At 44.1% G+C, this 111308-nt stretch overlaps 1 protein-coding gene across 3 annotated transcripts; it reads right to left on the bottom strand.

Moving 5' to 3' along the window:
* Positions 1 to 8413: 8413 nt before the first annotated feature.
* foxp4 (forkhead box P4) lies at positions 8414 to 103769 on the bottom strand. Of its 3 annotated transcripts, none has more exons than XM_084349586.1 (18): positions 103164 to 103769; positions 70528 to 70707; positions 52525 to 52614; positions 41239 to 41361; positions 38104 to 38223; positions 34237 to 34375; positions 31473 to 31674; positions 30877 to 30975; positions 29395 to 29493; positions 25756 to 25843; positions 24529 to 24612; positions 22330 to 22555; positions 21541 to 21617; positions 21341 to 21442; positions 16784 to 16905; positions 16075 to 16141; positions 14901 to 15070; positions 8414 to 13983 (listed from the first exon to the last, which is right to left on the bottom strand). In XM_084349586.1, exons 2-18 carry the CDS (start codon positions 70696 to 70698, stop codon positions 13836 to 13838), a joined length of 2127 nt encoding a protein of 708 aa, XP_084205712.1. In that variant the 5' UTR covers positions 70699 to 70707; positions 103164 to 103769; the 3' UTR covers positions 8414 to 13835. The 3 variants fall into 3 exon arrangements, with proteins under 3 accessions (XP_084205712.1, XP_084205713.1, XP_084205714.1); XM_084349587.1 differs by having other exon boundaries at positions 34237 to 34372; XM_084349588.1 differs by lacking the exon at positions 38104 to 38223.
* Between the last annotated feature and the right edge of the window lie 7539 nt (positions 103770 to 111308).

The following is a 111308-nucleotide window of genomic DNA, read 5'->3' as shown; positions in this document are numbered from 1 at the left end:
CGATTCACTGCTGTTTTCACAAACGCTGCTAACTCTCTTCATTCACTCTCTAGCTTGCTCTACAACTGCTGCCCTCTCTCTCACCTGTTGAGCCAGAGAGGACGGGACGGGCTTTAAATGGTGTGTTTATAAACAGCAACAACAAATCTTGCGCCGTGCATACTGCAAATGTGAAATGACATCAAAATATGTCGAAACACTACAACAAGATTAATGAGTATAGAGTGAGTCTTAATCACAGGCTTAATCTTAGCCTAATCTGTCTACCAATTTCAGCATTGGTTTCCTTTTTTCCATTTTTCCTTCTTTTTCTTTCTTTGTGCAATAACTTTGTGACAGATGAAACAACAACTTTGTTGAAGGTATTATTGAGAATAGCCTTTACTTTTTAACATTGCAAACAATAAGGTAAGTGTAATAAAAGAAACGACCAAGCGATTAGAAATTTGTGGCGTTTCTTGGGTCCCACATAATACAGGGAAACGGCACACGACAGACAGGCCCTGTCTGCTCGTGTCATGTTGACACCTGGAGGTTGCGGCTGATGAGGGTGTTTTCTGTGATGGATTGCTGGAAGGCGTGTCAGGGGCGCGAGGTAATTCACAGCAACAAATCTACTTGAGACAGGCCCCATTTTTACTAACAACATGATAACCTCCCGTTCAATTTGTGTGCACTATCACTCAGCTGGAACAGACAGGCTTTGACACTGAAGTATTTGTAGGATTTGTGCTCTGTGGGCGCTCAGTGTCTGTCTGGGCACGAGGGTCAGGGTGTGTGTGGGCAATGGTAGCGTTAGAGAGATCTAGTTCCAGCAGGAATTTTTTTTTTTTTTTTTTTTGGCTGTTTATTTTTTGGTTTGTGAAAGAAATCCAGACATACTTTGTTTTACTAAGGACAGCTGTGTACTTACAGTTCAGCAGACCTGACCCACTTTATGATCCAAATATTTTTCTTACACATAATTCTTACAGATTTAACATTTAAAATGGAAGGATTTTAACAAAACCTACCACTGAACAGAGGTACAGCGGTGACAACCAACAGCAGCATTTCAAAGTCTCTTTGAGCTAATTGATATCAACACTTTTTCAAATAGTTCGCTCCCTGCTGCTTTACATGCATAACTTACTGTACCAATGTGTCATTTACTGCAGGGGATTTTTAACAGGATGGGACAAGTCCCAAATTGTATCAAATTAAAATTCAACCCCGTTTCAGCTAATTTGCAGGATCACAATGTGTTAATGAGGAAATTCTCGTCTTTTATCAGATATCATCACATCAGCTAAACCTGATACTGTACAATTAGAGTGTAATCAAAACAGAAGAGCTGCATAAATAAACCAGATGCAAGCTTCAAAAGAGCCTGGGGATTGTTGACATTACTTTGTGGCTACATTAAAGTCTTGTGTGTTTGGACAAGATTCAGTCCCTCCACCTAATCCAGCTCTGAACAATGAGAGCGGAGACGTTCTCTTGTCATCGGTTTCCTGAAAAGCTGCGTGCTCTCTATCCTCTTACTTCCGTTCATGACTCACGCCCAGCTTCACCATTCACCGCACCCACAAGGCTCTCTACAGAGCGCTCAGATAGCTTTCATTTCTATCCCTTACTCTGTATTTTACATACTTTTTTTTAATGATTCACAGGTGCTCAGTGGTAATTAAATCAAACTTCATTTAACGGTTATTTAATGGTTTTTAAACACATTTATCACAGAGGAGGTGGCCGGTGCTTCACACCTTATAGATTTGCTGCTTCCCTTTTGTTCTGGGTCAAAGTGGCAGCTTCCTTCAGATGTGAGCTGGGACTCTTGGCAGAAGAACATGGCAGCGTCTCTCCACATTCCTCACCTCCAACAGTGCTATCAAATCAGCTTCCAATTATGAAGCAGGAGCTGCTGCTGCTGATGCACACATACACATACACATACAGATTTTATTACATGCAGAGAGACAGAAATAACTGCAAATAACATTACATATTGGCCATGATCCTGAACAATAACTGTCTTCTTGCAGAAGAGTCAGATAAGAAAGTTGATAACACCTTGATGCCTGTACAGTAGTCGCAAAAACAGCAAGACTGGCTCTGCAAAATGGTAACAAATCCACAGAGCTGCAACTCTAAAGCTCATTAATTAATGTGTTATATCTCATTTGTTTAATCTGTTACCTTTTGTTTCAAATGTTCATGCCAAGCCAAGCTAACCGGCTGCTGGTTACTAAGCTACGTAATTATAAAACATGACATTGGTATCGATCCTATAATCTAACTCTTGGCAAGAAAAATGTTAAAATATTGCTTTAAAGAATAAGTTAACCCAAAATGAAAATTCAGTCATTATCTACTCTCCCCAATGCTGATGGAGAGTCAGATGACATTTTGAAGTCCGCAAAAACAACAGTGTTGCAGCATTCTCCTGAACCACACAGGTAGATGGGGACTTGTTTTAAAATGTTATAAAAACAACGGGAAACATGAAGATAAAACAACTCCTTACAGCTCATCTGGCATAATGCAAGTCTCTGGAAGCCCCGAGATCCCAAATACATTCATAAAAGACATTACTAACACCCCTTTTAAAGTTGAAATCCTCACTGTGTCACTACACTGTGCGTCAATTTGGGATCCTGGGCCTTCCTGAAACTCACATTACACCAGACAAGCTTTTTCTTGGTATTTTACAAAAACTGAGGTAGTTTATTATATGACTCCCTTTTATTTTACTGCTTAGTTGAATTTCTTTTCTTTCTTGGTTTTTTTATTTTAGTAAACTGAGTCACAACTCAAGCTGGAAGGTGTAATTTATGTACCGAAGCATTAAGGTACTGTCTAAGTTCTGCTACATACTGTACCAAGGTCAACTTGTCCTCACAGAAGCAATCATGCCATGCTTCACTATGTCGAAAGCAATTCTACCCTTCACACAGCACGTAGACCTGTTCTTTGTTTGGCTTAGGCCTCTGAGGCTTTCGAGGCTTTCCAGTCCACTGAGATCCAGCAGAGAAAGAGCAGGTTGCCTTCTCCAGCTCGCCAGCGCTGGAGGACTGAGGTGAGAACTGCTCCACCGCTCCAGGACAACTGACCAGACTGCGTGAGATGTCACATCCAGACCCTCCCCGGCATCAGATCAGCAGACAGGCGGGGTGGGATGGGCAGGCAGAGGAAATGTAGAGATTGAGAGAGGGAGGGGGTCCAGACAGAGTCAGAGAGAGAGAGAGAGAGGGTGTATGTGAGTACAGTGTGTGTGTGGGTGTGTGTTCACAGGGGAGTGAAACTGGAGCCACGCACACACACACACACACACACAGAGTATCTGCTGAGACCGTCTCTGAGTATTATTTTAAACTTTTGACGCTGATTGTTACAGCGGTGAGCGGTCCGGTGTGACTGTGAGAGGGAGCGAGCGAGTGAGTGAGAGAGAGAGAGAGGGAGAGAGAGGGAGAGAGAGAGAGAGGGAGAGAGAGGAGGGTGAAAATGTGGTTCCAATCACTCACAAAGATGCTTTTGTTCTGTAGCTGGGGCCCTCTCTCTCTATCTCTCTCTCCTTCTCTCTCCCTCTCTCTCTCCCCCCTCTCCCTCTCTCTCTCTATCTCTCTCTCCCTCTCTATCTCCTTCTCTCTCTCCCTCTCTCTCCCCTCTCCCTCTCTCTCTCCCTCTCTCTCTCTCCCTCTCTCTCTCTCCTTCTCTCTCCCCCCCTCTCTCTCGCCCTCTCTCCTTCTCTCCCTCTCTCTCTTCTTCTCTCTCTCACTTGCTCATTCTCTCCCTCTCTCTCTCCTTATCTCCCTCTCTCTCCCTCTCTCTCCCTCCCTCTCTCCCTGTCTCTCTCTCCCTCTCTCTATCCCTCCCCCCTCTCTCTGCCACACATGGAGTTGTGCAGTTTCATCTACTTTCTCATCAGACTCATATCTTCTCTTGGGAGGAAAAGAATACTTGTGAGACTCAAACAATTGGAAGCTAGTTATTTAAAAACCAGGACAATGACCCAGCATCTGGGAAACTTGTTCTTTCCATTTTTTTTATGTTGCTTACAATCGAGTCACTTTCATGTGAATTCAAAATTAGGTAAAAGCATGTCGTATTGATTACTGCTGAAGAGTGATGATGTCCAGAGCAAATTGTTTGTCACTTTTTGAATATTTCCAATATGTTTTGATGACCTTGAATCTGAATATTTTGGACTATTTGTTGGACATAAAGCTGATGACATTTTCTAAGAACTTTCAGGAGTCATCTACAGAATCTGACAGATTCAACAGGGATCTAAGGCAGGAGATAAAATTACTGTTTGAACCACACATTTGCATTGCTTTAAGTACTGCACCTCCTTTTGCTTACGGCGCCAACTCTACAGTATACGTCTATAGCATTCACAGTGTTTTTCCATCCCTAACTTAGTTAAAATACTTCACTTTTCACAGTTGGCTTTGTCTACATGCTTAATAGTTCACTGCTCTTTTTTGTGTATGGTGTTTTTCAAATCTTTGATCATCTAGATAATCACGTAGGTGTTTAGCGAGGTTAGCCTGTCAGCTAGCCTAGCTGGCTACCTAAAAAGCTCTGCATGATAGTAGAACCAGTCACGTTTGGATATACGTCACACTACATTGTGCAAGTGGAGAACTGACCTCTGACCCTGTCACATCCCCAAACTGGTCCTACACTGCCCCTGCAGTCCATGTGTGTATTGCATCTCGGCGTTAATTTCTGTGGACGTGCACAAAACAAACTTAAGACACATGAGGCAGCCATTGTTTGTACGTGAACGTGTGTTTAAAGCAACTATATCTCCGGTCTAGCTGACCCAAAACATTTGTAACATAATAAATGAATAAATCAATAAATTAAATAATAACATAGTGTATATGGCATAGCCATTATAACTTGTGTCATCTTCATCCAGTATGAAGCCCAGTTTGTGTCAAAGAAATGGGTTACCACTTCAACATGTCTGCAATTTTCTACATATTTAATATAAGGTATGGTTAAAATTAAAGCAAAGAAGTACAAGAAGCAACAAAACCCCAAACAACAACACACAACGTTAACCAGTTCATTTAATGTGCTTCAAAAGTTGTCAGTCCATAGGATGAATAAAAAAAATAGACACAAGAGGAAGAGAGGGAGAGTCTGAGCCCATTAAACTGAGTAAGCAGATCCATGTGGACGCATGCAGCAGCAGATCCACAGTATGTTGAGTTTTTTTGAGTGAGTCAATGTACTGTTTGTAGTTTGGAGGACGTCCCGCTCCTTTAGCCACAGACACGGAGAGGAAGACGGGCGAAGAGGAGAATGACAGAGAGAGTGAACTGGGGAGAGGCTGAGATGTTAGCATGGCTCTCGGTGAATTTATTTTGTGACTCACAGGGTCTGCCTGGACCTCAGTGCTCTCCATGCTGCTGGGACTTGCAGCCCTCCACACCCAGTGTCACACGCACACACACACGCGCGCACACACACACACACACACACACACACACACACACACACACACACACACACACACACGTGCATGGTGATTTAGCATTGCAAGTCCATGCACATGCACCGGCAAGCAGATGCTGAAACGTGTACAAATTCTCCAGACGCACAAACTGGTTTGCAAACACACACTCATGCACACACACCTACTGCTCACTCTGTCCAGATGAGCATTAAGAAATACATTCAGACCTTCAGTATCAGCTTCATGCCAAACACCACTGTGCCACGCCAAGAATAACCTCTTTGTGTGTTGCTCTGCACCCTGGCTCACCTTGTGCAAGTATATACTAACTTTCTGCTTAGTATTCATGATGTGTGCATGCCAGTGAGTGTGTCTCTGTATGCGTATGTGTGTGTGTGTCTGTGCATGTGTGTGTGAAATAGGCTTAAGATGGGGTCTCTCCCAAAACCAAATGTCACAGGGATTTAAGCGTCAAGAGTGAGTTTCCTCCCAGCTGACTAACGCAGAAGTTCACTAAAAGCACAAGATTAAACAAAGTTTCAACTTTCCAAAAAGCATCCAGCCAGTTTCCATTTTTTCTCCCTGTGGCAACACATCCACGATGCAGCGCACAAGTTTAAAGATAAGCTGTAGGGCATGCGCCAAACCTGCGAGGAGGAGAGAGGCGCAGGTGGAGAGGGAGCTGGAAAAATGGAGATTTAACAAAGAAGTACACAAAAAGTATTTTCTGCCATATGCAGCATCTGTTCTATCAACTCGTGAGACTTCAGCCACCTGTGTTCATGTTTTTCACTCCATCACACTCACTGCAGGAAGTTCAGTCAGCGCTCTGCTCTGTTCTGCACTCTCTGGCCCACCCTGTTGGTCGCACCATGTCAGTGGAGCACAGTCATGTTTGTTGCTGGGTTTGTGTTTATTGGATGCTGCTTGTGTTGTCCGGTTTGTTTACTCCTCCTGGTGGCCACTCTCTGTATCACAGCACATGCTGACCTCTGTGGAGGCCTGCACCACCGACACAGGCCGAACTTTTCACTCAAGGACAAGTGACCGTCTGATCAGCAGTGTGTCGGCTAATGAGATTTACATGTTAGACTGGCCTAACTAATTTTCTGTGACGGCACCTTGATGCATTCTTTAAAGGCTGTATGACATGTTGTTCTATATGAAGACTACAAAATAAAATAAGTGTATGCTACTGTATAAAAAGCTGCAAATTATCAGATAGTAATGGAAAAACTGTCCTCAAGACAACTGCATTTATAATGAGTCCTCCACCAGCAAACAATTTAGGATCTTTTTGTTAATGGCAGATACAACATGTCATCCAGATTTGGATGCAGTGATGGAATGTAACTAAGTAGATTCACTCAAGTACTGTACTTAAGTACCATCTTGAGGTACTTGTACTCAGTATTTCCATTCTCTGCTACTTTGTACTGCCACTCAAGTCTATTTTATTTATACAGCCCAAAATCACATCGCCTCAATTACAGTGAACAACATTCTGTCTTTCGATTGAGGTAAGAAAAAAAAAATTGTAGCGGGGAAAAGAAAATGGAAGAAACCTCAGGAAGAGCCACAGAGGAGGGATCCCTCTCCCAGGACAGACAGACAGCAAATGGATAACAAAGACACTGATTGGCCAGGCTGACGATTGGTCAAAACCTTGTATATAATACATACAAACATGTAAAAATACTTGTACTTTTGATAATTGAGTACATTTCATTTCAGATGCTTTACGACTTTCTAAGTAGTACTCATATTTTAACTTCACTTCTAGTAATATTTCAGTACGGTATCTTTACTTTTACTTGAATATGAGTCATACAAAGTTCCTACAAGGAAATATGAATTCTGAGTGCATTTTTAATGAACAGTGCATCGGTTTTCAGTAAACAATGTTATTTATTTTTTTATGTAAAGGTTAAATGCTTGACCAGTATTACTGTATGAGGTATGCAGCAAAGGGCCACATGTCAGATCGGAGCCCTGGGCGGCTGCGGCGAGGACTCAGCCTCTGTACATGGGCTGCACGGTCTATCAACTATGCCACCGAGGTGCCCCCCTAAACATGATACTTAACATGGGCAATCTGTGCAGCACCAGTAATCTAATCAGTGAAAGTGAATGGTTTCATAAGAGTTTTACCTGTAGAGTACTACTTAACAGCCTTTATTCCAAACATTGAGCCTTCCGTCATCGTTAACAGTAGTCCCCTTGATTAGTTATCCTTAATTATAGTAGTTACACACTGCAGGAGCAGAACATTTAGCAGTGGTCACAGCGAAAATTATAGCGGCTACATTTGATACCATATAGTTTCTACGAGTACAGCACTGCCTTTTCAGCTTGCACTTGTGTTCGACGTGTGGTCTCATCTCGTTAAGGTGCATGATGTCGGTAGAGAAACATAAAATATCGAATTGAATCAACACCTCTGACCCAGTCTCAACAGACCTGAAGCCTTAATGTAGTAGTGGGGATCCTGTAGTGAATTGCATTGTGCTGTACATAATTTTTATGTCCAACAGATGTACAGATGTTAAAACTAGCTTTACTTATGATTTGGTTGTACTTGTTAACATAATAGTACAATATAACAGTAGAAGGGCAATCAAAACAAGAACTACACTGTAATGGCTTCTTTTAAGGGCATCTCTTCTTAAAAACAGTGGCTCCAAGCCTTTTGGCCTTTACAACCCTTTAAAACCAAGCAATGTCTTTCACATACACCTCATCATGGGTGCATTATGTGTTGTAGTTGTGAGTAATTTTTCCTTAGACTGATGTTTTTCAAAACCTGTGTGAGGTTTCAGGAAGTCAAAATAACACGTATTTCTCAAAACAAAGGTATATTTTGTATATTTTTTCTACCTTCATTTTGTGTGAATCATCTCATGACCCCAAAGTCGGGACCCACTGCTACCTCTGGAGAAGAAACAACAAGGATGCAGCGTGTGACAGTGTAATAAGTATTTTATTGCATTTTATAATGCCATTGTCAATAATTAGTACAGATTACATGCAACTAGACCTACTGTACAGTTTTTTTATTGTCTGCATGGACAGACACAAGAAGATTCAGGTTACAAATACACAGATATATGTGTGTGTTTTTATACAGCATGAAGGAAAGGGCAGTGACTGGCATTACATGGCTACCCGGGGTGGAGGGTCAGAGGGCTGGGCTCCACTGTTCTGTCTAAAGCCACCACCCAGTCCCTGTCCCCGCCTCTTCCTCGGGTCACACTTTCAAATAACAAGAAACAGAACAAAAAACCAAAAGGATAAAGAGGTAAACAGGTAAACTGAAACTAAAGAAACAATTCAGAGAGTCACTGCTGAAAATGTACACACATTCCTAAGGTTTAACCAGAGGAGAGCTGAAGTGGTAGTTCCATCGGATTCTGGCTGTCTACTTAATAATACCGTCAGGCAAAGCTCCACTTTGAGAGTCCCTTCCCCCTCACGTGACGCCTCAGAACTGTCCAATCACACATCAGGATTTGGGCTCCCTGTGTCCTGTAACACCATTACGTGGATCGTACGAGAGATAACAGCTATCAGTAAAGGTGATCAGTGAAGTCGATGGAGAGTTTTGGAAGTAGCTTGGTTTTTGTTTGGTTAAGGTTGTGGCATTGGTTTGGTTACAGTTTGGTTACAGTTCAGGAGTTTGGACTAAGCAAATGGTCGCTTGCAATGCCTTTGGTAGTCAGAGGATGAGCTGCATCTCTGAGAGCCATTCCACATTTTGGTGTTGAGACTACGTCAGAAGAGGAGTATCAAAAATGCAACAGTGTCAGTCTTTGATCTGCCTCTGTGGGACTGGGAGATGAGGTTTGTTACTGGTCACCACCAGCCAGGTGTGTGGCGCAGCGACACCCCCATGGCGCCTGCAGATGATTGACAGCTCTGCGGGTCGGAGTTTAGCACAGGAATGATAGGGGTCAGGGGTCAGAGAGAGGGGTCACAGGGAGCTGGGACACATATTGGCACCTGAGAGGACCAACAGCAATACCTTTCTAGAGCTCCGCATTTTTTTAAAGCAAGAGAGGGGCTACATATTCTTACATTTTTTCCTCTTTCTCTTTTTCTTTTTCGGAGGTTTTGGTCCTGTCTTTGAGAAAAAGTCCTTCTGAGGTATCAATACATAATGAAGAAACTTTTTAGTTTGTTTTCCATTTGTTTTTTTTTTCTTTCCTTAAAAATGCATAAATGCAGTACAGAGACAAAAAAGTATCAAAATAGACCTAGCTAAGATAAATATACAAACAGGTGTTACCTAAACCACTGATCTAACTTTTATTCTTTTAATTTTTTTTTCTTTAGAGATAATACACTTAAAAAATCAGCGTCCCAGACGTTTTATGAAGAACTGAAAAAGTGGAAACAAACGAAAAAAAACAAAAAACAACAACTAATAAAACCAAGATACCTGCAGCACTTAATATGATAAATACATATACTTCAGCATTAGCAGTACAGTATAGGAATCAGAGCTGAAAGCTTTACAATAGCTAAACAGGTGCAGAAAAGAAAAACCCAAAAAAAAGGAGAGAAACTCAAAGGACAAAATGGGAAAGAATGCCCTGGAGAGATAAGTCAAGCATTAATATACAAGAATACATCATGTTATGCCAAGCTGGAGAAAGAACAGAAGTGTTACATGGCGACCTGTGAACAATCTACATCTTTATAAAACAGCTTTGTTTACAGGTGTACCTTAAAGCACGAGTCAGAGATCATCTATGTACTGTATGCAGCAGTTCCTCTTGGTTTGGATATTACTAGTAGTAGTGATGTGTTTTTTTTTTATGTGTGTTTGTTCGTCCTCTCGGCGTCTCTGTGAGTGTTTTGGTGAAGCGGGTGCCGCTGTGTTGGTGGGTCTTTGGATTATCTGGATGGTCAGAGCCTCCGTTGCACTAACCCATAGCCCTGCTTCTATGCTTCAGTTATACCCCTATGTGTGTGTGTGTGTGTGTGTGTGTGTGTGTGTGTGTGTGTGTGTGTGTGTGTGTGTCTGTGTGTGTGTGTGTGTGGCGGCACTGATATATTCCGCCCATCGTTACGCCTGACAACCAGCTCCCTGCAACGCCATACAGCCATTAACGACCAGTTTCTCATTGGCTGAGATCATGAATATGCACACATACAGTTGAGAGGCTGTTCACATAGCTCAGTGCTAACCGGGCGCAGGGGTACAGTCAGTTTGACACAGCTGATAGAAAACTTTTCATCTATAGTGAGCACTTCACAACACACTTTGAGACGTAGAGAGTGCTTCAGATGTGGTTTAAGGAGAGGTAGTCATTTTTAATTCCATGGAAAGTGAAAAACGTCTATGTTTTTGGGCTCGAGCGGATGTGTTAGGGAGTCCGGATCGCCAAATAGTTTTTTTTTTTTTCTTTTCAGTCATACAGTAAGTAAGTGTAACAACAATTTTGGCATTCATTATTATTATCATCCAGGAAGAATGGAGGAAAAAAAATCTTTAAGAGAGTTCAGTCTCCCATTGGCTATGTGTTGAACCGTTTTTGAAAAGGAGGTAGTGTTATTTTTGGTTTTTTATCTCGTTTCAAGATGCCTGTCTGCCACTTTGTACTTTGTTAGAAATCAGTCTCTAATGTGACAGGAAACAGTCCTGTTTGAACACAAAGTCATCAGAAAGGTTCTTTCATTAAATAAGAAAAATCGTCTGAAGTGCAAGAGAGAAAAAGTATGAAAATATGAACCCAACTTTTAAGTTACATGATGTCCCTTGGTTGTTTTCCTCTTACATTGGTATTGTTTTAGTTGTTCCCTCTATATGTTTTTGGAATAACTCCTCCCTGTCCAAAGATGCGATTTTTGTAACCACATTACAGTACACTTCCTCTTCAAGAGGGAATGTTTGTTGCCTAGATTGAAAAACTCCAAATGTTCATTACATCAGCACCAGAAGAAGTATCATGTAAAGCCAGGTGGATTTGACGGAGCCAAAATATTCTCATTCTGTGTTTAACCTCTCTATTTGTTGGCATCTCAGGTTGTAAAAGGTACCTAAATGTTGTGTTCAAATGCCTCACGAGAGCCTCATTTTAGGGCCAGTCCTTGGGATGTGTTTGGAACACAGTTTAGCCTGAGCGTGGGAGAGACAGGGTTTCACCTCTAAGTGCTTTTTTTTTTCTCTTTTCTCTTTCTTTGTGTTTTTTTCAGAGGAACTGTGCGAGGTTTGTTAATACTACTTTTTGGCCTCATACCTAATGTGAGTCATCCGTAACCGCTTATCATGTAAAAGCTTTGATATCTCCAAATTCTAGTTTTGCTTTACACACTTTGGTTTTTGGAATGGTCAGCACTGTAAGTCATGTATAATTTCAACACAATAGTTATATGAATACAATAAGAAGAATTCAAACTCCTGGTTTGTTGTCTTTTGGCCAATTCTTTAAGAAGAATAACAAAAAAAAAAAAAAAAAGAAACTCAAAAAGGGCAAAATAAACTACAGGGTTTTTGGTTTTCTACATATTTCATCTTTGGTTACCTGTAACAAAAATAAAATGGGAATAAGCAGATAATAGATTAAAATAAATGTTAAATTTGGTATGGCACTGTAGAGAAAAGTAATGCTTTTTATGCTCACGGAAAACGAACAAACAAAATAAATCTCACGTGCTATTCCTTTAACACAAACTCACACAGTGAATTGCAGATAGCTTCTACACAGTAACTATTACAACCATAGAGCTTTGAATCGAAGCTGAGCAGAGTTGCCACATTTGGTGTCCCACAGAAAGAATTCCCCCTTTTTTGTTTATCAATTTGGACACAGTTCCAGGCAGAAACTTTGTGGGATGAGGTATTCTCTGACTGCAGTAATAATATATATATTTTTAAAGCATTACTGATATTTCTCAACTAAATACACAACCAAAACAAGTGAGTGAGAGAAAAAAACAAAAAAAAAACAAGATTCAGCTGTTAAATAATCTGTCTGGATAATGGCAACTTTAAGTGCTATTTTCCAAATTTCTTGCCTGCTACACTTGGGGCAGAAAGGGGGAGAGGGGCAGGAGTGGGGGTCGGGTGTCACAAGTTGGGACAATACTGCGCTTTCTCTTTTTTTGCCAATACTCATTTGGAATGGTGTGAACAGCCAGAGTAAATCAAACAAATTACAATATCAAAAAACAAAAAAACAAAGAAACAGCATCCTTAGAAAAGGTACGTCGAAAACAGAACGCCACCGTGGAAATATTGATCCTCAAAAATAAACATTGATAATAACATCAAATAAAAAAAGGAAATGACAAAAGCTACCACACGTTTTTTTTTTTCTCGTTATATTCCATAATCATCAACAGTTTTTCTTTTTTAGTCACAATATTTCTTTAGATGCTTCCTCCCTCGTTTCTCTCATCTGCTTCCCCTCGTTTCATCTCGTTCTCAAAGTGTTCCAAGAAGGACAGCACCACATGGTCCTATTCCTGCAGTCTTTTCGGGGTGGGAGGGAAGGGGTGGAAGTGGTGGAGGAAAATGTCTTCTTTTTTTTCTCACTTAGAAGCAAAGAGTTTAAAAGATGTCCGTCACTAAGTGTCTTACTGTGAGGGGGGGGACAGAAGTTTGGACAGGGACCAGGGCCATGCCGCCTCCGTCAGCTCAGCCTCGCCGTGGGCTCACACAGGAGCCTGCTCGGCACAAGTGTTGGAGCACTGTTGGAGGTAATCTTTGATCTTCCGTCCTTCCCATCTCGAAGCCCGACAGTTTCGTTTCAATCAAATCAAAGAAAATGAAAAAGCAAGTGATTGACTCAAAGAGGGGGGAGGAAGGAGAGGTATACTGCACAGCCCCTGGTGACTGCTCCGAATCTATATACACATGATCCTGTGTGTGTGTCTTCTCATCTGACGTAGAGATAAAAAAAAAAAAAACGGCTAGCCAGGCAGCCCGAGACAACAGTGAGGAGGGTGTATGCAGAGTGGCGAGGAGGAGAGTGTGCCCAAACCTCTCAGGGTCTCTACACAGAGGCTGATTTGACCAGGGAGGATGATGACACATGGTTTGACAAGTGAATGAGTATGTGTGTGTGTGTGTTTGTGAGAGTGTGTATGCATCGAGTGGTGTTACACCTCTGAGCCAAGTGTTGGAAAAAGAAACACATGGACGTAAAGCAGTGCTCCACAGTCTTGTTTTTGCGTCTGAAAGAAACGGAGGTCTTCTAACCCTGTTTGGAGTTTCTCAACGTCGTCCTTGGTTGCTTGCATTTTCTTAAAAACAAATTAAAAAAAAAACATTCTCTTTTTTTCTCTCTCTTTTCTGTTAAGTGTACTGTAGCTATCTTTTTCCTCTTCACACTGACGGGGGATTGATCTCGTCCCTCCGGTCTGTCTCAGATCCGTCCTACTCCAGATCCTCTGTGGGGAGATCCTCCTCCAGGTCGCGCTCGTCGCTCGGCAATGGCAGGCTGTGTGTGACGCCGGCCAGGAGGGACACTGGCCGACTGTCCTCCTCCAACTCAGTGGGCTCCTCCTTCACATGCACCTGGTGGCTGGAGGATAGAGCAACCAGCTGTTAGCGGACCATATTAAAGGGTTATTAAAGTTTTGTTGTATACACACTGGCAATTTCATTTTGTACACCTGTACAATGTTCAACAGCTCTGCCATGAATTTTACTTTTACAAAACTTATCCTTTTTCAAGACACAGTCAGAAAGGTATTATTCGACATTATGTTAGGTCGTTAGAAATACCCTTGCAATATAATGTAGTTCAGTTCAACACCACTGTAAACTACAACCTCAATGATAAACATGTAGCAAATCAGTGATGATCAATACTGAACATTATTATCTTTGTCGAGGCAGAATTGGCAAAGTTGTTGTATTTGATCACATTAGATTTTACAAGTGTCCCTAATAAAGTGGCCACTAAGTGTATGTCATCTGTCACTTTAGTGTAGTTAAAGTTTAGTAGAGTTGAAGCGAACAAAGCACAAACATTTTACAAGATTATCGCCTATTATTTATTTCCCCCTCATAAATGCAAAACTGGCATTCTAGTTGATAGAAAAACAGTTTGTTTTTCTTAAATTTGGGTTAAAATTAAGGTTTTATGATCTGAAATCGAATCATTAGTCGTAAAGTTTTTGTTTCCTGAGTTTGATTTCTGTATTTTGAGTGGAAAAAACACTAAAAAAGGTTTCCTTTGATATCTTAAACTGTCCCGTTGTGTAAACTTCTCTCACACTTTCTCTCATCAGCCGTCTTCTACAAAAATGATAACATTAATACCAGTATCACTATTACACCTCCTTCAGGTAGATGGTAGATAACACTAACCAGCTCACAAGAACATCATTATTGTTTTATTACTCTGGCTGATGTGATGCTCAGTGAAGGGGAATAATGTTAAAGCAGCTTCATGTTGTCTGCGAGAACCTTGCATGTGTGTGTGTCCGTGCCTACCTGTACTGTTGAGGGCTGAGCGTGGGGCTGCAGCTACCGTTGCTGTTGACCTGCTCCACAGTGGAGCTGACATCATCGTGGCCTACGTGCAGCATGTTGAGGCTGGCTGCAGAGGGGGTCAGCAGGGAAGGGCTGTTCAGCAGGGACAGACTGCTCTCTGCCAGAGCCGCCTGCACACACACGGAGTTGTCTGGTCATTTTACATTCAAGTTTGTTTTTTTTCTTACAAAAACATGAAATAGAAAATTAAAGAAGCTTAATGATAGTGGTGAGAGGGGTATGTTACATCATAAAATGTGTCTGGAAATGCGTAACCCTAACCCTGTCAACCAGGGATAATACATGTCTATATAATTGACACATACCAAGATGTAAGATTCAATATAATAAATGTGAGTTTTCCTTAGAGCTCTTCTATTTGGAGCACATCTTAAATCTACTAACTTGCTAGTGAACTTGACAAACCACTAGGGGGCACTTATATACAGTACTTTGCCCATCGTGGCTCGTTCTTGTGCATTAAAGTCCCTGTCATAAGTGTGTGTGCGTGCATTCACATGAAAGCCTCAACAGGAATGTGAAGCGAGCTGTGACCTCGACTTTAACACACACAAAAGCTGTGAAACATCGATGTGTGCCGAGGAGAAAACAAGTGAATCAACAGGGGCAGCTTCTGTCACCGCTCCAGCTGTTTGTAGATGAGACAGGTTGGACGCTGGTGAGCGAGAGTCTCACCCCACCTCCCCTCTCACACGGGGGGGGGAAAAAAGACAAAAGGAGGGGAATTCTCACCGGCTCAGAGATGGATTTTCTGGGACAGGCGATAATTTTATGCAGTAACCTTAATTGACAACTACTTGACGCTATAAATCATCTCAGTCGCAAAATTGCACGCGTGTGTCTGCGTGTGTATGTGTGTGTGTGCGCAGAGGTGGGGGTGGCGCATGTGTGAGAAAGTGAGGTGGGAGGTGAGAGTGTGTGTTGGTGTGGGAGGAGGTGGAGGAGGAAGGCGGTGTGAACGTCGTTAGGGAATCTGCTAATTATAAGAGGGAATTGATATTAGTGCCCTTGATTGCGATTGGCTGCTGTGTGTGTCTGTGTGTGTGTAGGTGTGTAGGTGTGTGTGTGAGAGAGAGTGGAGGAGAGAGATGGGGGAGGAGAGGGCATTCCTTACCTGGTAGCTTGCGTTTAGGGATCCAAAGCCCAGGCCTGAAATCATGTTTTTCACCAGAGTGGGACTTCTGCGCGCGCACACACACACACACACACACACAGAGAGAGAGAGAGAGAGAGTGAGAGTGAATCACAGATTGAGCGCACATGTGAAAAGATGTCACCTCAGCCAAAGCACTTTGACAAATCTCAAATTTGTTTGTTACAAGAAGAAACACACACACACTGTAAACAGATGCTAAAACACACACATATGAAAGCGTCTAATATCTGGTGTGCAGGTGTGTGTGTGTGTGTGTGTGTGTGTGTGTAATTATCCCTGGTTTCTCTGGCGGTTGCAGAGAACATCTGTTTACATACGCTAACAAGGTTTTTTCCTCTCTGCATCTCACACAGCTGCTTACTAATGGTGTCGACAAATAGGGAAAAACACACACACATACATTACAGGACGTACACGATAAGCAGCCGGCAGCCCTTCTTTTTTTTCTCTTTTTTTTTGATTGCTGAGTTGGCCTCTTGGTAATAATAGAGAGTCCATTTAAGCAATCATAGTGCCAGCACCCATAAAGCCACACTCACATCAACCTCAGCCGTGCACCAAGAAAACAAATGTGTGTGATACAGCCTGTGTGTGTGTGTGTGTGTGTGTGTGTGTGTGTGTGTGTGTGTGTGTGTGTGTGTGTGTGTGTGTGCGTGCGCACACTCACCCGGTCATCTTTGGTGGTCTCCTCTTTTGGTATTCAACTTCGTCCACAGTCCACACGGCCCCCTTCACGTTCTCAACGCGAACAAAACACTTGTGCAGACTCAGGTTGTGGCGCACAGCATTCTGGGAAAACAGAGAGAGGGACAATAGAGGGAGAGTTTTAACACGACTGAAGATCAGTCAACAAGCAAATGTTTTTTATTTTGACCTGGAAACACTAAACTTGGGAAAACTGCTTTTAGTTTTTCTGCTGCACACACTCGCAACAATACACAATACATATTACAGCTTGATGATTGTACCTAATGTACATAATGTCAGTGTTTTTATGTTTGTTCCGTTGTTGTTTGTTTGTTTTCCTGTTGATCATTTTTGTGTGAATGTATTGTGCTTTAAGTATAATCTCGACATATTTGAAAATGAGAGTATGCACTCGATGATTCTTACAGATTTAATAAAGGTTTAAATAAAAGTTTTAAAAAATGAATGTAAAATGAAAATAAATGACAAATGTATTACACATTTAATTTGATTTGTTTTCACATTTCCCCCCATGTTATAGTTATTTTTCTATACAGGAATTTGAATTGTGTCAACTTTGCCTCAAAATGAATTTTTCATCATCTTTTCGTTCAAAAGGAAAGAACAGTCTTTCCTGAAAACCAACATGCAAACAATGCATGAAATAATTGTGAAGGGCGCTCTGACCTTTATCTGTAAAGTTATGTCACAATGTGCTCAATGAAATAAATCATGTTGACATTTCTTTGGCAAATATTGCAACTGGATATGATTCGCATGTAGTGGGAATGATCATTTTGGCTTCATAGATTTCATTTTTACTGAAAAAGTCATGATGATGTGACATCTGTTGAGGTCTGTACTTAAAAAAACATGTTTTCTTACATCTGGAGAACAAGACTTGCAGGCCAGGGCAGCACTACAGTAATTCATTATAATTCTGTTAAATAACAAATTGCAGCTTTGGGGATTTGGACATTGCACTTGGCCATATTGCGATTTTAGTAATTTTTCAATTAAAGGGGCACCATGTAGCTTTGGAGAAGAAATTCAAAAACAGATTTTTAATATTTACAATGTGAACAAGGTAACAAAACAAACTCAAAAATTATTCCAGAACTGAATAAACAAGCTGTTCTCAGAGGAAAATAAGGTGCCCAGAACACTGTTTGAAGCTAGAAAGGTGTCAGGGTCCACCAATTATGAACAAATTAAACCATGTGTAATTGTTTTGTTCTTTAAGGTCAGTTTGTTTATTCAGTTTTTCAGTCATGAAAACAAAAACTATTTGTTATTTTAGTATATTTAGGCATTAAAAAAATCAGTCTATGAAGATGAAGATCTTTTGATTAAAATGTCTTCCCCTAAACTACATAATGTACCTCACATTGTGCAGCCCTGCTGCAAAGTGTAAAGTTAATTCCATAGATTCTCTTGCATAAATTGTCTTCGCAACACATCTTATATTTAATTATATATTCCACGACTTCCATAAGCGATAAATGTGCCCTCAGAGGGTAACTCTACACCAGCTGAAATGGTTATTTTTGTTCCTTTACTTGAAGTCCTACTCTCGCTGGAGGTAAAAACACTCACTCAGGGTGTGTTCAGTACAAACAATGCTTTCCAGCTCGGTGTTAAGTTACCTTTTAAGTAGTGTGACCTGAGGATAATAGTCCTATTTTTACCCATCGCTCTTTATACAAATGCATACTGTAGCTCCATGCATAGTGCTAACACAAGGTTCTCTGGTACTGTTATTTTATCTCTGAATTTTTTTCTAATCAGTCATCATCAGCACACACACAGAAACACACACACACACACCCAACCACAGGCACTCAGACAGGCAAGCAGGCAGGCACACCGCTATCTTGGTCTCACCCCCCCAGGGACAGGCCTCCCTTTTCATCTGCTATTTGTAGTTTGTTCATGCCCAATTTCATTACCAATTTTAATTCGTCTATAATTAAATCCTGCATATTCTCTCTGACACGCTGTTCTAAGCCGAGAGGGAGGGACAGGCCAGGCATGCATCACTCCTCGCCGTAATTACACACGCAGATACACACACACGCACACACACACAGGCATACAAACACACACACGTAATTACACAAGCCATAATCAGCGGAGGAACCCTTTCTCCCCCGCATCCCCTCAACCCCCCCCCGAGCCGTGATGCTAAGTTTTGTAAATGAGTCTGACCCCAATCTGCGCCCGCCACCCTGACAGTGCAAACACACACACACACACACATACACACGCGGCAGACACCAGTGCTATTGCAGTGCTATTTGCATTCGTCTCCGTGATGAAAGCCTAATTCTCCCAGTTAAAACATTAGCAGTCATTTACAGTGGGTCACAGCACATGTGCCACTCATCTCCACTCCCTCCGGCTGAGAGGAGGAGGAGGGGGGGGTGACAACCGGAGGCGGATTTTTTTTTGGAAGAAGGAATGAATTGTGTATCACAAAAAAGGAGAAAAAAAAATCAAGAGACTAAATTTATTTCAGGTTCACAGGTGATACTGGACAAGTGAATGTCTTTGTTCTGTAAATATTTGAGTATTGCGAGCAGTCTGGTTGTGTTTTGGCTGCAGACTGGTGCATGCTGGGATAGACTACTCCCGTATGATCCTGAACAGGAAGACATGTGAGCAGGAGGGATTATAAAATAAAAGAATGAGCAACCAGATTTGTGTTAAACAGATGATGGTGGATTCAGATCTTTCAGTTAAATAGAAGCAACGATACACATAGAGATAGAAACGTAAAAGACTTGCATTAAAGGTGCACTATGTAGTTTTGTGGAAGAATTAATTGACAGATATTTTACGCCTCGACAAACTAATTAAACAATTATCTTTGTTTTCATGACTGAGTACACTGAATAAACACAATTTCATACTGTTTTACTTTAAATGTGGCGGACCCTGCCACCTTTCTAGCTTCTATTCTATTCAAATTTGCTTTACACGAGAGACCAGTTGAGCCAAAAAAAAGTAAAAAAGAAAAGAGAAAAAAGACAAAAAGGAAAAGAGAAAAATACTAGGTGGATACAGCTTTTCTCTGAAGCTAAACAAAGTCAAACCTGTTCTTTCAGGCCTTCAACCATCATGCAGCACCTTGAAACAACACTCAACTCTCCACCTCTCTCAATCATCCCTTTCTTCCTCTCTCTCTTGTCTCTCCCTCATTCTCCTTCCCCTCTTCCCTAAGATCAATGACTTCCACTCCCTGACACCGCCGCTGTCCTCATGAAATATAACGACTTATTAAAGGACATACATCTCTACGGCCCTATTTGACTCACCGAGCTGCTATATAAATACATAAGGCAATGCTGTGCTATATTTAAAGGTCTGCGGGGCCAACGGCGCAGGAAGCAGACACCAGACATTAATAGTTAAAATTCATAAAAGTCAGATGAGGAGGTGAAGATATTCCTGGCTGCCCCATCTCTTAACCTTCTCCGCACCCCTCCCTCCATCTCCATCCCTCCATCATCATCCCACCAACCCCCACCTCCTTGGGTTTAGGGCTATTAGAGGAAGGCCGGGGTCTCTCCCCCACTCCTCCCCCTGTCTCTCTCACTCCTTTGCTCATTCTCTCACTTTCGCTCTCTCTGGAGGAACTCAAATTAGTGTGAGGTTTCTGTAGAAATGGGTCAGCACCTACAATGGAGGGATCAGGCCAGGTGTGTGTGTGTGTGTGTGTGTGTGTGAGAGGGAGAACTCAGTGTGTGTGATCATGAGCTGTATGTGCGTCTCTGTAATGAAGCCCTGTAAAGTGGGGCCGACTCTCCATGTGCCATGCTGGAGCTGAGAGAGTTGTTTGGGGTTGAGAGGGAAAGAAGAAGAGGCAGGGGGAACGTGTCTCATAGAGGACAGAAACAGCCAATAACTGCCAAATCAGTCATATCTTTAGGAGCTGGACGTGTGTGTGTGTTATCTCCTGTCTTTCATTCATGCATTTCTTCATTCCGTGTATAAATGCAAATTTTTCGGGTTTCAAAGTGAAGCCAAATGTTTCAAATAACGCAGCAAAACCTGCCTACAAATCTTGTTTCTCCCATTGTGGTCTAGCAAGTCTGAGCAGGCATCTGCTGGGGTTAGGGGCTTCACCAGCGGGCAAAGACCACAATTACTTTGCAGTCAAATGGACCAGCTTTTATCCCGTCTGAGTTGTATACAACATTTTACTTTCAGTCAAAATATTGTGCTCTGACAGAATCAGCTTTTAGTTAGTGAGAACCGCAGTCAAAACTTTCATTTTCTGAAAACGCTGCAGCTCATTTTTCGCCATCTAAACAACTCTGCTAATTGGTCTGGTCTCCATCTTCTATCAATTGATAAAATAATGTTTTGAGGGATATTGACATTAAACTGGTTCTGAAAGTACAATCAAAGAGCTGCAGCTCGATCAGCAGTTTGAAACCCAAATGATTAAGCTGTACACTACTGTCCGTTTCCAAAAAAAAAGAAAAGAAAGAAAGAAAGAAAGAAAACTAAAGTACGGATACAAGCTATTTACCTTCCATGTGGCTGTGTTTCTCCTGAAATAGGCAAACTTTCGTGTAAACCAGTTGTAGATCTCATTGAGAGTCAACTGTCTGTCTGGGGACTCCAGAATGGCCTGAGGACGGGGACAGACACAACAAGATAAGAAGACAAGATATAAGAGGGGCCACAGATGGAGGGGAGATGGTGAACCACATCACTCGAGACACTTACATGACGTATAAGAGAGGCGTAGGTAAAGGGAGGCCTGACATCAGCGTTCTTGTAGAACTCACAGTTCTGAGCCAGCTCTGGAAAAATAAAAGGCATGACGATTTTAAATCAGCTGATGATTGAAATATCTGTGAATTTTGAGTGGGCAGTGTGTAAAATGTATTCAAAATTAAACATTTTAAGTGGTATTTTTTTAAATAAATAAATCCATATGAGAACAAAAGGATGGACAAATTAGAAATGTTTAAATCGTAGTATCGTCAGTAGTAGCAGATACTTGATATTCTTCTGCATACTTTGCATTAAGCACATTTTAATGGTGAACACATTGAAATGTTCACTTTTACCACATTTTTCTAAACATTTTCTTTAAAGGCCAATTTTATATATTCCTTAGGGTTTTTTTTAACCATTAAGACTTTTGTTCCATGATGTGAATAAATGTAAATTAACGTGACTAAATGTGACAATGAGCCACACACTATATTGCTTAACACCGAGGCTAGAGTAATTTTCTTTTGCAAGAAAGCCAAGAGATGGCAGCAATTGCATCTTTCCTTTAGCCGTCAATGAAATGGATTTCTGAGTTAAGACATATTCTATTGCTCTTGCAGGGAAATAAGTGAGAAGAGCACATGAAAACAGCCATAAGCACTGTAAGAGAATCCTGAAGCAGTCATCAACATTGTATTAAAACAATCTGAGCCCATTACGAGTCAGTAATGAGAAGATACACAGCAATAATTACATAAAAAGGCAGGTAGTGAGTGAGCGTGTGTTACAGTCTACCTGAGGCGATTGGGGTGCAGTACTTGTCGGAGTTACGCCTACGTATGGGCCCAACGCCGTGCGTGTGGGAGTGGGAGTGTGAGTGCAGGCTGGAGGAGCTGATGACCGAGGGTCCCTGGCGCAGTGGGGTGATGGGGGTGGCGGCTGAGGTGGGGGGGTGAGGAAGACCCTCTGGGTAGGTATCGCTGTCCCGCTTCAACAGAGAGCCGCTGGATGCCAGGTTCAGCTACAGACACACAGAAATGAAGGCGATTGATGAGGATTTTACTTCTGACAATGTTTCACTTCTGCCTTTTTTTCCCCCAAATACACTCAAAAATGTTTGATTTCATCAAAATTTCCTCATATGACTTACTGTGCCTCGGTGCAATGGTATTTATGTTTATGTTTTTTTAAGGATCACACAAAATAAAAGAGGATTAACTAACTTTAGGTTGGATTATCCAATAGTGACAAACAAAGTAACAGTTTCTAGTAAGAGTACTGAGGGTGGAGAATTGTTTCAGTGCAGGGACATAAGATGGAGTTTCTGTATGACTAATGGCTCCTCTCATGTTTACTTTAAAGCTCCACTGTCTGCTGAGTGCTGCTTTACAGCGAAGCATCATCTAAACAAGATAGGATCAGGTTCAGGTGATATCAGTGCATTAGACATTGCTTTGTGCAGCATACATAACAACATCTCTTCCAGGAAAGTGTTCCTAAACAGTTTTGTCTTCTAGCTGTGTGAGACTATAAATACTTTAGAGCTTTACAGCACCGGGCGCTACAGCTAGAAACAATCCACCGTCGATGTTAACTTACATTACGTGGAGAATAAAGCCACCAACACCACCGATGGATTTCTGTCCCTATACCAATCTACATTCTTGCGCACAACCACACACATTCACACACACTGAACATGCACATGTAGTTATACACACAGCGCTGGCTGCAATTAACCCTGCGCTTACAAATACAAAACCACACGACAGCATGTTTGTAAGAAGGGAACACACACATGCACTTTGCGGTTGCAAAGTCTTCACGGACCAATACGGCCCAATTAGGCAGAGCCTTGCACACACGTGCACACACACACACACACAGAACAAGTACTTCCAGTCTCTCTGGGACAGCCGTTGTTGGGCTGCTAGTTTAAGACTAATTAAAACCACAGTGTGTGTGTGTGTGTGTGTGTGTGTGTGTGTTCACTATATGTATATTAAATGTGTGCATGGCCTTACTCTTTACTCTGCCCCCTCTCTGTACCATTTAAGCTGACTGGAGGGGGCGGGGCTGTTTAACAGGTACTTCATTAACGCTGTAACCGTGCCACATCACCACGGCAACAGTCGAACCCTGTTAATTGAGGCCAAGCTTTGTTTCCATTCCTGACGCTCCTCCCCTGCCCCTCCTCCTCCAATCCCTGACCCCGAGGCTCGTCTCCAGCGGTGACAGAACACGCCTCTTCCTGATTTCCCATTAGATGTTAATAGCAGCTGATCCCCCTGCGATCAACACATCATCCACACACACACACACACACACAAGAACACACAAACACACACATTGCCACTCGGCTGCACCCATTTATATCCCCTCAAATTAAGACACTCTACCTCTAATTGACAATTAATTTCAACATCTTCATATTTTAATAAGACTCCTCGTCAATCTGAATAATGAAATATTCATTAGATACCTAATAACAACCTCACCAACGCACACACACACACACACACAAAGACACATACGCACTCATCACATCAAATTTCTATCCCTTTTGTCAGCGCACACTGGTAACACTGTTCTCTCTCTCCGACGGGCTGAAAAATCACAATTTTCAGCCGCTGAATCAAACACAACACTGAGGTTTAACTCTGACACAGTTTGAGCGTGTGAATAGCTGGAGTTAACATTTTCTCTGTGGAGTGAAAACATTATCAAAGGGTAGTTCTCTGTGAATTGAAATGCACTGTGTCATGAGAAGTTTAAGACAGGGAGAGAGAGTAGAAACTAGTCCCTATAATTTATACATAACACATTAACCCTCACTGGTCAATAGGGGGCGTAGATACCAAGCAAGACAGTAAGACAGGATGGAAACAGTTCAATCATGAGGAGTTTATAGGTGTAAAGAGCAAAGGTTTGGGGTCAGAGGGTAGAAAAAAAAGCTCATGTCATTTTAGGTTTGTGGTGCTGGTGTGTACTCACAGGTTGGTTAAAAGGCTTTGGCTCCGAGGGGCGCATGTGCAGGTGGGCCATCATGGCCTGGAGTCGCTCGCTCTCTTTCGCCAGCTGTGAAACACACACACACAAAGACCGATTATCACCGGGAAAAACACTTCATTTCTTAACTCTTAGATTGATATAATGCGGTATTGACACAGAATTACAATTACAATTACACCTCGGGCGGAGAGACAAATATGAGAGTCAGCCGCCTCGGCACCCCGAGCACTCTCACACACTTACACTAGCCTGCAGACACACTCGTCCCCGTTTGACATTGCTAACTGCCGTTTAACGGGTGCTGCTAACGCCTGTGGAAACGCTGCATCCTGCATGTGTGTTTGCTGGCATACAAACGTGTCGCCTCCAGAAACAACGGATCAACACCGAGACGATGGCAGTATTAACATACTCACACACTGCAGGGATGTACGAATATGAAATTTACTTAAACACAACGCCTGTGCTGCTGTGTGTGTTGTGTGTGTGCGTGTGTGCTGTTGGCGGATAGAGTGGTGGGCTGCCTGTGGACTGCTGAGGGATGAAGTGACATGTCAGGGAGAGAGAGAGAGACGGCCGTCCTGATGTGATGTGACACCAGCTGCCTCTCTGTCACTTTGCGTTCTCTGGTGGTGGCTTCAGGGGCTCAGCTAAACGCTGTTTACCACCGCCACCAAACACAATAGTAACCCCACACACTTACGCGGTGATGTGAACAGGGCATTCAAAAGTGTTTTTGGAAACTGTGTCAAGACGTGTGAAGAAGCATTCTTCTTTGTTTGGAGGAGGAACTTCCCTTATGTGCTGTGTGAGAACAGCATGTCTCTTCTTTCAATGTTGGTATTTTTCTTGAGCATTGAGATGTTTCAAGAGCGTTGCGTGCGTGAACCACTTTACGAACAAGAGAGGCAGCCTGGTCCTCTGCTTTCTAGCTCACGTCTCTCTCTCTCTTCTCTCCCTCCCTCCCTCCCTCCTCCCCTCTCAGCACTCGCTCTCTCTCGCTGGTGACCAGAGCAGCTTTATAATTGGAGCAACGATGGCAGCTTCCCTGCCGACTGCTCCTTTTAAATTACAAGCTCCACTGCTCTCCATAAACTCTGCCCTGCCTGAGACAAGTTGCTGCCATTGACTGGCTGAAACAGTCTCGGCGACTTTGTTTGTGAGCAGATGAAAATTAAGTGTCTGTGCGCGAATGTGTGCGTGACTCACCTGTATCTCCAGCTGCTGAACCACCTGCATCTGGACTCGGCATTGAGCGGTGCTGCGGTCATCTAGGGCGTGCTCATTGTTCAAGTGCCTAGAGACGAAAAAAAACTCAAGTTAATAAAAGGAGCATCAAGACGAAACCTGTCTCAATTCAGAGACTACTTTTAAGCCACACTGAGTCAACAGGATCCTTATTAAACTGATTCACAGTTCCTGAATGATGAAGTAACAAAACTCGGCTCTTTTGCTTTTATTTAAACTGAGTTATGAGCTGTTTCGGCGCTATGAAAATAAATCACAATCTTGGAAGTTTATTTTGTCTAGTGAGGGACGCAGCAGCTGTGTTTTGTGTGTGTATACTTCATTGGTGCTCAGCGAGCCATGATCCAAGACAACCACCTGGATATGAGCTCATGTGTTATCGCACAAAGCCTTATCTGAAGACTTTCTGTCAGCTAAACTCCACGTAATAACACTGGTGCGCATGTGTGTGTGTGTGCATGGACGTGTGTGTGTATGTGTGAATGGTGGCGCTGTTTGTTTCCTCCTATGTGGGAGGACCCAGGACCTTCTGATCTTTCCCAGCCCACCCCTCCCTACTCTCCCTTCCTCCATCCCTTTTCTCTCTCCTCTGTCATCGCCAAGGTTATTCACAGGTTGCCGCTGCCTGCCCGGTGTGTGTGTGTGCATGAGTGTGTGTGCCGGGAAATCAGAGAAAGTTTTGCGATATCCTGCGGTGTTAACTTGTAATCTGAGTAATCTTCATAAAGCCGCTTTCCTGACTTGTTTATTGTGGAAATGTATATTACACAAGGAGACGTATGAGTCTACGCGAGTCTGTGTGTGTGTCTTTAAGAAAGGAGAAAGTTAGGCAATATCAGGCGAAGGCTAGAAATGAAACAAAAACAATGATGTCATGGCGTGGCTAATCCAGGCAGATAGACGGCTCAACACAAGTGCACGATAATAATAACAAAAACATGATCTCACCCCTCGCTTTCTTTCACTCTCTCGAAAGCCCTCTCTCCCTCTTCCTCACTCGCACTCCTGTCCACTCTTCCCTCTCCCCTTCCCACTCTTCTTCCCCCGCAACTCCCCAAATGCCTATGATTCACACTCATTCCAACATCCAAATCTGCCCCCCGAAAACCCTCCCCTCTCTCTATAGCCGGGCCATAAACAGTAGCAGGGTTTTTTTTTTCGTTGTGTCCCGACAATGAGGCTCTGTTTACTCCTCTGAGTGCTGGCAGACAAGGCTTTAACCCACATTACACCCAGCTCCAGCGACCACAGCCAGAGTATTATACCAGAGAACTGGAGGAGGGAGGGGAGACGAGAGGAGAAGAAAGGCTTGAAATAGTGGAGTGTCTCCCTCCTCTGTTCTTCTGCTCTACCCTTTTCCCTCCTGGGGCGATGACTAAGGCTGGCTGGAAGGGAGCGCACTGTCGAACTGACGGCATTATCTGTCACTGCCTCGATTTTTTTTTTTTCATCTCCCTCTCTCTCCTACACACACACACTCTCTTTCACTCTATCTCTCTTTCTCCTTCCATCTGCCCCGGGGCTACGTGAAATGAGACACCAAACAACAGCTTTCCTCTCCAAACTTTCCCAGCCTGCCTGCATGCTTTGATCTGACTGTCCGATGCCATCACAATCACCACGCACACTTCTGTGATTATGTGTGTGTGTGTGTGTACGTATTTCATCACCCAAGCTTATTAATATCTCCGTTGTTCAAATAGCTAAGAGTTCCACATAGATAATGAGAGTGCGAGTTTGTTTAGGGCTTCATTAGAGGCCTGTGAAGCCTTCGTTAGCAGCCATAGTGCCATGGGGAAGTCCGCTGTGTTGTGTGTATGTGTGTGTGTGTGTGTGTGACAGAGGAGGAGGTAACTGAATGTCAAGGCCAGAGACTCCATCAGCATACCCCAGTGACTCCAAACTGGCAAATAACATGATGGATGCAAAAGGGGAGGAGGAGTTGTTTGATGACTTTGTGTGGAAAGAGAAAGAAGCACACAAAACTACAAAAGCAACGAAACAATTTGTTTGACCTTTATGAGAAAAAGCATGTAAAACACACACACACACACACAGTCAACACACACCAATAAAATGAATCTTAACATATTTACAACGCTTACGTTTGCCTGCATTAAAGTTAGAATATCGCGAGCGTGGCAGAAGAAGAATTCCTCGATAAAACAATTTACACGCATGTTGATTCTACGTGTGCACCTGTGTGTTTGTGTGTGTGTGCATGCGTGTGCCTCAGGACAAATGTGATGTAACAGATCGCAACAGATGAATTAGTGCGTTAATGCGAAACCCCAGTGATGTGCATGACTGACACACATTTGGCACAAACTAAACTGTGGCTTCTCTTCATTATGCTTTCATCTTTCGTTCCTACTGTTGATCTGAATCTGAGAAGGAGCCTTTTGAAGTAAACGGGAGGAAACTTTAATTCAAGTGGTCTTAAACCTCGTTTGCGGTCAATGAGATTGAAGTGTGTTTGCAGAAGTCTGCACAGCGTCACCTGAAATTGAGAACTCGGAAAATAAGTTTCTTTCATCCAAGAGTCACTTAAACAGGACTACTGGCACTGCTACTATCACTTCTTATTGCTTCTTCTACACTTCCAAAGCCTTAAAAGCGCAGCCGATGCGTCCGTTATTATGATACTTTGTTACTTAAGCTAGTTCCAACAAGCACAGTAAGTATCATCCATAAATGTGTCCCTGGTAACCTCCCCAAGAAACTCGTGGATACTCTTTTGCTTGGTCTCGCTTTTGCTGTGATATTGTTATTGTTTCATTGACATTAAATATTATCATCTTTTTAGATTAGCAGACACGTGTCTAAATGAGTTAGCTTACACTTTCCTTTTGCTGTTTTCTTCCTGTTAGTACATTAAATTATGATAGTTGACAATGCTCTGGTCATGTGATCTTCAAGTTGCTCTGATTAAGCTCCATGTACTGAGCAGCGTCTATGACCTGACAGATAAGTGTACAGTATGCAGCTTTGTACATTTCTCGTGTGTATATACGATGTGCTGTTTTACTGTCATGCTGGGTCTATTTTTCAGGTGCAGTGTGTAAGAATTTTAGTGAAAAAAGATCAACTAAAATCATCAACAAAATGTGAAGAAGTAACAGTTCTGAAGTTATGAAGTCCGTGTTTTGCGTTGCAGAGATATCTACTGAAGTTAGCATGCTAACTAGCTAGCCCCAGCCCATCCCAGTCTGAAGCTCCTGTGATAGCGGTGTAAACACCAACAGGTCCTGTTGCTCTAAGCTCCCAGCTTGGGGCAACTGCTAGCTGCACTTCTCTTGGAGCTGGCCAGCTAATGGCAGCTACAGTTAGCAGTAACTCTGGTGACATGTTGCCTCCTATTTGTTTTGAGTATGAATTCGACAGGTGGCCAATTCTTACATATTGCACCTTTAATATGACATAAAATATAACAGAGTTTGTATAATATATTTAGATGGTTTGGCATTCTTCTACAGTAGCTGCAGTATTAAATATACAGTATGCAGGCAGGTAACTCAGTTCAACTCAACAGCTTTTCATTGTGTGGTGCATTATTTTCATCTGTATCCCCAACCTGCACATCATATCATCACAACTTACTTGATGAACTGTCCCATGTCCTCACACAGTGCTTCACAGCCAGGCCACTTACACTCTCCGTGGCCATAGAGTGGATGGGAGCCGGCATGCTCCTCGTGACTGCGGGGAGAGACAGACAGTAAAACAGATTTTTTTTCATATGTTGCTATGTTTATAAAATATACACCAAATAAAAGCGGTTTCTTTCTCAGCATAAGAAGCAAAGCATCTCTCTCACACATGCAAAACTAAGCGCAGCAGCAGAAGCATCACTACAGCAGCCATCTGAGTCTGGTTAGCAGTCATTAGTTTGTGCAGTTCACAGAGCCAAGTGCAGAGAAAGGAGGATGGAGCAGAGTGGGGTCAGTTACAGAAGCCAGGCGAATAAGGGAATCGATCCAGCAACCTCAGAGGCGCATACTTTAAGTCCATGACCTGTCTTTCTGTCCTTGGCGTATGTGTTGTGCATGTGTGTCTGTTAGTGTTGGTGTGTGTTCTTACGTTTCAGGAGTTGACAGAGAGTCGGCACAGGACCAACCAGCCATGACTGATTGGCGGCGGCTGCCGTCATGTGCTGGTTGTTCTTTTGTGGTGAGCTTGTGCGCGTGTGTGTTTTCTTGTGTGTATTTCTGTGCATATTTATGCGTGTGTGTGTGTTTGTTGTTAGTGTGTGTGGCGATGAAAGACTAGGCCAGGTTTGGTTTGGGCCCAGGGTAAAATAACTGTATCTGTGCGTGTGCATGTGTGTGAGTGTGTGTGTGGCAGGTCCAGTAGCAGATGTGGTTCAGACCTGGACCTTCGCCGGCGACTGCTGTCTCCACATATATTTACATGACTGTGTATGTGTGTATTTGTATGTGTGTGTACTTGTGTGTGCGCATGTGTGTGCATGTGCGTGTGTGTGTGTGTGTGGACTGGGATGGGGATTCTCCCAAATCAACATCAGAAGGTTGTCTAACAAAAACCATTTGTCTCGCAGATGGAAACATGTCTCCCTCTCCTTCTCTCCCTTCGCTTTTTCGCCTCTTCCTGATCATATGTGCTGGCTGAGGTTGGGACTTGTGCGTGTGTGTGTGTGTGTGTGTGTGTGTGTGTGTGTGTGCGCTGGCTGTGGTTGAGTCAACTCAGAAGCAGCTCAGACAGCAGACATGACAAACTGCTGGCAACCACATTCTCCTCCACATCAGCCATGCATTAGCTTAGCAGGCTAACACGCTAATGCTACCCCCTTCATACTCCTACTTAAGCCAACTCTGCAGCCCACTGCAGCTGCAGTATGACAGTGTTAGACATGTATGATCAACTAATAGAGGCTCTTTTAATTAGTACATGCACACTCACCCTGACCCCCTCCAAAATGAGGTCAGAGGTCGACAAAGCCCCTGGAGCAAGCAGTGAATCAGTGCTACGAGTCTCCGCAGACCACCCTCCAATAGTGCGCACTTCTGTCTCCGTCTTATCCACTTGTGTGTGTGTATGTTTGAGTGTGTGAATGCTACTCACTGGCTGCTGGGGGGTTGGCTGCCTTTGGGGTAAAGGGGGACATGGTCATCTCCGCTGTCTGCCTTGGTGAAGGAGGATATCCACTCAAACAGTCTGGCTCTTAAAGACGGAGACAAGCCAGTGAGCAGCCGACACAAGCAGCCACGGAACAACACAGCCCTCATACAGTGTGCGTAGCGCATGAATCTGATATGTCAGCACAGTTTTCTCTGAGGTAAATTTAAATCTGCAAATACAGATGACTCCAACTTGTAATTCACATTTTCTACCAGGTGGCCTGCATCCACCATCCTCTCCTCTGCCCTCCTCTCCTCTATATTATACTGGCATGTGGTTGACAGCACACTAGCAGGACATACTGAAGCCAACACACCTCCTATCAAATGAGCTGACAGACCTTTACACCCGGGTGATGTGTGATATGCTGCGTGTGCATATTTTTTGTTTACGTGCGTAGGTATGGAAGAAGAGCTAAGAGTTAAAAGACCGAAAATGACATAACAAGTGTGTGCGAGTTAGAGACGCTATGGGTCACACGGAGGACACACGCACACCGTCACAGTGTGGATATTTTAAGTGTTTTGACATCACTGTACCTGTCTCTCTTTGGGGTGTGGCTCTGTCCATTGGCCAGGCTGTGCAGTGAGATGTGAGCGCTGGCAGCTTTGGGGAAGGCTGAGGTAGAATTGGAGCTGTTGGTGCTCAAGTCCAGGCCCTCGGCCTGTTTCAGGGCCTCCTCACTGCTCTGCACCCCTGACACCTCCTTCCACAGCTGTTGGAGGTCTGACGGACACATCGCTGGAGAGAGGGAAAGCACATGTTCAGTGCAAAAGTTGTTATAGGATATTTAAATTAATTCAGACAAAACTTAGAAGAGATATGGTGATTTATAAGACAGATGAGACTTACTGCACAATACCACCCACACACACACTTACACACACTGAAATAAACTGATGCCAAAGAGGGCTTGACTAACTATTCTAATGCACATAAAAGAAACTATTAGAGTCCCCTGGGAGCGGTTAAGAGAGGAAAACAGGACAAACTAAAACAGACAAGAGGTTAAATCCTGCATGTTTTTGTTATTTTTCCAGATATCTACTATTCCTCAACTATTTCCTAATCTCTGCTGGCAATTGCTCCTGTCCGCCAGCACCACTGCTCCTGTCACTACCACTATTTGTCTGAACAGGGTGGGCGCACCACTTTGAGTTCTTTCTAGTCGCAGCTTTGTTATTTCTGCTCCAATTTCACAGTGCGAGAGACGCCTAAAATGCCACAGCCTTCTCCAATGGATCTGACCATGCACGCTTGCACGCACGCACGCGTGTAGCCGCACACACGTACATCTGCACATGCACACACATACGCAGTCCTCGCAGCAATCCAAATATTATGTCTGCTTTGTCTGCATTCTTCTGTGGTCCCGCCAAAACAAAAGTTCTCACTCTGGAGGAATGAGGCGGTGTGAGCATAGATTTCTGTCGGTGTGTTTGTGTGTGCGTGTGTGTGTGCGTGTATTATCCAAGAAACCCGACCAATCTGTGGACACGCCCAGAGAGTGAAAGTGTAAAACAGTCAAGGGTTTGTTAGAAGTGCTTCCTCTTTTTACTCATCAGATTAGTGCATACTACATCGGCTCAATTAAAAATCCCCAAAATGTAACTTTAAAGGGAAAAAAAAGATTCTGGTTAAAGTCAGCAGTTTACTGATGAGGGTAAAGCAAGCAATCTTTGTAAAGAAAAAATGTGTATCCTGAACTTGTGTGTATTCAGGTGTAAAATGTGTATCCTCACAATATCTTCCTGCTGGTGTTGACAGATATAACGAATTTTAGAGGATGATGAGGGCGCTCCTGCTAACCGTTAACCGCTCACACCCACATCTGGCTGCTCGGGTCATTTTTTATTTCACACTGATGTGTGCAGACAAATGAGACGTTACTTTAGAAGGTGCGGTCTAACAGGATGAAGTCAAACCTAATAGTGTTTTTGTAAAGGAGTGAGGAAACTGTTACGCACTCCCAATGCTCGGTCTGTGCTTGGAAAAACAATTCTAAAAAAGGTAGCTTGATTTTATCCATAAACTTGGATATCTAAGGAGTGCCTCCATCTTACTGCAGGAAAAGAAATAAACAACAACTAAAGCAGGACCCCCTCATGTCACCCCACCCCCCCACCAACTAGTCACCGGACACAACGGCCCTTTGAGGCGGGGCAATAGTGTGTGCAGTTGTGTGCATAGGTGCAAGTGTTTATGCATGTGTGTTTGTGTGTTTGTGTGGCATGGCTGGCCAGAGGAATGCTCTGGCTCACGCCTGGCTGAGCCGTCACAATGGACCGGCTCTTTCACACTGCAGGGAAATTCCACCCCGATACGGAGGGAGAGAGGAAGAGAAAGAGAAGGAGATGCCAAAGCTAACTGTCTGAAAAATAATACTTTTCTATCCAAAACTGTTGCCTCTTTCTTTTCATTTGTATTCAATCTGCATCTTTTTTTTTTTCACTCTCTTAGTTAACTGGCAACACTGGCACAAAAACACATAAACACACACAGGCACAAATCACATTAAAGTGTCCGTGCAAGTTTTTGTGTGCTGCACTAAGCTTGTTTGAAATGAAAGTTTTAGAAATCAAATTGATTTGATTGGGTTTATTTTTGTTTGTCAGGTTCCGATTACAAAGTAAAGTAGTGTGTGTGTGTGCATGCGTGTGAGTTCACATGAGTGTGCACATGAAAAAAAGTGAGATGTCAGACAGACGGAGGGAAGGAAACTGGCCTGTTTGGTCAACTCAGTCAGCGCTTTAGCAATGTTACGGCCACTTTAGAGCCCCTAAAGCATTCCCTGTGTGTGAGATAGCGTGCACGAGTGTGTTAGACATTAGGACACACACACGCACATACACGCATGTTCGCTGAGGGCGGGCCAGTCAACAGTCGACTCATATTGTTGTAAAACCATGCTGACAAAATGAAGGGACTGCGTGAGAAGTTACATATAGGAACAAAAAGAGAAACTCCAGTGGGCGCAGCAATAGCAGAACGATGATGCTCTTGTGTCTGGCTATTCTCAAGTACACACACACACGAGCATGCACAGACTCACACAAGCACGTGCACACACTCCAAGCAGGGGGCTTAGTGGCATATTTTACCTATTATCCAAATGAGTACCTTCCACAAACCCACCAATCAGGTTTCCTTTTATCTTTTATAGGCTGATTAACTTAACAGGCTTCACATGCGGCACTGGGTACAGGCCTGTGTGCGCGCCTGCTCAGTTATGACCATGTGTGCATGCATGTTTGTCAGGATCTGTTTGCATATACGAATTTGAGCGTGCGTGCGTACACGTACCTTGCTGCAGAGACTGCATGGTGGCGGTGGGCTGCATTGGGACCAGGCCTTGTCTCTGGAGGTTGAGGATGTGCTGCTGCTGAAGCTGCTGCATCTGGATCAGCTGCTGCTGGAAGGCCAACTGCTTACTGCCTAACTGCTGGGAGCCAAAAGACAGAGACACAGAGGGTAGAAAAAGTAGGAAAGTTAGGTATTACTTAAAAAGTAATTTGTTTGTAGTAAACACTCATGTTCTTTTTGGCATAAAATGGGAACATCAAACCATGAAAGTATACTAAGCCGGTTCAGGCCTGCTGAAATCAGAGTCGAATACTCACATTTTATTTAAGTGTCACATTTTTCGATGCTAGTTTTGTATTAAATGCCAGACTGTGACAGTTGCTCTGATTGATCTTTAGTTTTTTCTTTTAATATTTAAGATAAAGGCCTTGTCCGTTATTATCATTTCAACTGGTCTGCTTGTCCCATTACATCATTCAATCTAAACAAATTCAAGTATAAAGTGAATTAAACGCCACATAAAATAAATTAAGTGACGATGATATACGTAAAGGTTGACTGTCTCCTGCTGAAAAACAAAGTGAGAACTTTGAGGCCTGAGTGCAGAAAATTAATCCTGTAGGAGAACTAAAAAAAAAAAAAAAAAAAAAGCCTGAAGCCAAGCTGTGAACACCCCGAGGATGAAGAGAAGGAGGAGAAGGGAATGAGTGGGAGAGACTACACGGCGCGTGGCGATAATGTCGGTGTGTGTTACGGTGATAAATGTCCCCTTTCCTGCTCTCTCAGTCTGGGGCAGACCTGGCCTGTGCTGCGCCGTTTGAAGTCCCCCCTGACCAACCCCCGAGAGAGGTGGACTTTATCTCTCGCAGATAACTAGAGGAGGGGAAAAATAAATAAATACAACTTGAGGAACTGCTCATTGTGTGTGCAAGTGTGTGTGTGAGAGAGAGTGGCAGCCTGGAACTCTTTGAACAGAGAGGAGCTCACAGGAAGGGCAGGAAGGTCACTTCCTTTCAGACTTGGTGCCTGGGGAGAAGATGTGTGATGGCAGTGTGTTTGTGTGTGGGAGGGGGCTGTTCAGGAGGTGTGAAGGAGTAAGCACAAATCTGTTCTTCATGAAAGAAAAATGGGGAAAACACCTTTTTTCATGCAACGGTTCAATGGACTTGTAAGTTTTCAAATGACTGTAACTGAAAGTGTTTCAATAATATTAATATTAGCTGGAAATCTGGTGCATGTTTCAGAAAAGCGAGCACTGCCTGGGTTGTAGTGTTATATCTATGGCCTTGGACTTGATTAGATTCAAGATTAATTTATTTTTACAAAAATAAATTTATATTCCCTAAATGCTACCCACAGAAAACAGAGATTAAAGAGATAATTAATAGATAAAAATAAAAAATACATGAGATTTTTTCCAATTGTGTGGAAATTAACAAAAAAGGAAATTCATTCTTGTTGCAAATCACAGTTTGCATGCTGTGAATTTGGTTCAACAGACACGGGACTTCGGTATAATAAATAGATAAGGATCTACTGTAGACAAAAAGTGGTGATAACTCCACAGTGGGATCACAGAGAATTTATTGTTCGGGCTACCCAGAATTTTATCTACACTTTAGTCACTGCGAACACAAACACAGCTTCCTGGCAGTTCAGATAGGAACCAGCGGTCACAGGTCAGGCTATATAGTCACCAATCACATACGACAACAGTAACAGTCTACGAAAGAAACCCGGCGCTGTCTAATCCTGCACTTTTTGTTTTTTGTTTGTAATATAGTGCTGTGTTAAATTGAAACTGCAGCATAATAAGGAAACAGTCACAATATGTGTCATGTTTCCATGGATCAGTTCTTGTGAAGTGAATTGCCTAATTCTCATTTGCTGCAGAAAGTAGTTTATCATGATCAGAACTGAACTGCTTCCTCTTTTTCTCTCTCTTTCCAGCCCTCCTGCCCCTCCTTTTCTACTTGTCTGTCCATTTTATTTCTTTCACCCCCTCCTCCACGTCTTTCATTCCCTCCTGAGATATGGCTATGGTTCTTTAAAACACACATTGTGTGTGTGTGTGTGTGTGTGTGTGCCTGCCTGTGTTCTGTTTACATTAGCTGTGGCTGAGTGGCCAAAGCTAGCGCAGTAACAGGCTGTCAATGTGATTTATGAGCACATCACACACTGTCTGAGCCTGCCAGTCACATAGACGCACACACACACACACATGGAAGGACACTCGCAGACAGATACACGCACGCACGCACACACACATACTGTAGATGGACACTCGCAGACGGACACACACATACACGCGCGCACATCTCTGGTGATGGTCAGAGTCACTTCATTAAGCTGACTCCTGACCGGTCCCAAATGCAACAGCGACACACACAAAAACACTGACTCAACATACACATACATACTCTCTCTTTCAATGCATCACTTCCACGCAGACAAGAGACTGAGGAGGAATTGCAGAAAAGAGGGAAAAGGGCAAAAAGTCACAGCCACTCGAGCACAAACTGTTTTACTTTCCCCCCTTCCTCCCCTGTCTCCTCCGTCTCTTCCTGCTCTCTTGTTTTCTGGGTGTGTTAAAGGCCTGCAGGAATCTAGAGTTAGTTCAAATCCTCGCCCACACCTGGTCTGCCCAACTCTACTCTGAACAGTCACAGAATCAGATCAACTAAAAAGGTGTCGTTTGGTGTCAACTGATGCTTCGCAGCGACTGTAAAAAGCCCTGACTGCTGGAAATGGCCATAGTCATATCAGCTGTATACAGCTCTGTAGGGAGCCATATTCCCCCAAGTGTATGTGTGTTTGTGCAGTGAACCGTCACACATCAAGCCTCTCCCTCGCTGCATGTATGTGTAGCTTGTGTGACCAGTGTTTGCACTTGTCTAGTTGTTACAGGACAACAAACCTGAAAACTGGGACAGCGTCAGAGGGAGAAGGGAGGAAGGGAAAGCGATTCAGACACCCTCTCAACATGCGAGTCAACCACAACTGGTTTGCTTTGGTCACGGTCGAGTTGGCTGACCGCTGTCGGCGAGGAGTTTGGCGGGGAGAGGGGGGTGGAGGGGTGGTCTGCCCACTGGGAGAGGGGGGTGAGGAGGAGGAAGAAGGGGAGAAATCTAGGATGTGTCTTCTCATGCGTTTATCAGAAAAGTCTCATGAGGCCCGTTTCCCGTTTCTGTCTCTCGCCTGGGTCCTCTGTGTGTTCGGTAATTTTGGTGAATGAGCATTCACGGAGCATAAATGTCTCTATTATACACATGCAGACACACACACACACACACACACACATACACAACCTTTTGTACACACAGGTTATGACAGTAATCTTGTCTGATCGATTGAGATCCTCTTTGTTGTGCCACCATGTGATCCTAGTTGATCCCCTGTTATCCTACTGTACCACAGCTGTGGTTAAACCTGGTACAGTGTACGTGCTCGTGCATATTTGTGTGTGTGTGAGAGACAGGAAGCGAGGAGCAAGGGAGGCTCCTCGTGCTGGAGAGGTTAATTGACAATTAAAAGAGTGGCGGACCCCTCCTACAGAGAGATTTCATCTCGGGCTTAGAGCTGAAGGCATGCAAATGAATACTTTGGCGGGGTAGCGTACGGCTTAGCACTGCACTCCTTTGATGCCTCAAAAAAATCCCTGTTCACTAATCCTTATTTTTGATACAGGCTTGTACACACAACAGTAAAATAGAGGAAAAGGACGACACATGTATCCTACATGCTATACATCTGATCCTTGATGCAATTTTTTCCTTCGCCATGTCAACCGCTTTAACTGCGTTTAAGGGCACTCGTGCACTTCAGAGTGTACTTGAGCCGAGTGAGTGTGCACTTGGCGAAGTTCACCTCTTTTTGCTTCCCAGCCTGCTGCTGTTGCTGCTGCTGCTGCTGCTGCTGCTGCTGCTGCTGCTGAGTCAGAAGCTGGAGATGCAATTGCTCCTGCTGCTTCTTATAGTACTCCTGTAACTGGAGACAGACATGGAGGAGAAGGAGAAGGGGGGGGGGGAGAGGGAGGAAGAAATATGAGGCGAGGGAGTCACAACACACTTTGTATCAACCTCAACAATACCACAGTCTTCCAACAGTGAAATGCCCTGCCATAGTCAGACTCCATTACTTGAATGGGAGTCTCAAGAATGCAGCCGTCGCTCTCGGTGAAGGCCGCAGTTTATTGTTATGGCGGTATGTGGTTTATTGACAAACCGCACACAACAAGCAAGCACATCCCCGAGAGACACTTCTGAAGACATGCTATGGAGCTATTGTGGTATGTCAAGTGATTGTGTATGTCAAAGCTACTGTATAACCTTCTGGGATTATTCACGTAGAGTTCAAGCGCTGCACAAAGTGTAAGTGTAAAGGAGAAGCATGATCGCACAGTATAGAAAAAATTAATCGAAGCGCATGCTCTTTATATGTACACACACACACACAGTCTGCAAGACTGAACATGGCCATTCTAAGCCTACAGGGAAAAAATGCACATGGAGATGAAATACTTTAAGCCAGCACTTACTGTACTGCTGTCATAAAACACCTGCTAGGATTGTGCGTGTATTTGTGTGTATTTTTAATCAGTAATTCTTAAAATAGCTGTTTCTGAACCATGCACAGATTAGAAGTGGCCCAAGGTTATGTATGGTAATTTATAGGTTATCCATCCATCGTCTTAGTCACAGCCTGATGGAGCAAACTTCTTCTGCATCGTACTTTCCTTTCTCCTGTACTTATGCAGATATTATCTGGAATGGACAAGACTGCAATGCTAAATGCAGTAATTTTAAACTACCGGAGTCTAATTTATGGAAACACACACACATTAATTCATGATTCGAATGTACTCATGCAAACACACACACACACACACGCAGAGTCTCCTCCGACCGGCCTCGGCTTGTCTGTTTGTTTGAGTTACTAATCACTAATTTACTCAGGAAGCTCCATTAAGATTATAATCTTGTTGAGAGGAGAGCGAGGCGGACAGGAAAACTCACACTGACCACAGCAGTGTGTGTCTGTGTATGTGTGTGTGTGTGTGTGTGTGTGTGTAGGGGGGGGTTATCCTCTTGAGAACAGCTTGTACATGTGTCCGACTGCAGTTTGTCTTTGTTTCATGGTGCATCAAATGTTCAAAGAGGCTTTTCAGCGGAGAATGACTTCACAACGCAGCAGTTGTTTCGGTCTCTCATCCATCTGACCTCACAGCGAGTCGACTACACACCACTGCCCGTCCTCGCCACAGTGTAATGTAACGGTCCGGCTCTTTTTGTGCAAAGCCTTTTTACGTTTCCAGTTTCAATCTCATCCCAGCCATAACTTACATTTTCCATAATTTTCCGTTCTTTTGTACTACGACGTTCCTTCTTGTCCTTAATTTATTTCAAACGCAGGACTCATTCCTTCTTGCTGCTCCTTCTTTTCCATCTGTCTCTCCTCTCTTTTATCGCTCCTTAGGCGGAGTTAATCTCTCTTTTCCGCGTCGCTAGCCCCGATCGCCTCCTCATCACACAGACAAATGCATATGCAAGCACACACAAGCATGCACACACGCGCGCGCACACACACACACACACATTGGGCTGGAGAGTGGTGAGTTGAGGGAATAATTAAGTGATAATTAAGGTCTTTTTAATGATTTGATTCAGTGGCTCTGTGCATTAAGAGTATGTGTAAGTGAGGCACTCACCTCTCCAGCCTATTACCATGACCTTGACTTTAGTGAACACACCAAGAAAGAAAGGCAGAGCAGCCGGAGCATAAGTAAAGGTTAGGGGAAACTTAAAGGTTAAAAAACACACACGCATACACACATGCAAAGTGCCCGCACAAACACACAAGGGCTGTGCGGCAGTGGGCCGTAAACCTTACTTACACACCCTTACACAATGCTGTATTGCCATGGGGATATGAAATTTAATGCTTCAGTGAGTGATATGTTGGTTGATTGTTCTGTATGTGTGTGTGCGCGCGCGTGTGTAAAAGTGCCTGATTTGCAGATATACACTAAGAGCAAGTCCATACTGTGGTTAATTAAGTGGGAGAGCAATGTTAAACTCAGTGGTTTTAATAGTGGTAGTGTAATGTGTGTGTGAGTGTGTGTGTGTGTGTGTGTGTGTGTGTGTGTGTGTGTGACTGAGTGAGTGTGCATTATCAACCCCCTGCCCCCCCCACCCCTGTCTCCTTTTTCCTCGTTAGAGAAAAAAAGAGCTGGTGAAGAGGTTCTTAACCGTCTGCATGTCTGTTTCCAGAAAGCCTGCACATTTCACATTTCCATTATGATACATGTTGTCAGATCTTCCCACTGCAATTTATACTCGCCTAAAGCTACCGCTCCTTATTAAATCTACAGTCTGCTCCGGCCTCGCCTGCGTACGTATGTATTTGCTAGACGTCCCCAATGCTGCAATTACTCCATCTCCACATGGTTAATAATCCTCTTCACAGCCTTTACGAGGTCGCCCGTGTGTTTCGCGTGTGTGGGCAGGAGGTCGCAGGTTGGTGCGGCCGAGTATTTGACAGATCTGTTGCAGATGAAGAGTGTTTATTGGTTTGTGTCGACATGGCAACCCTTCTAGCACCTGCCGGGCATCAACACACACTCCTGGATCGCTGTGACTCACCGGCTGATGCTAGAAAGCCTACAAGTATGTGTCTGTATGTGTGTGTGTGTGTGTGTGTGTGTGTGTGTGTGTGTGTGTGTGTGTGTGTGTGTGTGTGAGAGTGCGTGTGTGTGTATGGGTGTGCAGGTGTGTCCTAGCAACAATGCTAAAGAGAAGGTACTCCAAATGACAATGTGTGTGTAAGTGGATACGTGTATGTGTGTTTATCTTCAAAGATCTCCGCGCATTGAAGAAGATACAATCACGCCCAGTGTGTGTCAGCGCCTACTAAAACAGACACATCCAAACATGCCGGCCTGGGACTGGGTCCAACCTGTGTGTGTGTGTGTGGGTGTTTGTGTGTGTGAATGTGTGTGTTTACCTGCTGTAGCATTAGAGCCTGCTGTTGCTGCAGCAGGGCCTGGAGCTGAGGGGGGGACAGGATCTGTTGCATCTGCTGAGGAGTGATCATCTGTGGGCTCATCATAGCCATGGACACGGGCACCTAAAGACAGCACACAGACATTTGTTAGATGATTCACGCTCACCAAAAGTAGGACGGCTCAATCAATGGGTTAAGCTGTGTGTGAAAAGGCCCTGGCAGCTCGCTGTGCATGACCGTGCCTGTAAACTGAGCGCTCAGCTCAAAACAAACAAACTGAATAAAGGCTGTACAGAATGCTGGTATGGACAGGTAAAGTGAGAGAGGTGTGTTGTCTCTCATTCTCTTGTGTCAGTCACGGCTTAGAAAAGCTGGCAACATCAGAGAAAGATAAATAGAAGTTTCTTTTTTTTTTTTGTTGACACTTTTCCTCATTGTGGGGAAAAAAATGGCAATTTTTGTGACAACAGGCGGATGAAAGGACAGATATGCAATCTCCCTGTGAGATATAAAATCTTATCTGCTTCCATAAACACGTGATTAGGACAGCCTCCGATTCTCTTTCCACACAGTCAAGCCTGGCTAAGAAGAAAGGAACAACAAAGTGGCTATCTGATGAGATGTCTATCTCAGAAGATAGGGCTGCAGGCAGGCAAAGACAGAGAGAGAGAGGCAGAGAGAGGGTGAGAGACAGAGAGAGGAACGTGGTGATTGTTGCAGAATGTGTTGTGCAAGCACTCTTAATGCACTGCACTGTACACAAAGATGGGCAGAGATGATAATCTGATTACAAACACTGCAACACTGGAGACAAACTAACCACATAGAACAGAAACTGAGACACTCATGTGCACGCATAAATGCAGGCGGAACATGTGAAAAACCACATTAACCATCCTGCTGACAAAGTGCTTTTGTATTTATTAACTGAATTAAGGTTTGAGGCAACAATGAGGGGGATAAAGAGGCACAGCAGCTCAGACTTACTCTCCTCCTTTCACTGCCCGCACATCAATAAACTATACAGCCTTCTCAATACAAATAACCCTGTCTGTAAAGAGGAAGTGATGGCTGCTTTACAGAGACATACAACCTCGAGTTATCACCTCTAAAATTGGCCATTTATCTATATTCACTCCATGGTAAAATATCAATCACCCTCCTGGTCAAATGTTGGCGCCTGTGTGTGGGCTTGCATGTGTGTGTGTGTGTGGGCACGCACAAGTGCCGGTGTGTGTGCGGCGCTCTCATCCGAGCAGCAGTCTATCTACTCACCACCTGAGGGGATGGCAGGTAGGGAGGCTGATTGTGTGGTAGAGAGCAAGAGAGAGGGGACGAGCTGTCACTGGTAAATTAAATCTGTAAAGAGCTGATTTGACTTTGTAAACAAGATTGGCCGTAAATACTAACACCCTCTTTCCCCACCTGGCCCCTGTCTCCTCCTCCTCCCATCCATCTCTGTCTCTTTTTCTCTCTGTGAGTCTGTCACTAGCCCACACACTCTGCCTTTATCAAACCAGGCATCCCTAACTAAACACACTCCCGGCCACATGTAAGGGGAGGTTGGAGAGGGCAGGGCAGATGTGGGTCTGGGGTAGGAAAGAAGAAGTGTTGGGTTGTGTAGATGAATGAGCTGCAGCGCAAGAGTGTGCCTGCTCGAGCTGAGGGAGAAGAAGAAAAAGAAAAGACAAAGTCAGAGCGGGGTGAGGCAGGGTGGTGTTGTGGCAGTTGGTAAAGGAACAGGCAGAGGGGATGGGGCGGCGGTGGGGTGCGGGGCGAGCAAGGTGGGGGTGGTGATGGGTGCCGCTTGGCGTCATGCCAGCTTGCCCCCGCCGCCGGGCCTTGTCAGTCTAAGCTGCCAAATGAAAAGCTGTAATTAATTGCTCTTGTGCATCCCATTCTTCCCCCCTGACAACTCATACATTCTATTTTATACACACCGCCATTGACATTTTCAAGTCACAGGCGTAATAATTACTGGAGTTATAGCACCTTTCTGTGCGTTGGCTGACGCTCTGACGCCGGAAACCGAATGCGCGTCCGCGCGTGCTGATATACTACACTGCAAGTGTGTGTGTGTGTGCATGTGTGAACGTGCGCGTGTTTAAGGCTGAACGCGTGTGTGGCAGGCTGAATGCTGAGTAGTTAAGGTTTGACGCCATTAATTGCCCCTATAATCTAATATCACAAAGCGTGGTGATTATGGGGCATGCGTTGCCACCGCCATACGACACCGCCAGCCTGAGAGCGCCGCCACAAAACAAAAGCCTCGCCATTAGCGATTTGACGGGCCGGGACAAAAGCGCCTCACAATGCGGAATTATATTTTCATTCGGCTTTGTCTCTCCCGGTGAATGATTTCTCCCCTTTCATTGGACTGTGAATAGGGAGAGTCTGAAAAGCCGGGCGATTTGAAGTCAGCCATTTATTAAATGCATTTAATTTTTTTTCCCCCGCTGTCGTCCCATTTTTTTCCGTGTTGCATGTTAATTTAAAAGAGAGAGATGCGTGGTAGATTAGTGGGAGAGAGGTGAAGCTGGGGAGGGGGACCTGAGTGGAGGGGTGAGCGGAGACAGGGGAGAAGGAAGGATAACATCCACACAGCTGAGGAAAGGAAAGTAGGAGAAGGGAGGGAGAAACACTGGAAAATAAGTACAAGTTAAATAGAAGGTCTTTCTCGCTTGCAATTGTCTAAAAACAAGCATCCTATATGTCCTTGAAACTGTGTCTTTTATCAAGTGTAATGACATGTTTTAATGAACTAACAAACTATAAATTTCACAATTACACTTTGTAAGATTTTGAGTTTTTGCAGTGTAGTGAGGAAGAAAAAGATGGATGATTGTAAAAGAGAGAGGTGCGTGTGAAGATGAGTCATACAGAAGGAGAAAGGAACCTTACCCAGCAGGTTATTGGAAGGAGAAAGTGTGGCCTAGAGCTCAAGGCGACATTTGCGACAGCGAAGACAAAACAACCGCACAATACTTTACATGAGGCGTTTGACACGTGTGAAACCACTAATATTAGAAAGATTCTTAAGATGTCACTCGTATCATTAACATGCAAGAATCGGTCATACGTGCAGACACACACACACACACGCACTGCTGAGGGGTCGCTGCCTGACAGAGGTCAACCCCTGTCTTGGAGAGAGGGAGCCAAGGGAGGGAGGGAGGGAGGGAGGGAGGGAGGGAGAGGAGAGGAGAAGCGGGAGACAGCCTTGTCGTTTACAGAGAGAGTGGAGGAGTAATTAGAGGGGTTGTTTGAAGAGGGAGTTTAACTGATTAACAAAGGAAGAGAGGGAGCGAGGGGAGCGCCCTAAAGATGGGAAGGAGAAGGAGGAGAAAGGCATGGAGTCCCAGAGGAGCGAGGAGAGAGAAAGACGGGGGGGACGCAACTTGCATTTCAATGAGGCTCCGTCCCTCTCTCCTCCTCTCCCTTGATGACTTTTCATTCTAACGAGGAGGAAAGCCCCACTTTCCATTTCAGATGAGACCTCAGGAAGAGAGGAAGGAGGGCTATCTGATATTAAACCAGCAAGCAGCCGGGGGGGAGTAGGCCTATAGCAGCTCGGCAAAGTGTTTATACAGAGACAGGCCGGTTAAATGACTGCAGCTTCTCTCATTTAGGAGTGAACTTTGGATTTCACACCTTCACCTCCCTTCTAATTGAGGTCTCTGACTACAAAAATACACCCGAAACAAAGCGGCCTTAAGCATCACTTAATATATGCGCGTGCACTCCAAATTATCACATTTAAAGACAAACAAAGATGATCTCAAGGATGTCTTGTCCACCATTTTCGCTTTTGACAAAAACTCAGAAAAACACACAAAAACCATGTGACAGCTTCCAACCTTGAGCTTCACAAGCAGATACGTTTACCGCTACAGTCATTCACCTCATGCTGGCCAGTGTGCGGTGTGTAATGCGTGTTGTGTGTGTGTGTGTGACGGCAGTGAGTGGCGAGAAGAAAGGAGGCTATAATCAGAATCTAAACAGGCTCTCAGTCTAAATGATGCGGGCCCTGCCTCTGGGTCTATGGGGACACGCAGGAGAGAGGGATAATTGAAAAAATGACAGAGGAGAAAGCAGGAGGAAGAGAGAGAAGCTGACACAGACCTCCTCCCCTCCCCTCCCTCTTCCTCCTCCTCCTCCCCCTCCCCTGGTAGGAGCAAACCCCAGCGCTGTTTATCCTTGTCACTGAGCATTACCAACTCACCCTGGAAGGGACGCCTGCCTTTCTGTCTCTCTGCTCCTGTCACACACACACACACTTGAACACACATACACACCTAGACGCGCATACAAACTGGCCTCTGACTTTGAATCTTTTGTCTACTCCGCTGCCATAATGTTTTTCTGGCATCCTTTTGTAGAAATATTTAAATCCTTCTTGGATGTCACTATCGTCACAAACCTCTACTCTCCTGGACAAAAAGTGTGCCACAGTAGCAGCAGTGGTAGAAAAAAGAAATCTCTGCTTATTTATGCGCATGGTGACCGCATGACCCTCTTCTGACACTGTAGAGTGGCTGCCTCCAGGCTGGGGGTTAAATGAGAGGCTCCCATTTAAAATACAGTCAGCGCTGTGCCGGTTCTTAGTGTGTAAAGGCTTTTTGTTTATCCGCCAGCTCTCATCGCTATTGCTCCTTCCCTCTTTCAGTCCCCACAGGTAAACAGCCTGCTTATCATGCCATCATGGTGGTGGTGGTTGCCGGTGGTGGGAGGAGAGAACAAGGAGGCTAGACAGAGAGGAGCAGAGTCGCGAAGGAGAAAAGCATTTGAGTGAAAAAGAGAAATAGAGGGAGCGCCTACTGCGCCGAGAGCGTTGTTTAGAGCTCAGGGCCAGGCCTCCACTGGAAGTAAAAGGGCCCCATTGTGTGTGCTGAGTACCCCTCCTCCAGCTAATCTGTGGCGGGGCCAGGGGCCACATTACTCTGGGGGGAACTGATGAGCGAAGCCAGGTGGGGTTAGGGATGATACAGGAATCTTACCGCCTGAAACTTTTTTGCTGAGTAATGTTTCTGTCTGGGTGTATGAACAAAGTATGTGTGAATCCCAAAACAAATCTCTTTCTGAGTTTTATTGAATCTTTGAGTGTAGGTTTAGATTTATTACTAAATGGCTTCACATCAGAGGAATTTTGTGCGAGCCACAAATGCAGGTAACTACAATATGTGTTGTATGCAAACACAGCTGACAGACTGAAGAATATCTGTTTTTATTAACACAATGTGGCAGATTACTTTGAACGAATTGAAATAAAGCACCAAAAGGCTGATGAAGAAGGTTTGAGGATGGCTGAACAGATGAAACGATAGAGGTTTGAGGACAGTAGAGGGACCGGAGCCCACAGAGGAACACAGTTGGGATCTCAAACTGGCCCTCGTAGGCACACACACTCCTGCACACACACTATGCATGTAGACACACAGAACACTCAGTTCTCCCTGACAGCGGCCAGACAAATGAAAAACAGAAAAAAAAAAACTTCAGAGAGGACAGTGAAAGACCAGTAAGTTCAAGTGGAAAATCCTCCTCTCCTCCCTCTCTCCCTCCCTTCTTCTCCCCTCGTCCGCCCCCTCCCTCCATCTAACGCCCCAGTGCTTCAGAATAAAAATGACAACACATTTCCAGAAAACACACACACATACACACGGAGACACACACACCCACACACACACACACTCCGGGCATTTCATTGGGAAGTGTGAGAGGCTGTTATCGACCATATTTCATTACTGATTTCACTCATGTTTCAAATCACAAAATAAGAGTTTCACACTTCAGTGACCAGACCCAAACCTCTCCTCTCCATCCTTCCCCTCCTGTCTGTCCAGCCCTCTGCCCAGAGCCAAACCCATTCCACTGGCTGCTCAACCTCCTCCCATACACCCTTCACAAACTGTCAGGACCCTGTGCTACCCCCAGCACACACACACACACACACACATGTGTGCACACTCGGCCCCAATTCCCTCCACATCAAATAAGAGAAACTGCCAACTAAGCACTTTCATTGAGTGGACAAAAGGAGTGCTTTGGGAAAAACACTTTGAAAGGAAATAAAAGAGAACGAGAGAAGGAACCGCTTCAGTACCGCAGACTCTGGGGGGCTAAACACTCATCTTTCCACATACTTTTGTTGATTAGTTAAAAGACTTTGAACCCGGCCTCAGAATCCTTATGTTCAAGAGTTTTTCCACAAATCTGTGATGGTTCAAATGAGGCAGCAGAGGGAGGTCAGAAAACAGTTTATCAACATATAGAAAACTGGCGAACTGGGGTTGTAATATTGATTCAAACTAAATTCAATGAAATAAAATCTCTGCGTTAAAACTGACGTGACTCAGTTTCTTCCTCTCGCCTTCCCTTCGTGGCTCCCTCTCTTCCTCCATCCCAGTGTGCCGGTGCCAGCCCTCTCCAGAGAGCGCAGAGCCAAGCTAATTAACATATCTCTAATGAGTCTTTTCATTTTTTTCCTAATTAAACGAGCTCCTCAATAATACATGAAAACGGGACACCGCGCTATTCAATTACATACGTATGGGCCGCAGCCAAGCACGTGCGTTAATCTGTATGTGTGTATGCCAAGTGGCAGTGTGTTAAGTGTGCCAGGCGTGTGTCTGCCAAGTGGGTGTATATGTGTCTGCTTGTGCCCACCCAGTGTATGAGCACGTGCCAAGTGTGTCCATTGTAGGGAACGTGCGGCGGGTCATGGAGGCATGCCACGTATCATGCTGGGTAATCCGCCAATTGCCACTCTGTCTGCCAACTGTGTGCCCACCAATTCACTCAGTCACACCGTGCCACGACCAATTAAGGTAACTGTGGACAATTATGTTACATGCCTACAAACAACACACACCTAGTGTGAAATTATACAAATACTGCGCAGGTTAAGGACATCGTTAAAGAGTCATCTCTTACTCTACCTGAGGTTTCATGCTCTTTCTCCATGATGTCCACAACTAACTCACACCTGGAGGCTCCTTGGCTTATGCATGTCTTGCTCAAAGGCGTATTAGCAGTAGTTTCTGAATAAGGACATAGAATGTAAGGCTGCAACAACAGGCTATTTTCACTTGGTTGATCTGCCAATTATTTTCACCATTAATAGATCAATCAGTTGGTGATGATGCTCATGACAATTTCGTACATCCCAAACTGACGTCTTCAAATTGCTTTTTTTGTCCAACCAACAGTCAAAAAGCCAAAAGCTGCTTTGTTTGTCATTCTGAAACCATTCATCAGTTATAAATATTATTGTTCAGAATAATCAATGATTTTCTATCAATTGCTTAATCAATTAATTGACTTATCAGTGCCACCCTAATAAATACCGCTATAGTCTTTCCAAAGTAGTACAGGATTTAAACCTGTGAACGTCTGGTTATGCATGATTTTGAAACCTTAACATCTTTATTACCAATCCCCAATTAAATTTATTGAGGAAACAACTTTAAGAATCTAGTTTATGTGTATCAGACTTATCAGTATTATAGTGAGTGACAAATCCATAAGACATTAAAGCATAAAAACGTGTTTTGACAGTTATCATTATCAGTCAACATTATTAGGCATTTTTTTCTATCTGCACTAAACTTGCTCCTAATGTCAAATTAAAACGCCTCTTTGGTCTCGAATCATCAAACTCCTAAATAATCACTCAAGCAGTTCTGATTATTGTGCTTTTCACCATCTGTAGCTGCAATTCTGTTGCGCACAATCAATTTTTCCTACAATTGCCTGTCTAGAGACTTGAGCTATTGTCGGGTTCCTCCTGAATGTGACACTTGACAGACGCGCACACACACAAACCACACACGCACACACACACATAAAGTGGATTGATACCATCTCTCACAGCCAGCCAAACACAGAGACCATCTCTGAACAACCAATCAAAAAGCAGATATAATCTCTGATTTTCTTTTGCTCTCAGCTCAGATCCTCCCCTCTATTATAAATAAAGAAAAGAAGAGAAATATGATGGGGAAGGGGGTATGGTGGTGGTGGGGGGGAGTTGAGAAGGGGGGTGGGCTTGTCAGCGCAGGCCAAGGCTTCTCCAGAGAAGTCAAGACACAAATAGAAGTCTTCCCGCTCTCCCTGTCTGCCTCTGTCATTCTCCCTCAGAGAGAAGGGAAAAATCTAATTATCGAGCTCCTAAAGATCTCATTATTGGCTGAGGCTCATTTGCATGTGTGAGAGCAGCCCAGCAGGAACCAACCTGAGGACGGCCATTTTGTGCCTGATGTGAGCCACCGTGTCACTGTACAGTTGCTTACTGCCACCTTTAGAAATGACCAGATTAAATGTCTGGCCTTGCTCACTCCGCCGCTCATTCAGCCTCTCTGCGGCCGACGGATGATTGCTTCAATTACAGCAAGTGAGTGCAGTTGCTGCGTTTCAAAAATGATCATAAAGCTGGAAATTACAGTAATTAAGAGATTTCAACGTGCCACCTTAGTAGTCTGGTTTGTTGTGAGGTCTAGTAAACAACGACGGTGCCGCTGCTGCTGCTGTAACACACAGGTACACAAAAACACTTAGCGTTTCGTTTGTGCCTGTGTTTCTGACTGTGAGGATCCAAACACACACACAAATGTAAATCCAAGTGTGTGTATGTGTGTGTGTGTGTGTGTGAGTTGGCAGGGTGTGTGGGGCCATGTGAACTGACAGCTCAGACAACAGAGATGTAGCGGTGATGCCCTGGAGAGTACAGAGAGGCTAGCCAGGCCAGGCACCAACAAACAAGACAAACAAGACAGAGACGGAGAGAGGAGAGGAGGGGGAGCGGTGTGTGTGTGTGTGTGTGTGTGTGTGTGTGTGTGTGTGTGTGTGTGTGTGAGAGAGAGAGAGAGAGAGAGAGAGAGAGAAAGTGTGTGTGCTCAAAGCAGAGAGAGGGAAACCAGGGGAAGGTAATACTCCTTTTTATACAAGAGATGCACTTACTAGGCAGGTCACCTGAATGTGTATCCAACCTGCGTTTGACCCCGTTCACATGAAAATGGTGTCACAGGTTAATCTCGCAAGTGTTCACTCGACTGTAGTTCCTTACACCTCATTGCAAAACAACAGATTTACACGTTAACTTTCAGTTTCACTTCCCTCTGCACGCTCACTTTCTCTTACTTCCCTACTCTCTGTCTGTGTAGCTCTTTTTTAAAATTAGTCATGGCGAGAAAATTGCTGAAACATCAGCAACAACATTTAGTGAAACTCTCGTCCCACGAATTGAATCACCGAAACGCCAAAGTAGAGCAGTGTCCGACTTGTGAAACTCAATGACCCATTTGGAGTGCCAATGTGGATTTATAGGAGGGCAAGCCAGAGGCAGGGAAGAGCGTACTGTAGGTCAGAGACAGACTGAACGGCTGAAGCACTGTAACACATGTATTACTATCAATTTGGGCCACATGTGCACTATTTTCTGTTGATTTTCATCGCGTCAGTCTTTAAAATATTTTGCCAGTGCTGATCAGATATAAACCAGTGTTTATTATTCTCTAACCCTTTTAAAGTCACCGTGTCATTTCTCCAACTGCCAGTTTTATATCCAAAATAAATAAAGCAATTCAGATTCCAATTCAGGTTTTGATTGAAGTGTAATCGGCAAGATCCCCCTCACATTTTTAAAGTGTATTTCATTTTTGATATCTTCTAGTAAGAAGTCATTAATTCTGTGGCGTTCTTGCACTTCCAAGAGGTCACTTGACAATATAACTGCGTGGTCGACACAGCAAAATCTTTTTCTCTCTTCTTTCGTAGTTCTACTTGATTTCTTCAGTGATAAATTGTAACTAAGTACAGTATTTCAATTTTCTGCTACTTTATACTTCCACTCCAAATATTGTACTGTTTCCTCCACTACATTTATTTGATAACATGATTACTTGTTACTTTTCAGACTGCATGCTGCATCAGAGCCAAAGTAGCATATTTTCAAATGAATTTATTTCATCCGCAATCAGATAAAAAACCCCACTAATAATCAGAAGAATGCTGAATATCAGATCCGATAATTGGCCATGACGATAACGCCAACACCGATAATGTCAACGGCAAGTACACAGTTTATACATACATGTTATTATATGTTTAATTTACTTTTACTTGGACTCTTGATACCCAAGCATATTTATTGCCAGATTGCCAGATTGTTACTTTTAATAGTAATAGTAGTAAGTACATTTTATGCCAGATACTTCAAGTACTTTTACTACGAAAGTACTCTTTTTACGGGTGACTTTCACTATAACCAAAGTAATATTTTAACAGGATAACTTTATGACTTTTGGGTACTTTTTACAACACTGGATATCTTTCTCTTTCTTTCTGATTTCTTTTTGTTTTACTCTGTCATGGAGACCACTACACATTTAGCTCTTCCCTTTGTTTATTCCAAACAAACCCCTCTTTGCTGCCACTGGAATTGCAAAAGACGGTTTCTTTGCACCTGAGGGGTTACCAGAGAAGAAAACATGACCCAACATCATGTATCATTAACACAAAGTTGCAAATAATTGGCTTTTATCCAGCTGGCCTGCACAGTTTTATTGCTTTTACATGTGAAAAGTTTCTCCCATGAGCACCTCACACGCTGCAAATGAAATCGACTCTCTTCCATCTATTTCTTCCTTTGCCATAACGTGATGGCCCAACTGTCTGTTTCTCATGTGGCACGTTAATGAGAAGAGCAGCGCAACAGCCGGACTGCTTGCTGCTCTAGTAGACCCATGGCCCCACTTTATTGATATGAGAAACAGCTACAAATCAAACTTCGGCATGTACTGTACACATAACACACTCGTAAAGGAGTGCCAGAACTAATGTCATGTGTGATATTTATCATAAACTCATAGTAAAGTGTGTGAGCTGTCTCTGTATGTGTGTGTGCCTTCCTCAAGTGTCTTTCAGTGGGGATCCTGCACTCCAGCTAACCCCACTCTCTTTCTCTCTCTGCTTACTGTGGAATTCAACTCTGAAAACAGCTCAGTAGCCCAATCACTACAAAGACCTTATTCACACACATACACACACTAACAATCGCACATGCACTCACGGAAAGAGAGCGACAGACAGTGAGAGAGAGAGAAAGAGAGAGAGAGAAAAGTATGTGCCTATATCACACTGTGTAGTTGACGTGGCAGGTTGGTGAAGGCGAAGCTGCAGCAGCCAGGGGCTTAATATTATACAGATTCTGACAGAGCAACACTGGGGTTGTGCATCTGTGTGTAGATGCATGTGTGTGTGTGTGTGTGTGTGTGTGTGTGCTCTGACCTGCACAGGGCTCTGTTTGACCTCGTTGCTGCCAGGGGAGTTGAGTCCAGAGGCCTGCTGGAGGAGGAACTGTCTGGCTGCCTGGAGCGCCTGCGAGGGAGAAACAGAGATGATCAGATGTTCGTCAGTGAAATATTTACAATTATTAAACAACAGTACACTCATAAAAGTCATAAATCTTTCAGAGTTACACCCTATGCCTGTGTGTAAGTTCAGTTCCTAACAACACACACCCAATACAATCAAACTTTTTTTCAATCAAGACAAAAGAAAAGGGCAAAAACGCTCTCACACTGGCCACTCTCTGTACCCTCTCTCTTCGCCAAGCTGTCAGCTCTGATTTCCTCAACCTGAGACGTCCACCTGGCACACACGCAGCATTCTCCTGTGTGTGTATCTGCGTTAGTGTGCGTCTCCACGTGACTGAATTCAGCTCATTCAAAACCTACTCCAACTTCAAACTCTGACCATCTCCCCTTTCCAATCTTTGTTCCTCTGCCCTCCCCTCTTCCACACCCCTTCCCCTCCCCTCCTCCCTTCTCTTTCCAAGGAAGGTGCAAAGTGGGTTTTCCACATCCTCTGAGGCAGAAGTGTGTCAGCATATCTTCATGTGTGTCAGTTGCACAGTGTTTGTGTGTGTCAGAGTGATGTAAGGAACCGTTTGCCCTGATGTGCCCTGGAGAGCTGTGACTAACTGCCACCCACCCTCCTCCTCACTCCTCCCATTACTCCCCCCTTTCTGCCCTCCAGTGCTGTCCATTCAAACCAGTGACACCATCGCTCAGTCTTCACTCCTTCACTCTGCCCTTGAGTGTTGCCGATTCATCCTTCCAACGCCGCAACCTCACTCATTCCACCCACAGTCTCTCCCTAATACCTCCTCGCCCCCCCCTCACCTTTATTTATATTAAAAACAGTATAAATATCTGTCTTTGTGTCATCACATTTCTCTATTTGCTTTGGTTGTTGAAGTGTTAAATGCTCAAGCTCTCTATCATCAAGACAAATCACTTCCTGGGGAACGGGCATTTTTGTTGGAATGTCTGAACTGCTCCTAAAGCAAAACAAGAAAACACCCATCTCAAAACACAAGCGCTGCCTCGCACTTACTGTAAGCGCAGAGTCACATGTGCACACACGCGCACGCACGCACACACACACACACACACACAAACACACACACACACAACCTCATGACAGAGGGTTAGAGAGGGGAGACAGCAGGATGCACATTTGCTTCCTCTGACTCAAAGGGGAAAGGTTCTTTAGTAAATATTGATTTATGAAAGTCTGTGTGTGTGTGTGTGTGTGTGTGTGTGTGTGTGTGTGTGTGTGTGTGTGTGTGTGTGTGTGTGGACACCGCAAGTTAACGGCCAGAGAGAGGGATGTTCTTAACATGGAAGCTCTTACTCAACAGCGCAGGCACCAGAGATCTGCATCATTTCACAACTACAGTGAATTGCGAAGCTGCGAAACAGCACAGCACACACACACACACACACACACACACACACACACACACACACTTACTGTATATCGTCACGTATCAAATGAATTATCAAATTAGAAGCTCGGGTACGTTAAGAAATGTTTAATTACAAAAACAGAGAGGGGAGATGAGAGGGGGACAGAAAGAGAGAGAAGTTTCTGTGTGCAGTCAGAGTGATGAAAACCATCTGTATCGAGCACACTTGCTACTTTTGCTGAGACCGCAATTAAAACACACACAGACACACACACGGACGTGGCTGTAGACGCACACACGCACACCCACACATAGATTTTAACACTTTAACAAAAATCTTGGGAACCCCCTCCCATTCACTGGTTTGACCTCAGCATTAAGCAGGCACAGTCACACACCCACACACACACACATAGAAACACCAAAAAAAACATACACACAAAAAAAACACAACCGCCCAGTTTGTTGGCATGTGGTGTGAATTACTCCTTGAACACCCTGTCTAGCCCAAGAGCGAGTGTGTGTGTGTTTGTCTGCGTGTGTGCGAATGCGTGTGTGTTGGCAGGAGTAGGGGAGGCATGTCTGGCAACAATAAGGGACAATTCCACCCAAATTACCACCCTGATTACCACTATATTAAAGAGCCATTTATGGCTTTCATAAACGCTACAACCAAGCAGAGGTGATGCCTGTCTCCTCTCCTATGGGCCTGTATTCATGGATGTGGGTGTATTTGAGAGACAAGAACTACCAACAAAGCATGCGCTTCTCTAAATATTTGAACTAAGTCTGTGTTGTGGATTTAGAAGCAGGTTTATTCAAATGTGCCACAGCTTAGAGGCAAAACTGTTGAAATTAGATGCTGTAAAAACGGTATTTTAACGGTTAGTTTTCTACCCTAACTCGTGGAAAAAAAAGGTTTACACTTTCTGGCAGGCGATCATTAAAATGGCTAAGTTTAAGGTTCAGCATTTTTCTGATGTTGGCATACATTTCAAGTAAAAATGTCCTGCAGTGTCTCACAAAACTGAACTGCAGATTTTTGTAAAAGCATAACAAGATATATGATTCTAATGAAAGTGGATATGTGGTAATATTGAATTGCTGCCCATCCAAATGACATAGTTACTGTTCTTAATCAGTGTGCAAGGCATAGTAAACTGCAGGTTACCACAGCAACGTTGCTTCTATTTTACTTTACACTGCCAGTCAGTGGTAAGGATGTTAATGAATCATCACTAATTGATTCATTGGTGTTAAAAATTTAACTGATTAAAAATGTATTAACCGACAATTGCAGATGGGCAGAAATTCATCTGAAAGTATCTTTAAGTAAATTTTAAAAACAGTCATTTGTAATATAGAAAATACAAAAAAGACATACATTTACAAGCTATTAGTCTGCTTTACTTTATCTTAATTTTGAGGTAATCGGTTACTTCGTTTTTTTTTCTTACAGTGAAGTACAGTGACGGAAAGGAGCTCCGCAATTACAATGAAGTCATCACTCTGTGTTACTGAGTTAAGTATCATTCAAGTAACTTGGTCTGTTCTTTTAAAATCTAACCTGCTGGTTACAGTTTTCTATTGGAAAAATGAACCAATAATTGATTGTTAAAGGTGTCAACTAACCTGTCTCACAACATCGACATCGAAGGATTAAAAAACAATATCATTTTGTTTTTATACGTACGCAAGTACACAAAGAAATGGCAACAAATTGACTCTTGAATCTTCTATATATATTATATATTATATATTTGCATCCCGCGTCAGTTAGTGGTGAAACTCACTTAAACAGACTGCAAACAAACCCTACAAACAAACAGTGGATGGCTGTTAAAACACATCCTCCTTTTTGAGAGTGTAAATACACTCGGAGGCGTTCCAGTAGAGAAAATAAACAGCTAAGAAAACATTTCATTTAACACATATTCAAATGGTGATGATCTGTTCTATTTGTCTCAATAGGGCTGGGCAATATATGGATACTTAACTGTTGTCATGATATGAGAATATGTATGCTGTTAGATTTTTGATATTGTCATATCATGATATAAGTGTTGTCTTCTCCTGCTTTTAAAGGCTGCATTACAGTGAAGTGACGCACATTTCTGAACTGTTCTACTTGTTCTAATACTTGACTTTACCCACTCAGTCATTATATCCACATTACTGATGATTATTCATCAAAGATCTCATTCTGTTCATATTTTGTGTTATATCATGAAAGTACTTAGTCATCCCAACAATATTTTTGCAATATCGACATCAAGGTATGCTTATGACAAACACACCAAACTCCCTCCCTCACACACACACACACACACACACACACACACACACACACACACACACAGAGAGCCAAACTCTATCATATCTACATTGTCAGGAAGCACTCCTCTGTTTGACCCTCCTCTTTCATTTCTCCTCTTCACACTCACTCCTCTCCTTTCTCTCTCTGTGACCTGGGTGAGCTGTAGCATTGTAAAGCATGGCCCCCCTCCTCTCCCTCTCCACCCACCCACACACCAGCAGCTCCTCCTAGACTCCCCCCCAACCCCAGCTCCCCGCTCCCCCTGTGGCATTCTTGGGGGCGCACTGCACCTTTAAAGAAAATATGAGGGAGGCCTAAGAGGGAGGCCCAACAACAGAGTCTTTGTGCTGCCGCGGCGCACACACACTCACACACACATGCACACACACACATATATACACACATCAGTGGTGTCAGACAGGTTTTATTAGAGTGAGAGAGGGAGGGAGGGGGAGGAGGAAGGGGAAGGAGGGGTGAGGAGGTCACCGCTCAGCTTGGAGGCCTGAGAGCACAGTGTGAGTGTGTGTGTGTGTGTGTGTGTGTGTCAGTTCAGTGTGTGAGTTCTTCTGACTTGTCATCGCTCCCCTCTGTAAATCATCGCCTCTGACACAGCCTTTAATAACAGTGCATTTTTTAATTCAGCAGGGTCACTCACTCTCTCAAACACACACACACACACACACACACACACACACACACACACACACACACACACACACACACACACACAGTAAAGGCTAGTTTCTCTCCTTAACAGGATTCCGAAAAATGGCTGACAACTATGTTTCTTTGAAAGGGGGAGGGCTGGTGGGCCATTTAGAGGATCCATTAAAAGTAAAGGATAGAAATTTAATTTTGCAACGTGTGTATCATGATATTGCAGCGTGTGTGTGTGTGTGTGTACATGCACATGCCCATACACTATGTGAAAGTGGATTCTACTCAAGTTCAATAAAGATAAGAACAAAAAAGTAACAATCAACATGTTGCAAGGCCAGTCCTTAGCTATATTTGTGTGTGTGCATGTGTGTGTGTGTGTGTGTGTGTGCCTGTGCCTGGCTCAGGTTGCTAAAGCAAACAGGTCTTTGTGTGTGATGAATCTGGCCTCTAATCCGCCCTGCGTGTTTGGGTGAGACAGGGAGAGAGAACGCAGGGATAAGCAAAAAAAATCTAAACAGAGAGACGTAGCGAAGGAGGAAAGGGAGGCAGGGGGAGTCGGAGAGAGGGAGACAGGTGGGTACCATATGTTGGAGTAGTCCATCAGCACAGACTGAGGTCCATTGTTGACGGCCAAAACGAAACAAACCGGTCCCCCTCTCCTCCTCATCTCCCCCCGTAGATAAACAGCCCCCGGGGCAGACAGTGGGCTGTCCTTGAGGGAGAAGGAGTAGGAGGAGGAGGAGGTGAGGGAGTTAGGAAGGGCAAGGGGGGAGGCAGGTGGTATCAGATTTCTTTGCTCTAAGACCAAGAAGACGCTAGCAAGTAAAAAAAAGAAAGGCGTGCAAGTGAAGGTGCGAAGCTCATTGTTTCATCTGTCCTCGACGCAGCTAAAGTGTCGGACGCGTCAGATCTCACCCGCTCCAAACAAGTATCCCCTCTAGCTCAGCAGCTTCGGAAGAGAGGCTTGTGATGCACTGCTCCTTCATTCCTAAACCCTTTCCTTCCCCAGGAGAGGGCGAGAAATGGCGAGAGGGGTCGATAGATACAGGGTGAAGACGTAGAAAAGAGCTCGTCACACCCAGCTGCCTCTCCGCAGGCCTGCACGCTTTCTGATTTTGGATCAGTGAGAGAGAGCGGGTTCAGAGAGGAGCAGTGGATCTTTTTTTTTTTTTTTTCTCCACACTTAAACTTCCCTCTTTCTCTCTATCTCCTTTCTGGAGTGCTGTCATTGAAGCTGAAAGCCAAGCTAAAGCTGTGTCGATGCTGCCATCCTCCTGGGTCACCCCTGTGATCCCTGTGTATCCGTTTGGAGTGCGCTTCCTCACTTCAGCACCGGGAAACACCTCCAAACTCCAGTAAACCCCCTCCTACTTTAATTTACTCTCTCCTCCTGGCTCGGTCTTTACTCTCTACTAGCTTTTCTGGCTCTAAATCTCTCTTATCTTTGATTCCTTCTCATTCCAATCATGATCAGAGAAGAAGATGAAACAAGACCGAACAGATGTAACACAATCTACACGGCATGTTTACTTTGTTAAAAGGATGATGATACTACATACCAACGGGCTCACCTGTGTGTTCGGGAGCTATTTACACCCACACAGTCTGAGCAAAGTCAGATTATTGGAGAGGTGACAGTCAGAAGGATTGCTATATGACTTTGGGGCACATGTGAGTGAAGGCTTGGTTACAGCCGCGGTGGAATCTCACGAATCAAATGCATCACTGTCACTCACCACAAAAACCAGATTGCTTTCCCAGATCACTCCGACTCGCTCTCTCTCTCTCTATCACCCGATCTGTCTCTTGCCTTCACTCTGCCTCTCCATATAATGTATAACTCACAAAAGTTTGCCTGGCATCTCTCCAAGTCTTCTGTCTTTCTTGTGCCCTGCACCCCTCCCTCCCTCTCCTCTGGAGAAATCTGTTACCCATACCCTTATTCTCCACAGTAAAGTCTGAGAGCAGATATGGGTTAGACGGAAGCCTAAAATAGACCGTCCAGGCCAATGGAAACCAAGGCTTGTGAATGCAGCTGTCGGCCTTATGAGGGGACCCTCGCCTGCGCTTGACTGTCAGACAAAGACCCACTACCGTGACGGCAGCTGTGCTTGGACTGGGATAGGTAGTTAAAGGTAAAGCAGCATTTAGGATTAGCACGTCAATATTGAAGTTTTAATAGACGTGTTGCATGTAGCGTTTTTTTGTAGCAAGAACAGAACCACCGCCACAGTTTGGTATGTCTGTGCTGAGATGATCATAGTTTCTTGTCATTTTCATCAAGAAGAGCTGCAACAATCAGACGATCGAAATAAAATCTCTAACTACTCAGCCTCTTCAGTCATTTTTCAAGCAGGAATGTCAAATATTTGCTGGTTGCAGCTTCTTAAATGGGAGGATTTGCAGCTTTTCATTTCGGACTGTTGGTTGGACAAAAGAAGCGATTCGAAGACAGGACTTTGAGCGATGAGCATTTTTCCCATTTTTTATACATTTCATAGACTAAACATTTAATCGATAATGAAAGTGGTTGTACCATCAGCCCCACCATCAAGGCCAACGTCTGGAGGTTTTTAATCCCAACCAAACATTACAGCAGCTGATATCACTGAAGCTCATGTTTTCCACCAGACGTTAAATTTAATGGGAAGTTTATTGGATTATGTCAGGACAGAAAGATAGTCTGGAGCACGGACAGGGGGACGTTCTGCTGAGCAGGTAGCAGAATTTTCTCTGGTCTAAAAAAAGCCTGATTTGTTCCTCGCAATTACAAAATTGTAAGTTGTTGTTCGTCAAAAATACTTGGGTAATTCTTTTAAGTTGGATGTAATTGTACTATAGATAGTAGTTGTAAGGGAACAGAGAGTTGTGTGTATATATTTAGAGCAGATCAGGGGTTTCCAGGGGGTAAACATATAGGGGTAAGGGGCAGCCTGAGCCAAAGCCCGCTAAAGCCTCTCAATTTCACGGTGGGTTACAAATAACGTATGCCCTGCCAAGTCTTCGCCCCTTTCCTCTGACTCTTCCTCACGTACTCCTTTTCTGGTATTAATCAGCTCTTTCCGGCCTCCCTTCACCAGCTTTCCCGGCCATTTGTTTTCGCTCATAGCAAACTTCAAACCAGGTTGTCCACCAATATAAACGAGCTTAAACGGCACTGAGTACCTCAATCTGTTTAGGCTGCCGCCGCTGAGCTGGAACTATCTGGGACACCTTCAGAAACACCAGCCTGCCGCAATCCCGTTCAGCTATTTAATGTAATGTTTCCGCAATATAAAGGCACCGTTCGAGAGCTGAGGTTTTAAAACGGCTGAAGCAAGCTTCTCTGGGCCCAGACTGACCATTAAAGAGAGGAAAGACCGCGTTCAAGAGCCAACGCAATAAAAACTCACAAACTCCAAAAGAACTTCAAAATATGCCGTAATGTTTGAAAACCCTGGCCGATTTTAGATTTTTTTTTCACATCCTATTTTTCACAAAAGGGACCTGTTCTAAACTCCGGGGACCCTGCCGTTTTCCAGATGGTTCCCTTCAGTTCAAAACTGTTTTGTGAAACGAGAAAACCTCTCCCCTTCAACTACGTCCCTAAACTCATCTAATGTTTCTATTGATTCACAGGGGTATACGCATAGAGTCATAAAAAGGAGCTGACTGAATACCCAGGACTGCTTTATATCATGACACAATTCATCATCATACACACACTTTTTCGACTAACATACAGACCTTCTAAGGAGATGCTGTCAGCTTTTCTCTCTTAAACTAAGTGAAAAGGGCACGGAGAGATAGACAATTAAAGATAATGATGAGGTGAGCAGGGACAGAAAGAGAGAGGAACTCCCTTCCTGAGAATATAAAAGCAGCTCCCTCTGTATTGTTGGCCTCATCTCAGTCCAGGCCGCTAATTGATGGCAAATAGCTCTACAGCAGTTTCCTTACACACACACATACACACACACACACACACACGCAAATACACGTCATACATTATATACACATATGCAGTTTCCCTGCGGTTTTCAACACAGCTCGTTTGGCAAGAGAGGAAGGTCTCGCTCCAGACAGACCCAGCCCACAGCGGAAAACACACACACACTAACACACAGTGTACCTTGTAATATTTAGCCCTCATCTTGTATAAGGTAGGACAGTTAAGTAATTCGGTCATGCTCCTGGGAAGACAAGGCCACTTAGGTGTTGGGTGTTTAGCTGGGTGACCTCCAGAGTTTAAGCTGCGTCTCATGCCCATCGAGAGCAACTCCTGAGAGGGGAGACTGCCGCGAGGCCGGCCCATGATGAGGATAGCACTAGCCTGGCAACCAGGCCTCACATATGGAAACCGTTTAACTGTTATTATTAATATCCAAAAAAAAAAAAAAAAAAAAAAAAGAAAATCAAACTAATAACACATGCAAGACACTGCCAAGACCCAGCTCAGGAGACAGAGGGAAAACACATACATACACAAACAGAGACTGTCTGCCATGTGCACATGCATGCACAGACGCATACGCACATAAAGACAAATGTACACACACAGACGCCTATTGGTTAAACAGAAAAACACGGTCCTAGTCAGTGGCCTGTAAAAGTATCAGCCTGCCTGCCCGCTGCCATGGAAATAAAACTCTTTCATGTCTTTGGTTCAGAGGGTTTTTACACCTGGTTGTGGCTGAGGCGTGCACCCACCCTTACCACACACACACACACACACACACACACACACACACACACACACACACACACACACACACACACACACACACACACACATTAACACACACACACACATCTATACAAACACCGGAAGTGGGCAGGCACAACAAAGGCTGGCTGCTGTACAAGAAGTTAAACTTATAAACAAGCACAAAATCTTTAACTTCCCCAAATGAGAGGCAGGGGTGTGTTCCAAAAAAGGGGAAACGGGTGTGCAAGCGCTGGACTGTGTGATTTAGTAAGAGGGTCAGCCCAACCAGATGTGAACGGGCACATTTTTCAATTTCAAGTAACTCAAAGCACAGGACAGTTTCTCTGTTCTTTTAAAACCTTTTTGACAAGGTATTGTTGAAGATGGTTTGGGTATCTTTGAGGTTATACAGCAGTAGAAATGCCATAATTAGTCATAGGGAGTTTTTCCATCTGTAGTCCGCTGGCCAAGGTGTTAAAAAAGTTTCCTAAAATGCAACAAAGCAAAAAAAAACATCACTGATTTAATAGAATTAACTAAACCACTAGTTTGGAAGTAAAAACAAAAGTAAAAATAATGTTATAATTTAAAACTTAAGGGGATTTTGCAGTGCTATGTATAGACCATTAGTCTATTAACAAACTATTTTGATAATCACTGAAACATTTGAGTCATTTTTCAAGCATTAATGTCAGGCACTTCCTGGTTCACACTTCCAATATCTAAGGATTTGCTTAATTTCTTTGTCATTTATGATGGTAAATGAAGGTCTTTGGAGTTTCTGGACCAAACAGTATTAAAAAGAGTATTTTTCCTCCTTTTTTTTGTTATTTTTTACATTTCATTGACTTAAGATAATCAGGAGATTAATTGTCAATGAAAATAATCTTAAATTGCAGCTCTAACTGTGGCCTGGTTCAACTTTTACCTACTGTCCTTCATGTCCAAGTTTTTCACCTTCGTTGTCACATCCAATATTTGTTTCAGATAATTACTAAACAATGAAAATGGTGAGTAAATTGTTAACATATGAACAGACTTTTTTTCTGTAGAAAATCTGTTCATGAATGAGCACAAACTTAGAGCAGTACAGCTTAACTTTATAAAGTTGGGTGACAACAGAGGAAAAAGTTTTCAGAGAATTTTAGCAATTTAGCTTTTGGTAAAAGTAATTAATCTCAAATGCACTTTGACTATACTTAAACTCTTTTTTTTGTTTTCAGCGATGGCAAACTCCACTGACAAGACAACAAACGCATTCTGCCTGTCAGGTGAAAAAAAAGAAAAAAGGAGGCCGTCACACACTGTCCCAGAGCTCAAGAAGAAAGCAAAGAGAGAGAGAAGAGCTACATTCCTCTCCTCCTCCCTGTTGACTCTAATCTCTCCTTTAAAATGGCTCACACAAAGAACCAGCACAGACTAGCTAATTAGCAACACTTTAGGCCGCTGCAGCTATTGTGTGTGTGGTGTGTGTATATGTGTGTGTTCATTGTGTGCACCGCGGACTCTCGACTGTTACCAGGGTAACTACTTGCCTAGCAGCCTTGTAAGCGTTGCACATTTTGTCTTTACTCTTCACTTTCTCTCGTTCCCCCTCTTTGTGTCCATCAGGGAGTACGGAGTGGGGGAATGAAGGAGTAAGGTCTCTAAGAAAAGAGAGGAGACTATAGGACCGAGATATGAGGATTTTCTGACCTGTGTGCGAGGGGGTTGTAAGCTAATGCTCTCTTTTTTGAGTGCCTTGCCCCTAATGAACTTTGAAATACTGCATCTAGGCACACTTCAATTCAAACCAATTACAACTGTTGCTTTTTGACAGACAAAGCAGTTGAATGTGACTAACGTGAACAGACACACACCAGTGTTTTGATTGTTTTGTACTTTTCATTAGTTATTATTTTTATTGTTTATTGTTGTTTAAGTTAGTTTCCAGAGCAGGTTTGCTCTAGTTTTCTAGTTTTCATTGTTTAAAAAAATGTTTTGTTTTGTTTAGTTTGAGTCTTAATATCAGTCTTTTAATACAATATGGGGGGGGGGGGTCTTGACAAAGACTGTAACCAAAGACATTCTCTTTGTATTTTTATTTTATTTTAGTTACTTTAGCAAGAACACAATATCATTTCACTTACTTTTTAACTAACTAAAATGTTTTCACACAAAATTGTAGTTTAGTTTAACTGTAATAACCTGAACACATTCATCCACACACACACAGTCACACCCCGGTGTCGCTGACCAGTAGTGAGGTCATGCAGCTTTGCTCGCTGACCTCCGACCTCTTCAAAAGGCCTCAGCCATCGTGGCCGAACCGTCAGAGGAGCCAGAGTCAACAATTGACTTTTTCACCCTCAGAAAACAGAAACTCCTCCATTAAGAGTGTCCGACCCTGCTCATGTGTTTGTGTGTGTGTGAGTGTGTGTGTTATTTACCTGACAGCGCAGGCAGCTAGGCCTACCCAGTGTAAGTGCTTCCAAACACTCCCATGGCAACCAAACCCAACCTAACCCCTTCAGGTGCCCAGAGATGTGTGTATAACTCAGTCTCCACAACAGAGACAGGACAAACACACACGTGCGCGCGCGCACACACACACACACACACACACACACACACACACACGCGCTTCTTCTGTTGGTATCTTGTCTATTCTTGTCTCTGAGCCTCTCGGCTGCTTGGGTCAACCAACCGTGACTGCATCCATGCTGGCTGAGCTGGCCTGGTGGACCATGTCTACTGTCCGTCTACTTTTTATCCACAAGACTTGTAGCTTTGTAGCATGCTTCCTTAGACGACAAACTTCATCATGAAGTAGATTTTGCAGTTTTAGTCACGCAAATGTGAACAGTATGAGGGATCTATTAAGTTTGATTATTAAGAACCAAACCACGGCTAGGGTTAGGTCACTGAGGAGAGAAATGACAGAAGGTGAAAGGACCAAACAAAAATCTGCTCCCAAACTCTTCTCCAACTGGCTGGAAAAAGCAGTAAAGAAATTTTATGGGCGCTCATAAATACGACATCTCAGCATCTCCGAATTAGGTCGTGATGTGTGAAAAAAATCACTGAGCGAGAAATATGAGGAAGGGGAGTCATGTGAAATACATTACTCACCATGGGATCTGCAGGTGTGTGTGTGTGTGTGTGTGTGTGTGTGTGTGTGTGTGTGTGTGTGTGTGTGTGTTTACGTCTGGAGTGAAGGAATGCAAAGGTGCGTACATTTCTCAAGCAACTCTCAACAGCATCAGCAGTTTCGAGAGTGAATGGATGATTCGAATGTTTATAATCACATGTGATACCATGTAGCAGTCTGTATCAATCAATGTGAGCAGATTCCTACACAGAGCGTTCTACAGCCGGAGAAAAAAGGGAAGTAAAAGTCACACAAGGCAGATAAAGGGACCTTCTGGTGCTTTTAAGACTCCTCGAGGAAGTTGGTGTTCTATAGGTCTCTTTGTATCGCCGCGGTAACAGCAGTGGGTGTTCTGTGATGCTAGGCAACCCCGACTTGCCCCTCCTCTGTCTCAGCATGACCTCTAGTGACCTGTGAACTATACTGACCCCTAACATAAAGAGGAAGGCCTGGGCCAGACCGAGGGAAAGCTTTTAGGAGGTGACAGCACTCAGAGAGAGGCCTGCGACTGATTTACTGGGCCGCACACACGACGGACGGACACATGCGCGCGCACACACGCACACAAACACACACGGGTTACGGATGCAGACAAGACGTACAGACATGAAAATGACACACGCAGACACACATGGGATACAACCTGTCATGCAGATGCACAAACGGCAGGATAATGTAATTGAATTAAATCCCACCTCGCTAACAAATGACATCTTTTTTCTCTTCTATAGCCACCTCTTCACCTCTGTCTCCTCTGCACTCCTGACCTGAAACTGAACCCTAGAGGAGAGCTGGAGGTCAAACAGGACATTACTGTCCCAGTGACCAACATTCACCTCCCATAATTTAGCCGAAGCTGTTGAATGTGTCTCTAAGATCGTCCCCACCTCTATCCATACAGGCTGAGTCTAGCCAATCTAACAGGAAGCCATAAGTTATCCGAATCAGCCAGCATCTCTCATCGTCCGCTAACACACGCACCAATCTCACACATCTGTCCGCAAAAGCAAACCAAACACACACTGCACATAAATGCGCGCGCGCACACACACACACACACACACACACACACACACACACACACACACACACACACAGACACACACACACAAAATGGCTATCTTTCATCAGTGTTTGTGTATATCTGAGATCTGTATCGGTTCCCCCTGATCTCCAGTCATCACTATGGCTCCTTAATTACACCCTTCATTAACTCACATCAGCTCTGTGCATGTGTGTAACTGCCTGTGTATGTGTGTGTGTGTAAGAGACGGAGGGAAACAAAGATATGTGTGTGTGTGTGTGTGTGTGTGTGTGAAAAAAAAAAGAGGGAAGTGCCGAGGAAAAAATAGATTATGACAAATGGGAGCGGGGATCGATGCTCCAAACCAATTTCCAAAACTGCCTTTTTCTCGACCAATGTTCCTTTTAAACCCTCGGGGAAGGGAGACTGCTACAATCTGCCTCTCACTTTCTATTTGCACCTAAGAGCGAGTTAAAGGCGAGAGAGAGGGGGAGAGAAGAAGACAGCCAGAAAGAGGGGAAAAAATCCCTTCCCTGGCAGGCTAAGCCGACCAATGAGTGGCACTCCTGAGAGGAAACGGCACCTTTTTGTCACCGTCTCTCCTTCCTCTCCCTCCTGCTTTTCCCTCTTCTCTTCCCGTCATCACCAGCTACGACTGCTGCAGCCGCTGGAACACCAGAAGTGGTTAATTGATGGCCAAGGGGAAAAGGGTAAGGGAGGAGACAGAAATGGGTGAGAATAGAGGGAAGAAAGGAAGCGACTGTGCTCAAAATGCGGAGTCTCATCTGCAACAAAAAAAAAAAGAAGGAAAAAAAAAGAAAAAAAGGGAAGGAGATAGGACGTAAAGAAAAGGAAAGTATCGAGGACACCTGGTTCTCGTCAGAGCACCCTCCACCCAGCCACACACACACACACACACTTTGAGGTTTGTTAGGATTTATCCTGCTTACATTTCTCGTCTGCTATGCATCATTTCATGTCTACACCCGTGCCCGGCACCTCAACAAAGTGCCATACACTCTCCACTGCACTATAACTGCCGCTCTTTGTTTTCCCTCCCTGCCACCCTCCCCTCTCTCTCTCCCCTCGATGATGGGGCAGAACTGGTCTTCGCCCCCTCTTCCCTCTCTCTTCCCCTCTCTCTTCCCTCTCTCCTGCTCTGTTCTTTCTGGGGAGGCAGACAGGCCACATTCCACAGGGAGGCCCAGGCGCCCTTTTCTGACACGTCTCAGCGTTACACCCCTCCCTCATCCCTCTATTCCTGCTCTCCAGCCCCCAATACCCCCCACCCACCCCAAATGTGCTGCCTCTTTGCCCCTCATTTTACCTCTGTTCTCTGTGGCTGTATGTCCCATCTCATCATCTTGGCCGCTGACCATCTTACAACTTATGCCTGTCATCCTTTGTCTATCTATCTATCTATCTATCTATCTATCTATGAGTAAAATAAAAAAATTAAAACCTGAGATAGAGGAGGACAGTGTCAGAAAAAGCTGGAGACAGAGGACGGAGAGAGAGGCCAGTGGAGGGGTTTTTACGGCTGGAGATGGCTGTGATTTCTCTCAGGTTCCCAAGGGGCCAGAGGAAAAGACAGCTTTGTGTTCTGACAACACCGTGCTGTCAGGAGTTCTGTGTGTGTGTCTTTTCTGCTCCAGTGAGCACTGGCACTGGTGTTTAAGCACCAACACTAGTCCGCACTACTACACCTTCAGGTGAGAGACTCAAGCGTGGAGAAAGGAACAAGAGGAAGAGGAGGAGGAGGAGGAGGAGAAGGTATATCCAAGACTTTCAGGTTGAAGCCATAAGAGCAGGTTCTTATACGATGTTGTCAGTGTCAGTATAGGGGCAGGAGATATTGATTTTGTGAGTGGTGGCCACAAGCTAAAAATACAGTCTCTATGGCCACCCAGCACTACTACACCAAAACCCGATTAAATCGAGTAGTGTGACGGAACAGGGGACAAAAAAGTAAAAAAGCTCTTATGGACAGAGAGGAGTATTTGCTGGTTTCAGTAAGACTTTAAATTTGACCAGACATGTTAGTAAAGACTGATTTTGAACAAGAATAAATAAAGGTGACAAAACTGGTCTATCTGTGAGTGAAGGGGACGACTTGTGCTCATAGGGTACATGTGGTGGAACACAACCACCTCGTCCCCACTAAATGTAACATAACTAAAACATTTCCAAGGCCTTGAATTCAAGATAAATAAATGTGCGTTGTTTCTTTTTTTTTTCGAATGGTGTGAATGGAGAAGCAAAGGAGAGCAAAGGAAGAGATGAATGAAGAAGTATCAGCTGGTTGTGATATCAGAGCGGCCGCTCTACAGTGCTCACTGGCACGAAACTCCCATCTTATCCAGAGGGTGAGGGAGTGGGGGGGTAGAGAGATGTGTGACGGCAACCAAAGGCTGGTAATACTGAGCAGAGAGGACAGGCAGACACACACACGTACAGTATATAGAGAAACTAACCTTTCAATGACTGTTGAACACACTTTTTTTTTTTTGCAATGATTATTCAAATGTAGTTATCGAACACTTGTGACAAAGATATGTGGCAGAGGCAGGATATTTTACAGTTTAACATTAAACTATACCGTCTAAATGAAGACCGGTACACTAAAACTGGGAATGTATTAATTATAAATAATAATAATAATAATAATCCCAAGCATCTTTTCTGCATTATATTCTCACATATACACTGATACCGATACACCTATGATCGGGCGACCGATATACCGAAATATACCCACAAAATGACCAAAACACAAGCATAAATCATACGCTTACTTACCACTTAATCGTACTGTCAAACTAGCAAAAGGCCGCAGTAGCCGAGCACACAAAGGTGCCAGGGTTACGGGAAGTATCCAAAGAACAGGAAGGACACACCTCTGCCTCGTGACAACTCAAATCTTTTCAATCTCTGCAAATTGAATTTAACAGAACGCTCGAAATAGAGCCACTACAATAAATGACTGTGTATTTAACTGCTACGTATGTGGATGTAACAGTTTTCGGGGAGGTGAGGGCTGGGATCTGGAGGAAAGGTTGTGCTTTCCTTTCATGGTCCACAGCGGATAGAGGGGAAAAGAAGTACAGTGAGAGAGAGGAAGAGAAAAAGATGGAAAGAGAGAGGGAGGTATGTTTGTGGTTGGTAACCCGCTCGAGAGAGGAAATACCAGCGTGCGCACACACGTACACACATATACACACACACAGGTGCAAAAACATAGAGAGCAGAGACACGTCCGAGAGAATAAAGACCTGCTTTGTGTGAGCTACAGGTTCGGTGTTTATGTATGTGCATTTGTGCATGGCTGTGTGTGTGTGTGTGTGTGTGTGTGTGTGTGTGTGTCCTCGGATGAAGGTTGCTGAGGAAGCAGGGTGAGGACGCAGTCAGAGGAAGGAGGAGGGAGAGGAGAGCAGGACAGGAGTGAAGGGCCTTGAGTGTTCCTCGTTCAACTAAAGCTCCATCATTATAATTAGGGGGAATAATTTTAGCAGCGGGGAGGAAACCCTGATTTTTTTCTCCCCCCCGGGTTTCCTCTACGAGAAACTCAGCTGGTGTCAGAGAGCTCCAGAACCCACACTGACCCTCTGTGATGGAGCGGACACACACTTACAAATTTAGAGTTATAAATACTGGCTACATGCTTATACAGCCTGTGAGTAAATAGGAGAATTTCATCTCTTCTGATCTCTTCATCAATTGCAGCAAATGCCAGTGAGTGAAAAACATGAATCAGTGAGTTTCCATCATTAGATGACGGCACTCAGCGGACATTCTTGTGCGGTTATGGACAAATGACTAATGTAGAGGCCTCTAGTTGACAAAAACCTTTCAAAATGAACTGTGTGTGTGTGTGTGTGTGTGTGTGTGTATGTGTGTGTGTGTGTGTGCTGTGTGTGAAGTCCTTCAGAGAGTAATCAGACAAGAGCTATGAGGATTTTTTTTGTGGGGAATGAGAAATAAAAATGTAGAATTTCATCCAAGAAGTTCCGGGAAGTTTGGAAATTCCATCGGACACAGTGGCCAGTGTGTATGTGTGTGTGTGTGTGTCTGTGTCTTTGTGTGTGTGTGTGTGTGTATGGAGGGTCAAACGTGTGTGTGGAAGAAGGAGGACTGACGCACAGGAGGCAAGATAAATAGTATAACTGGAGACACCGCACACTGACGTGTCAAACACACACAAACACCACTTCATGGATCAGTGACAATATAAAACACGCTCTCCCACACAGACACACACTCACTCCTTGATGTGCCAAAACGGCAGGTATGTCTTGTAATTTTTTCCCAGCTCGTAACGTGTAATAATATATCAGTGGGAACCTGGTGTGTGTGTGTGTGTGTGTGTGCGTGTTATTACAGTGAACTTTGTCCTAGTGGAATTAGTTGGCACATTATGAACGGTGGATAATTAAAGCACCGACGAGCCAACCTGTCAGAGCTTTTCACCGTTCGCACATGCGAGGCTGACAATTACCAGAGTGTGTCCGACTGCGTGTTGTCACATCTGTATATTATGTAACAGCCCGCTGTGTACATGCTGTTCTAAATGAGTTACAGAACATATGAACGTGAGTTGCACAAGTGGGAGTTGTTGCAAAACAAGTCCCATGAGCACGTATATACAGGCAGATCTATAAACATAATGTCAATCACCCACACACACACACACACACACACACACACACACACATACACACACCTGTTGCTGTTGCAGGTGCAGTAAGTCGACCGGGCTGATCTCTCCGTTGGTGTCTCCGTTCGAGCCGCCCTCTCTACCTCCCCCTCCATCTGATTGGCTGCTGAGGCTGCTGACTCCGTTCTGGTTGGACGGCGTCGTTCGAATGGTCTCAGAGGCTGATTCCACCATCATCACTGGCACCTGAGCGTGGAGGGAGGGGGGTGGAGGGAGGCGAGACAACACACAGATTGAACAAAAGTGACCTGGGCAGGTTGAGCAGAAAGCCAGCTCGCATGTGAGTGAACAAACAAGGCAGCAAAGTAAAGTAAACACACGCAGAGATAGGGAAGCGAATCGTGTGTGTGTGTTTGTGTGTGTGTGTGCACGTGTACTTTGTGGAAAAAAGGGCTTTCGGTCATGAACCACCCACACATAAACATGCCCAAGTGGCCGCAAAAAGCAACACCTGAAGCTGGCAGTCTTTTGTCTGCATGTAAATGTGCGTCGAGGAGCGTACGCGTGGATTAGGATCAGACGTGCAGCAAATCTAAACTGACAAGGCTGTTAATACTCGGCTATACAGTTAAATAACACAGACATTTCTCCAATAATCAGAGGTGGCATGTGTGCGCTGTGTGAGAGCCAAGAGCAGGTTGGTCTTTGACAACGATCCGTTTGATGCACCTTCATAGGGCCTCTCTAATTAGAGCGCCTTCCTTCCACAAAACCCCGACAAAACGAGCCGTTCCTGGATGTGTTGTTGTTTTTGAGAAACAACGCCTCGCAAACACACAGGCGCATTTGCCATCGTTAGGAGCCCGAGCGTGGGAGAGAGGAGACGCAGAGACACGCGCGCACACACACACAAACGCGCGAAGAACACACACGAGGCACAAGCGAGCACAACACAAAACAAACCTTCACACAAGCACGGAGGCTGTGAACTCCTAATGACGAGCTCAATCTCGTCTTTCTGCCTCATCCAGTTTTAGAAATTAACACACACAAGCGCACGTAGTTTTTTTAAGGGGAAAGTTCTAATGCTTTTATTTCAGCAACCCTGAGTGGGTACACAAAACGCCATCGAGGCATTGTATCTGCCGTCTGTGTGTGACTACTGTGTGTGTGTGTGTGTGTGTGTGTGTGTATGCGGGCGTTTTTCAGAGGCGTACAACCCATGCCTTCTGGGGAAACAATAAAAGGCATTTCATGAGAGAATCTAACTTTTCTTTTCCTCTGAGGCAAGAGCAGGTGAACCTCTGTGTGTGTGCATGTTTGTGTGCGTGTGTGTGTGTGTGTGTGTGTGTGTGTGTGTGTGTGTGTGTGTGTGCGCGTTTTTTTCTCTCTCTGAGACTCTGACAGCAGGTGAGGGTGTGAGAGAGCGCTGGTGGCTTTGTTAATGGAATGCTGCCAGATGCTTGCTGAGGGACAGGGACCTGGGCATGTTTGTGTGTCTGTGGGTGTGTGTGGTAGGATACAAGTGTGTGCAGGTGGATGAGCTGTGCCACATAAAGGGTCATTCCATGCAAATCTCCCACATGTGGAGTGGTTGTTGATAGTTTGGCTTCATTTTTCCAAGGTTTTCAAGATATCTGCTACTGATTTTTCTGCTGTTTTTTTCTGCTAGTTGAAGGATTTTGTCTCTCGTGTTTGTTCAAATGCTATGTTTTCAGTGTTTGAGTAGCACAAACAAAAATTGAATCGGGATTGTTCAAGAGGAGGATTTCTCAAGGCCTGAGCACATAAAACACAAAATCTATCTCGATAACATCGATGGTAAATATGTATTTTTGCGACTGAAAGTTCCTCCTTGAATTTGCGAACGGCAGGTGGAAAGTGGGACGGAGTGGAACATGTTTTGTTGAATGCATTTTTCTCATTGTTAATTTGCTTACAGACAGATTTCACCGGTTCTCGCCTAACAAGCAGCGGTATCTGAAAACCACAAATCACGCTGCGGTATTTTTCCTCCCCATTGACTCTCTTCTGTCTCCCTCCTGGCACCCATCCGCCTGTGAAGTTAAGACTGAGAAGCAGAGCGTTATTGTGACATTTAAAGCTAGTCACTTAATCTCCAACCTCATTCCTCTTCCCGACGCTTTCTCTCCTCTCTCCTTCCGTCTCCTCCCGCCTTTCGTCCAGACCTGCTGCTCGGTCAAACTGCTCCCAGAGGTAATATTACGAAGCGGGGCATCATGCAGAGTGATCAACAGATCCCGCCGCACAGTCCGATGACTTTGCAGCGCAGCAGAAACTCCTCACATCATCACACGTCTCACTAAGCATGAATCACCGGCACTGCTATCTAGCCCGCACTGTGCTGTAATGTACTGTACACCCATCTGCTTCTTACTCTTCCTCATTGACCTTATTAGCAATGAGGGGAAGAGAGATAAAGACAGACAGAGAGATAGAGCTTGCAGGTGGACAAGGACCTAATGGGAAAGTGGGGAGTGTGTAAAGATGGAAGCGCATGCCCTCTCTTTCACACACACGCAGACACACAGGCGGTGTGGTATGCTCGTCTAAAGGGTGTGTACTCTGTCATATCCTGTAATGGGTGTATATAAGCTGGTGTAATGGAGGTCGGGAAAAAGGCAGGGGCATAAATCTACCCTGAAGTCTCTGATTAGGGCTATGATACACACACACACTGCTTTAAGTTTAAGTGTTTCTGGCAGTGAAGAGGAGCTGCCCGTGCAGAGGCCTGCCTCAACCCGCTACTCACTCTTTCAGTGTGTCTTCTTCTACATGCTCAGACCCCCTCCACCTGAACCCCTGACCTGAGAGCGCGTTGGGAAAGACATTCCCACTACCCCGAGGGGACGGAGCGAGGGAGGGAGGAGCGCAGATCAGAGAGATAAAGAATGCGTTCGGAGGAGAGGAGGGGGGGGAAATAAAAGGCCTCCTTTGCCTTTTAATTGGGATGGAGAAGAGAAGAAGGGAAATGGGACTCAACATGTTTCTGATGACTCTGGTGTATACGTGCTTGTGTTTGTCTAAGAGGCTGACACCTACCTTTGTGCCGCGATGGATTAGCTCACAGCGAGCGAACGCTAGGTGCATGTGTTTGTGTGACGAGCGGGAGAGTCTTGTTTCGACACGTCTCGCTTGTTCAGATGTTCCCAAAAAATTCTGCGCTAATAATCATCAGAACTCTCCCTCTGTTCCTTCCCACTGCTCTGGGCATGCGGAGTTCAAACAAGCCGAGCCAAATGCCCAGCGAGCTGGCTCACAACTGCTGACTCTCAGGGCTTTGTCGGAGGGGATTGGCTCTGTCAGATTCCTCCTGGTCACAGCTCGTCAGAACCGCAAAGCCGGACCGGTTTCACTTTCTGTGAATGTGTGTGTGTGTGTGTGTGTGTGTGTGTATGTGAGAGAGAGAGAAAGATTTGTGTACAGTGTGTATTTATGTGTGCATCTGTGTTTACAGCAGCTTAGTGAGATAATAAGTCTTTATCATGTTATGCCTCATGTGGGAATATTTCCAGCAGTCCCAGAACGCCTGTTCTGTTTCCTCCGCCTTGCATCAGCTCGCAGTAACGCTGCTTATTAGGCAAAGAACTGAGGGAATAAGGGTGGGAGGGTGAGGAGGGAGGAGGAGGGAAGGAGAGGGGGGTGAGGGAAAAAAAATGTCTGTACCAGTATCTACACTCCATCATCTATCTACTTTCATCTGACTCTTGAATTATCTGTCTCTCTCTTCTCCCTGCTCCCTGCATGCTGCCGTTCTCCCTCTGGTTATGCCTGGTAACTAGTGGCAGGTTCAACCCTGGAAAACATTAAAGTTTTCACCCTGAAATAGAATCCACGCGGGTTATTTCTATGATATTTGATAGTTCAATCAATATTTGTGAGCAAGAGAAACACTTCCTCCCGGAGAATTGGAGCTCTAACCTGTTTTGTAATCAGGAAAGAGAATTTGTTCACAACGAGTGGCTGTGTGGATGCGTAAAACATTTGCTTTAGCTGTGACATCCAAAGGGGCTCTATTTTATTACAACTGACAGTCAAGAAACTGAAAAATACATTTCATTGTGTCCACAAAATGTCCTACTTACATGAGTGGCGCCGCTTCAGGATTTGTCTCTCAAAAACATTAGTAAACACTTACACACCCATATTCTAACACTCACTATGCAAGCTGGCAAACACTCCTCCACTACATAAACCGTAACACTGGCCCTGAGGGAATCTTCTTTAACCCCAAACCCAAGAACAAACCCAACGATCAGGTCTGGGCACTTATGTCGCCATTAATCACTCTTTAGGCGTGAGAGATTGAACCAGAAATGCAAAAAAAAAGAACAAAATGTTTGGTACAGTGAGGCACTTGCTGGCATTGTATGTACAAGAGAAACAAAAGAGTAAACATGGGCTGGACTACGAATGTTCCAGTAGTGATACTGCAGCAAAACAGAGACAAGGTGCTCTTGTATAATCAAAGTTTCAGGGCAGAGTTTCCACCACATCTCTGCACCTTCTATACATCCTGCCACTAAAGCACCTTCCCCTTTAACTCTCCAAGCAAGGAAATACTTCAATATTTACCTAACAAGGCTTTCTCGTGCGTGACAAGACATGTTGATTCTAACAACAACATCGCCATAAATGCAACTAAGTGACTAACTGACAGTTTGGGAATACTTAAATATGCACTGCTGCTTCACCCTTGTTTGTATTACGATTTTCAATTTTGAATTTACAAAAAAAAAGTCACCATTTTGCCAGTAAATTGCCGAGAAAATTATGCATTTAATTTAAACGCAATACATGTGAAGTTTTGTTAAACATTAATGTGTTGAAACAAACTCAGAACACATTAATGTACATAACAAGTTTAGCTAACAACAGCCCCGCTCTGTATACCTCTTTGTTTCAGACATCTTTTTTCCTCTAGAAGAACGACAGGCAGAAGGAGAGGAAGAGGAATAGAAGGGATATCTGCGTGGCATTTCTGAGCTGACGTGTGTTAGCTTCAATAAAAAGAAAATGAGGTCAGGGGAAAGCTGAAGAAATAACACACACATATATATCCTCACTCGAGTGAGCACGCGCTAAAAAAAAAAAGGTATTTTTTCCATCACTTCCCTGTCCAAGTTTGGTTGTTTCCTCAGCAGCTGGCCGCAGCTACGCGCTAGCCAGATTGTGCAGCAGAGCAGCCAGGTAGTCTTCCACACAGAGCTGAAGCTAGCAGCTAACAGCGCCGCTCCAGGCTACTCTGGCTGCCAGCCAGCGCTAACAGGTTGGCTAACAGCAAAGGGCTAATGCTAGATGTCTGCGGCTGCCCTGGCCCCGCTCCAGAGCTAACAGGTGAACTCCATTATCCCGCAGACAGATAGTCAGTCAGATGTGGGCCAATATCTACTACTGGCTGGCTGGATTCAAAGAGCATCATCAGCCCAGAGAGGAGACCGAGGCTAGCAGCGCTGGCCTGCAGTCTGACCTCCAGCTGGCTAATGAAGAAGCCAGTCAGAGCTGTTGTTGGGGAGTGGAGGGAAGAAGAAGAGAGGGCTGCTCTGAGTGCAGATGATAAGAAAATCCTCTGCTAGATAAACATGAGGAATTCTTCTATACTGCTGCAGGACTGTCTGCCATATGGCATACAGTTTGTCTGAGTATCTAAAAGAGTGTGTGCATGTAACGTCTGCACGTGCGCGTGTGCTTTGTACAGTATGTAACCTGCCGTATATGTGCACCCCCCCCCCCACTCCCCTCTCCGGTGTGTACGTCTGTGTGCGCGTCCATGTGTGAATTGTGTGTCTGCTCGGCCGCCTGCAGTTCTCTGAAGACAAAGTCCCTGTTTACAGAGCCCATAAAGATTAGCCTCCCTCGGTCAGGTGGGTTCTGGAGCCATAGGTAAACACACAGCGCATTCCGCACCGATGAGATCGCTCCGTATGTGTGTATGACCGGGGCAAACATACACTCCTGCCTTCACCTCGACCCTTCCTTGAGAGTGCAGTAAGTGATTTACCAGCTTGCAGACTGCTGTCTCTTCGCAATACTGGAGACAGACACAAAGACACACACACACAAATATTTGTAGAAGGAGCGGACTTCATGCACACCTCATTTATCTGAGCCTAAAATCACGGGTTGTACATTCCTAAAGAGGTAAAGCTCGAGGGCATGCGCGTACGCGTGCCCGTGTGTGCCAGTTGGAAATCATCCTGTGATCATGAGGATGAAAAATCCACCACTCTCCCCTTCATCTCCCCCCCCCCCCGCCCCTCCTGTCCTGAGAGGTAATGGAGGCCGAGGTCAGGTTATGACAGTCCACACGGCTAATACTCAGATTGTATTTAACATGGTGGAACAGAGGTGAAGAGGGGGAGAGAGGAGCTTGGGAAAAAAAAGGCGACGTGCCTTTATTTGGATCTGAAAACCAGCTAGAGCGCCGCGGAGCAATTAGCAGCTCCGTCCTACGAGAGCTCTTTATTAGAATGACCTTCACTGTGAGGGGGGAGGAGGGGGGAGAGAGAGAAAGGGAGGAGAAGAAAGATTTTGAGGTGTCAGTAGGGAAATGGACAGATGACATGAGGGTGAAATAGATGAGTAAACTGAGACTTGAGCACATAGAGATTTAATTTCCGTATTTGCGCGGCGGATGTGTCATGTGGTGAATTTGATCTGTTTGACCCTCGAGCCACCATGTACCAAAACTCAGGTGGACATGGGGGACGAGAATGAAATGTGTGACCCGTCAAGAATACATGAATAAAAGAGGACTATCCTTCACGTCAAATTAAAAAGAACCTGCCATTGTGGCAAGAAATTACTCCAATTCCTGACACTGATACTCTCCACCTTCAACGAATGAATTACTAACTTCCTAACTTTAATTCCATGGGACAATTCATATTTTATTGCGTGAAAAGACCAAATTGTGCAAGAAATAGAACAAGGAAGTGTATTTTCCGATGAGTTAAATTTGTTGTAGCTGCCTTCAGGTGAGACATAATTTCATGTATAATCAGAATTTGCATTATAAGGAAGATAAAGTGAATAGATTTAATATTACCTGAAAATGAGCAACAGCAGCTTGTTATAATAAAGGGGTTACAATGGATTGAAAAAAAAAATGGTGGTGTAAAAAATATAAATAAATATATATCAAAGTGGACATGATATAATTTTATACATCGGCTTTCAAGTCGGGCACTTTGCATTTCCTAGTTAATTAATAGATTGGATCAGAGCGAGTTTAATCAAATATAATTGAATAAGTCCACAGTAAAAAAAAAAACAGGCCAGACTTTAAAGGAGACATGCGGAGAAAATGATAGCATGTCCACTTTTCAAATTAATTGAATTTTAGTACTTTTGAACTTGGTCCAGGCTGTTACAGAGGTAATTAATTCACATCCTATCCAAAAGTGCTAAAACAAGATGATATCCCTTAGCATTCGGTGTGTGTGTGCACTCACACACACATTTTTCCTTTCAAAAGAGCTAAATAAAAATCAACACTGTTGCACACCAGTGACAGTCCATAATGTATTCCATGTAATTGTTAGTTTTCTGTTCTTCTTGCTCTTTTCTCCTTACTTTTGTCTTACAGGCCACAACTAAAATATTAATAATTTCTAAGGCGGTTCTCATTGTATTAAAAAATGTCTCCTTTATAATTTATCAGAGAAAGAAAAATCTTTGTTATAGTGACAAGCATGCTAATTAATAGAAGTAGAAGGAACATTGAGAGAAGTCATACTAATTTGGAACATGCTAATATTAATAGAATAATTTATGGCGCAGTATAAATAAATTAATAGAGTATTTCGTTTGAAAAAGGGATGCCTTCAATTCAATTTAGGAGAAAAGAGGAAAAAAAATGTCTGCCTCTTGGACAAGGACATTAATAACAGTGCTCTATCACCAGAAGAGAAGAGGAAGAGACAAACTAAACATGCACTGTTCACTTTTAAAACGCATCAATATTTCAGGCAGCTAATGAAATTTGGATGAGCAACACTTGTATTTCCTGCCTTGTTATTTTCATTTGCTGTTTAAGGACTTTTCCACTGGCAAATTTGTGCAGAATCTGCTAAAGGAGGAAACATTTAGGCTTTTTTTTTCTCTCTCTCTCTCTCTTCAAATGAGATGCCTCTTACTCTTCCCATTGGCTTCATGTAAACTAACAGCTGTGTGCCAGGCAGTGGGCGAGAGAGGCAGAGAAACTGATGGAGAGAGAGAGAGAGCGAGAGAGAGTGAGAGAGAGAAGTGGACTAGGTCATTACCATCCTTATTACTCCTCATTAAAATACACCCATCACAAAGACATTCTGCTCTGTGTGTGTGTGTGTGTGTGTGTGTGTGCGTGCGCGCGTATGCGTGTGACCGAGCAAGTGCATGCACGTGTTTCCGCCGTTCCTGATGTGCACATGTGCGTCCTTATGCAAAAGTGACAAAAAAAGAACAATATAATTGGAGAAATGTACGCAGTAATAATAGGTATTCAGAAAATGATAATTCATATTAAACAGGGTGCACAAAGTCAGCCTCATTTGCATGTTTTAGATTATATGCATTTCAAAAGTAATTTCCGCAGGGCATATGAATGACATTAATTCCCGGGCGGGTTCTGCTATAGACCTCAAACTATCAAACACTCAAACATTTAACAGATGAAAAAAAAAAAAAAAAAGAGGGAGCTGGTGCCTTGGCAAGGGGAGATTTCAAGGTTAAAGTATCTGAATGTGAATTTTTAAACTTCTGTCTTGGTTTGTTTAAAGTTGCTCCACAGCTAGACTAAGAGTTCCATTAATTTGGAGATTCAGTGAACCACAGATGTTTTTTTTTCCTACTCAGCTGTATGTGTGTGTGTGTGTGTGTGTGTGTGTGGGTGGGTGTGCGCTTGTGTGTTTCCCTGTACCAGCCTGAGAAAGACACCTCTCCTCCTAATCCACCACCATTTCCTCAGCAATAAGCCTAAATTGGTCTGACTCACTTTGTGAGTCATGTGCTCGTGTCACTCCAGAACCAGACGATCCGACAAAGAGAAAGAGAAAGACGGAGCTCCAATAAAGGCACATTAACTGACCCTAAGTGATGGAGGGGAAAGAAAAAGTGACGAAAAGGATGAGAAGAAGCATGTGGTGGGGGGGGGGGATGACGGGAAGAGCCGGGGAGAAGGAGATGGAGACAGAGGGTTCCCTCTCCTCGCCGAGAGGAAGACCCAGGGGCAGGAAACAGGCTGGATGAATGTGTGATTCCAGTGGAAAACTCTGGATGCCACGGACAACATTCTTCTCTTATTAGGGAATCTGGTCTGCAGCCACATTATAGCGCCTGACTCATTACTGCGTATGTGCGCGTCTATCAGACAGACACACATCTCGCGCACTAACACACCATCAAGATGTTCCCCACCTGTTATTCTCGCTAAGTTTTGGCCGGCGCACAAAGTCGCAGCTCGAGGAGAAGAGGGAGGAAAACAGCGAGGGGAAGGCGTATAGGACGGGGAGAACTAAGAGAGCGCGGCATGTCTGTGTCTTGTTTGTGGTTTTGTCTTCATCTGTAAACAGAGCTGCTGCTGCGAGTATGTTAGCATGTCATTATCTCATTAAGAATTGATGGCTTCTGCACAGAGGGGTTCATACTGCTTTGTTTGTGAGCATTCAGCGACTCGTGTTGCGCAAACACAACAACCGCAAAAACACACATATCCTACAGTGCAGCTGACACACAGACGCAAAAAACTCCGCGTGCATACACACACTTATTCGACAGAATTTCGGCGTGTGTGTGTTAATGTAAAAACACATTCGAAGAAAGTACATGGATGGACAAAAGTGGCACCTCTCTCTATTCATCCCTGCCTCCCCCCCTTCTGTCAATGTGTCCCCCTGGCCACCTTTTCTTGCCGCTGATGTTTAAGCACTCTCGATGATGTGAAGCATTTTGTATAAGCAGACTTCAGAGAGTGAAGGTTGGAGGAGTGGGGGAGCATATCTCGGGGCAATAAAAGTGGGCTAATTGGGGCCTGGGAAGCATGTTTGTTTTCTCGCTTGTTCTCCCCCCCTTTCATTTCATCTTTTCCCAGCCAGTCACTGCAGATCAGTTCATCTGAGAAGGACGAGCGGAGAAAGCAAAGAGGATTAGATTCTGGTAAGACACAAATCGTTGCGCACACACACACACACGCACGTATGGATGCGCAACAGCGCTCACACACACACAGGCTAGATTTAGCATGCCATAAGGCAGCCATGGGGTGTGTCTATTGAACAAGATGTGTCTGTCTTAACCAAATGACCAACAGGGTGCAGGGCCCTCCATTGGCCCACTCAGGCCTTATCAATACACTGCTGCTCGGCCTATTCAGCGGCAAAGAGCTTTCCTATAGCTGCTGCTCAACACCGGATCAATTCTATGAGCAATGCGGACAAACCGCTGCTAAACAGACCGGCCCCTGCCTCTGCACCGGCTCCCCCAGGCTCGAATCGTTCGCCTAATGGAGGTCTCCACCAGGGCCCCCGAGGGCCTCTTACTACCAAACAGGCCCCCAAGGATTCAACCCCCTTCTCTCCTCGCTGTCATCCCCCTATCCCTCAATCGTTTCACCATCCACATGGCTGCATCGACCTCCGCCTCTTTAATCAGAGACTCACTAACCCTCATGTGTGCATGTGTTTGCATGTGATCACAACATCCATACTAATGTGGAGTGTTTCAACTGCTGACTGTAAAAAGTCCAGCTCGACTGGTTCAGGTAGTGAGAAAGGGAGAAAAAAAAATTCTCTTTTTCTCTCACCCTCCCCCCTGAACGTTGCTGGGATCCCTCACCACATGACTCCTGACTAGTCATTCTCCTCCGCCGCTGCATTTGTCTACTTTAATAACAGTGAAAATAGCAAGAGATGAAAAAACAGCCATGGAAAGAACCTGCATATTTGTCATTTCCGATTGTTTACCTTTTTCACGGCAAATTGATTTTTACATCTCCTGTTACTGGAAGCTCTCTGGGCTCGACTGCCAGGCCTGTCTGGCTCTGGCCTCAGCTGCCAAGCCCGTCTCTGGGCTTTATGACCTGGCTCTGGGGAGGACTTTTAAGGCTTTCAACTCACAAGTCATTTCAATGATACAATACTGCTTTTGTCCTAACCACCTTTGTTGTTTTCTTTCTCCCCCTGCCGCCTTACACTCTCTCTTTCTTTCCGTCTCGTTTCATCTCTCACTCCCGAATCGTTTCTCACTGACTGCGAGCGCGAGCGTCAAAGACTCTGGCCCGTTTTCTTGCCCGTACCTGTTTGTTTGCGGAAAAGGTGGACTTGTTGCATCACGACGGGGTTCACAATCGAACAGAAAAGATGTGCTATAGGACACACACACGCTTAAACCCTCCAGCTGACATTTAGGGCTCGCTGTGAAGCAGGCTAGAGTTTCACTGTGGTGGCTGGGCGGTGCGCTGTGGTTCGGATCTTCCTGGGTTCTGGTAGGACTGAGGTTTGCCTGCAGGGACCTCCAGTGAGCCCGGCAGCAGGCCTGAGCTAAACTGAGGCCAGAGCCAGGAATAGTCCTGAGCACAGAGGGCAGGCCTAATGGTGTGTTTGTAAGGGCGAACCCAAACAAACAACCTGCAGTTTGAATTGAAGGACTTGAGTGAGGCCACGGCCAGATGCTGTCGAACGGGAGAAACGCACACAAACACGCGACGTGTATGTATACAGAAAGGCAGGGGCCGAAATAGACTTGTGGCGAAAGGAGTGCACCATGTACCTCCAGACTAGAGTCATGGCATTAGCCTCAGCACCGAGCACATGTCCGGACTGCTGCCTCGCACACAGCCCTCCATGTGTGTGTGTGTGTGTGTGTGTGTGTGTGTGTGTGTACTCATGCTAACTGAAGTTTCAGCATTTCTCTCCATATTCACACTAATGAGAGAAAACGGCCAGGAAACCTCTTCTGTAATTACTCCCCAAGGAGCGAGGTTTCAGCACGGCCATGGTGCATAAACAAATACATACTCTTACACACACACACACACACACACACACACACAAATATACAGTATGGTGGTACATCTGAAACAGCATGAGGCTGACATTTAAATGTGTTCACCTGTTGAAAAGTGTGTGCATGCGGGAGGACGTGTGAAAGTGAGAGGATGGTACCGGTAATAGTAACATGTCATTATGGAAGGTAAGGACACCTGCTAATTAGAACTCAAGTGATTGTAACGAGTGACTGTGTGTGTGCGTGTGTGTGTGTGTGTGTGTGTGTGTGTGTGTGTGTGTGTGTGTGTGTGTGTGTGTGTGTGTGTGTGTGTGTGTGTGTGTCAGGGCATTTCATAAACAATTATTAACACCACTCACCTCACAATTAGACCCTTCTCAACTTCGCCCACACAGACTGACTGAACTCAGTCCAGTCTCTTATAATGACAAATCTAAATGGAGCTTTAAATGACACTAGTCTTGCTTTGTGTGTGCCTGTGTGTGTGTGTGTCTGTGTGTGTGTGAGTCAGTGTGAGAGAGGAGGAAACTGACAGAGAGATAATGGGGCAAACATAAGGTCAATGTTTTTATGAAATCGCTGTCTTTGTCACACCGCATCAGTTCTGACTTTTTCGCATTTAATAGCGCCTTTAGTTCAGCCAATGTTAGCCTGCAGCAGCTTTTAACAACTATAATAGTCTTATTCAACGCACACACACAGACACACACACACACAGACACACACACCATATTTAAAAACCTGCTCACACTCAGACAAAGAAGCAGAGATATACGACTAAAATCAGGCAATCATTTTTTTTCTGTCTGAGGGTGAATAGTTGGGAAGGGAGTCTTTGAGGCGCGCGCACACACACACACACACACACACGCACACACACTCCCTGCCCAGTGTTTGTGGTGGCTGAGCACAGCTGGTAACATCTGGATGTATTTTAGAAGTGTTTACATTTCCAAAATGCTGAAAAACTACACAGAAAGAAAGAAGGAGACAGAATTCTGAAAAACACTGCAGGTGCCAGGAGTGAAATAAAGAAAGGAGCAAGTCCCAAAAGAAGATTGTTTAAAATCTATCACACACACTCATAACCGTTGGCCAATTGGAGTTATTGCCATAATCCTCGTCCAACAATAACTGACATCTGGTGCACTAATTGGCAGAGTACAGCTTCTCCTTCTGAGTTTTGTCCCATCGAGCTTGCCTTACTGGAGCTGCTCGGATGAAAACGGAGACTTTGCGCTTCGGCTTCACTACGCGCCGCGTCTTTATAGCCTACCAGCTGACAACCACTCTTACGCACTCACCGCCACGCATACAACGCAGCAATTTCCGCCAACACACACACACACACACACACACACACACACACACACACACAGAAAACAGCTGCATTTCCATTCAACTTCCCCTAAATGACGAAAACACAAAAACAGTTGGACTTCATTCAGTCTAATCAAAGCTGACATAGAGTACATCTCTGTGAGATGACGTCAACGATGAAAAAACGCGCGCACACTCACTCACTCACACACACACACACACACACATACACACATAGAGTCTATAGGATGTAATTTCAGTGATTGGGTGTAATTTACTAGAGTAAGTTGAAACCAGACAGGGCAACTTGAGTGATCCCTGCTACATCAAAAACAAACCCATTCGGGTGGGGGCAACACACACACACACACACACACACACACAGGAATACACTCACTGTGACCGACGCCCAGGTTTTGCGAGGTGTTAGAAAACTGGTAATATGCTTTAATTTACAAGAAATGAGTATTTGAATATTGTCCCACGCAAAGTGCCCTTGGGATCACTCTAATCCTCTCAGGTATGCCACTTTCCCATGGTCCAAACTAACCTCAGCACACACACACAACACACACACTCGCTCACACACGTACACAGGGGAGATTATTAAAGCGACCTCGTGGCACATGGAGGTTCCTGATGGATTTAACATCAGGAATGATTGTTAACTTTCAGGACTAAAAAGACTTGGAGTGACTCCTGAGAAAAACGGAGCTCTTAGCCAGGCGCACGGATCACATGACAACTGGGCCGCAGCAGCAGCAGGGACCCCTGGGAAAACGGCGCAATGCCATCTCTCAGATCACACAGACCAGCAGTAATGCTGTGCAGCTTTATCGTATTTAGGTATGAATGTACCATTCACGTGCGCGGAAGGTTGAAGTGGTTTTTGACGTGAATATGTGCATCACAGTCAAGTGGTTAAGAAAAAAAAAGATAATCACCGTGAAATAAATTAAACCTATTAAGGGGAACATATGCTCAAGGTGACAGAGGAAATTAATTTGGCTCAACTATTGAGACCCATACCTCCACCCCACTATAGGATTTCTACCAAACTAATTATCACGCTCCACTTTCAGAAATAATAAGGAAAGTACTTAATAGGTTAGGATTCAACCCTGCATTCATATGTCCATTTAACATCCCTGCTTTCATGCCCACACACTCTTGCCTTAATGCAATTTCACATCTGTGATTTAAAATAGGGGGAAGGAATTATATTTCAAGTGGTGTCAGGATTAGAATATACAAGCAGTGATATTAAAATACTGTAAGGTCTCGCATGTGTGTGTGCGTGGAGCCTTTATGAGTGGCTGAAGCGGAGGTAAAGATGTTAAATAATGTTTTTGTCACAGTTTAGGACGACGGAGGAATTACAATGAAAGCCAAGATCTGTGATTAGTCTTCTCTCGCTGTATATTAATTTGTTGCCTCTCTGCTTTTATGCTGCTTAGGAGTTTAATTTTTAAACAGAGCGCAGATATGAAAAGACCCCCAAGTGTGTGCTCCTACGCCAAGGCAACCGCAAAAGTCTGTTTATCTAGTCAGCCAGTTCGCTCCAATTATAACAACATCCAAATGCAACTATTGTTTCACTTCCAACACTCTTTAAAATTAAAATCACTTTTCTGTGTTTTTATCCCCCTTTCTTACGCACCACTGAATTAGCATTCCGCCGCCTTGGGCTATGGAGAAAGTGCGGAGTCAAAATGCAGGTTAGGCCGGTTTTGTTCATTATCAGTGCAACAAAAGTTAAGCATAAAATAAATGAATTAAAAGATTGAGCGAGGCCTTAAGATGATCAGAATTATGTTTTTCATTACTTATTTGTGAGGATCTTTTTGTGAACTGCAGCTCTTTTCTCTCTTTTATTTCTAACATACACCCTCCTGTCCTTGTCCTCTCCCTGTGTGCTACATAGCTGAGCTCTGTGTCTCTGTAATATCGTGCCTTGTGAAAGGTAACAGGCCGCCAGTCAGCGAGAGAAAAGGAGTCAATATCCCGATGAGGTCTGAGAGGATTACTGTATGTCACTCCCTCTGAGTACACTCCACACACACACAGTGCCAACATGACCGCAGGAAAAAACTCCTGTCCCCAAAGGCATCAGCTGAGCTACTGTCAGAAACATCAAAATAAAAAAATAAAATAATTACGAAAACACAGAGAGACTGAGAGGGAGAGGTTTATTAAGTGCTGTGGTTTTCTATTAAACTCCAGTGGAGGCGGGGGAGAAAAGGGGAAGAGGAGTTCACATTATCTAAGAGAATTCCAATTAACACTCTCCCCCTCAGTAATTAGCTACTAAAATAGCTAGCGAACAAACCCAAAATCCCAACCCTGACGCCACCGCGCTGCCTAATTAATTCTCGAATCAGGAGCATCCGATGCAGAGAGGAACCTGATAGTGTAGATGACAGACAGGCCGGTCAGAACACACCACGAGGACGACTACTGTTAAAGTGCGAATTAAAAAGAGGAAAAGAAAACGTCAGCCTGCTTTTCGCTCCTCATCCGTTCCGCTTTACTTTTCTTCTGGACTTTTAAGAGAAAAAAAATAGCCCAGCAGACGAACAGAAATAGAGTCGAGCTAATTAATAGATACGTTTAGTCAGAGACAAACGCAAATACCATTACCTCCGTGAGGAATAAAAGTTAGATGAAATAAGAGATATCTTAGCAATCCAGGGCGAACAAAATGAAGGGAACGAGGAAGGAAAGCTGAAGCGAGCTACACAGCCAGAAAAGCAGATATCTTTCAGCCGTCTGTCGCTCATTTGCTCCTTCACTGGTCAGTTCTTCCACTGTTTAATGCAAACAGATGAGGCCTTTTTCTCGCTCTTTTTTTCCAAACCCTTTCTTTTTTAACGGTGGCTTCTTGGCCTCTGCAGTAACGTCAGCACAGCGTCTATTAAAACAGCATGTGTCCCAGACTGCTACACACACACGCGCGCGCGCAGAAACGCACACGTACACTCTGCACTTTTTTTTGGTGAACTTTTAACCTCTTTCTATGAAGTGACATCTGCAGCATGGGGGTTAAGGTGTCCCTAAAGTTGATACATGTTGATAAAGCGTACACAATCAGAGGCTGGTATCAGTGCACGCTGTATTAGGGTTCATTTATCTGTGGTTCCTATCAGTGACTGGCGCTGATGGATAATAAACCGAAGATAAACTCAATCAGCCAACAACCCACCTGGACACAAGGTGGGCTGTAAGATCCCGCTCTAATAAAACCAGCCTTATTCATCTGCTCCTCAATATGCACATGGCAGCCTGTTTCAATTAGACCTCTAACACACACACACACGCTCACACACCGCTTATGGAATATACAGTAGCTCCAGCATTAGCTTTTAATATATTGAGATACCCATCAGGTAGATTTTACACTGATTTGTGCGGCCCGCTCACACACAAACACATGTAAACGCCCACACACACACTGTCGACACTGTGGCACATTATAAAAAAAAAACACATGCTGTCACACGCTGATCTGTATCTGGACAAGTCAAACTGTGATAAAGTCACTCTTCAACTACAGCAATCGATGGAAGTAATTTATTTACCTCACCAGGCAATTTCTGCTCTGTCTTCAGAGAGAGAGGGAGAGAGAGAGAGAGAGAGAAAGACAGAGGGAGATTTGGCAAGCCTGTGTGAGTGGTGTGTAAATTAATCTAGCAGCAGTGAGATCCAGAGCCATGTATAAGTCCATAAAACAAGAGGAGGTTAAAGCAGCTCACATCATACATACACACATCAGGCAAAGGTCCAACACCAAAACCACTTCTTCCACAGAGAGAAGAGACATGAAACGTCATCTAGCTTCCATTAATGTGATGTGCTATCCCTGGATGCCACTAAAACGAGAGGGGGAGAAAAAAAAAAAGAACAGTTAAGAGTTCTTTTTCTCTTCCTTTTTCTTTCTTTCGTGCTTTCTCTCCATTCAAAGGCAGCACGCACCACAGTGAGAGAGAGAGGGAGAGAGAGAGAGAAAGAGAGAGAGAAGGATAGATAGAGAGAGAGAGGGAGAGAGAGAGAGAGAGAGAGAAAGAGAGAGAGAGAGAGAGAGAGAGAGAGAGGGGCCTGTCCACGGTCCTTAACTTTAACTCAATGAAATAAAAGGCACTTAACTAAGCCTCAATGATCGATACAAACACTGCTGCTGGCTGGCGCTCGCACTTACACACACACATGCAGACACACACATACAGACACACACTTATCCCACCTCCTCAGATGCTCATGCATATGCATGTCCATTGTGATTTATGCATCCTGGCGGGGGTGTGAGCCTATCTGAGAGCAAGGCCAACACACAGGTCAGCTCATTTGTAAATCAGTTGCCTATTTATGGATATGTGTATGTGCGAGTGTTTGTGAGTGTGTGTGCGTGCGTGTCGGTGGATGTTTGCGGCTATAAATCTGTGTGTACGTGCGTATGGATAGAGGTCAGTGTTTGAAACAGGCACATAATCACTGTAGCGCCTTCATTCATTATATTTATTGAATTCGTTCCAGCTTCTGCTCTTGGTGTGTGTAAATCACACAAGTTCTACACTATAGATTGCTGCGCGTTTTGTGTGTGTGTTCCAAGTCATGTCCACTGAGTGCTGACTGCTTCTGCCAACCGGCGCTCTGACCCTGCCCTTTGCAGCAGGAAATCGCTCAACTTTCTGACCTTTCTTATTATTCCCAAGGAAGGTTTGGGAAAAGCCTTTAGAAAAGCACCTTCCCATCAGAGCGGCTGTCAACTAATGGGGTCCCCACGGTCTCCTCTGTCCTTTGCACTGGATTATGGGTAAAAATAAGACAAGATTTACAACCCGAAAGAGGTGTTAGGGGTTAAACGTGCGTTAATTTGTGGCATAATCTGAGGAATCTTTGCACACAAACTGAAGAAAACAGTGTGCGCTTTCCTTTGTGGAGATTCAGTGGTTGCTCCACCCTCCTCCCACCTCCTCCGAACAACAGATTTGGGCTAATAGGGCAGCTGCTTGCCCCCCCCCTCTAAAACCCCGCTATGCTGCTCCCCCTGCAACCCTTCCCCAAAAAAAAAAAAAAAAAAAGCCCAGGAGGAAGCCTGTTGTTTTCAACTTGTTTTTGACACGGCTGTGAATGGAAAAGTTCCAACTGGATCGCTCATCCCAGGTTTGCGTTTCATTTGTCCACTATTTTTCTTGTGCGTTGCTTCGGATGTATTCCAAGATCAATTAAAAAGCAATAAAAGGAATAAAAACGCAGTGAGGCCGTCTGTTTATCCCTCTATCTCGGTGTCTGTTTCCCCTTTTCTGTTTTGCTACGTTGTCAACACAGGCAACAGTATCCCAGAAATAAACCCAGCATTAGGTCGGCCAGCAACCATGGTCTGTAACGTCACCACTCAAACACAACAGCTTATTTCCTCCACGAAAGACTAGAGCAAGTGCCTAGGTATACAAAGAAGGAAATATGACAATATTGCAAGCTATTGCAACACGAAAAAAATAACACCGGGAGACACACTATCAAGATTAAAAAAAACAACCCTCAAACACACAATCAATCCCTTGTGGCGCCAGTAAGTGAGCTCATAGAGATGTTTCAATGGATTGAATACTGCGACCTGTTCATGTGTTTGTTTGTGTGTGTGTTTGTGTGCCCGTGTGCGTAACTGGAGCCAAACTGTAAACCATATGCCACTCTCCCTCTGGTGCCAGCCGTCGCACCCCCCCCAAACCAGACACACACACACACAAACACACATACGCTCACACACAGACACATGCACAGAGGCTTCCCTGTATAAAAAAAAAGGCCCCTCCACTTCATTAGGAAAGTAAACACAAGTGCTGTCTGAAGTGGCTAATTAGAGACTAATTACTCCCTGCTCGTTACTAATGCAAATTAGATTACGCTGCTTAACTTCCTCGTGTCCACAACGCTGCTGTTAATTGAGGCCTTTTGAAATTAAATTACCCGCTAATTAGCATATCAAAACCATTAATTCTGAGCAAGGAGGAGGGGGAAAAAAAACAACAACAAATGCCAAGTTTTGCTAATGCGTTTTGCTAATTGAATATGTACGCTCAATACAGGGGGTTTGTGCCAGGAATACCTATTGAGCTGATCAGCGTGTGCGTGAATATGTGTGTGTGTGTGTGTGTGTGTGTGTGTGTGTGTGTGTGTGTGTGTGTGTGTGGGAGTGAAAAGCAGCCAGACAGAAACACCATGCATCATAAGAGCAGCATATAATTAAAGGAACCATTCCATCTCTCCAAACGCTTTGTCAATATTTCCCTCTGAACGCGCGACTCCACTGATGTTCGGCGTGCGGGGAGCGAGGGATACGGCGGAGAGACAGAGAGAGGAGAGGAGTGTGTGAGAAGGGGATGGATATTCATCTCATGAGAGGCAAAAGAGCCACTGTATGTGAGCGTGGAGTGTGTGGTTTAGCGGTGGTATGCGAGCGGGGTTAGCGTTTGTCCACTCTGTAAGCTGTCTTTGAAGTAAGGAACTGCTGCTCTCCTAAAGCCCCGAACCCCCTGCCAGCTCTTTCTCTGCATCCCCCTCCTCCCCTTCCCTCCCTCCCTCTCTCTCTCTCTCTCTTCAGCTGGCCCCTCTTCACCTCCGCTACAATACCTGTCCAATTAGGGAAACACACACACACACACACACACACACACACACACACATGCACGTCCACATACATACACATTTTATAGCCACTAGCAGGTGAACAGAATCTTTTCCTTCAATCGAAGCTGAATCTGTTTTTTCTCTCACTCTTCTGACCGAATAGATGATTCGAAACTTTTTGCAGATTAGAAATGGCGAGCATATTCATGGCCGGGCCTATACCTGCTTATGAATATGAGAGGAGACACACAGAGAAGCCAGGAGCTATTAGCTACTTTAATCTGCTGACGAAATAAAAGAATCAGACATCTAAAAGATCCATCTCAGCTTTGCATGTAAAACCAGCCGGAAAAAAAAAATAATGTCATTCTGAACAACTCCCCTTTCCCTTTTTCCTAAATATCTATCCAATCAGGGTGCGTGAAAAGCCCCATTCAGGTTGGCCCTTATAAAAGTTTCATCTTATTACACTTTCCAACTTCTCATTTCATTATCCCTGTAATGGCAGATGAAAAAACGAATGGTAAAATTGAGAGGTAGCCATACAAAAAAATTAAATAACCATGATAATTAGATGTAAAGATATTATAATTCCTTTAACAGGATGCATAGAAACTGCTGCTCGACAATATTTGCCCTAATTGCTAGAATTATCATATTAACCAGTTACCATTTGAGTAAGTTGATTAAAAAATTGATTATTCGTCTATTTCTTTTAGGAGTTTCTTAATCAAAATCTTACATCCTTGAAAAATTAATTTGAAGCCGTTTCTTATCAGTTAATTAAATCGGGTTGGAAGTCATTTTTTTCTGTGCAGCATGATTAGAACGGTTCTGTTCTCTTCTGTTCAGACACCATGACGTTAGAGGGGGAACTTTTCACTGTCTCATCAAACATTCACAACCACAAGAATAGGACTTCTTTGAAGGGCCCGCCGCCTCTTTTTTTTTTTTCTTCCTTCCAAACCTCTGCCTTTCTGATAAATTGTGCTATACCCAATAGATCTTTCTTTCTCGTTAACACATTCTCATTAACGGACAGAGAAAGCGAAAGGAGAGGGGAGGGGAAGAGAGGAGGAGAGCGGCGGAGGGGAGGCGGAGAGGAGTGGAGTGGGTGGTGGTGGTGGTGGGTGAGGGCTAAAGGGGGAGAAACAGGAGGTGGGAAAAACAGGGCATGAAAACAGAACCAATAGCGGAGATAAAGTCAAAGAAAGAAATGAATACACAGAAATTTTACTGCACAAAAAAAGAAAATTGAATAATATAAAGACGACACAGGCGCGCACACACACAAACGTTGCCTGGGTGACAGCCTTGGGGTGGCCTGAGTTGAGACTAAACAAGTAAAGCCAGGAGCTAAACAAGACCTGCTGTTACTACAGAAACTAAACGTCTATCCGACCCCAAAACACTTTTCTCTGTCAGGCTTTTTATTTTGTGAAGATAAAACGCGAAAACAGAATGTGGTGAGAATTGATTTCCCCGATATATATAATAGATTTTTGCTTCGCTCTGTATCAATTCAAATTGTCGGCTTTAAAGACTACACATCAGAGGGTGACTTCACCTCAGAAAACTAGTTTTCTATTTCTGGAAGAAGACTAATTATAAAAGCTCTGCCCCTGGGAAAGAAAAGCCCCTCTTGAAGGAGAGAGGGAGGCAGAGAGTCCATTCAGTACTGCCATTGCTGGAATATAAGTTTGTCTCTCTATACTTCAGCGAGCAGCAGAGCAGAACCGAACAGATACAGTGCGCTCCGCTCATCTGTCCATCCCCGACTCCTCGGGGAGGTATAGGAGGATTGGAGAGGGAGGAGGGGAGGAAGGGGGTTCAAAAGGAGAATTAAAAGGAGAATCAGTGAGGATACGGAGCGGTGTGGTGAGTCTCTCTGATTGGATAATGAATTGAATGATTATTAGAGCCCGGCTAGTAAAGTTACGCAGACATCTCAGCTCTTCATCGGCCAATCAACGCGCTTCCTCATCAACCAATCAGACCCCCGACTCGCTGGAGGTGTCGGGGGCTTTTCTGTTTGCTGTTCTCTCTCCAGATTTCTCCCTCTCGCTTCCTCTTACGACACGTCAGGTCTGTCTTTGGCACAGCCGCCCTCGTCTTTCTCCGTGGGAGACGGCGAATTCTCAAAGCCACAATTACCGCACAGAACTATCAATTTCCCCTTCTATTAACCCTGTGGGAAGAGAGGGGACGAGGGAGAGCGCAGAAGGGGATGAGAGATTCAAATTTGGGATGAAGAGAGGCCACCTCAGTCCGCTCCCCCCAGCTCACATCCTCCCCCCAGGGTGCAGTCATGTGTTTGGGCTGAGGGGGCCAGAGAATTACACCTCCTCGCAATGAACTTGACCCCGTCACTGGAGGTCAAACAAGTTACTATACAGCACGGGCCCCCTCTATCCTCATTACCAGCAAATAGGCCCGGCCGCTGTTCCACTAATGCAGACTGTATGTTAATAACTGGCAGCGCTCGAACCACAGCGCGGGGAGAGATAGACGGAGAGGCAAGGAGGAGGATGGAGGGAAAGAGAGGAGAGCGAAAAAGGACGGAGAGGAGAGAGAGAAAGGGGGAGGGATAAGGAGGGGGCGTGAGCCAGGAGTTGTGTTTCTTAGATCAGCGACTGAGGGCCCGCGCCGCCACAACGGACGACTGTGACGGCATGCTCTGCTCTCTGCTCCCCTCTTGTCCTCTTCTTTGCTCTCTCACTTCCCTTCCCTTCCCACCCCCTCCTCCTCCCCCTACCCTCCACCCACTCGCCGAGCAAACCCCCCGGGGGAGCCGCTCAAACCCAAACCCAGCCTTCAGCAAAGTTTCGCAGGCAAACTTTTTTCACAAAGCCCCCAGAAGTCGAACGCCTGCCTGACACCACGAAGCATGCCAGGGTTTCACTGCCACTCACCCTCCCTCCTGTCCTCTTTTTTTGTACTTTAGTCCTTCGTTCCTACCTCGGTCCCCTCCCTCATTTGTGCCAGCAACTTTTCCGAGGCTAATGCACTGTTCCTGACTGACCTTTAGACAATGGAAACCTGCAGCAGCAGAAGTTGCCGATTAGGGCTACAGGTTGGACACGGCAGCGCTGACCTTCACTGGGCAAACGGGCATTGTGGTGTCTCCTAATCCAACAACCAATGGAGGCTTTTAAAGCTGATATTAAATGCCCTCAGTCCTTGAAGAAAACATTCCTGTTTTCTCCGTTACTCGCCGATGGTTAACACTTAAAAAAGAAAGTAAAGAAAGTCTCATGCTGGAAATAAAGAGGAAAAAACACCGAGTCAAAATCTGTTAAACAGTATTATTTTGTTTCCTGTCATTTGTTGTTTTTGTCAGAGAATCGCAGCTAGTCTAAGTCTGTTTTTTCCACCGCGAGGCACACTCTTTTTTGTCCAGGGACAAGTAGAAGTGCTGACAAAACACTGCATTCACATGTCACCTTAATCACGATACAGCCTGCACAAAAATTATCAACAGAATGCTACACATTTTTCTGACACCGAAAATAATAATTTGAGTAAAAGCACACATCAAGTTCGCGGCTCAGAATCAGTGAGAGAGTGCGAGTGTGCCACAGTAATTGCTCCCCGCGACTCTTACATGAAATTTGCGAGCAAAATATTTTAACCTGACAAATAGATTTAAGGAGAATGAAAAAAAGGTAAAAAAAATAAAATAAAAAAAAAGATAATTTGCAATTTCTCTTTTTTAAATATTTCACTGATGTTTTTGAATTTGTGAATACGACGCTAAAAATTAAAAATAAAATTGAATGATACAAAAAGGCCCATTTTTAGTCATTTGAACACCAAAGCAGACACTCGGAGTCTGTTAAAAGGGCTATTGATTGACCTTGCGTCGAGTCGTCTCATCCCAGTCATCTAGAATAAATAATTCCTATTGAAATGGGCCATGAGGAGAGGTAGCAAATGTCGGAGGTAAACTGTGATGACAGCTTGGATGTAATGAAGAGGCTGAGGGAACACAGAGCCGTGATAATTAGAGACAACAGGCATGACAAGGAGAGGAGGAGAGAGGGAGAGAGGGAGAGCACGGACGGGGGTGGGGGAGAGGAAAGAGTAGAACGACGTGAAAAAAGTGCAAGAGAATAAGAGGCGAGGAGGAGAAAAAAGAGACAGACAGCGAGAGTTGAGTCCTTCACAGTGAGTGACTATCGGAGCTCCGACAGGGAAAAGAACACTTTCCGACCAGAAATGAACGCAGCCCTGGCAACTGCAGGCACACATGCTGTGTGTGTGTGTGTGAGTGTGTCCAGTCTTATGAGTGGCACTCAGACATCTTACCTTATAATTGAAAAATACAAATAAAAAAGGGTAAGAAAAAAAAAAAAAAAAGGACAGATAAAATTGTCTTTTTTAGTTTACGTATGTCTCATTGTAAGGAGGGAAAATGTTTTAACATCGTGTCGTGCCTTTGTAGATACAGTGGAGCAGTGAGCATGTGACAGCAGTATATTTAAATGATGTTTTTTTCTCTTTTAATCCGAGAAAAAATGTTTTAATTAATTGTTAAAAGCGAAAAATAACAGCATTTCTTTCTCTTTTTTTTTTGCTAATTTAAAAACTTGAATTGATCTATTGAAGTTGAAAAGGGGAAACTATGGCTCATGCGGGAAAAAAAAAAACAATCACAAAACTTTTCTCTAATTAAAATGAAATCTGATAACTGTACATATATTTGAACAGTATCGTATACAGACGGTTAAAGAGTCATTTGAAAATTACCTCGGCTTGAACAGTGAGCCAAGAACCAAAGACTCCTCTCTTGTGACTTTTCCTACTTTTAAACTGCTCTTTCCTTCTTGTTTTTCACCCCCTGACCAACATTCTGCCGGCAAACAGCTAACGCTTCTTCAAAGGCCAACAGCCCACAATGCAAACACAGACACACACACACACACACACACATACACACACTCTGGCTTCTCTCTCCTCAGGAACATGAGAGCTGGCTCTGATTCACAGGCTGGTAAAGCTGTGGTGGACAGCAATCTTGATCTGGCAGGATTAGGCTACTTTTATTTCCCCGAGAGCCACGGGGAGGAGGGGAGGAGGAGAAGTGGAGGGAGGTGTGTGTGCATGTGGAGAGAGAGAGAGGGAGAGAGGGTGGAGGGGGGGTAAAATCCTTCTACAAATGTCAGACAACGACCGGTGACCAGGGGCTGCAGATACACACACACACGCCAGCTCACACACTCATAAACACCCCTGAAAAAAGCCCAAAGTGCCACCCAGAAAAGAGACTCATCACTCTCCGTCTCATCAGCCTGAGGAAGAAGAAGGAGGGATGTGGGGGCAAGAAGGGGAGCGAAGGAGAAGGAGAAGGAGGCGGAGGGAGTAAAAGAGGGAGGGAGAAAAGAGGGGGGGGGATTACACAATTATTCAGATAACAGCTGGGTATAATCTAGTGGCAGATGTCTCTCGGTCAACAATGCCCACCACACACAGGCGTGCATGTGTATGCGCATACACACCAACAGAGTCTCAAAACCCAGCGAGCAACCACAGAGGAGGAAAAAAAAACAACGGCCGTGGATGAACCAGCACTCAACTCCAGCTCTCTGTCACTCTGTCTGGGAAAGTTTCTCCTCTCTGAAGCAGATGAGACAATCTATAAAAATAATGACAAAGACACTGTTTTCTCCTGAACTGTGAGATGTCAAAAACACACACACACACACAAGTTGGGAAAGTGACGACCTGTTTGCTTTTCTTCTCCTCCGACAGCCGCCTAAAAAACAAAACCTAAAACCGGAGGAATTCTGTCCGAGGAGGAGAGAGGTGGAGGGTCACCGGGTGATTGACAGTTAATTGCACACACGCACACGCGCACGCAATACGTGTACACACATGCAGAACAGCATCACACTCTCATCTGCGAGCGATCTCCAAGACTCCCGATAGCGGCTGTAGCAGTCGCCATCCTCCCCTCCCTCCTCCTGCCTCCCGCTCCCCTCCCCTCTCTGAAAGGGCACTATAGAAGCCATAGGGCCTGCACCCCACTGGGCAGAGCCTGTACAGCCTCTTCACCTTGAGAGACAGCAGAAGAAGAAGAACTTGACAGACAGGCTTTGAATCAGAGAAAATCATATTCATCTCAAAATGATCTCTGAATATTTCTTTCAGAAGTTTTGGGGCAAAACTAAATCTCAAGCTCTTTTCAGTTCCAACGAATCTTTAATGTGAGGTTGCGCGCAGACGGACGGCCGGAGCGAGAGAGGCGAGAGAGCGAGCTCTGTCAATCCGTCAACCCAGGCAGCCTATTGTGATTTGGTTTAACACTGGTTAACAGCTCGTCCTGTCAGGGGATGGATCATCCCACGGCGCCTCACATGCTAATAGCTTAAGTAGGCATCCCATGTCCCCCGGAACTAATACCATAAATACTAATACCATAAAAGAGCAGTGCGCGCCGACGCTCCAGCCTCACTTTCGCCTGCGTTAGCCAACATCCCCGATACTTTACGGATTAGAAAACATAATGAGATGCATTTAAATGGTTATTACCTCCGCGGTCCAGGACGGCGAGGAACGGGGACGAGGGGAAGTACTGCATGGCTAATTTCCTATCATCATATGTTAATGTTAAAGTCATCCTGGTTGGAGCAGTTCAAATATTCTGGTGCATATTTAAAAAAAAAAAAAGAAGCTAAAATAAATCAGATTAATGTGAGATCTGATAAGAGACACATCAGGAATCAACTAAAATGGAACTGATGAGCAGGGAAATCTAAATTTGTGGTATTTTCATCAGGAGCTCGTAGAAGAAGAAGATGTAAAACTGATTTGAGTTCGGTCAGGTTGTAGTTGAGTCTATGGACCTGGCGGTGAATCCCCCGAGCGCTCCTGCTTCACCTCTTCTGGGAATCTCAGCACTTTATCGGAGCGTTCATTCGTACGCAAGGCACATTTTACCGCCGCAGCGCCACGGACAAGCGAGCACTCGAGAGCTGTGTAACGCTCCTTTACAGTCAGATGGTTTATGAAATGTGTGTGTGTGTGCGTGTATCCATAACACTCTGTGTCTCGCGCTCCACAGCTGTCACCTACCCTTCACAGCCATCCTTTTCACTACACATTAAAGCAGTGCTGCAGAAAGTTTAGTCACATTGTTGTTCTGAGCGAGGCTTTCCACTGATCTGCTCCCTCGGTTCCCCCCGCGCTCGATTGACGGCTGCCCTGTCAGTTTGTCGCGGCGCTTTAGAAAACACCAACGGCTCTCTGATGAAGTGCTTACAAAAGGTCATAGGGTGGAGGAGGTGGTGGGGAGGGGAGCCGACTACTGAGAGAGAGAGGGGAGGCAGGGGAAAAAGGAAAAGGGAGACGGGACGGAGTGAAGGAAAATCCATAACACAAATACAGCTGTCAGAAGGAGTGCGGAGTTAGCGGGGGACACAACGACCGATGAGGGCTTTTTCATGAGGATGCTGCGCTTGAACACAACGGGCGTTCTCTCTGCTTCTGCTGACCATCTCCTTGTGTGCTCCACCTGGCCGCTGCGCCACTGACCTAATGATCCCTCGGTCTGTGAAATCAAACCCTGCGAGCTCCGACTCTGACTTCACGCTCTCAGACTGCGCGGCCCTCTCCCTTCAGCTGCAGCCATGGCCTCAGGTGCCAAGCGCACTCTGGAGAGGCTGATCTAATGCTTCCTCAGCTATAATGACCCATGCCTAAAACCACTCGCTTCCACCATTCTTTCACTCATATGTTATATCTCTCTCTCTGCGGCCCTTCTCTTGCTTCCCTTTCCCCTCCCTGCCCATAGGAAACAGTCTTTTCCGCTCTGAGCTGTTGGGTCACTCCTTCCAACATCCATCAGCTGTTAATGGGCCGGTGCTCTGTGGAGCTGGAGGAACATCTCCCCACACACACACACACACACACACACATATAGGAAAGCTCATCTGAAACGCATGGACATGTTAATGACCACAGGCTAAACCACTGTGTCGGGCAAAATTATTAGCTTATCAATCAGAGGGAGAGGACTGGGTAAATTTTACTGAATTGAGTTGGGACTGCGAGCGCGGTTGCTGTCACATATTCGATGACAGCTCTTTTAAAAAAAGACACAAAAGGCAAGAGAAAGGGCAACAAAAGACAACAACTGCCCGATCATTCTCTCTCACAGGTGGTCAGCTTCCCAAAGAGCGCTCAAGGCATCTTCCAGCTTTCCTTCTCTGCAACTTTCCTGTACGACCCCGCCTTCTGACCCATCATAAAAACACATCTCATCTTTGAAAAATGTGCAGGATTTATTATGTGCACACACACGCAGACAGACAGACACACACACACACACACACACACACACACACACACACCAGTATCCAGCCCTCAACCTCTCCTAAATAACAGGTTCAATTAGAACCACATGTATAATCAGGCCTCGGTCTAAAGCAATGTGGCGGCAGTTTCACTGTGCAGTCAATCACTTCAATACTCAAGCAGAGCAGTCCCCCAATCGCTGGCTGCCCATGAAGAAACACCTTCATTTAATCCATTAATTTGTCAATTATATTTCATTAACATATTTTTAAAGAGGTAACAAGCAGGTAATTGCTCTTATAATGGTATTCACTGACTACGTATGAAGATTTTCATTTTCCATCCTTTTTGTTTCAGCAAAAAGGAGCAATTTTAATCCATAAAAATCAATGATTCACTACATTAAAATACGTTTCATTTTAACTCATAATTACACACTTGTTACAACCTGTAGAATATCTTATCCTGCAGTGTTTCAACGTTTAAAAGCCGCCAAACATATTATGCGCACACATCTTGCACTAACGGCAGCTTCAGGACCGACACTTGAAATCATTCCATTTCAAAAAACCTGCACAGGAACAATTTTTTTGCTTTTCTCAAACCCCCCATCTAAAGGATATTGAAAATTTAACCATTTCAGCTTTTTGAGCAGGTAATGCACTGAGAGTATCTATCACGGGTCAAACCCTACATGTATAGCAGAGTCGTATACGGGTGCTCTTCAACATCACTTTGGAGCCAAAAGCCCACTCAGACTTGTGGGTTTGGGATAGCAGGAGGGCTTTAATGAAGAGAGCGCCAGAGATGGAGAGACGGACAGGCGAGCCATCAACGCTACCGACGCACAGGACATTTAAAACTTCAAACACTGTCCATTTTCACTCGAGCAGGACAGGTGAATTGAGCAAAAAAGCACTCCTGTGCGCACACACTCCCGCACTCAGATATATACACCCCTTCCACACATACATTCACACACGCTCATGCTGGAGGTAAGGACTCTCTGAGTGAGTTTATGGACTAACACAATCATATTGGTGGCTTTTAATCCTGCTGAAGGGGTTTTAAAGCGCATGAGATTCATAGCCATTATTGCCTGTCTCTAGACGGTCTCACACAGGGCTCGAGTCACACACAGTCACTGTGCACAGGGCCGGGCTGAAAATCATCGTTTAAGTAATGTGTCAGTAAGCATAACAGAAAAACAATCGTCTGCTGGAGAACAGAGTCTGAAAAGTGATAAAAATCAGCAGTGCACGAGCGTCTCTCGCAAACAATGAAACAAAACAGGACATGGAAAAGACACAGCTGTCGAGAGAGGAGAGGAGGGGAAAAAAGGCAAAGAAGGAAAAGTGTTGAAGCAAGATGAAAAAAGGTGGCAACGCTGAGGCAAACACACAGACACGGACGCACAATAGCCGACAGAGAGCGGAGAGAGTCAATCTGTCTCTGACACCTCTGGCTTCCTGCGCACGTACTCTCTCTTTTTAGCCCAAATAACTACTTCTGCCTCTCAAATACTCTTTTGTTCATTGTCTCCCATTATAATTGCATGAAAAGCCTGTCACTGATGTGATAGCCTATCAACGAGCGAAGCACCACACAGAAATGATAAGTTTACAGTGAGTTTATGTTGTTGGAAAATGCTGAAATGGAAGTAAGAAATTAAAAAAGAGCATTTCCTCCATCGCTGAGCTCCATCACGGGATTCTTCGGGAGGTCTGCGTGTGGTTATCAGTGATTTTAAATTCAAATTTACAAATAACTAAATTGTACAGTGATCTCTGATTTGTTGGAAATCGTAGCCACAACTTCTTAAATGTTTCTTTTAGCTGAGACAGCTCAGCTGCGGTATCGAAGAGAGATGGAAGCACATGCAGCAAAAAGAGGCGTCATTTCAAAATAAAAGAAAACCAAGACTGTCTGAATTATTTTCTCCATATTTCTGGGAAATAATTCCAGCAGATTTATCGTGTTACACGAGCCGATAGAAAATAATTTTTATGAGATGCATTCACAGTTGCCTGCAGCACACGATTCTGTCAGTTATTTTCACTGCTGAAAATGCTTCATGTAGTGCAAATAAAATACATGCAGGTTCTAAGAGCCTTGGATAAAATTTAAAAATTAGCCTTGTAAAAATTCTCATTTAATTTTGACATGAAGACACAACATGAAGCTGTGAGAATGTTATAAAACACTATTTTTTTATGAAGCTTAATGTTAATCAAATTCATGCAGGGGAAATAAAGTTTTTCTCTTTTTGTTTTAATTCTGCACATACTTTACAGCAGGGGCTCGGAGCCACCACCACCACCACCACCACAAAATACCTGCTTTCCTGTCTGACACCAGAAACGTGACAAGGTCATAAAACGTGATGAAGAGCTTTTTCATTCCCGCTGGATCTTCTATTAAAGTGCAATTAAAAGTGTGTCATCGCGTCGCGGAAATGCCACCACAGAGGACAGGAGGGGTGGTAGGAGGAAGGAGGAGGGGTGGTGGAAGAAGAAGAAGAAGAAGAAGAAGAAGAGGAGGAGGAGGAGGAGGGGGGCACACAACAGGAGAGAGAGGGACACAGTAAATAAAATTAATTATGCCAAATGCCCCGGCGCCCATCAATCACGGGGCAATAATGTCCGTGTCAGGGTGCTGCACCCACACGGCCTGTATGCTTTTCTCTCAGTGACAGACAACTAACAGCAATTAATTGTCATTTCATCTCTCCCTCTTTTTTGTTGTCCGCAGCTTTTCCATCATGCGGGACCTGAGTCCATGTGACATGCGGGGATGTTGAGGATGATGTGTTATGTGTGAGGACTTTTATTTTAGAGGACTAAAAAAAAAAAAAAAATACAGAAGAAGAGACCAACTTAAACGTCCATGTGAGAGTTGAAGTGTTGCGCAAATTAAAATGCAACTTTTAACCTGCTCGTTTCATTGTTATGTGTTATTTTAAAAAATTACAGTGCCGGTGTTAAGTTATTTTCTTTTTCCCTGGGAGAAAATATAATTTTCTCTTGTGGCGCAGGCCTACTTTCAGGCGGTTTGCGAGTGCAAAGAGAGAAAGGAAAAAACATGGGTCATGCAAAGGACTTCAACCCCCTCGATTTCTAAATTTATAATATCGTCAGAGTCAGCTCTAAATATGTGGCGATGTTTTTATATTTTATCAGCCAAAGTGTCTCGTGTTCATTCCTCTCCATTGCAGAATGAATGGTGGCTGTCTTATTAAAACAGACTGGTCGTGACGCACTCGTCAGCCACAGCACGTGTGTTTTAATTTTAAAATTTAAATTAAACTTTTGCCGCGCGTGGACAACTTCGCTGCGCGTCCTGCTGCTCGCACACATCTGTACATTGTCATTTACTGAGTCCGCTCGGATCTCACATGGGCTCAGGAAATTCACATCACAACTCGCTGAGGTCACACAACGCGGTTCCGATTTCAAAAGTCAAAACGCTTTGAAAAGAAAGTATTGTCCCCTGACCTATTGACTGTGTCCACAAGAAAGCATTTTCTCCCTCTTTTAAGACAAGGGCTCCATTCTGTGCAGTGAGAGGTGGCCTGTAATCCCTCCGTTTTTATCATTTCAAACGCTGCTATTTAATTCTCAATAAAGGCGAAATTAGACAGTGAAAAATGTGCAGACACTCGAGAGGTAAACAGGTAAAGCGATGACAAAGCGTGCAGACTTTCTGGGAGTGTGTGTGTGTGTGTAAAATTATCACCACATAACCGACGTCGGTGTTTATTATCAAATCCCTTAACAAGGGTTATTAACGGGGAGGCAAAGTTTAGTTTGTTACCTCGGTTCAAATCCCGACGTCTTAGTCAGTCCTGATAAGGAAAAAAACTTTCTGTTGTCTCATGAGACTTCAGACAATAAGCACCAGTCCACGACACTTTGTATAAATTCGAACAATTCAAATAAATCCCGTTTAAATAAAATAAAAAAATGTCGCTTGGAAATAAACTACATTTCGCCCGTGTGTGTGTGTTAACACGTGTGGCAGTGGCGAAGCGCTCGACAGAAACTTATCCCGCCGTCGGTTCTCTCTCGACTCGACACAATTGAATAGATGAAAACATGAAAGAGGATTTTTTTTTTAAAAAGGAAGAAAAAAAACGTGGCTCGTAAGTTTAGCGATCAGCGACAAAAAAAAAAAAAAAAGTCAAAGTTAAAGTGAGACATGGACGGAGCGGAGTCTGGAAGAGGAAAACTCCGACACTCTCCAGCAGCCCGGTCTGTTATCAGGCTGACTTTGGAGCACTTTCACAGACTAAACGTGCCACGAAAAGTTGCACTCGGGTGTTTTTGGTGGACTAACGTGTGTGTGAGAGAGTTTCAATGGAAGCACAGAGCGAGGAAAGAGATGTGTACATGTGTATAAAAAGAAGAAGGAGGTGTGGGGGTGGGGGGGAGAGAGGAAAGTGTAGATAATGCATCAACCTGTTCTCTTGTTTTCTGAAGAAGTCAACTTTCACGCCAGTGGTTGGACCATGTGGACAGCCCGCTTCTGCTCCTCGAGCCCCCGGCGCGTCCACTCTCTCGCGGCGACAAAGGGGGGACACAAACCGACGGGACGAAAAAATAAAAAAAAAATAAAAAATAAAAAATGGAAAGAAACAAGAGAGGAGAGGGAGAGAGGGAGAGACAGAGAAATCTAGGATCTAAGACCGCAGGACCATTACTTTAAACGACAAAGCGTGCTCGTTAGTCCTTTTTCCTTTTCCCCTTTTGTGTGCGTCCTCTCTCCTCGGAGTGGCCCCTCTGGAGTGAAGTCAGAACAATACTGCCGCTAAAACTCTGGCACTGTGTGCGCAAGTTGCCGCGGAGAAAGAGCGCAGCTTCTCTCGTCTTGTTTTGTCGCGTCTCTGCCTCCTCCGCTATCTCTTCAAGAGGCTTATTCAGGGCGACGAACCTCTCCACCGGTCCTCACTTTTTGGCATCCCGTCTGTTGCTTCGCTCGTTCGCTGGAAATCAGAGGGTTGAATCACCACCAGGGCTGTGTGTGTGTGTACACGAGTGTGGAGTGTGTGTTGCGGGGGGACAGTTGAGCTGCGCTACCGTAATGCCTCTAAAGCAGGTGCGCGTTTTTCATCGCTGCCCTATCCTCGCAGAGCCCTGGCGCACAATAGGAAAACAGCAGCCGGCGAGAGGTATCTCTCTCTCTCTCTCTGTCTCTCTCTCTCTCTCCCAGTGTGTGTGTGTGTGTGTGTGTGTGTGCGTGTGTGAGGGGAAGGCACTGATCTTTTGACCTCCCTTTGCATCCCGGCTGAGTTGTGCTATTGTGGAGGCAGAGAGGAACAGATGTTAGCCTGCACAGAGTTTTGAGCTCAGAAACCGTCAGAAACAAAGCACGATCACCCAAACACATCTCTCCAGCTAAACATTTGGATTTTCTACCCTTCTAAATTTCGTAGGTTGTTTATCGTGTTGAAATGGTAGATAAAAAAACAAATAAACAAACGAGAAAAAAGTTTTAAAAGTGTGAATAACTTATCTTTTTATACATTATTTTTTTTGCTCTTGACAGACTTTATTGTGATATAACTGTCACATCTTTTTTTTCCACGTATCGATTCACGCCTAAAAGATTTATATCAACATAAGAAATGCTGTATTCCGCAAATAAAAAATAAGTGTGAAATCAGTTTAAGTGGGCTCACTCTTGTTTTACACTTACCTCGCAAACAGACAGTTATATTGTGATTGGACAATTTTTACTGTCTGCCTTCCTCACTATGTCCTTTATGTATTTTGGAAGCCTGACAACTCCTTTTGCAGAGTTATTACAACCTTTTTCTCCCCCACCCACCACCGCATTCATTTACTAATTGACAGCATAATCAGTGTTGAGATTACTGTCTCTGATGAAATTTGGAAATTACATCATACCTGTCGCTGCGAGAGGAAAAAAAGGGAAGGGGGAAAGAAAAAAAAAAAAACGAGTGCCATAACTCATGAGAAGATCTTGGAATAATTTTGCTTTGGCCATTAAATGGGATTCTGCCCTCCTGCCTTTTCTCTATCTAAGCTTTTACCATTGGAAAATGATGGCAGTCCATCACAGTACCACCCAACAATGGGGCACGACTGCAGTAAATCACAACACATTCATTAGCACGATCAATACCACTAAAAAAATACGTGTGTCCCGGTGGGTGTGTGTGTGCAGATGTTTAGGTGTGTGTTTGTGTGTGTGAGCATATACGATCACCCATATTTTTTTTTTTTTACTTACTCACCTCTCCTCTGAGCCTCTGACACGTTTCTCAAGGAACACTTTGTTATACGTCTCCGATAAATCTCCGGGGATCTGACGGGTGCTAATGTGAGCCACTGGATGGTGATGAGTGATGCTTTTTTAAGTGGCTGCTATCATGAAGGTGCACTTTCAAGTTGGATCGACAAAATCAGAGAGTAAAGGAAAGTTTGGGACTGATGCCCAGCAGGTGTGCATGTGGTTATTTCAAATCTTTATTTGAACCAATCACAATGTGCTTACATCTCCTTCTACTAAAATGCATGTTTGATGCTTTATTATCTCATTATAAAACACTTTCACTAATGTTAGGTTGAAAACCAAATTTACCTTTGGGACCAACTAGCAGTTATGATGAGCGGCAGTGAGATATCAGAGATGCGAGCAAAGCAACACAACACTGGCGACAGAATATTGGGGACTTTTTGTCGCCTCACTTTCAGGCGTAATGGTACAAAGTGGTAACATCTAAGCTTAATATTACAGCCATAGTATGTTGGCGATAATGTCCAAGCTTATGGCGTCTAATGTGCAACTATTTGCATCCCCCTTTCAGGACAGTGGTCTGGTAACCTGTGTGGGAGAGAGGTACCAGCGTGTTGGCGCAGACACACAGAAGTGCATGCTATTATAGCTTTAGTCAGCCATAAAGTGTGTAGGCTAGATAAGCTCAGTTTGCATTATAATAGTCAGTGAAAGAGTGTGTTGTGTTTTTTGCCACAGAGGAGAAGAGGAGAAACTACTGCGGCATCTTCTTGCATTCTTTACAGCAGAGTTGGACTGTGGAAAGCAACTTGCTGCGAGCCAGGCTGAAACCTAAGTTATATTAGCGTTAAACCAGAGGGTGGTAAAGGTAATATACGCAATCATGTTAATCAGCGGATCTGATGGTTGATCGCAGAATGCTTCGTTACCTCTGTCAAGGAGGTTATGTCTTCACCCGTGTCCGTTTGTTTGTCTGTTGGTTGGTTTGTAGGCAGGATCAGACAAAAACTACTGAATGGATTTTCACAAACCTTGGACTGAGGATGGGTCTCATCCTAGAATAAACCCCATTAAAATTTGGTGCAGATCTGCAAAAATGTCTCTTATAATTTCATGTTGCGAGAAATGGCATTTTTCAATATTTTTGTTAATTTCTCAGGAAATAATGCGTGGGTGTTGATGAAAATATCAGTACTATTTAAGTGGCTGGTGTCTATGTGTGAGTAGAATTTGATACAGATCCTAGATCTGGTGAGCTTATGTCGTTATGTGGTTTAAAATTAAGAACGATATAAGTATTGGCTTAGGCTGATAGAATTAAAGGAGACTGTTCAGCCTTGGCGGAGGTGTGCGCTCTACTGAGCACCATTCAGGTTTTCCTTTGTTAGTTTTCTATTTGCTTGCACGTCAAATCATTACCAGCAGAAACCCTGGAACAGCACTTCCCTGCATCTGTAGGCTATAACAGTGATAACTAACCAAAACAAATGGGGCACGCAGTTTCCTCATCAGGATGTCATCAAACACTACATTTCTGTCCCCCCACTGGTTAACTCAAGTCTTGCAACACAGAACATAAAACAAGCACAGTAGAAATGTCACACATTTGAAAATGCAATAAACCCATTTTTCTCATATCTCCCATAGGACTACTGTTGTTAGCGCGACATCACAGTGGTTTAGTCCACAGCGACAAACAACCTGAGTACTGAGAAGCACAACAGAGAGAGGAGAGACTGAATCATCCTCGTGCTTGTTGTTGTGTAACTGCTGACATTTTTACTAAAGATATCAATCACCCCCGCCTATCTGTGGAATCATGATTTGTTGGTTGTTGTTTGTCTGTTTTGGCTAACGGTTGCATAAAATCAAACAAGAGCACAGGGAACCAAATACTCTGTGTTCTGCATGGCGTGAATAAATCCAGTCCAGGCCAGGCTGAAGCTGGATCAAAAATGGATCTGGCCCGGACCTCTTAAGTCAACACCTTCATTCTTGTTCTTGGTGAAAGGAGAAAAACGCCGTTTGGCCCCTCTCACCCTTCTCCTATTCCCATTTAGGAACCCTTCTCTCCCTGTTAATCAGGGGGAATAATTATCAAAGTGGACAGGTAATTAAATTAAAACATAAGTGGCTACATGAGCTGGGTTGGCTGTACTACAAGGTTTTCCCTGGCTTAATTAAAGAGAAATATGGGAGTGCTCACCCACGATGTCACAGAGCTGGTGAAAAAGAGGAAAAAAAAGCTCCTGCCACAAACTTGAATAACTCACACTGATCCTTTAAAACGCAGCATTTTGGATTGATAAAAAAAAAAAAAAAGAGTGTAAAATTCTTCCTCGCTTTTCATTCCTGAGCACATCGGCTCCACAGGCCGTGTTGTTTGTTTGCGTATGAGAGCAGAAGCATATGTGTGAGGCGAGGGAGTGCAGGATGTGTGGCGGAGCTCGAGCAGCCATCTGGGAATAATGTTGTAAAATAAAGCTACAATAAAATAAAACTTACTGCTGTTGATGTTTACAAACAACCCCCACAAAATCCCCACAATGCCTTAAGAGTTGAACCCAAAGAGAGGCCTCAAACACACACACACACACACACACACACACACACACACACACACACACACAGACATGCACACATATACAAATAAACAGACCCAGAGCGGGAAAACAGCGCATACGCCAAATTATCCAAACATTCACAAACACGCTCATATGTGCCCACGCCCACTTTGCTACACACGAGTGTGCGTGTTTACAAATAAAGACAAAGTGGGAAGGCTGCATACACACACTCGCATAAACAAACACACACACGCACAAACATACCACTGCCGCCTCTGTGGTTATGCAAAGACAACAGAAGACACAAAAAACACCACTGCTATCTGAACGCTGGGTGATCTCTCATCTCTCGGTCACAGGTATCTCTCATACCTGTGACCGTGCATGTGTGTGTGTGTGTGTGTGTGTGTGTGTGTGTGTGTGTGTGGCCCGAGTGCAGACAGTGGTATCTGCATTAGTCTCTAAATATACACTGATTTCTGGGAGGATCACAGCCAATCAACACCTGCTTTCTTTTAACAGATGTTTCATAAACATGTTTACTGTTACAGCTGCTCCGCATCACACAACCACACTCACACACACGCACGCACGCACACACACACACACTTACACACACACGCACAGACACTAAAGTGAAAGAGAGAAAGACATGCTAGGAAAATGTGTTTATCACTTCTCTCTCCTTGTCTTGGCCTTTAGTTGGAAGGGAATAATTAGGGAGTCCGGGCCAAGGCGGCGGTGTACGTGTTAACAAGCTGTTTTAACACACACTCACACACTTCTTTCCACATGCAGGGACAGCCAGAGAGAGAGAGCGAGGGAGGATCTTATTCTACGCCTCGAGGACTTCATTTTAAAGCACTTGTGACCCAGCAGTTGAATTCATGTCAGGTCTCTAGCCAGGTTGGCATGTGTAAATCAAACACACACTTGCATTGATGAAGTTCTGAAACAAAACATCCACGGCCGCCCGTTAAAAGAGTTGAAATAAAAAGTTGGGCAAACTTCTCAGCCTCCACAGTGAATACATGCTGCTCTTTGAAAGAAAATTGTCACCATCAAAAAGGAAAAACTTTCTTTACTTAAGAACAGGAAGAAATGTCTTTATGGATGAAGGATTAACCGCCCAAGTAGCTGTTTAATCAAAGATAGAGAAGGATTTTGATTGTAATGCATATCGACTTGTTTGAACTTTCTTTGGAAAGTCAATGTAGTTATCTTACCATTTTGGGCATTAAGCACCAGATTTGATTATGATTCACACCACTGTAATAAAACGGTTTTGAAATTTTCTCGAAACACACTCAGAGTTTTGAGTTTGGCAGATAACATTTCATGCACACAGCTCATCAGCAACAATGCATCAAAGAGCAAATTTATGTCTTTTCTGATGTTCTGGCATTAAAGTCATTTAATTAAACCGTATCTGAGGCACTGGTGTACAAAAAATGTACACGCACATGCATGCAATAGCACACACACCTCATCATACAGTACATTTAAAACTGAGATGAGGAGGAGTAAAGGAAAAGGAAAAAAGGAAAGAGGAAAAAGGAAGGACACTGTTGACTAATGTTTAAACATAATGTTTAAATGCAAATTATTAGCATTTTCATGCGGTGGTCGAGTGGCAATTGTGAGACAGAAATGGTGAGATGAATGAGAGAGGAGCAGGATGTGCTTGATAAAAATCAATGGGTTAAAGTCGACCTTATTTAGGTCAATATTGTACCAATGAAGTACTCGATACAGTGCGCAATACTCTCAAGACAATGGATTGTTCCGAACCAAGTCAGGAAACTGACAAAGACGAAGAAATTGTACCGAAGAAAGGTCATACCACTTCGGTTATTTGGAAATAGTTCGGCTACCTGAAGTCTGACAAAGGACAGACCAGCATTAGCTGCAAAATGTGTCGGCGAAAGCATCAGTTAGCGCTATCATTCTAGCAGCCTCCCCTCAAGTAGCTAACAGCCGAGCCCCACTGCTTCTACTAGTCAAACTTCAGTTCAACCAACAGTTGCCGCTGCTTTTTCAGCCATTACTCCATATGAGAAGAAACCAAAGCGACACAAAGACATAACCAGCGCAGTTACGTGCTGTATCGATAAAGATATGATGCCTATAAGCACGGTTGAAAAATCAGCTCTACGCAGACTGTAGGGTAAACTTGGAGGAGCAGCTCAGAGATGTCATCGTTGATATGTGGTCTGGTCGCACATCTGAACCACATCAGGTCTTACAGAACAGGAGGCATTAAAGCTGAACTGAACGACTACCTGCAAGCTCAATAATGTGCAATATTCAAAGAATACAGCAGCATAATCATCCTCAACTTTACCTTTTTATTTTATTTTCTTTAATCAATGTTCAGTTCAGTTTACTACCTCTAAAATGTTTGAGACACGTTTGAAACAAGCAATTTGTTGTACATATTCATCATTTTATTTATCCAGTGTTTAACAGAAAGCCATTTGGTTGGTTGGTTCTGTTGAATGTTCGTCACCTATTCATTCTGACAATAAATAATTGTAATTTATGAACAATAATTAACCTTCTGGTTTGTTTTGGGTTCTGTCCTACGGTTAATACTCTTAAAACTGTCAATTCAGCATTATTATTGTTAAATATACTGTATATCGTGATAATTATTGACATCGATCAATATAAAAAAACATATCGTCATAACAGTTTTGGCCATATCGCACAGCCCTGCTGTTGGATTTATTTTCCCAAACTAAACACGATACACAATAAAATCACTGGGTTAAAAATTGACCCAGTATGAGTCAACGTGGCACAGACGCCACATTAATGGATACCCAATGTTTGACTCAGCGTTAACTTTTATTTCTATATTACCGCCGGGTTAATATATCAAAACATTACCTTGTCTTGGGTTGTTATTTCCCCACTGGCACTGGGTGAAGTTAAGTCATTATTGCGCCAGTGTTATATTAACAAATAGTGGCTCTAATCTTAACCCAGCTCTTTTACTTGTACAGATGGCAAACTTTTATAGTCTCCCCCAGTTCTTTTTAAACCTCGATGTCACTATTTGTCCCAGAATTATGTGTATCCTTCACAGAGTGTCACTGAATGTAATTTCTTGTTTAAAACGAGAAAATGCATGCGTGTGGGTACACGCCTGTGCACACATTGCAAGCAAGCGCTTCTTGTCTGCAGTCCGTTACTTAAACAAATAGCACTACACTCCTGGTAGATGGTAACACTTTATAGTAACCATTATTAATAAATGGTAAATTTAATGTTAATGGAACTTAAACTAATAGTTATTTCACTGTTAACAATGACATGTTTTATTAACCATTTATCAAGCAATTGTAAAGGTTTTTAAATGTCAGCTGCAAATGTATTATGACCATATAAATAATGTGTACAGATGAACAACACAGTATTTATCAACTATTTCTGAAGAGTTATAAACATCAGTTGCAACTTTACAATAAACAATTGTTTAATAAATGGTTTATAAAGCACCTAATTGTTTGGTGAAAGTGATTTAACTAATGAGATAAAGTAAAGTGAACATTTCTGCCAATTAATCTCCCTAAATCTTACACAAAGCGCCTTTAAGGTTCAACTTGAGCTAAGACTGGGTTAAAATAAGAAAATCTGAGTATAGGTAAATAACGTTAAATAACACTGCGTGAACACAACCCTGGTACAGTGAAAATGAGTGTGTGGCACGGCCTCCATGATGCTACATGCAGGCTGCAGAGCTCCCGAGCCAGGCGTGACAGAGCTGTGCAG

The sequence above is a fragment of the Pagrus pagrus genome (assembly GCF_965226575.1).
Source record: "Pagrus pagrus genome assembly, chromosome: 3".
Lineage (NCBI taxonomy): Eukaryota > Metazoa > Chordata > Actinopteri > Spariformes > Sparidae > Pagrus > Pagrus pagrus.
This window is presented reverse-complemented; position numbering and strand designations above follow the sequence as displayed.

Coding starts and splice junctions, on each gene's coding strand:
- foxp4 (XM_084349586.1), bottom strand. CDS start 70,698: ATGATGGTGGAATCAGCCTCTGAGACCATTCGAACGACGCCGTCCAAC. Junction 41,362..52,524: donor TCAAACAGAGCCCTGTGCAG/GTCAGAGCACAC, acceptor TGCTGTCTTTAG/GTGCCCGTGTCCATGGCTAT. Junction 30,976..31,472: donor CACACCCCAAAGAGAGACAG/GTACAGTGATGT, acceptor TCCGTCTTTAAG/AGCCAGACTGTTTGAGTGGA.